The sequence below is a fragment of the Acinonyx jubatus genome, chromosome A3, assembly GCF_027475565.1.
Source record: "Acinonyx jubatus isolate Ajub_Pintada_27869175 chromosome A3, VMU_Ajub_asm_v1.0, whole genome shotgun sequence".
Lineage (NCBI taxonomy): Eukaryota > Metazoa > Chordata > Mammalia > Carnivora > Felidae > Acinonyx > Acinonyx jubatus.
The window spans coordinates 110,998,284-111,122,593 of NC_069388.1; the positions used below are offsets into that span (position 1 = coordinate 110,998,284).

At 40.4% G+C, this 124,310-nt stretch overlaps 1 protein-coding gene across 3 annotated transcripts; it reads right to left on the reverse strand.

Annotated features, from left to right (window-relative positions):
• Window positions 1-287: 287 nt before the first annotated feature.
• On the reverse strand, window positions 288-89,690 carry RASGRP3 (RAS guanyl releasing protein 3). 3 transcript variants are annotated; one of them, XM_015064220.3, is made up of 19 exons: window positions 89,628-89,690; window positions 63,908-63,990; window positions 45,139-45,271; window positions 41,378-41,572; window positions 40,292-40,394; window positions 39,033-39,095; window positions 38,337-38,468; window positions 36,944-37,091; window positions 35,330-35,503; window positions 34,833-34,949; window positions 32,533-32,808; window positions 26,128-26,205; window positions 22,214-22,330; window positions 17,798-17,913; window positions 14,587-14,734; window positions 11,593-11,629; window positions 8,492-8,617; window positions 7,802-8,166; window positions 288-4,434 (listed from the first exon to the last, which is right to left on the reverse strand). In XM_015064220.3, the coding sequence occupies exons 4-19, from the start codon at window positions 41,445-41,447 to the stop codon at window positions 4,426-4,428; spliced, it is 2,079 nt and encodes a 692-aa protein (XP_014919706.1). In that variant the 5' UTR covers window positions 41,448-41,572; window positions 45,139-45,271; window positions 63,908-63,990; window positions 89,628-89,690; the 3' UTR covers window positions 288-4,425. The 3 variants fall into 3 exon arrangements, with proteins under 3 accessions (XP_014919706.1, XP_026889338.2, XP_053057008.1); XM_027033537.2 differs by lacking the exons at window positions 40,292-40,394; window positions 41,378-41,572; window positions 45,139-45,271; window positions 63,908-63,990; window positions 89,628-89,690 and having other exon boundaries at window positions 38,376-38,468; window positions 39,033-39,108; XM_053201033.1 differs by lacking the exons at window positions 22,214-22,330; window positions 40,292-40,394; window positions 41,378-41,572; ... (1 more) ...; window positions 63,908-63,990; window positions 89,628-89,690 and having other exon boundaries at window positions 39,033-39,108.
• Window positions 89,691-124,310: the final 34,620 nt, after the last annotated feature.

Here is a 124,310-nt window from a genome sequence, read left to right on the forward strand (position 1 = left end):
CTTATAGAATCATGAAATCATTTTCATACTGAAGTGAATAAACTTTAAGTTATTTAACATATGGTAGTCCCCTTCCATCAGCAAAGTATATGTTCCAAGACCCCCAGCGAATGCCTGAAACCGCGGTTAACACTGAACCCCAATAAAGGCTGTTTTTTCCTACAATATACCTATGATAAAGTTTAATTTATATATTAGACACAGTAAGAGATTAACAACTAAGAATAAAACAGAACGTAAATACTGCAGTGAAATTTACGTGAATATCCTCTCTCTTCCAAAACACCTTAAGTTTTTATTTATTTACTTATTTATTTAGAGAGGGAGAGAGAGGGAGCATGAGTGGGGGAGGGGCAGAGAGTGAGAGAATCCCAAGCACACTCTACTATCAGCATGGAGCCCGACGCGGGGCTCAAAACCACATACCTGAGCTCATGACCTGAGCCAAAATCAGGAGTCGGAAACTTAACCGACTGAGCCACCCGGGCGCCCCTGTCTCTCAAAACCTCTTACAGTGCTGTACTCACCTTTCATCTTCTGACGATGTGAGATAACACAATGCCCGCATGAGAAGTGAGGTGAGTGAAGCAAGCTAGTGAGGTTGAATGTTGTGAGGCAGGGGTCACATTAGGCTACTATCGACCTATGACCTCCTGACAATTGGTCAGAAGGAGAATCACCTGCTTCAATGGTATCACCTGCAGGTAACTGAAACTCTGGAAACTGAGCTGCAGATAAAGGGGACTGCTATGTTCGTATTTAGATTTCCCTAACTGCAGCCTGCAAAGTGTCTGCTTTAAAAGTCCCATCAAGGTTTACAACATTGCATTTGGTTGTTGTGTTTCATTTGGTTAATGTGTTTCCTTTGATCCAAAACTGCTTGGTCCCTTTTAGGTTTATTTTTGAAGTGTTCAGGCCAGCTGCCTTACAGAATGCCCCCCAGCAATGCCTTCCTTTTGCTATTTTGTATAAACTGCAAGTCACTTAGTTTCTGAATAGATGTGAATTCCAAAGTGCTTGTTATTAACATTTTTAAAAGAAAATAGATATTTTTGTTTGAGGTCTGAGTACCATCTAGACTCCAGCAAGCAAGTTTTGGATGCAGCTTGGAGGAAGCTATTTCCCGAGGAGTCTTAAATTCCAACTCGTTTCCACTCATTACCACTTATTACCACTTTCAGTAGTTGTAAAATACATTCTGGCTGTCAAATAAATGGTGTACTTTTTATTTTAAAAGTTAATTGTTTTTCTCTTCTCTGCCTCTATTAACACTAAATTCTTAAGGGTAGTTATGTGTTGACCTATGTTCCTCTAAACTCACATTTTACGCATTTGGTTTCTTTATGTTGTCTACCTATTTTCAAACAGAGAGACAACAGCCAGTGTTAGGAAACAGACCAGAATTAACCCTCCACACACATAATGCCAGGAATAAGAATATGTGTTTCATGTTGTTTAAATCATGCAGAATTTAGTTAAACGTTGGGTTTAGAGCCTCCAAAGTACACAGTCATGAAAACATATAGTCTGGGATCCTGCAGACAATTTTAGAAAAGAAACCTGCTTAACTGCAAAGATTAACTTACTTGTAAGGTCTTTACATATACTGTTCAACCTGATATTTGCATGTACTATTCAACCTGATGTTTACAATAGCTCTATGAGGTCTGTTGAGGAAGGTGGGGAAATCTCTCCTTTCACAGGAGGAAACTGAGGCTCAGAGAGAGGTACCTGACTTGCCCAGGGTCTCATGACTACAACTGGCAGAAACGAGATTTAAATCTGACTGTAGATCGCATGCCAGAGACAGGCTGCACTCTCTTCATTTGACTGAATTTACCTCCTCAGTCAAAAATCAATGTGTTTAGAAATGCTAAGGTTCCTACCATCAGTAACAGGTTGACGCTCCCTTCTGCAGGAGTCCTGCCTTGCAAGTTAAACAGCAAGCCCTTTGGACCTTTGGAGAGACTGTTACCATGGACAGGGGGAGACATTATTGCTTAAGGAGGCAGCCACTCAACAAAAACTGTTCAATACCAACTAGGGCCACCCTCTGGTGAGGCCGACCTAAAACAGCATCAGTCCGATTTGTACATTCCTCTAGGAAGACTGAATTGCAGCATATAACATATTCTGTCCTGGTACCTGATACCAGTCACTGTTAAGAGTTTGGTTTTGCTTTTGCCTTTCCCCTAAAAGGTGATAGTGACCATCAAATCTACAAAAGGAAGGTCTGGAGAAACCAGATATAATAGTTTATTTTGCTTCTCCATGGGTTTGCCTAATTTACTCATTTTACTGATTGTGGGAAATTGACACATTGAAACAGCAGAGTCACCAGTGGTTGTGAGTAAATAATATAATCAAAATTATAAGGTAGCTTCATTGTGGACACAGATTCCTCTTCAGCAAAGTAAGAATAGTAGTGTGTGTGTGAGTGTATGCATGTGTATGTGTATGAATACACATACACACACATAAATATGTTTGTTTTATTTTCTTTGTTTGTATTTGTTTTTTTATTCAAGGTATATTTGGTATCTTTGTCACAGGAAGGCTGACAATATAAAACTCTTCTTATATATGAAAACTCAAAACTAACCCAAACTCAGTGATGAGTGAAATAATTGCTTTGAGAAGAAAAAGAAGAATCCCAGTTTCTTCCTGAATTTTCTTAAAATTAAAAAAACATATATAAGTAATGTTTCATGTACTGAAATTGCCATTTTCTGTTTTTAATTTTGTGAACATGTATTTCATTGCATTTATGAATAGGAATAGATAGTATATATACATAGAGCCAACACATAGGGATGGCTGCTGGCTTTCTGGGGGGCTTTGTACATGGTGAGTTCTCTTATTACACAGTTTAATCAAAGCTCCCTCAACTAATAACTTCATTTAATTTGCACATTGATTTCTCAGTCTGTTTGGCACCATTAGTTCTAGCAAATCTGGAACTGTACTTTATGGAACCATCTTGCCTTAACGCCCACAGGCTCTCAGCTCCTGAGGGCAGAGATCGGGTGTTACTTGTCTTTGTGTATCTAGCACAGGACCTGCCCAGAGCAGGTGGTCAACTGTTTGCGGAATAGAACTGTCCTCAATTTCACCTAACAGAAAGAGAAGAAAGGCATTTCTTTGCTGAAGGGACTGCCCCTCACAGAAACAGATTCAGTCTTATGTGGTATACACACTTCAACTCCCAATGCAGAGCAGGGCACCTCTGTGGGTCCAGCTTCTCTCTGGTCACGAGGCACCAGGTCATTCCCCTTGCCCACTGGCTCAATCCAATCTCTATATTTGAACATGTTGAGCTAAGTTCTCTCTCTTCTAATCATGTAAAAAACAGACCCACATCTAATTATTTAGATCAAAGGAAGATATTTAAAATATTGATATATGAAAAGCTGAAATAAAATATTAATCAAAGGTGGTTTCTGATGATCAGATTTCTATGACTATTTAATTATGGATGGTGGTTTCTTCAGAAGAGGACAAAAGTTCCCTGTCACAACCCAAACTTTTCTTTTGTAACAAATAAAATTCAAATAAAATTTTGACTTTTTAAAGACTGCTGGGTGTTCTTCATTTCACCAAGTGGTTTGCTTTTCTGGTGGTTTGTTTTTCTCCTAAATTTTATCCCCCAAAATTTTAATTGATTTTGTAATCACCATCCACATTTCTTACTGGCAGTCTTAACAGGAGTTTTAGGAAAGATAGCTAAACCTTGTCAGATGAGACAAGTATACTTAATTTTCCCCCGTGGCAATTATAAATATCAGGAGAGTTTTCATGGTTGTCTCATAGCTTCCTTATGATGCAGAATGGGTAAGACTTATTGAATATAAATGTATGACTCATTACATATCCTAATAGCAACTGTATGGTAAGAACAATGTAAACATCTTCTCCTTGGGTTGGTAGAACCACCACCTTCCAGGATCTGAAGAGATTCTGTGTCCTTCTAGAAAATAAGTCCTGGTCCCCTCCAAAAAGCACAAAAGAAAAAAAAAGACCTCTAAATTGACTCCTCCCCCACCAAAAGTTTATAAAAATACTGAAATAATATTCTCACAACAAAATTAAAGTTTGAGTTTAGAGAAGGAGTATCAAGTACATGCAGAAAAGCTTTCACTTCACTCATAGAAAAATGGCTCTAGAAAAAGATAGATGAGAAAACTACCAACTACATCACTCAATCTTTGTGACACCTAACTAGAGCCCAGGGAGGAGGAAATAAATAGTTCACGGGGGAAATCCTCTGTCCCTTAGTCCAATCAGGGAGATCCCACGGTGTCACCAGTCAATAAAAGTCCAAGGTATCTTTTCAGATAACTTCCTGAGTTGGAGCATTCTTCAGAGTTTCTCATCTCGCTCCTTCCAAATGCCAATATGATTGCCTCCAGTGTCCTCGGCCTGAAGTCAGCCATCCTGCAATACAAATCAGAACCTGTTGTATGCCTGGGTTGCATTTAACAAAATAAGAATATTCCTAGAAAGCAGTTTATCAGTTACATTTAAGGGAACATCTCAGATGATCAGTACTTTGACTCTCAAGATTTAGAGGGAATTAAAAGGTCATATAGTCCCATAGCACATGAAATCTTAAATCTTACAGAGTCCAACAAGGATGCTTATGTTAATGTTCCCTAAAGGGTGCTCCACAAAACACTGGTCTGTTAAATGCTTCTTCTCGAGGCTTCCCTCTTAGAAATCCACAATGTAAATTTGCATAAGGGCACTGAGAAGACTTGTAAGGGAAAAAGATATATATCTATATAAGTATATATATAGAGAGATATATAGAGAGAGGAAAAAGATATAAACATATTAAACTTTGTTTAGTCCAGCAATCCCTAGCCCTTATAAATTTGTTAATTAGATCTAATCTAGCAGAAGATAATGGAAAACAAAGAAGCATTATAAAGCAAATATAAATGTTCTTACTGCCAAGAGAATAATTATGATCTGCCATCTTGTCCCTGCGATCCAGGGGCTCAATGATCATTGGTGAAATGATATCCATGGTCACAAAAAAATATTCACACCCTTGTATTTTAAAATGAGGGTGAATCCTGAAACTCAGCCAAAGGAAATATGCACATCACAAACACAACTGTCTTTTCTGTCAGTGGGCCTTTTTACTCTTGGGGCTTATAAACATCATCTGATTCTAAATAATAAATGTGTAGATCGTTTCTCTGAATCCCATTCATTACCTTGCCGGGCAGAAAAAAATCCTAAGTATGAAACGCCTTTGTCTACGTACTCAACTGTGGCATAATTTAGTCACCTTTTTTTTCCCTTTTTCCTTTTTTCCCTAAACAAGGGTAAATGTCTTTTCATTAGTTACTGATTTGGATGAGAAGGAGCCTGTCTGCCATATGCATTTTACTTATATATGAACATACTGTCTTCTTCAACTAGCACACATGAAATTCAATACTAGTAGTCAGTGACCTGTCTCTATGACTTATACGTGAGAAAATTGAAGGGGTAAGACAAACCCTGAATGTAAACGTTCAATTTTCAAAGAATAAAATTAAATTCAAAAAAAATGCAGATCTTTGTCTCTATTTGCTTATAGAGGCTGAAGATCCAGAACTCTTACTCATGTAAGTAATTGTCCTACATCTAACAGGTTGTGAATCTCTCGTAAGCCAAGAGCAAGGTTGAGGTAACTTGAACAGTGCTAGGTGAACAGACGTGAGCTCATGGCTACTTTCACCATTATTAAGGAAAAGCAGGTACTCCTCTGAATTCAGAGATGGTCCATGAGGTGAGCACCATCTAGAAAGTTCTAGGTAGGCATCCCATGACCCTACCCATTGAAGCTCTTGTTTTTCCTGAGATTTCAATCATAGCCACAGCACTCACAGAAGTAGCCTCCACAGGCTGGGGTGGTAATGGGGTGACTAGCACAATTTTCAGGCTTCATCCAAAAAATCTTGCACAATGATTCCTGGCTTTTTGGGGGTCATAGATCCCCTTGAGAATCTGCTCAATGCTATGGACCTTTCCCCAGAAATGAGCATATGTCCATATATAATTTCACATAAAATGTAATACATTTTTGTAAACTCCTTGAGGCCCTTCTTTAGACCCCAAGTGAAGACCCTTCCCCCAGGATATCTTCCTCTGTCCTGGTATCAGGAATTTTTTCTTATTCACCTTTATATTCCCACCTTGAACTATGCTAGGCCAGTTGAAGAAATGGAAGGATAGGACTGAAAGATTTGCCAAGATGATCAATGAAGAAATGTTAAAAATACAGTTGGTATCGCAAAGCTATTGAGACAGAAAGTATTTTAGTTGGTTGCCTAGGGCCAGAATGAGATAGGGGAGACGAGCAGTGACTGCTAATGGATACACTTGGGAATGACATAAATGTTCTGTAATTAGACTGCAGTGATGGTTGTGCATCTCTGTGACTACTAAAAACCACTGAATTATGCACTTCAAAAGAGTATGTTTTATAGTACATAAATTAGGTCTCAACACAGCTGTTTTTAAAAGTTGGTGTTATAAAGAAAGGAAAAGAAATGGCTCAGCAGGAATTACAAGAAACTGCATAAGACTGAAAATAATATGTGGCCTCCTTATTAATTGTCTTCAATGAGGAAGGAACTAGAGGAATTTTGGTTAAAGGTCACTGGAGATTTTCTCATCAGGGGGAACTATGGAGACAGTGTGTTTAGGTCTCCTAAAGAGTGGAATGTAGAGGACCACCCATAAGAATAAAGAACACTGGCTTGATCCAATAGGATCTCTGCCTAACCCAATAATTCTGTTTATGAGAATGATTCCGTAGAGACGCAATGGCTGCCCTCCATGGCACAGCTTGAAAGGTTAAGAATATGACACCAATTTCCCCAAATCTTTTTTCTGAATACACTATGGACTGTTGACTAATAAATTTATCTAAGTCTATCTTGAATCAATTTATATTTTCAGCTTATTCTAACAAATTCCATATGCTTCCCAATCTGCTTCAGATGATGTGAGTATAATTTCTGCATGGAGCCAGAGCCTGGCTTATAGAACCTTGAGTCTGCCATGTCTCTGATTCTCACCATCCCCTTCTCCATAGTTCTGTCAAATGCCTTTTTTTTTTTTTTTTTTTTTTTTTTTTTTTTTAGTGAGGGCAAGAGTTTCCAACTCTTCTTCTCTTTCTGCAGGTTTTTTGTTTCCACTGTCCCCCTCCCCCAAGTTTGGGCCCTGATTCTAGCTTGGAAAACTAAGCTGATTGGTAAAGAGTACTGGTCTATTGGATACACACAGTAAGTTATGGGTCCCTAGGACATCATTTTAGGACACAGAAATGGCAGACTTCACTTAGCTTTAGAACCCATCTGGTTCCATTTTGTTTTAAGTTTATTTATTTATCTGGAGAGAGAGACAGAGAGAGCACAAGTGTGTGAGGGAAAGAGAGAAGGAGGGACAGAATCCCAAGCAGGCCCTGCACCATCAACACAGAGTCTGATGTGGGGCTCAAACCCACAAACCATGAGATCATAACCTGAACCGAGATCAAGAGTCAAATGCTTAACCAACTGCACCACCCAGGTGCTCCCCATCTGGTTTAATTTTATACATGATGAAACAGGTGCAAAGAGAAGAAATAATATGCCCATGATCATGTACCTAGCCAACAGCAAGACAAAAAGTGATATGAGTTAATGCCCAACCATTCAGCCCCCAAAACTATAGGCTGCCTCCCAGGCTCACTATGATGCTCATGTTGGCCCCTTTCAGCCTCCCTCTAGTGATTTCATTTGTGGTTTGACCCAGCACTGACCTCACCATCCTGTCTGGTCTCACCAGCATCTGCTTCATCCTGGTCAGGCTCAAACTCAGTGGCCCGATCAACAACATCCACACCCGCCTGCACCCTGGGCTTCTCGTTTTCCCACTTGGCAAAACCTTTGTCCTTTGCTGCTTTGTCATGGAACTTGGATTTCATTTTGGGGAAGGTGTGGGACCCCGAGTCCCCCCAGCCAGCTTCTGACCATACGGGTTCGGTCTGGGTGGCCTGGCTGGTGGTGGCACGCTGCAGCCTCACAGAGATCTTGCGAGAAGAGCCTGTGACCAATGTGATGGCTCTGCTGTCCAGGTCTCGGTGTCCTGCAGTGACGCCAGGGAACTCGAACACTTCATCCTGCACTGGAAGGGGGAAGACTGTCGTGATTATGTGACATCTGATCGCTTCACAGCAAACAACAGGAGTCCGGCGGGCAAGGCCCTAGAGGGACGGACCAGAGGCAGACCCAAGCTGGCTGCAGGTGAGTTGCAGAGAAGTGAGACCTGTAAGCAGAGAGAAGCAAGGGGGAGTCAAGGCTGTCACCATGCCTCTCATCTGAAGTTGGCCTTGGTGTTTATAATGACTCCAACCAGGTTCAGATCCAGGACCCAGTGGAGGTCTAGGTGTGGGAAGGCAAACCGAAAGAAAGAAAGTAGAAAAGAAAAGTAAGAAAGTAGAGGACATTACCTGGGGGCAACGAGGGGCTTCCAGGCAGCGACCCATGACTGCTGCCCAAGGAGGGTACCCGGGCAAATCTCCTGCAGGCCAGAACGAGGAGGTCTTTGCACTGTTTGTGACAATTGGCTCCACAGTCTGAAAAATCCCAAAATATCACAGACAATTAATGTGAATCATGTGTACCTGGTGCTGACTGGGTTTCCAGGGTGGCGTCTGAGCCAGGGCCGTGTCCTCCCCATGCTCCTTCCCGTGTTGACTCAGAGTCCAGCTCAGGCCCACGGGGTCTGTCCAGGGGCTAGAAAAGGGCCAGTGGGACTCACTAGCCTTCCTGGGGTTCCTCTCACATTTGCTTAGCTTCTTCCACTACACGATTCATTGAGGCGCTGGGGAGCAAACAAGTAGGGGTGAGGCAGAGTTGCCTTTGCTCGAAACTAAATGCCAATTGCATGGGACTGGGGCTCTCCCAGGCCAAGATGGATTTTCCACCAAGAGGCTCCCTGAGCCAGAATGAGGGAAAGAAACCCAAGCATCTAGTGTCTCCCAGAACCAACAGCTGCCTCTGATCATTTACAGTGAGATGGCCCTTCATTCAGTATTAGCCTACACCTTTTTATTCTTCTTCATTCCTCCAGATCTTTTCCAGAACAACTGAGTTTCTTAAGTTTACTTATTTATTTTGAGAGAGAGAGAGAGAGAGAGAGAGAGAGAAAGAGAGAGAGAGAGAGAGGGAGAGAAACCCCAAGCAGACTACACACTGTCAGCACAGAGCCAAATGTTGGGCTCAACCATCACAGTGAGATCATGACCTGAGCCAAAATCAAGAGTCAGACACTTGACTGAGTCACCCAGGTGCCTCTTGAGAACAAATGATCTTATCTCCTCCTTCTTTTCTTTGCATAGAAACAGAAAACAAGGTGGGCTTATGCCTAATAACATTTTCCAGACTTGACTGTGGCTTTGAAATGGCAGCAGACTCTGTGAAATCTCCCATTAGAATGCTTTAGTTAAGAAAGTAGAATAAGGGCACCTGGATGGCTCAGTCAGTTAAGCACCTGACTCTTGATTTCAGCTCAGGTCATGATCTCATGTTACCTAAGATCAAGCCCCACATCAGGCCCTGTGCTGACAGCGTGGAGCCTGCTTGGGATTCTTCTCTCTCTCTGTCTCTCTCAAAACTAAACAAATAAACATTTTAAAAATATTTTTTAAAAGAGTAGAATATTAATTGCTACTTGGGGCAGAAAATTTGGGCTGCTTTGGAAGAGAGCAACATAATTATTTCCTATAGAGGGTCCTACATTTCCCTTAGAATCACTGAACAAATATGATTATTTTAAAGAGTATAGTTCTCTTGGGGACACCTGGGTGGCTTAGCTGGGTAAGCGACTTCAGCTCAGGTCATGATCTCACAGTTCATGGGTTCCAGTCCCGCACTGGGCTCTGTGCTGACAGCTCAGAGCCTGGAGCCTGTTTCAGATGCTGTGTCTCCCTCTCTCTCTGCCCCTCCCCCGTTCATGCTCTGTCTCTCTCTGTCTCAAAAATAAATAAACATTAAAAATTTTTTTAATAAATAAAGAGTATATTTCTCTCTCACTATCAAAGAGGACCTTTCTAATTCTTTCCAATACTCACTTCTCCCCCAAATGGTCTTATTTCAAATGATCCTTTAATGACATCATGGAAAGACCAAATTATAATGACAGGTTCAGTCTATTTCAATTAATCTTTTCACTCTATGTGCTTTTAAGAGAAAATACCAGGGGTGCCTGGGTGGCTCAGTTGGGTAAGTGTCCAACTTCGGCTCAGGTCATGATCTCACTCTCTGGGAGTTGGAGCCCCGCATCAGGCTCTGTGCTGACAGCTCAGAGCCTGGAGGCTGCTTTGGATTCTGTGTCTCCCTCCCTCTCTGCCCCTTCCCCGCTGGCACTCTGTGTGTCTCTCTCTCAAAAGTAAAAAACATAAGAAAAATTTTTAAAAAAAAAGAAGAGAAAATACCATGTGCACAAAGATGATCCAAGGGTTTAATTGATTTTCATCTTCATAAAATTGTGTGTGTGTGTGTGTGTGTGTGTGTGTGTCTTTAGGGGATAGGGTCAGAAACCAGAATAAAACTATGGCTGGGCAGTAAGATATTGCAGTAGCTTACTGCTTGTAAGTAGAAATCCAAGTTACACTAAGACAACTGATACCAAGAACTAAAGGGAAGGTTTTTGAGACTGGCTCCCATTGAGGTTCAGGGAAGCTCTCTGTTCACGCAAAATAAGGGCCAAATCCTGAAAGATAGCTACAGGGGAAAAAAGGCATTCTAAGGGAATAGTGTTAATCGAAAGCCATTCTGTGACTAAGATGTTTCCTTTTGTAGTTATATCTTTCAAGAGCATTATCAGATTCTTAAAACCATCAGTACAAATAGTCTGCATAAATTATCCAGCAATTTCTGAAATTAAACACCAAGAATGTGTAATGATCATATGTACAAAGAGCAACATATTCCTAAGTGCCTATTAATATGCATGCGTATTGCATTCATCAAGTATATATTTATTTGTTTATAAATTCCTATTGAATGGGGCACTTTATGAACAAATATTGAAAAGGGACAAAAATAATTTTTTAAGGCTTCTCTTTTCTCATCAGCATCTGTGATTTAGTGACAAAGGAACAGCTTAGATGTGAGAGTAGAAAGAAAGGCATCTGTATTACGGGAATGAGTGTGGGCTCTATTCCCATGAAGGATGCAGTTCCTTTATACGGTATTTTAGTTACACTCAGCCCACTTCAGAAGTCCCCTTAACTGTGTGCTTCACAAGACTGTGTGATTCACAAGACATCTTGGAGATGGGGCCACAGGTGTGTGGGTTGATAGGGGTGGTTTGCTTGCTCTTGCAACAAACTATAAAATTCCAGTCTGGGATCTCCAAAACTCCATGGATGCCCCCCCCCCCCCCCCCCCCGCCACAACCCCGCCAAAAACATTAACTCTTCAACTGCCAGTGGCCAAAGACCCAAGTTCTCCATGACACCAAGAGTTTCTGTGGTTTCATCAGTCAAATTTGATTCCTGCCCCAATTATCACATTAAAAAATGTTAGCAACATTACATTTATTTACCTTTGCATTTGTATCCTTGCTTGATTATGCCCCAGAGCTGTAACAAAAGACAAAAGAATGTCAGAGAATCTGAATTAAAATCGGGGTGGGGGGGTGGGAAAGAAGACCAGAAGAAGGAAGTCCTGGGAGGCATGATGTTTGGTGGCGCACAAACAGGATGTAGCAGATCCTGACACCCTTCCTGTCAGATAGAAGAACCAGCTCCTAGCTCACTCCAGCTGGGGGCTGGGGCGATAACAGTTTTGCTTCCCTTTTCTTTCTGAAAGCCAAATGGGAGCTGGATGGGAAACTGATGTTGGTACAATTATTGGACTTTGGTATAATGCGCTCTCAGCAAAATTCCACGGGGAGGCTGTCACTGTGTCTGGAAGCCCCCAGCTCCCCCTGCCTTCTTTTTCATCGCAGTAGCTCCTCTTGGCACGCCCCCTGGGAAATTAAGCAACCTACGCAGTGCGTATCCCACTAAAGCATTTGCACTGTGCAACGTTCTTTTCCAAGTAGCATTGGTACCTTAAAAGAATACAGAAAAGGAAAAGATCTATTTGTTCGTGTATTCATTCTCGGCCTGCTCAGTGTTTGGTCTGTGCCAAGGCTGTGGGAGATGCAGAATAATGTTCAGATTCTGCCAATCAAGTAGGAAGGAGGATGTAGGAAGTGACAAGTGTCTCAGGAGAGACGTGAGGGCCTCCAGTGTAAGGAGGGGGTGGTCACCCAGGTCGTTCAGGGGATCATCCTGGTGGTGGTGTGTCCACCCCCCTGATACACCACATTCTTTCCCGTGCCTCCCACGGCATCGGACGTGCGGCCGAGGGACACAGGAGCATCGGTATTGTTTTGTTCAATTCAGCAGGTTTCGCTCAAGCTGGAAAAACTCACTTTTAACCTTGTAGTGGTTAGGTTAGGTGACTGATACCTATTTAATAAAATGATTTTGAAAGAAACAGGGCCAGTGCCTTACTGGTGCTGATGAGGGCATCACTTACAGGTATTATAGGGGAACAATGCCCTGAGTGTGGACATCATGTCACCTATGAGAAGAATAGATAGCTGCCAATGTGCAGTGACTCAGGGCATCAGGAAGACTGATTCTCACCCCCTTTCTGAGAAGGAAATTCCACCAGTGGAGAGCGATTCCTTTGAGTCTTAAAAGTTATTGGGTCCTTCAGAATATATTATTAAGATTCAAATGCGCCCTGGGATAGGAAGGATTCTTAAGACAACTAACTGGAAGCAAGGCCTCAGGTGCCTGGGATGATTGGAAGAGGAATCCCTACAGAGCAGTCCATACAGAAAACGGAAGTGGTGTCAGGACTATGACATCATGTCAGAGCTACAGGGATCTTAAAGATAATCTAGTTTGTGTCTCTTCCATAAAAGGTGACTGGGATGATCCAGAAAATTTAAATAATTTGCAAGGTCCCAGACATGGAGAATTTGCAGTGATAAGAAATTTTTCCTCCCCAAGACCTTGATGATGATAATAATAATAATCCTGACAGCTACCATTTATGGAAATTTGCTGTGCAAAAGACACAGTTTTAAGCTTTTTATATGTATTAACTCATGTAACATTATACATATATAGACTGGGCTAGCAAGAGGTGAAGTCACTTGGCAAGGTCTTGTCACTAATAAGTAGAGAAAGAAGACTGTGTCACATGAGGGAAAGACAGGAAGCCACTGCTCCTGGGAGTTTTGTGTGTGAGCAAAAGCCACTGATCTAGGACAAGAAAGGATAAGATTTAAGAAGAAGCATTCTAATATCCAGATATGGCACATTATTAGCATAGCTGCAGGAACTGCTGGAAAAAATAAAGTGAAGCATGAGTCCTATCAGGAGGGCAAATCAGAGCATCACTTGCTAATGCTTCCTTAATAACTAGCAGACAACACAAGGCAGGAAGAGGCTCTGGGTCAGGTGCCAGACAAGGACAGGAGACAGTGACCTCATGTAGATGGGCGTAGAGCAATATTTCCCACAGTCCTTTGATTTTGGACCTTAGGTTGCCATAAGATTTGGAGAGACTATGGAACCAGTGGAACATGATGGCTGAATGAAGCTAACAAAACTGAGCTCTGGCATCTGGACAAAAGAGTAATAGGCATGCTGGCTGCAGGGCCATCTTGTCCTAGAGGATCACATTTTCATCTTCTACAACTTGGGTATCGACTAGACTTTCAGAGCCCATGAGTCTTTGTTCAATACTAAGGCCAAAGCTGCCTTTAGATGACAAAGAATTATCAAATGTGGGGAAAAGAAGTGAACCAGCTTCCTTTGTGCAGTGGCATAGGCAGAGCCCAGGATTCAGAGTCAAAACACCGGTGTTTGAATCCTGGCTCTGGTAATTACTGGCTGTGTGATCCTGGGAAAGTGGACTTATCCTCTCTGGACCTCTCTGTCTTGATAGGCAAATGGGGAGAATAAAATGTCCTTGTCATGAACTAGTTACGAGGATCAATTATACTAACGTCTATGGAAGTATTTCATTACTGTCAAGTGCCAAATAAATGTTACTTATTATTACAACCATCTTCCTTCCAAAAAGATATTTTTTTTTTACTTTTTGAGTTATGAATTATTGAGCCATGCCATGATGGACGTCTGGTGACTGCTACCACATGAAACAAGAACTGGGAGGAACTGGTGAAGATAAATACTCCCCTTAATTGCACCTGCTACGAGTATTAGTGACGAATGCCAAGGCTCATTGGGCAGAACCTTTCCCTGGCAGGGATTAACAGACAAACTGCTCTCTTGAGTTAACAAGCCTCTCCATCCTCCCCTGATGCCAGCCCTACAATCCTAGAAAGAACATAGTGAAACCTGCAGATATTGCTTTTGTTTTAAACTTAATTTTTTAATTTCAGGGAACCATCATACTTTACTTCTGATCTAAAGCACACAATGGATTCTGTTGGTGTATTATTTTCCGACACTCTCAGGATGCTGTACAAATAACTACACACAAGAGAAATAATGGAAAACAGACTTACAAATCCTGCACAGTGTTCACAGAAGGTTGGCTTGAGATAGGTCATCTCCTGAAAATTATGGACAAATCCTGGTCCCATTTTACAGTGTAATTGGGACTTAGCTCGCAGGAAGTAAGCCATCATTTCATCTTTACTAATTAGGCCATCCCTGTAAAGAGAATCAAAAAAGGGAGCGATCTTTGAAGACCACGTTGCTAAGTGGCTGACACACTTTAATCACCCAACCTCCCAAACCTTTGTGGCCAAAAGCAGGTGGGCAGTGTTTACTTTTCTGTTCTATTTGAAAGGAGGGGACCTCGAAAGACAGCATTCAGTGCCAGAGGCTTTCAGAGTAAGAAGATGTGTGTGTGTGTGTGTGTGTGTGTGTGTCCTGTGCGTCGTAGCACAGAAAGTCTCCTTCGTTACCAAATAGTAGCTTCAGAAGGACATCTCTTTTCTAGCCCTAACCTAACAACAGGGTGTGCAAGAATCAGGCTGCTGGAGAAAGGCAGAAAACTGTAATGACTGGGCCCACCAGTTTCAAATTCATTCAGCCTGCTGTCATCCAGGCCACTGCCAGTGGTGGTAATCTTTCATTCAGGTCTTATTGGCTTACAGACCATTTACCAGAGGAATTCTTCCATATCTTCACAGTCAGTGGCACCCACCCACACATAATCAGACTTCTTGTTTACCAAGATCAAATCCACCTGATAAGAGGTGATCTTCATGCTGCCTTCTCACCACACCAGCACACGCTGGAGACCACACCCTTCTGTGCCAATTCAGAATTCCTTTGTATCTCATCTGTCCTCTTTTGGGTCCTCCTGGTCTGAGGAAGTCATGCTCCCATCCCCCACTCTCCAGCCTCCCAAGACACAGCTCCTTCTGGGTTCTGCTCAGTCTCTTCACCCACTCCTTCCTCTGTGTACAAACACACTCGTGACTTCCTCTCTTGGAAAACGACTTTCCTCAACCTCGCTTCCAACTCCAGCACCTATCTTTCCCTTTCCCTTTCTTCCTCCCAAGCTTTTCAAAAAGAATGTTCATTACAGGTTTTTCTTTTTTTTTTTCTCATTTCCTTTGATTACTCCTCACTCCATATAACCAGGCTTCTGACCCTACCTCTCTGTTGAAACTGTCACAAGGACATCCTCAGTGGCCTTTTCTCACTCCTTGATGTTGCTGACCTCCTGGCTGCACATGACTTGGGGACAGGGTTTTTCCTTTTTTGACACTCTCTCTTCCATGTGACCCTGTGATTCTACGTAGCCAGTTTCTCTCCTTCCTCCCATGCTTCTCCTGAGGGATCTACTTCTTTCTTTCAGCTGCATGTAGGGAGAAGAGCCCCTGAAGCTACATTCCTTAGGGCCCAAGCTCATCTTTCTTTAAACTTTGAATTTGCTCCCACACCCAGGACTCCAGCTCACAAGGCTGGGCTGAAGACCTAGCAATCTATGTCTCCAAAACTGTTCTCCTGAATCTTGGTACCACATCTAGAGCTTGCTAGAATCTCTTTCTTCCTGGATGGTCTACTGGCCTCGCAAAATCAACATATCTAAAGAAGAAATCATATACAGTATGAATATTTCAAACCTGCATTTTTAGGGAAAATTTTTTTTATATCTTTATATTTATATACAAAGATATTTTATATCTTTGTATTGTATTTATATCTTTGCTGGCACAGTGTAAGGTCCATCTAAAGAATCCGCTGAAAAAACAAAAAGAAATGAAGAGTAGGAAGTGATTTTAAATTCATGCCCTACTGAATTTAGGTTACACATCACTGACAGAAACATACTAAGGGAGGTGGGCAGTTAGCAGGTAACTTAAATTTCATTTTTTAAAAGAAGTTTATTTCTAATAATTTAACTTATTTTAAAGGATTCCTTGTTCTAGAAATACAATGAACATGAATTAAAGTTTTAAGATGTTTATGATACAGTACCAAGGAAAGCCTTAGTGTACTGAATTACCTACAGATTTAATTAAAAAAAAAAAACTTCACACACCAACAAAATTATTATAGAATTTTAAAGTGATATAATTTGGACATTCCACCAGTATAAAATCTAGCATCTCATTATAGATGATTTTTAAACTAAGAACTAATCTCACATAATTAAAAATGAAGCAATTGGGGAGCCTGGGTGGTTCAGTCAGTTGGGCAGCTGACTTCGGCTCAGGTCATGATCTCACAGCTCATGAGTTCGAGCCCCGCATCTGGCTCTGTGCTGACAACTCAGAGCCTGGTGCCTGCTTCAGATTCTGTGTCTCCCTCTCTCTCTGCTCATCCCCTGCTTGCTCTCTCTCTCTCTCTGTCAAAAATAAATAACCATTAAAAAAAATTTTTTAAATGAAGCAATCAAATTACTAATGTCAGTGTTTCTCTGCAATATATATTTCATATCATTAGTTTCCAGTGAGCTGGATATTGGCTTCCAAAGTCATCTACTTTTCCAGGAATAATTTGAAGCTCAATAGAAATACATTTTTACTTCATTGACCAAAATAACTTTTGAGCTAGTGGAGAGAAAAACAAAGCAAGGACCCTTCTTGGCTATCTGCAGACATCACCTGCTCTTCTGAAAGCTGTAAGTAATTTAAAATAATTTTCCTTCCTTAGTTTTAGTATTGCCCTCAGGTCCATTGATGCTGAGGACTCTACCAGCCTAGATGTAACTATATTTCTCCTCCATTTTTTCTTGATGGAGGTTTTGGGGTTGATGAAATAGCTAAGTAGAAGTAATATGGAGAGTTGGGCTCATTTGCAAATGGGCACTTACACTCAACACTGATGATGTGGCCTGCCCTATAATCTCATCCAGCCAGTCAGGTTTGTGAACACCAAGAAAAAAATCAGTGAAACATTACACTTGTTTCATCAACACACTAAGATTGAAGCTGTCAAGATGCAAATTAAAGGTATCTCTGGGGTACCTGTGTGGCTCAATCAGTTAGCTTCTGGCTGTTCATGTCAGTTCAGGTCACGATCTCATGGTTTGTGAGTTCAAGCCCCACATCAGGCTCTGTGCTGACAGTGCAGAGCCTGCTTGGGATTCTCTCTCTCTCTCCCCGTCCCCTGCTCATGCTCTCTCTCTCTCTCTCTTTCAAAATAAATAAATAAACTTAAAAAAAAAATAAAAAATAAAGGTATCCCTGTTCTCCTCTGACACTAATTTTCTGTTTCAGGATAGCTGCATTAAAACATAACAAAATTAAAACTTACTGATCTTTGTCCAGGACACAGAAGGAATCCAAAAAGGGAAAATTGGCAGCTATACTTTCAAAGTCCTCTTGGGAGATGTACCCATCATGGTCATGGTCATAGTTTCTAAACACAGACTGCAAAGGAAATACAAATATTTACTGAATAACTGGGTATGAGTCAGGCTCTGAACTTGTTATTGGGAAAGCAGTGATAACTAGTATATTGTTCTATCAAGGAGCTTGGAATCCAGTGGGAAATAATGAAATCAAGAAGCCTTTATGGTATAACAAGATAAGTGCAATGCTGAGGATAAAAATAGGCTGCTGTGGGGGAATTTTAAGGGAGATTTTAAAAGGTTTCCTGGAGGGGCACCTGGGTGGCTCAGTCGCTTAAGTGTCCAACTTTGGCTTGGGTCAAAATCTCACGGTTCCTGAGTTTGAGCCCCACATTGGGTTCACTGCTGTCAGCCTTTCAGTGAAGAGTCTACTTTGGATCCTCTGTCCCCCTCTCTCTGCCCCTCCCTTACCTGCACTCTCCCAAAAATAAATAAATATTTTAAAAAAAACATTTCCTGGAGAAAGTGAGGTCTAAACTGAGACCTCAGTTTTGGTAAGAGTTAAGTTTGGTGAACTCACAAATGCCAAAACCATAACAATAGACAATGAAGCTTTAAAATGTTAAATTATCTAAAAAAAATTCAAGTATACTTTTTTTTTTTGAGAGAGAAAGGGAGGGAGGGAGGGAGGGAGGGAGAGAGAGAGAGAGAGAGAGAGAGAGAGAATGAGCAGGGGAGGGGGAGAGGGAGACGGAGAGAACATTAAGCAGGCTCCAGGAAAAGGGGTTCTATCTCACCATCATGAGATCATGACTTGAGCCAAAATCAAGAGCCAGATACTTAACTGACTGAGCCACCCAGGTGCTCCTAAAAAATTCAAATACACTTTTAACACAATTACAATCAGAATTCCAGTGGCAATTTGTTTTAAGTGAACAAATTGATTCTAAAGTTCAAATTAAAGTAAACATGTTGAGAATAGCCTAATATTGTTTAAGATAAGAAGAAATGAGAGAGAACATGCCCCATCAGAAATCAAATATTCTACAAAGCTACATGAATCAAAACAACATGGTACTACAACTTACTATAGGGAGCAGAGTCCAGAAATAGATCTATGTATATATAGGCATTTAGAGTATCAAAAAGTACCTTCTCAAATCCACAGAGAAATTAAAGATTATCCAGTAAGTGCTGTTGAGTTAAGTGCCTAATCATCTTACAAAATCAATTGCCCAAAACTAAATTCTAGATGCATTAAATATTTTAATGTCAAAAAATAAAGCTATAGGGATGCCTGGGTGGTTAAGCATCCGACTTCAACCCAGGTCATGGTCTCATAGTTCATGAGTTTGAGCCCTGCTTTGGGCTCTGTGCTGACAGCTCAGAGCCTGGAGCCTGCTTCAGATTCTGTGTCTCCCTCTCTCTCTGCCCCTCCCACACTCATGCTCTGTCTCCCTCTCAAAAATAAACATTAAAACAATTTTAATAATAAGAAAGCTGTAAAAGTATGAAAGATAAATAGATAAAAATAATTTTTATGTTTTGTAATCTCTGAGTGGTAAAGGCCTTCCTTAACATTACATCAAAGTCAGAAGCTGTAAACAATTTAAAAAATTTTATTTTACAGAGAGAGAGAGAGAGAGCCTGAGCAGGGGAGGGGGGCAAAGGGAGAGAGAGAGAGAGAGAGAGAGAGAGAGAGAGCCTGAGCAGGGGAGAGGGGCAAAGGGAGAGAGAGAGAATGAGAGAGAGAGAGAGAGAGAGAGAGAGAGAGAATCTCAAGCAAGCTCCATACTCAGCACAGAGCCCAATGCAGACTTGATCAAATAATCCTGGGATCATGACCTGAGCCAAAATTGAGTCAGATGCTTAACCAACTGAGTCACACAGGCGCCCCTACAAAAATATTTTATTACGTAAAATGCAAAATAATTGAATCAAAAAACTCAGCTGACAAATGTAAAGATAAATGTCAGACAAGATTATTTGCAATATACCTGAGAGCAAAGACACAAAAGGAAAACAGGAGGAGACCTGTTGCAGCTCAGGAGAGCTCAGAAGAAAAGGAGACCACCAAAGTAAAATTACACGTGACCAATACATTCATGGGAAATGCTCAATTCTGCTAGTAATTACAGAAACACAAACAAAACTTTTTTAAACCTCTCAGATTGGAAAACATTAAAATAATGGGTAATTTCCTAGGGAATGAGAAAATAGGCACTCTCATATTAGTTGATGAAGTAAATAGCCACAATCTTTCTGGAAGACAGTCAGTGCTTACTCTCTGACCCAGCAATTCCACGGATGGGAATCTGTTCTAGGAAAATAATTGAACAATGCTGCTCAAAGACATATGTGGGTGTATGTGTTTATGGGGGAATAAAGTCATACAAGATAGTTTACAAATTATCAGTGGTTCCCCTTTGAGAGCAGAATTCCCAAGGCCTAAAAGTAAAACTCGTATTCTCCGTATTTTATGAAAAGCTTGCATATTTACAATGATTCTGACTTTCTTTATAATTGAAAAATAAAAGGATTTTTCCATTGCCCTCTGCTAAATTGGGTTTTCCAAAAGGTTTGTTAAGTTCTCCCCAGGAGCAGATGTATGCAAACAGATTATAATGAATCTTTCTCCCTTTTCCCAATGCTTTCTCTCTATTCTATTTGATCCATATTGCCCTATGTTGCAAGCTGCTTCAGGGGTACTTTGGAAGATGAACAAAGTATAAATGAACAGATTACTTAAAAACATGACTGCTTAGAACCCATTGTAAGTTTATTTATGGAAAACTGAATTGTGCAAAATCACAAAATATACAGTCTTTTTGCAAGTCCCAATACCAATACTTACCTACAATCAAAGTTGCTTAAAATTAACTACTTTTAAAAAAGTACTTTTAAAAAAGCAACTTTTAAAGTTGCTTAAAATTGTACCTACTTTTATAATCTAATATCCATATTTATATCCATATTAAGGGTACAACTCTTTTTGTAGAATAAAATTTAATGTGGAAATGCATAATAAAATCCAATCTTTCATTTGATTGAACCAACAGTAGGCAATTTATCCAAATTGGACAAACCTTCCACCATAAAATTAGAACTGGAGAGAAATTAAGAGAGAAGGTAAAAGGGAAGAGAGAGAGAGAGAGGAAGGGGGAGAGGGAGATACAGACTCCCCTTGTGTAGCAAAGAAAGTCTGTCTGCAGATAATGGAATGAGCATTCAGAGAAAAGCAGAGAAGAGAGTGGAAAAGAAAATAGTTGTGTCTTTTCATTTCCCGGTTCTAGACCTTCCTGAGCTGCAACTCTTGGAGCTGGATTCCTTCCCCACCTTCCCTGGCTCCAAGCTGGGTCTGTTACACAACATCAACACAAGGCCTCCACTGAATCTTATGGCCTTCTCAGACCCTTTCCTCACCCTTTCTGAACTTTCCTTGCTGCCTCACATGCTGCGTAGTAGTTTTCTTCCAATGCATCAGGGTTTCCTTGATGATCCAAGATGTAGAAAATTCTTTCTTTTTCTTTAGGTTTGTGTGTGTGTGTGTGTGTGTGTGTGTGTGTGTGTGTGTGTGTGTTTAAAGTAGGCTTCACACCCAGCATGAAGCTCAATGCAGGCCCTAATTTCATGACCCTGAGATCAAGATCCGAGCTGAGATCAAGAGTTGGATGTTTAATCGACTAAGCCACCCAAGCACCCCGTCTTTTTCTTTAAACATCCACCCCCCAGCAAAAAGTTTATTTTATCCCAAAGATATGATTCCATTGTATCATACCAATTCATTGAAGCAGATGTTTAATCAGATGTCATAGTTTTTATTGCCAAATCTGTTTCCATTTTCCCCACAATGGTGCTTCTACTCTTCTTTCTACATGAAAACTCTGATAGACACTTTCCCATAATTAAGTAATGTTTCTGACCTAAATGGCTCTGTGCAGGTGTGTCATAGACCTCAATATAAACAGCAAGAGAAACTATGCATCCTACAGGATCTTTTCTTACCTTCAGGTCATCAATTTATTGGGCATTTTTTTGGGACCCATATAGGTTTTTAATGAGTAGATTCTAATCCCCAAACAGTCCCTCAAATTGCAGGGGCAATGATGGAGGCATCAAATGCTGGTGAAAGAAAGTTGGAAGTAGCTGAGGGTATTTGGGTAAATGAGAACAGAATGACAGGAAGGGGAAAAGGGCAATTCTGGGGGAATCTCCCCCATAAGCCAATGCCAGGTAGAGCTCAGTGTCTGCTAAATTGATCCTACCTGCCAGAGGGCTGTTTTCATTGACTTCAGTTGATTCTTGGGCAACTGTAGAATATTCTGGGAAGAGAAAAGGGCCTTCTAGTGCTAACTCTCTACTCTCTCTCAATCACTTACCTCAACTAATTTCCTTATGTGCTTGTTGATGACTGTGGGGTCTGGCTTTGGCATCACTCCTGATGCCCACTCCAGGGGCACCACAGGCTTGGTGGGTGTTGTCGGGGAGGTAGGCTGCTGACAGGGGGGAGAAACACACTTTTCAACTTTATCTTAGACCTTAAGTAATCAGGGGACACTGAGAAAGACATACACATTTTTATGTTAATAATACAGTAAAAACTTACATATGTATCACTTAAATGTTCTGAAAACAAACATCTTTTGTCAATAGAATCTAATCTATAACTAAATACATATTTGGAGAGTGTATTTTGTTTAGCAGTAGTCTAGATTCCATTTTTTTAAGTGGGAAAAAGATACTGTTCTCTCATCCCACTCAAAAATTCTATCCAAGTTCCCCAAATATTACTAAAACATCCTTAAAACCTATATAATAATCCATACAGCTTTTTGTATAATGCAAAATATATAAAACACCTGTTATCTAGTTCTTTAATACCTGGTGTTGATAATAAACTAGTAGATGTTCGCAGTAAATGGGCCCATGTCAATGGCCAAGTTTATGTTCTCATGCTGGCATCTCTTTCAATATGCTTAAGCGCTTCTCACTATTTGTCTAATTAGATCTTTCTAGCCTCTTTTGTGAACTTGCTTCCTCCATATGTTTTCCCACTTTCCTGCAAGACATTTTCACTAAATAATGTGGCCAAGATGGTAGCAATAATGCATAACATGTTTACACAACACAGAGGCAAAACACAATCCTATCGGGAGACAAGCCAAGAGTGCAATGTACTTTATTCCTCTCCCCAGGACCTTCATTAAATGTAAATATTTTTGCTGGTGCATACATGCAAATCTGTTTTAACAGGTGTTTATTTGATACTAAATTGGGGACAAACATGTTTGCAAGAGTGACTGTACTAGATTTAAACCCTTTGCAATGTTTTGAGGTGGGTGTTGCTGGTATCCTTTGGGCTACCAACAGGACCAAAAAGTACTTGCCATCTGGATATGATCACCAACACATAGGCTCACTCACACATCATGACTCTTTCTATCAAGCTTTTCATTTTGTTCATCTGATGAAGGATAAAGCCACGGTTCCCAAACTGTATAACGAGGTGTCCATCCAGAACACTGCAGTGGACTCTCAGGGATACCAAAAGATATTTCAAACTCCCAAGGGAAATACAGCAGTACTCAGTATTTGTTAGACACCATGTAAACTACCAGCTTGAAATAGTTTACAGTTCACCCATTAGATCATGCTGTATTTCTTTCAATGGTATCAAATATTTCCAAAGCAAAAAAAAAAAAAAAATCAATGTGGAACAAGAAAAAAGGTAGCCATATTCAATCTGATGACAAAATTTAAGATATTGTTTCATGCCCAACAGGCACACACATCCATTAGTAAGTAATTGTAGTTTTTAAAGAATTAAAATATTTTTTTATTTTTTTAATGTTTATTTATTCTTGAGACAGTGAGGAAGAGACCAAGTGCAAGAAGGGGAGGGGCAGAGAGAGACACATACACACAGGATCTGAAGCGGGCACCAGGCTCTGAGCTGTCAGCACAGAGCCCAATGCGGGGCTCCAACTCACAAACTATGAGATTATGACCTGAGCCAAAGTCAGCCACTTAACTGACTGAGCCACACAGGTGCCCCTAAAATATTATTTTGATTTCAACATATGTGTATTGTTTTTTAAAGTGGGTTCTAAGTCATTAAAACATTAATATATGTTAAGCTGTTTGGACCTAACTATTCTATACGTGGAATTGTTAGGTATTTCTTTTGACCTAGAGGTAGAGTGAAAAAACTGAGACACCAAATAAAACACAAAGAACCAGTGAGACACGAGTGTGCCCTGTGAAGAGAAAAAGGTTCATGGTGGGACTTTGGTGAGGTCCACCAGCACCAATGGTAAGCACACTGAAGTTACAGGCTCTTGGTACCATCATCCTGACAGGAGCTTGTTCTCCAGTAGCAGCATGTGTCAAACCTAAGCGCAAAACAGAGTGACAAGCCACTTAAGATAAGAGGCAGTAAGGGATTGGGAAATGTGTTTTCATAGATTCATAGAATTTTAGCACTTGGAAGGGACTTTGAAAGATTCTGCTTTACAAAAGATAAAAAGATTTTTCTGTGTTTGATGGAAACATCTTCTGAAATTGGCCAAAATCTATCCTGAAAACAAATGTAAAAGGCACAATTCAGGCAAGTGTACCTTGTTCTTACCATGTTCCCATATAAGAGGTGGCAGGAAAAGGACAGGCAACCTCACGCAGTAGAAAAGCCTAGGCATTGGGGCACTTGGGTGTCTCAGTCAGTTAGGCGTCCAACTCTTGATTTTGGCTCAGGTCATGATCTTACAGTTCATGAGACTGAACTCCACGTTGGGCTCTGCACTGACAGTGTGGACTCTGCTTGGGATTCTCTGTCTCACTCTCTCTCTCTCTGCCCCTCCCCCACTTGTGCACATGCGCTCTCTCTCTCTCTCTCTCTCTCTCTCAAAATAAATAGATACACATTTAAAAGAAAAAAGCACAGGTGTTGAAGACAGACAGGCCTGAAGCCACATCCCAGTTCTCCCACCTACTGGCTATTAGTGCTCCGTGTGAGACACCTATGCTCATCAGACTCAGTTTCCTTAACAGAGTTAAAGAGATAACATGGATATGATGCCCCACCAGGTGCCCAACAACCACCTGGTAGCAATTAAAGTGCCCTGTTCCAGGTAAAGGAAGGTGTGGGCAGGTGGAAATGCCATGGGCACACACATAGCTTGCCACACCATGCTCAGCCTCTTCACAACAAAGCAAAGGAATGAGGAGCTCACAAGTTGCTTTTTTCCAGTAACTTTACCTTTCTCTCTAGCTCTTACTCATGCTAACTTTGCAGAGGCTAGCCTTCATGCCTCCATTTACCTCTGCTGTATCTTCCCACATGGGTCTGTCTTCAGTGTCCCCAGGAGATGGGCCTCTGGTAGGGGAGCTGAAAATGCTGATGGAGCCAGCACACTCACAATTTTAAGAACAGACGTTACCAGGTCAACTAACTCAGACTCAAGTGCACACCCTCCCTGTACCAGAGAACAGCCCTGCCTCTTTGGGGCTGATGCTGCAGAGTCAGAATACAGGGACAGATTGAAGGTCCAAGTCACTGGCAACATCCCAAGAGTTCAACTGGTAAGGAGGTAAGTCATGAGACCTTTATCAGAAACCTGATCTTAGGATACAAGTCCAAGAGGCAAGTACAGACATGTTTTCCTTGAACATGCAAACCTCATCCTCGCTGCAAATTTCAAATTTACCCAGGTATTCTTTTATGAGTGCAAAACAGATCTAAGATACAGTCCGCTCACTAAAACTAATAATTAGTGTACATTCAGTAATGCAATTTCCTCAATCTTATCATAAAATGTTTCTTTGCTAAGAGTCAGCCATTAATTGAGACACTATCCAATGTGATACTGAAATTCTGAGTTGAGTCCATCATTAGCAGAGAAATTTGTGAATTATGATCAGGGTATTTAAAATTGATTAAACTTCATTTTATGCTGAATGGGATTTTATGTTGAAGAATCTAAAACGCTATTTCACATTAAGATGCATTCTCTTTTGTTGAGGGGGAGGACCTATAGGTAGTCAGGCTCTCAGAGGAGACACAACACATAGATGATAACAAGAAAACAGAGTAATTGGAAATAATGGTCTTCTTTGTTAGCCTCTGATGAAGAAATCATACTCAAACTGTCAGAGCTAAGCTGTTCCACTGGCAAAATGGAATACAGATTTTTTAAATTCTTCAGTCTTCAGATCACAAAGCATCACTGTAATAGCCAATTACTGTAAATGACAATCAATGGTGTTTGGCACTGATCCTTAGAAAAAATCCACCTACCGATTTAGAATTTCTAGGCTCCAGCACCAGTGACAATTTGTAAATATCATCTTCTGTGTGATAGAGGTCCAGAGAGAGCTACAACAAATTAGAAAGGATAAATGATGATGTTGGATCACATTTACTTATTTATTTACATTGCTGAAATATTTTCAAACCAAATGTTGAAGCTCAGGTCTAATAATATGAGAGAATGCAGAACATTAAAAAGATAGCATGCAGAGGCAGAACATGAAATTTTTAAACCAAACACTTTAGCATGGTCATCAGCATCCTATGTGCTATATCAGATGTGTTTATATCAACAAAAGGCAACATATTTGAGCTATGAAGTAAGATGCCCCCACTCTCAATGCTACAGGAATTGCTCAGAGAGGCAGCATATAAAGCATGAAGGAAGGTTCTGGAGTCAGTTGGGCCTGAGTTCAAGTCCTAAGCCTACCACTGGTAGGCTTGAGCCAGTTATATCTTCTCTGACACTCATTTGCCACATCTGTAAAATGGAAATTATCATAAAAATCCCTACTAAATTGAATTTTGATCAAGATCAAATGGAATACTTCATGTGAAATACTACACACACAACCTGGTACACAGTAAAATGCCAAGAAATGTTATTTGGTGTTGTTGATGTTACTATTATTATGACAGCTGTTACTACTAATAATATTATTATGTGGGGGGGGCGTGGGAAGGGAGGTCACTGAAAACAGAAATGATCAGGACAGAGTCACAGAGGACCTTGTGAACTAGGACCTAACTGGGACTATTCGGACAGAGAAAGAAGGAGAGAAAGATCAGGAGAGGCAGGGACAACAACTTAGACCAAGATTGGAGTGCATGAATGAAATCAGTAAAAACTAAAATGCATGGTCCTATTCATCTAAAATAGAAGGCATGAGACTTAAAATCAGCCTGGATGAGTCTCACCCACACCCTTTAATGTTAAGATACCAGATGAATCATGCCATTTCATCAGCAGTGAACATAAACAGGTGCCCTGTCCTTTCTTCGACCATTGGGGATGAAAAATTCTATTTAACATATTTGGCCTAAAAATAAAAACTTAATGTGTATGGGTGTAGAGTGAGGGAGAAGCACAAGAAGGATGAAGTGGGAGAAAACTCAGAGGCAAAAGATGTCTTTCAAGGATTTATCTTGCTTTCATTTTTTTTTTTTTTGAGAGAGAGAGAGAGAGAGAGAGGCAGGTGAGGGAGAGAAAGGATCTTAAGCAGACTCCAAGCCCAGCACCAAGCCTGACACGGAGCTCCATTTCATGAACCATGAGATCATGACCTGAGCTGAACTCAAGAGTTGGACACTTCACCAACTGAGCTACCCAGACGCCCCTACAACATTTAAATTAAGGATTGCACACATCAGGTCATATACTGCTTTATCTAGACTTTGTCACCTAAAGATTTTTTCTAAACATAATGAAATTGACTTGACTATAAAACTGCCCCATCATCATTTCAGATCTTGAAAATCCTACCCACAAAGAACAGACACTATATCCATCTTCCATTAAACAGTCATTCCTACCTCCAAGGAGGAGAGGAACCATCCCCTAGTGCCTTTACAAACAAATGCCTTTACAAGGTAGCTCATTATATAAAAGAATGAAGTGAAATGCATGAAAAAGATCTTTTGGTAGAAACACCGGTATAACAATGTCTTATTTGCCAAAACCGTCTTCGCAGATGTAATCACCTTGGGACCTTTCCTCTGAGCTCAACAATAATAAAAATGTGTGATAAGTAGAATGTGACACTGGATCTCTGGGTTAGGGAGGTGACAGGGAGACGTGGGGTCCCTGATGAATGGGAGAAAGCCACTGCTCAGGTACAGCCAATTTTTGTCAGCTTGACAATTGACATATCTTCTCATTTGTCAAGAGAAGCCAGAAATCTGGAGTTTTACATGAAATATCTCAATTTTTAAATCCTGGCAACCAACATAAAATTTTTATGATTCTGTGTAGGCCAAATAAAACACATCTTGCCAATGGCAGTTGCCTGCTATTTTATAAATTCCACGATGGAAAACTCTACCGGCTTTTAAGCCTCACAGAAGCAGGCAGTGCATCCATTGCCATCTTTTCTGCCTCTATAATCCCAGCCACAGTTTGCTGCCTTGCATTGTGAACATTCCATAGGGAGAAAATCAAGTCACTGTTTCCTTCTGGATTCCTTGTTATCAGGAGTTGATCTGGACTTCGATGAGCATGCCTCTGTCCTACTGATTCGGCCTTTAATAATGAATGGCAGTGGTGCCTGCTGGAAAAAGGATGACAACAGTGCCAGAACATCTGACCAGAAATCCAAATAAACCACACACTGAGTAGGGGAGATGCTCTCTCAAAAGACACAGAACATCCGTGGTAGTTTCATACATCAGATGGACAGATACCAGATCCTATGATGGAAATGTCTTCTCCAAATGTTTGCCCTTAATTTATTAGTGGTGATTTGATCCTGAGCAAGTTATTAGCCTTTGTGGGACTCAGTCTTTTGGTCTTTAAAATGGGAGGCATAAATAATAGCTCCTTCCCAGGACCTCTGTGAAGATTAAATGAGCTAACATGCATTCAGTGGGGTTTGTGTAGCGGGCCATAGAGATGGGCATTGCATGGTTGGCTTCCAGTCAAATGCCACGGTGCTCATCAGTGAATGTATTACTCCTGCCATCTTCTGCTTTCCCAGCCATGATCCTACCTACATGCATTCTCTCATCTCCTCTGGATTTTACAGCCCTGTGCAGAGCAACATGTTTTACTTCCTCCACAATTTTTTTAAAATAATTAGAGGCAACTTGTCAATGGAATCTCAAGAATGCTTGCTTGTGTCTAACATATTTTGAGCTTGGAGAATGGTCTGAATCACTGTTTCATGTTGCTGCATTTACACCCAAGCCTATCAGCAAAGATGGTTGTGGATTTAGTCTGCACATTAAGACCTATGTCGCCCTGACTAGAGAACTGTAAAATAAAACACACTTGGTCATCTCTTATTGACCATTTTTGCAATTCTTCGTCTTCTTCTTCTTCTTCTTCTTTTTGAAACTGTAAAAATACAGGGGGCTTTCCAGTTATTTGCATATACTCAGAATGGTAAAAGTAACTGATAGATCTAAAAATACTATGAAAAGAATCAGATGATTTCGTATACCATAAAGTAAGAAGCATCAGCTTTTAAAGCTTCTGGTTCCAGGATTAGGATCACAGTGGAAAATGCCTTCTCTAGATTGTCCCTGAAAAGAGGAACAATCCAAAATCCACGTGTTTAGTGCTGGGGTCTCCCTTCCTTCATGTGCCCAGGGCTGTTCAGGGGCTAAATTTACAATGATAAAAACGGCACACAGAGTCTCTGACTCATAGATTTTGTTCTGTAATTAATTCCTTCTTTAGCCACCCATGAAGAGGGAAGGAGAGATTACTTAATTTTTACAGATGCAAAATAAAATATATAAAAAATAAATAAAATAGATGTAAAATAAATCAAACAGAGTAAATGCCCATCACTGAGAGACAGAGAGAGAGAGAGAGAGAGAGAGAGAGAGAGAGAAATACCCCCACCCCAAGCTGGGATTCAGAAGTTCTCCCTTTGCAAGCCTTTTGTCCTTTAGAAGTCTGTTTCTTCCTTTGTAAAATACAAAGGGACAGGGGTGATGTTACACTCTCTGCCCTTCCCAGGGTCCCTCACAGGGTGTCTGTGTATATGAAATATATGTGAAAATGCTATGAAAAATGCAATCAGTTATTACAGAAAGTCCCAAGGTTGCTATGCAGCCTACCACATGGAGCAGACATTCCGTAATTGTTGATTTATTTAAGAGCTCTCATTTTCCATCTTTCAGGGCTCTCAATCATGTATTGGCTTTCTCACCTGGAGCCATGTTTAGAGGCAAATAATCACTTCAGGTAAAAACCTGACCTAGAATCTTGGGGAAAAATGAATGGAGACATGCTGCACTTATGGATGCTCTCACAGCTTCTGTCAGTCAAATGGTTCTAATCCTAACACATATCTGCTTCATGAGATGGCCACTGGGCTCTAGTGAACACCTGATGGGAATCTCCTTTGTCTGCATTGAAGAGATTAATCTGCTTGTGGCCAGGAAGAATGAATGTATATTCCTGGGCAATGAACCTTCTTGTTGGTTGTAGGGAAGGAGGAGGGGTCTTGGCTTTAAACAGAAACTGCCTTGATCGATGTCCATATGTGGGACTGTGCTATCTGAGGAGCCACTGGGCTGGAACCACAGTATCAGATTGACACCAGGCTCCTTATTCTCAAGGGGCCACCAGTCTTTATATCTAGAATCACAGAAGTTTAGAGCTGGAAGAGATCTCACAAATGAGCACAAAATCCCTTATGAAAAGACCAAGGGCAGGTCTAGCTAACAAGGAGACAAAACTAAGTAACTGCACACACACAGCTAAAAGCTTGATCTCCTGCCCAGGATTCTTGCCACTGTACTACACTAGATAACATTGTTGTCCTAAATACAGTGCTTGGTGGCTTCCATATTTTCTTTTAATACCCGAGAGGGGGTGGGGCGGGGATTGATTGTGTTGTCATCCTTTTTCTTTTTTCTTTCCTTCCCAGGCAGAAAAAAATATATATTTCTTAGCCTTTATTTCTAGGGTTCAAATTTTCCATTTGCACCCAAAAATTTCATTCAAAATCTTTTGATACTTCTCTAAATATCTGTCATTATGTTGCTTCATTCATAACTCAAAATTAATTCCCCTACTCCATCATCATCTTTTGTCGGGATGAGAAAATGCCCAAGCGTAGGCACCTGCTCTATGACACTCTCCTCCACGTAGTGAAGGTAGCCTGGACACAGACAGGTGGAACTTCAGCTGGTCTGCAGACATCACCTGTGCCTGTGGCTTTGCTGTCTGATTGGGGCTGCAACTCTGGTCACTTATTCGTGGAAACAGATTTACATGGCAAATGATTCATAAACGCAGGTGCCTGGATTATTGAGAGGGTTTTTCCCCCCCAGTAGAGAATGTCTGTGTGTTTACTGTTTGTCATACAAACTCAGTCCCAAGAGATTTGTGTTTCTGTGTGTCAGCCACTTCTGCTTTATGCTAAGGTACAGCTGGTATTACTCCATGCACTTCAGGGGTTCTGTGCCTTGGTAAACAATCATGTGTTCTAGGAACAGTGTGTGAGAAGGTCTAGGAACCGCTCCTATGCCAGTGCAGTGGTCCCAGAGGATTTAGGCCCTCAGAGCTTCAGAAGGAAATTGTTTTCATTTTCCATGGCCACGAATGGAAAAGAGTCAATTCAGTATTGCAGTCAAGTGTCTGAAGCTTCCGTATTATAAACCCAAACAGGGAAGTTGCTTCTCCATTTGTTAAACAAGGGTGAAAGAATTTGGTTATGCCTCTTCCCCCTGACAAGGCAGCCATCAATGGGGTAGGTTCTCTCCCATACACCTGTTGTGTCTAAAAGCGCTGGGACCTAGAGATCAGCCACGAATGACAAAAAATATGAATGCTAGTTGAATTTCATCTGTCTGACCCACAACATTCCTAAACACAGCATTCAGTTCATCTGTTGAGCTCCTACATATGCCAGGTATCATGAGAGGCAGTGGGGATATGGGATATATATGGCAGGTAAACAGGAAAAAAAAATCTAATACAAAATGATACCTCCCTATGGTTAAGAAAGTATAAAGGTCAAGAGCCACACATGAAGCAGACACTTACTGCTCTGGAGAGGAACAGAGAATGCTCCAGAAAGACAGAAGGTTTTGAATTTGAGCTAGTCACAGGGGTGGATAGGGAAGGGATTTTCCAAGAAAGTGCAAAGGCCAGGAAGCAGAAGGCAGCAGTTCGTGGTGGAAAGCCCAGTGTTCCTCAAAGGCAAGTGTGATGTGGCATCAGGTGATGACAACCCAGGATACATAGACAACAAGTCTAGAAGGGCCTCAAAGGCCAGGCTGGCAAGGGGAGGGTGGCAGTGGGGACAGGGAGATCATGGAGGAGGACCAGGTATTATCCCAGGCTTCAGCTATGCTGTGCGGGAGGGCAAAGGGAAATGGATGAGGTGAGGCCACGTAGAAGGTGGTGATGAGCTAGACTGGTGTGACGAAGGAGAGTGAGGGGCTGAGGGTGGAGGGCCTCTCCAAGAGCTCTAGGAGCAGAGCTATAGGGGTGGTACCTAGGCTCCTCAGGACAAAGGAAAATTTCTCTGTCCCGTGATTATAGTCTCAGCTCATGCCGGATATGGGGCTGGGCTCCCATCCCCTCACCCACCCTTTCAGATCCTGCCCCATCTACCAGCCCTGCATGCAACCTGGTGAATGACCTTCAAGGACTTTCCCGCATCCCCTGGGAAGTGAGAAGAGCTCTCAGCACAAACTCCTGTCTCCTCAACTCACCGTGAGCAGGTTGATCAAATCCATGTTGGGTTCTAAGTGGTGGGAGGCATTCTGCAGAGACACCAGTTCGCTGAGGGTAACGGAGAGCTGGTGCATTTTTACAATGTTAACTTTGTTGTCCTCCATCCAGTCTGGGAAAATGACATGGACTGCTATCAAGTCTTTCAAGTGGACGCCAAGGATGGGAATCTTGAAGCCCTCGCAGTCGGCAAAGGCCTTGCGGTAATTGCAGTAATTGCCGTTGGAGGAGACCAGCTCTGTCATTTCGTTCCAGTTCTGGAACAGATGGAAAAGTAGGATTTTCAAACAGTCTTCCCTCCTACCCACCCCCAGGCCCTGCCATGTGTGGCTAGGAAATTCCTCAGCCACTGAGAGAAGTATCAATTGCACGAACACTGATGCAGGGAAATTATTAACCTAGAAAAAGAAAATTAGAAAAATGTCCTGGGCCTGGCTATATGAGCTAGACAGTGTGTTCTATTCTACTGCAAAACAGAAACTGCCCGCACCTCTGCCTTCCTACTGGGGCTGGTAGGGTGTTAAAAAGCATCAATCATCTAGAAGTGTTTGGCAATTCATGGAAATACTACAGTCCACAAACATAAGCATGTATTGTATTAAAATACAGTATGTAGTATAGTACAGTTGTTGTTCTAAGAAAGTTGCATTCAAGATATTACTTAAAGGTTAACCTGGAATGGGATGGGGTAGGAAAAGCCACACCGAGGTATGAGATAGCTGTGGTTTGGGACTCTGCCACTAACTAGACAGGTGACCTTTGGCAAGTAACTTCATTTTGAGGGGCCTCAGTTTCCTTTTTTGTAAGAAAGAAGATTTCAAATAATTTTTGAAGATCCACTGGTGGTTCCAAGCCTCTAAGAGCCTCCACTGAATTCTTACTCATCACAATGTGTAAAATGTGTTTTGCTCTTTACTTGAAATTCAGTACGAAGCTCAAGGAAAATAAGACACTTACATAATGAACCCCAGTATGCTTAGAACGAGTGATATGTTTTAGGTCAGAGAGCAACACTTCTTGGCTTACAACCTCCTGTTTACCGCTGGTTGCCTAAGAGCAACCAGACCTTCCTCAATTTTGATCAGTCTACAACTTTCTGAAAGCAGCCCTGTGACTCAGATGGAGCTGTCTCCATTCCTAGGCCCAAGTTTGGGTTCTGATTTACCATCATTATAATTCCATCCCTCTTGTTTGTGATTGGTTCAAGAACACAGAGGTAAGCCAATCGGTACATTATATTCTTCTAGCAATTGTTATTGGTCCAGGGGTGAAAATGTGACCTGAGATGGTCCAATCTGCCTAAAAACAACGTCTTTCATTCCATGGGGGCAGGGCTGAAGGCGGAAGTTTTCCCTGTCTCCGACTTGCAGACAGCCCAATCAGGAGAAAGGCCGATCTAAGGAAACAAACAACTGATACTGAAAGGTAGGCAGAACTACTGAGCCAGAGCTCTAATCAGATTATGCCTGGAGTTGGCCCTGCTTTTTGTACTTCCAGGTATGTGAGATGACCCATTGCCTTACTGTCTAAGCAATTTCAAGATTTTTTAAAACTTATAGCTGAAAGTGTCCTTACTGATACAGCACACTACATGCTTACAAAGAAATCTTTTCCTAAAGATGAAATGTTCTTTTTCACTGACAAAGGAAAAATATTATTATTGTGGTCTGGAAACAAATATGGCAGAAAAAGCTCAGTTTAAAAAGACAAAGATCATTGTTTAAAAAAAATATATATATATATATATATATATATATATATATATATATATTTTTTTTTTTTTTTTTTTTTTTTTTTTTTCCTGAGAACTCAGCTATAAATCTGAGGGATTTCTAGACAAGGTCAACATCTCTCTCTTCCTTTGTATCTGTCCACTGTGTTTAACACTGTGCTATGAATACAGCAGGTGTTCATTGACTTGATTTGAGGAGAGTAGGGTAGGAATGATTTGTCTTATTTGCCTTGTACGCCCTGTGTGTGTCACAGTGCATATCACATAGTTAGCACCAAGTGCATATTTGTGGAGTACTCACAACTGCAATATGTTAATGGTATTCTTGTTGGGACACTTGGTATTCTTAAAGGCCTTCTTATTGGGACACTTGCCACCACTTCCAACCTGTTTTTGCCAGTGGTGTGCCTATTCCCTTCCTATTTAATTCCCCATGTGTAACCAACCACTGTCTAGGAAGAGAACTTTCCCCTTCTGATAGGAACATCCTATCCCTAAACAATTTACAAATAACTTTTGTACTCAGGATTGGAATTTAATCCATCATACCTTTGTAACTTCTGAGGAAAGATGAGAATGGGTCTCCTTGAGGCGTGAGATAGAACTATGACTAAGGCCTCCCACCACTGCCATCAGAGTGTTAAAATTTTTGAGCTGAAGGAGCTTCTGCAATAAAAAAAATTACCATCAATACTTTGTAATAATTTTTCAACTATTCCAGCCTCTCTGACGTACAGGTGAATGCACTATTTTAATAACAAGGATCTAGGACAAATAATATCAATTTAACATGAAGCACAAATGCAATCCACCAGAAAAATATATCCATCATTTTACAGAAAACGTTACAACGAATGCTTCCAAGTATTACCAATTAAAGGCAGTCTTCGTGCATGAGAGAAGTATGATGTTCACCACCAGATATTATGAATACTTTAATTGTCCTTTATGGTGTGAACCCCAAATTTCTTTGATGACTTTTCTCTAGAGGGAACAAACATCTAGAATCCTTTAAGAACCCCAGGCTAATGCCCAGACATACATACCTTGGCAACATTGATAAACTTTGTAATGACTTCTGCCCTTTGCTGGGGGGTTGGTTTGCTAAGAACCATCAACTGGACCCACTTAGAGATTCCATTAAATAAAGCAATAGATCTCTCCAAGGTTGGGTTATTCTCCAGGCAGCCATGGATGACATAGCTTTGGTAATCAGTGAACTAGTAAAGGAAGATTCAGAGACTGAATTATAATGGAGTCTTTGTAAAATCAGAAATTAGAACGTTGTGTGGAAGATGTGAGACTCTGTTTCATAACAACATAATGATTTCTTTCATTTCACATTTATGATGGTATCTTACACATTTGAATATACACGTACCCTTAACATATTATTTTGCTGTGTTTCACTCCACCATACACAGATACATGCTTACACATCACAGTGTTGGACAGGGCGGGAGGGACAAGAGTCTAAGTCACATTCCAGTGAATCTCAAATTTGCTGGATCATAAGATCCACCTGAGGCATTTGCATTATAACATATTGGTTTCTGGGGACACTTCAGACCTAAAGGATCAATATCTCCAAAGGAAGAACCCAAGAGTCTTCATTTTTCACCCACTACTTGTGATTCCAACAGCCAGGCAAGTCTGAGATACAATGGCACACATTAAAGAAAAGGAAATGAATACAAATATAATGATTTCAAGTCAGAATAATTTTGTACAGTTTTTTAAGAAAAAAGAAGAAGAAAACAATAATTGAAGTAAGGCAGCTCCTTAGCAAAACAGACACCTTTTGGGGGAGTCAGCATGGATGCCACCAAATACATGTGAGCCTTCTATCATGTAAACAATGCAGGGGGTTCCCTCTGATGGCCTGCCAGGAAGGGATCATTAAGGTCCTCTCCAAATAGGATTATTTTGTGAAAAGAATCAGTCTTTCAGAAATCCATACTTCTAACCTCATGTTCTTCTTTGCAAGTAATAATGTAATTAATTTCCTGGCACCTTGGAAAAGAAAGAGTGATTGCCCCAGAGCTTGGTGAGACAAAGCCTGATCGTGAGCCATTGTGGAAATAGTCTCATAACAAGTAAATAGAGAGTAGGTGGCTAGGAAGAGACCACAGTCAAGAGGAAGAGAAAGGAGGTGGAGAAGGAACACTATTAAGATGGAGTAGGAAAGAAAAGTTTAATTCTGGCTCTCTATATCTGGAAATAAACAACCTGATGTGAGAGTCTCATCAAAGCCTACAATTCTTATTCTCAACCTATGCCCGTAATTAGGCATTTATACAAATCCCAACCTAAATAAATATGTCTTCCCTCAAATGGAGGGCCTAGCAAAACATGTTCACTTGGGAGAAGTCAATGGAGCTAAATAAACCTTGAATGGTTAAATCTCCACTGAGTATTTAGAAAATCATGCTTTAATCGTATGAAAGGAGACATTGAAAATAGCAACAGATATATAGCTCCTAAGCCATAAAATAAAGGCAGGATAATATTTATCTTTGGTTAAAAGGGATTGTTCCTGTGAATTAAGGGCACTTTTCCAGTGGAGCACAATGACAGAGGCTGCCAATATGAAAACGCAGCTCTTGGGAAAGTTGGCATGGTGGTTGTTATCCTTGGAAGAATAAATGTCAGTTTCTTACTGAGATCCTTCTAAAAGATTTATGCTCCAGAAAAGTGAGGTGCTCAGCCAATTCAATGGGCTCCAGATGGTCAAACAGCAGACAGGCTTTTCCCTTCTTGGATACTTTTTTCCTCTGTGTGACTCTTCTCATCCAGTCATAGGAAGGACTATAAAAGAAACAGTGAGTCTGGTCAATGTGCTGAAAGGCCATTTCACTCAATGGAAGTTATTAACCTACTGACTCTGTAACTCTTGGCCTGCTTCCAGGAGCTTGCGCGAAATACACGCCCTGTCCTTCATATTTGAAGAGAAAACCACTGACCCACTGCCAATAGAACATAAACTTTGAGTTGTTTTTCCAGACAGGGTGGGTTTGCACCGATCCATCCAGAATTTCTTACTTGCTCTTTCTTGTGACCAGTAAGGTTTGGATCACAGGGGAGAGGTCAGGGTTAGGTGTATAAATTTGGCAGATTATCAATATATACGATGGTGATTGAAGGCACATGAAAACCACCTGAAGTTGGGTTCTTACACATATGGATTATCTGAAAAATTCGTTATAAAGACAGAGGACTGACCTCACTGCCAGAGATTCTGATTTACTAGGAATGAACCTGAATAATCTGTATTTTTAACAACATCCCTAATGATTCCTGGATCATGCACTGTTGATCAAGACTCTTAAAGAAGTATTCTAGGAAAATGGACCAGAGTATGAATGCCCAGGACACAAAAACATATATTTGCAAGACGGATAACCATACTTAGGGCCATTGCATAGTTTTCTCTGTACAAAGTTAACTAGTAGATATAAAATGCGAATCTAATTAGCACTGAGTTCCTAGTAAATGAGCTAACCAGTTCATGGCAAAACAATGGTCAACATTTGTAAAGCCTCAGGCTGATCTCAGAAGCACATAGCACAGGGCTTCTCAAACTTGAATGTGCACATGAATCGGCTAGTGCTCTCTTATTAAAATGCAGTTTCCAATTCAGCAGGTTTAGGGTGGGGCCTGAGATTCTGAATTTCTACTGAGCTCCCATGTGATGCCAGTGCTACTGATCTACAGGCCACACTATGAGTGGCAAGGACTTAGGAGACAGGAACTAGACTTAGTAACTAAGTACTCAGCATCTATTACATGCCAAATGCTCTCTTACTATGCATTTATTGGATGCTCATAGTAGCCCCATGACCAAGGTACTATCCCCATTTTATACATAAAGAAATTGAGGCTTGGAAAGATGAACTATGTCCAGTGGGGCTGTGCTTATTTTGCAGCAAGACTTTCTTCACAAGAGCACACCTTGATTCTGAAATAGTATGGACTGAGGTCAAGCGGGACCATCACTATTCCATCCCCTCATCATGACTCATCATGTTTGAAAGAAGCTTGTGCCACTCTTACATGCTGGATATGTCGATGAGGCTGATGTGTTTTTCATACCCTAGTTGGCTAGCTACTTCTCGGAATTCTTCAGTCATACGGATCAAACCAAGGTCCAAATTAAACTCTGCAGGAAACTTGAGAATCCAGTACCTGAAAGGCATCAAATATTTTTGACGATGAGAAGATTTCAAGCTAGACCTTTATGGAAATTATTGTATCATTTTACAGATTACATTTCACCATAAACCCAGGACCATACCCCAAATTAGCAATCTCCTGTTCCCCTCCGCATGATACCAGCTCTCACTTTTCCCTCCTTCAATCAAGGACCCAAGTCTACCATTCCCTCTCTGAGTCTCTCTTTCTGACCCTAAGTCCTGAGTGTCTCTACTCTCATCTAAGTGCAGGAAACTCTTCTCCCAGTTCATGGCAACTACATGGGAAAGTATATGGTGGGGAAATAGAAAAGAAATGAATTTACTCTTTCTAACAGTTAGTTTCATTCCCTAATCACATTTGCTATGGCTTGACCTCTAAAAGAAAGAAAAATTCAACTCCCAGGAACAGAGGAGAGCCAATTTAATCAAAATCAGTAAAAGAGGGATAGGAGTCCATTCTATTGCCAAACTAGGTCTGCCGCTTGGGGAAAAAGAAATTATCAACAATTCCAGAACCATAAAGTAGAAGACAAATTACATGTATAAGTATATTTACCTCATGAAGTAGCAGATCTTTAACCGAAATTCATCACAGTTTTCTCCACTGGCATCTCGATACGTACACTAGTTAAAGAAAAAATCCTTGTACCTTGTTTCCTTTGCCCACACCTGCAGCTGTTTGACCAATTTAGATGAATTCCTAATAAGAAGTCCATACCAGGGACATGTGAGTTATATGGATGTTCAAATGGGGAGACAACAAGCTCTGATGATATCAGCACTGAATAATTGTAACCTATGCACTATTACACCCCCATATTGAGTCCTGGAGACTCTCAGACTACACTGAGGACCGGGATATTGCTCGCTTTCAAGAACCTCTGCTCAGGGTAAATGTCCCCTTACCCTCTCCAATATTCCCTTCTATCCTGAGGCTGTAGGAAGGATGGAGAGGAAAAGTAGAAAGTGGAGGAAGCTTGCAATGAGCCAATGGAAGCCCACATGGCCCTAATACTTGACAGACCCTCTGCCTATCAGGCTCCTACCCCGTAAGGCTTCCCAGTCATGTGGAGGCCCCTGGGGCTGGAAGCAGGCTGATAATAAACATTAGATCTCCAGGAATAAAACCTCCTTATACATGTGAGGCTATTTTGTCATTTTGTGTCATTTGGCTTTCAATCACCTTTTGGGACTGCACTGTGTACAAAAGTGGTAGATTGCTAAAAGCTCTTACTAGAATGGGGTTTCTGGGTCTTTTTGTTTGTTTCTTTGCTTGCTTTTGTATCAGAAGGAAATCTGAAATTAATATCAACCAACCGATTACAATAAACCTGTTAGACTGTTCTTTGTGTCTTGTCAACAAGGGAAAATGTGAAAACTTAGGTGGCATGTGTGCCTGATTTGTGCCTTATTTTGGTTGGCATTTCCATATGTCTAAACCATATCCTCTGTGTCCATCATTTTGCCATCCTAAAAGGAATAAATTAGGTCTTAAATAAGTGTTGACTATCCTTTCATTATACTAACAGCAGAAATGTTTAAGACAAATTAGAAACATTCAGCCTAAGCTTCCGTTTCATTGTATATCTAGTGATTATTTTCAAGTACAGCCAAAACACCCAGATGGATAGTCAACTCTTTGGTCCATCATGCAGATGCCTTGTGTAGACATCTATATATATATATCCACAAAACAGCTGGATAACTGACTGAAGACTGTTTATTCATCTTAATTTACCAGCTTTTGTTAGACACTCTACTAAATACAGAACTTGATTTATGATTGTAAAAATTATGCAGTAGTTGAAAGGATATATGCAGAGAAGTTTTTCTGCCAATTCAGTGGAAGATAAATACCATCGGTGCATCAGTAGAACTATTCTTGGCAAATAACTATTGTTCAGCTCTCCATTGTCATCTGTTAAAAAAATAAAATAAAGTGAGGGGTGAGGAGACAACAGTATTACTCTTTTTCTGATATCAGTAGAGAAACATTAGTGTCAAAATGTCTCATAGACCCAATTATTGTTTGGGTCTTCCTTGCAAGTTGAGTGAATAGGTAGGTCTCACCCTCCCTCTGGTGTTAGATTGCCAGATTTAGCAAATAGAAATACAGAACACTTAGTTAATCTCAATTAAGGTAAACCAAAAATAGATTTTTTAGCATAAGTATATCCAATGCATTATTTAGGATGTACTTACACTAAAAATGTACCTTATATGAAATTCAAATTTAACTGATCATCCCATATTTTATCTGGCCACCCGACTCTGGTCTAACACTTCCTATAATAATAAATTAAAAAAACAATTAAAAAACAACCCCTTTGTGATTCCATTTGTGCAAAGAATATCCTGAAATGCTGAAGTGGATACATAAACAACATAAAAAGCATGTAGCTTAGTAGAAGGTACAAGTCATATAAACAAATATAGAATGCAGCAGATTGTGCTACCCATGCTTGTCTGAGACAAAAGACTGAGGAATAACCATAGCCCCATATACCAAGTACCATAAGAAAGTCCCAAAGGGCTGTGGGAGGAATCAATCCACACTGCTGACAGCGGGGATTAGGAATGGTAATATGAACACCTGAAATGGCAACTGAGATGGTCCCTGAAGCAAATTTTAGTGAAGGAGTGTAATAAAGGTGTAGGCATAGAAAGATGCAAGGATGTCCCAGAAACATTAAGTGGACCATGTGGCTGGCATATTAGCTGTGGGAAGTAAAGTGAAGAAGATGCAGAGAGGGCAGTGATCCTGGGGGAGACAGATTGGGGTCAATCAAAAAGGACTCAAATCCAGAGGTGGAGATTGAATTCTGTTTCACAGCAACACTTGCACGTGAAAAGGGGGATGTCAGAGCATCAAGATACGTAAAAGGGAGAAAACCCTCATACCAAACATCTCAATGCAAGTGCTCAGCAGTTCGTCTAGTGTTGCTGCTTTTCCAAGTCCACTTGACCCCATGGTTATTAAACCGTTGTCAAAAAACTAGATACATTTTCAGCAATAGGTAGACCATCTCCATAATCATGCAACTTGGTAACGTTTGTGCTAGTACTGGTGTCTGTCCTTAGTTATACTCCAAGACTCTAAAGAAACAAGAAAAGAAAGTTATTAGACTAGAGTTCAGACCTCATTATAGCATTACTTTCCTACCGAAAAAGATAATGACTTCCATTGACTGCATCTTTTGACCAGAAAAGTATCAAAGTGACAGAGATAATATGTCAACCACCATGATGGCAAAATGCCTGCTGACCTGTTCCTTTGCCTGCAGGTGCCCCAGGACCACAGAAATGTTCTGTTAAATACCAGCCCATTTTGCAGTCGACATTGTGTTGATACAATATCTTAACTTTCTTCATATTCTTTTTTTTAAGTTTTTATTTATTTTGAGAGAGAGACCGTGCGCATGATCAGGGGAGGGGCAGAGAGAGAGGGGGGAAGAGAGAATCCCAAGGAGGTTCTGTGCCATCAGCATAGAGCCTGATGCAGGGCTTGAACTCACAAACTGTGAAATGATGACCTGAGCCAAAACCAAGAGTCAGACACTTAACTGACTGAGCCACCGAGGTGCCCCAACTTTCTTCATATTCTTAAGAGATAAGAGAGACATTCAAGAATATTATAAATGTTACTTGGTTTAATCTTATTATAAGTATATAGAAGGAGGTAAATTTTTTTAAATGTTTATTTTGAGAGAGAGAGAGAGAGAGAAAGAGAGAGAGAGAGCATGCACATGAGTAGGGGAAGGGCACAGAAAGAGGGAGAGACAGAATCACAAGCAGGATCTGAGCTGTCAGCAGAGCCTGATGTGGGGCTCGCTCTCATGAACTGTGAGATCAGGACCTGAGCCAAAAATCAAGAGACAGAGGCTTAAGTGACTGAGCTACCCAGGTACCCCAAAGGAGGTAAATTGTAAAGTGCAAATATATTTGTGAGAATTATCCTCAATGATCATATAAACATTCAACAATTGATTTAAAAAGTCTTATTTGCATGATTTCTCTAATAGTGACATTAGTACTAGTGGGAATAGTAATAAAAGTATTAACAATAATCTGTTGAACATCCACATTATAGATCAATCACCATACCACTTTCTAGATATTATCTAACTTGACCTTCATAATAATACTGTTATGACCAACAAAATAATATTTCATAACAATGCTTCATAAAAATAGTAATTATTATTCCCAATTTACAGATGAGGTCATGGGATTTGCAGAGATTCAGCAACTGGTCTAAAACTACACAATTATTAAGGCCTAGAATCAGGACTCCATTGTAAAATGAAGCTTTTAGTTTCCTTTTTCCCCTTTCATTGCTCTCCCAAGTATGGATATCATACATTGTCATGATTTTGCCCCCTAATCCAGTATGAGGAATATCACTCCTCCACACCGTATCAGAAAGTTGACATAGCCAAATGATCTGTCACATAGGTAGAAAAAATGTGGGGATGACAGCTTTCTCATTTTACATCACTGTCATAGGGGAAATGGGATTGGAAACCACCTCTGAGAGTTCCTTATGCTGAAAGCATTGCTGTTGGAGGCACCATCATTTTATTTCAGAGTCCTTGATGTGAGCTCCATATAGGGCTTAGAGAAGGTGAGAGCTCATCGTGATGTAAGACAGTTATCCACTTTGGGCAGTTTAATAGGTTAATGTGCCCACTGGGAATTAATCTCTTAAACTGTTTGAAGTCAGTGTCTTTTCTACTTTTGAAATTTATTTATTTAACAGGCAATCATCAAGCACGTGACAGACGCCAGGCACTGGGCTAAGCATTGAGGCTGCTGAGACGAACAAATCATTGTCCCATCCCTGCCTTCAGTAGGCTCAAAGTCAACTTCAGAAAGCAGACACATGAATGAATAGGGAAAAAAAGCTAACTTCCATGTATATGGTTGTGTTAGTTCAACGGGACCACCAAAGAGTGACATATGAGTGGGTCTGTGCAGTAGGCATATAACTCCAAAGGAAAGTTTTTACTGTGTATTATTTCTGTGTAAAACCATCTTCTTGTGCTGACGGTGCCACATTTAGAGCCTAAAAAGTAGGATTATTTCACATGTGCAGTAAAAATAACAGAAACACGGGATCAATGCTATCCCGCTTCTGCTGCTCAAACGATTTGTGAAAGGGAAATATTAAAGATGTCTGGAAGCAATTCTTTTATGTCTCTTAACCAACTTACCTTATTGGTGAGGCCTTTCCTGACCACCCTATTTAAAACAACAAGACCTCTCTCCTCACACACACCTCCCACTTGGCATGCCCTACCTCACCTCCCGGCTTTATTTCTCTTCATAACACTCGTCCCCATTTGATGTACTATATATTTTACTTGTTTATTTGTTTTTAAATCTTTCTAGCACTATAAACATAAGCTCTATGAATGCAGGATTTTTGTGTTTGTTCTCTGGCATACTCCCCAACTCCTAAGATGTTGTCTCTCATAGAGAAGATACTAAAAAAAAGCATTTGATGAATTAATGAATGAGTGGATGGATGGATGAAGAAATGAATAAAATAAAAATTGTAAGAAGTTTATCTTTGAATATGTACATATTTATATGAATATGTTCTATAATATTTTTAGTTTGTTTTAGTACTTTAAATCAGCTTTTAGTAAACAGCCTGGGATAGAGGTTCCTTCCAGCTTTCTAGACTTAATAGGATCTGTCTATATTCATAAGAACTTGGTACCTCTTCCAGGACATTTTGGGGGCAACACTTCTCTTATTTCCTTAATGTAAATTCTGTCAATCCCATTAAAAGTCAAGATTGGACAATTGACAAGTTTGATTACCCTTCATGTATATATAGACACTTTTTATCTTATGAACTCTTGTTACTGAATGGTAAATATATTGCTTAGAACCAAATGGCCTACATTAACTAAACTAGTTTCTCAGGTCAAATCTATAATTATTCAGTTGGTCTACTTTTTTTTAAATTGTTTAAGTGTTTATTTATTTTTGAGAGAGAGACAGAGAGTGAGCAGTGGAGGAACAGAGAGAGAGAGAGGGAGACACAGAATAAGAAACAGGCTCCACGCCTCTGAGCTGGCAGCACAGAGCCCAACGTGAGGCTTGAACTCACAAACTGCGAGGTCATGACCTGAGCTAAAGTCAGATGCTTAACGGATTGATCCACCCAGGCACCTCTATTCAGCTGATCTTCTTGAGGAAGGTATTACCCTTCCATAAGGGGTTAGAAAGAAATAATGTGGTACCAAAGACCTGTTACTATGTTTGGGGTTATATTTGTGATCTGCAAGGAAGGCAGCACATGAGAGCCAGGCAGGCCAGGCTCTCCAGTTACAATCTGTTTCTGCAATCAGTAGATGTGTCTATGTCCCCACTTAGCATTCTGTCACCTGCACATGCACCTGAGATCTCATTTTATTTGTGTGGCTATTATTGTGTCTGCAACTGCTTTTTCAAAAGTAAAGCTTCTTTATTATAAAAGCAACATATATTCATCGTTTAAAATAGGACAGGAAGGAAAAAAAGTTGCCCGCAATCTCACCATCCAAAGATAACTCTTGTTAATATCATAGCACGTTTCTTTCAGTTTTCCTAGGCATATTTATTTTGGCAAGTTTCATATGTAATCTACAATGGTTTAAATAAATACTTACCTACTGGTTTCACACAGATAGGTATCCAGGTCTGCAAGAATGTTAAGGGCAGTTGTCATTCTTTGAAAATGCACTGGGGATGCAGTCTGCAGAACTGGTTTATCCAACTTGAATAATAAGTACTTTGCAGAACCTGATAAAAGAACATAAAGAAATCCCCAGACAAAGTTAAATAATAGAAACCCCAAAGAATCCACGTTGTGTTAAAACATTTCCAAAACCCTTGAGTTATAGGTGGTTTTCGAAATTTTGTCCATCTCAAAGTCAATTAAATAAAGAAAAATATTCGAAATAGTTATTTGGTGACATGGTATTTTTTAAATCAAATAGCTATTTTAAAAAACCAGCCTATTAAAGTGCTGTAAATGTGGCAAAAACCAAAATTTATACACATAGTGTAAAATACTATTTTAGTCCAAATACACTTGTACCATTGGAGTACTCATTACGAATTTCCAAACACTGACCTTGGAATGTTAGTAAATATCTAAAACAGTTTGTTGTGGTGATCATCAAACTCTGACTCTAAATCATTCCTGACTGTCTCAATGTGAGTGCCAATGTTATTTTAGTCCAGGTTGTTTAGTCTCCCAATGGTTTGGGACTTGCTTTAGTGTTGATAGGTATTCTCTGGCTGAAATGAGAATTATTGCTCCCCAGCATACACATTTTCTCACAAGTCTGAAAAGGACACAATAAAGCCAAAATTTCCCCAGGGCTTGAATTACTTCTATGAGAAAAGTTCTCACTTCAAAAGGGCAATAGAGTTCTGTTGGGTGTGATTCCAAAGGCCATGATGTCTGCCTGCAGCAAAAAGTCTTTCATTAACATGAAAGCCTCTGTCTTCAAAAAATCCTTGTGAGGTTGCCTAGGACAAAAAGAACTATGCTCCCAATTTTAGAAATAGTAAAAAGGAGTCAGCTCCATGCAGCTAGCATTAACGGACATAAATTAGCACCCCAGCCTCTTGACTCAGAACTTTTAGAGTCTTTGAAAATTGGATTTCAGTCCTAGATAAGCAAATGTGGGGGAGTTTTACTTACGTCTGAGTAAAATGCCAATATTGCTGCCTACTTTACTGGATTGTTGAAGGAGTTACAAAGGTAACATAAAATACACCCACCATATGTCCTGTAAAATACTGGGTGCTCAAGGGAATGTTCTTCCCTTCACCCACAGTATCTCTTCCCTTCCAATATTTAAAGGTCTTTAAGTTGAGGACTTAGGTGAAGTATAGGACCAATATGATGGAAGTGACAGGAAGAGAGATGTTAAGTTAGAGAAGAAAAAAGGAAATAGGAGAAAAAACATTGTGACACTAGAGCTTCTAAAAGTGGGGCAGGTGGCCTCATCAGCAATGGAATCCCATTCCTGAAAGTTCTTGAGCCAAAGTAAAGTAATGACTGTCAGAGATGTTGTGGGCTTAATTCCCAGAAGGTGTCTAGGAAGCATGCCAAAATGACAGCAAAGGTTGCTCCTGGCTCCAGGATTACAGAATTTATAAGTTGAAATATTATATGTAGTAAAAATTCAACAAACAGTTTTGAAATGATGTTGGCCATGTTAGAACTTCCAAAGACAGTCTTGTCTATAGCATTATCTCTATTGCAATAAAAAACTAACAAAAACCCTTAAAGACTCTTCCCTCCTAATGGCAGATATTGTCTTTATATATAAATGACCACAAATATGTCTTGGCTTTTATAGGACCTTCATATGGAAATAAGGGGGTTTCTCTAAATGCCTAAAACCTTAGTGAAAATGAGTGGTAATTATTACAAGCCTTTAAACCTTAAGGATTAACAACTAATTCATCCTAGCATTTGTTGTTCTGGCCACGTTCAAGCTGAATCTCCCTTTCTCACCACAGACACAAGATTGAAAAGGTGTTATGATTATATTCCCTAAGACTAAGGAGAATCAAGAATATTAAGTTCAGTAAGAGAAAGGTTAATAAAGCTCTGCAAAATAATGAATTTATTTGACAAATATTTACTGGGGATTTATTAGACACCAGATATTAAGTAAGGTACTGGAGTGGCTGGTAGACAAGATTGGGGGCAAGCAGAGAAGGGGATAAATGGGTAAATGAGAAACACATAATTCTTATACTCTAGCAAAGAATTAAACAAATAATTACAATAAAGTATCCCCTGAAGGGGAGGGGCACTACTTTAGTATAGGAGCGAAGCGAGTTTTAGCTAGGCAAAGAGTGGATGGGAATATTGCAATTATGAAAAGCTGAAAGACATTTAGAATGACTGAAGTATTGAATATGGCAAGACATGAGACTAAAGAGTCCATAGGGGTAGCTCATGAACAGTATTGTAAGTTATATGAAGGCGTATGGGCTTTATCTGAAAGGCAATGGGAAACCATTGTTTCAAAGATGAATAAGAGAGCGGTGTGATCCTACCTAGATTAAAAAAAAAATTTAACATTTATTTATTTTTGAGAGAGAGATGAGAGGGAGAGAGAGACAGAGCACGAGTGGGAGACGGGCAGAGAGAATCCAAAGCAGGTTCTAGGGTCTGAATTGTCAGCACAGAGCCCAACACGGGACTGGAACCCACGAACTGTGAGATCATGATCTGAGCTGAAGTTGTACATTCACCTGATATGAGCTGATAGAGCCACCCTGGCACCCCTAGATTTTTTAAAGATCCCTCCAGCTGCAGTGTGGAAAAGAGATTAGTAGACACCTACACTGATGATGTGGAAAACAGTAGTCAATTATAACCATCCAAGCAAAAGATGATTGCTATCTAAACCAGTGTGTGGCAACAGAGATGGAGGGGGGTGGTTTGTTACAGAATATAATTTGAAGATAGACACAAGATTTGCTGATCCGATGGCTTTGGGGAATGAGCAGAAAGAAGGAATCAGGGATAATTCCCAGGTTTCTAGCTAAACATTTGGTTGGGTTATGGAGCCATTCCCTTGAGATTGAGAAATTGAGGGGAAGGGGAAGGAGTAGGAAATTCATGGTGGACAAAAGACGAGTTCACTTTTAGATGTGTTGAGTTAGAACTGTCTGAGACGTCCAAAGGGAAATGCTGAGTTAGCTTCTGGATACCCATTACAGACTTCTGATTTGACACCTGAGCATATTTAAGTGCTAATCAGTTGGAAAGGAAAATTTAAGGAACAGGAGAAGAATTTAACCTACATAACAAGGATCCCGAGAAGACAGAAGTGATGGAGCCATGCATAGGTGGAGGGATTTACTTTGGATAATGTAGCAGGTCAGCTTTCTCATTGTAACAGCAGGAAAGAGGGCAAAATAGGTAGAGATATATGTAGATTTGTCTTTTTGATAGCAGGAAGTCAAGGAAGGTTCTGTCTAATCACTTCTATTTACTCTAAAAAGAAGGAGACAAGGTCATCTGCTAGAAGGTCTGACGTTTATCAAGAGGAAAAAATATGCAACAGATGTGGTAAAAAGCACAGAAGAAAGAAACAGAATTATTGGGCTATTTCCCATTATTTCCATTGAGAAGGCTGATGTTTCTTTTCTGGAGTTTGAGAGTTTAGTGTTCCTTGTTCTGTGGGTGACATCATTCGTGCCACGTTTCTGAAATTATTTAACTTTTCTGGAACAACTTATATGGCAAGTTTCTTCTTTATGGAGCAGGCAATTCTGAGTTAATGCTGTTATAGTCCAGTCACATGTGGTTTCCATAACTCAGAGCTAAAGCACAGCGGGCATTTGCTAGGTAGTTTCCACACAAGGGCATTCCTTCCTTCTCCCATTTTACCCAGCTTCGCTTCAAATGGTGAGGAAGAAGACAGATACTATTGGATGTGATATAATAAAGAAATTGTTTGTCTCTCACCCTTTGACTTGATCCAGAACACTGCATTCTGGGCAACTATAGCCTCAGCCACCATTCCCATGTCCTCTATCTTCCCAGTTAGGATTTCTGTATCTCTGCCCTACCACGTACACACACCAATCTCCTCATTATCTATTATCTTTAAAAAGGTCATAAATAACAAGATACATTACTGTTCCCTCTCAGTTCACTCTTCATATTTGGCATCCTTTGCTTTTTTCTGCATTGGTCTTCTTTTAACTTTAATTTTCCTTCTCATTGTTTTCAACATTACCTCTCAACTCTGAATTTCTCTTTCTACCTTATTTCCTCCAATTGATTACTCTTTCTCTTCATACTCTGTCACAACCTCCTGTCGTCACTGTCAAAGTTGATTCTATCACAAACCAACCCAGATAGTGTGTACTAAGGAAATGAGCCCAGTGCTTAGACCAAAGTTACAACATTTTAAATGGGCCATGGTGACCCAGAAAATAAAGTATCCCACGTTTACAGACAGTAGAGTAATAACCCCAAAGGTAATTGAACAAATGACATACAGGATAAGCAGCCCCGGAAAACGGTGTTTTTCTCAACTCTAAAAGTAATTTTTTTCATTCTTGTCTTAGATGGGTTTACCTAATGTGATAATGAGGTTTTCCTGAGTTTTAAATTGTTGTTGTTATTGTTTGTTTTTTTTTCTCTTGAAAAGAGCTTTTTCTAAATCGATAGGGCATTGATAATCAGTGTTGTTGTGGGGTGCCTGGGTGGCTCAGTCGGTTGGGCGTCTGACTTTGGCTCAGGTCATGATCTCACAGTTTGTGGGTTCAAGCCCTGTGTTGGGATCTGTGCTGACAGCTCAGAGTCTGGAGCCTGCTTCAGATTCTGTGTGTGTCTCTCTCTCTGTTCCTCACCCCACTCCTGCTTTGTCTCTCAAAATAAATAAAAACGTTAAAATTTTTTTTTTAATTTTTTTTTCAACGTTTTTTATTTTATTTTTGGGACAGAGAGAGACAGAGCATGAATGGGGGAGGGGCAGAGAGAGAGGGAGACACAGAATCGGAAACAGGCTCCAGGCTCCGAGCCATCAGCCCAGAGCCTGACGCGGGGCTCGAACTCACGGACCGCGAGATCGTGACCTGGCTGAAGTCAGATGCTTAACCGACTGCGCCACCCAGGCGCCCCAAAAATTTTTTTAAAAATAAATAAATAATCAATGTTGTGGGTTTTAGAAAACAAAGTAATAATAGTTTCTTCAAATACTACTTGTTGGTGGCATATAATATGATACACATAATGTTGGGAAAATTACTTATAGTTAAATCTTAGAATATCATTTTGTTAAAGCAAAATATCATTCTCCCCATTTCATAGATGAAGAAATTGAGCTCCAGAAAGGTTAAATTACTTGTCCATGTCATATTACTAGTTAAGTGGCAAAGTCAGGTCTGTCCGACTCTGAAAATTTGTATTTTTTCTACTACCCACACAAATTTTAGCTGTTGTTAAGACTTGCCTATTAGATCAATTTCTAGGCATTGCCTAGAACAAATGTGTACTATGCCGTGTTTAGCTTCTAAGCATTCGATCACTGGCTCTATTGTCTCAAGATGAATAACCATCATTATTACAGCAGTTTGGCAATTCAGGGACTCACTGGTACCAAATACTGAATGGAAGTCAATAACCAGCTCAGAGCTCATTCCACAAGGCCCCCCTTGTAGCTCCGGTCAACAATTAAGTAACAAGGCTAAGCGGCATTTTGTTTATTTTTTCTTGGTTACTGGTATTTACTATTGGCAATCAAACGAATATATTTACATTTAGCAGGAGTTAAATGAGAAATGAGAATCTTGAAGAAGCTTTAGCAATAAATACGAAATTCCAAAGTCCAACCAAGCAGGTATTTTCCTAGCATTTGGCTGAAGCTAAACACAGAAGAAAACTGATATATACACATATTAGACATTTGCAATCAGATGGTTTCCAGATGAACACATTCAACTCCTTGGAAAGGTTATGACCTACCATGGCAACTCTAGTGTTCAAATTGTAAATAGGATCCCAAAAGAAGATTCAGAACGAGAAAATGTTTAGCCTAGAAGTTAAAATTTTAAACTTTGGGAAAACAGTTTTTATGAAGATCAATGTTTTCTCCTCAAGATGCCAGCATTATATTCATAAGAATCTCATCTGTGGCACTAATGCTCTGGAAGGACCTGATTCCAAATCCCCTCAAGTAAAGTCACTATCCCTTACCCTTTGACTGTTCATTTACTCCAGATTGAGCTTGATGATGATGATGATGTTGGTGGAGGAGGAGGAAGTCATTGTTTTGAATGCTACCTGGGTCCTCATCGTGTTGAGTGCTTTACCCATTGAACTGTGGGAGGCCAGTATTCTCCCCAGTAACCTAGCAATAAATAAAACACAGCTAAACATTGTTCCTTAATTGTTACCAAAATTGTTAGCAAAAAAAGGCCGTGTGAGATGAGCTCTGAGCTGGTTCAGTACTTGGTACCAGCACTAAAAGGCTCATGCCTCTGTGCCCACCAGGAGCAGCAAGAGGTTTTCAGTAACTGGCATGGCTAAATATAACTCTTAGGGAACCAGCCACTGGGCCCAGATGACAATCTCAGGGGTTAGCATCTACACAAAAGAGAATGAAGGTACTACACAGAAAGCCTCTAAGAAGCAAAAGAATGTGAACGGAAGGCACAGCCAGCAGTATAATCTGTTTCACAGGAATGCAGCCAGCAGTATAATCTGTTTCACAGGAATGCAGTAAGAACCACCAATATACTGGAAGGCTGACTTAAAAAGTATGTCCATGCTTACAGAAAGGCATTTGTTTGGCTGAGCAAAAATAAGGCCAATGATTAAGTATCTGTTAAACATTAAGCACTGGAGGTGTAAAGAGCCCATTTTTTAAAGTTTATTCGTTTTGGGGGGGGTGGGGAGGGGAGAGAGATTAAGAGAGAGAAAGAGAGAGGGCGACACAGAATCTGAAGCAGGCTCCAGGCTCTGAGCTGTCAGCACAGAGTCCACTGTGGGGCTCGAGCCCATGGACCACAAGATAATGACCTGAGCCGAAGTCAGGTGCTTAACCAACTGAACCACCCAGGCTCCCCTAAAGAGTCCATTTGAAGGGCCTACTTCCCCTGCAGGATACAGATTACAAACTGTTTTTTGTTGCTATTGTTTTTTGTTTTTTTAATTTTTTTTAAGTTTTTATTTATTTTTGATAGACGGGGGGAGGGGGGGTGGCAGAGAGAGAGAGACAGAGAGAGAATCCCAAGCAGAATCACAGAGCCAGACATGGGACTCGAACCCACAAACCATGAGATCATGACCTGAGCTGAAACCAAGAGCTGGACACTCAACTGACTGAGCCACCCAGGTGCCCCTGTTTGTTTGTTTTTAGAGAGAGCATGAGCAGGGGAAAGGGGCAGAGAGGGAGAGGGAAAGGGAGAGGGGGAGAGAGAGAGAGACAGAGAGACAGAGAGAGAGAGAGAGACAGAGAGACAGAGAGAGAATTTTAAGCAGGCTTAAAACTGAGTGTGGAGCCTGACATAGGGCTTGATCCCTCGAGCCTGGGATCATGACCCGAGCCAAAATCAAGAGTCTGACACTCAACCCACTGAGCTACCCAGGCACTCCATAAACTGGTTATTATATAATAAGGATCCCATTACATCCAGTGTCAGGGAAACATGCCCAGGGCATTCTGGGAGCACAAATACGGGATCAAATTTAACCAAAGAGATCTGAGAAGGCTTCCTGAACAAGGACACTTCTGGGATTATTAAGTTTTATGGGTCACAAAACTAGAACAGAAAATACCAGCTAAATTCAGTGGTATCAGACAGCAAAGTAGCCAGAAATATCTGAGCTTGAATCCAGAATTGGGCAGGACATTGATATCATCAACCTGTTACCAAGAAAGTTACCCTCAGAGCAACTGGGTGGCTCAGTCAGAGCTTCTGACTCTTGGCTTCAGCTTTGGGCATGATCTCGTGGTTCCTTAGTTCAAGCTCCATGTCAGGCTCTGTGCTGATAGTGCAGAGCCTGCTTGAGATTCCCTCTTCCCCTCTCTCTCTGCCCGTACCCCACTCATGTGCTTGCTCTTTCTTTCCGAATAAATTTAAAAAATTAAAAAAAAAAAAAAGAAACTTTCTCTCACAGGAAACACACACACACACACACACACACACACACACACACACACGACAATACTTAGAACAAGAGCTGATGACAGTAAAATGATTTTACTCAGGGATGCACTGAGTTCTGAACTGTCATTGGATTTTTCAAAAAGCATAAGTAAATGGATACACTAAAAGAAGAACGGAGGCTGTACTATGCTGCTTTATTAGTAGTGTTATTAATTTTGTTATCCAATTTTACTATGGACAGTGATAAGCTTTAAAAACTAAATTTCTTACACTATTCTAATGCTAACTCCTGTATACACATGCAGACCCATTTGAAGAGGTAATATTAATTTCTCCTTTGTAAGTGAAACTGTTCTATGTTATCATCTAAATGAAAACATTTTGCTCCTGTTCAGAAACCGGTATGTTCATAGTACTCTTTTGAGAAATGGTAAAGTCTCAGTTTGCGATTACTTCTGAATTGGAGCGAGACCTTTTATTGAAACCAATTAAAGATAAAGTATAGGAACAAAAAACATTAGTTCTGCACCCTCCATTAAACATATATAGCTTGAGGGCCATAATTAGAAGGCTCCACTTAATGACTTTGTCATTTTGTATGATTTCAGGTGTTTCTCCTCCAGCAAACGTTTCTTCCTTTCTCTAAAAGGAAGACATATCTCAAGAGGTGGTGACATCTCTCATCTTCTCATTTGAGGCATTAACTAATTTCACCTTACCCCTGCAAAGAAATCACTGTGTATACCAACAAAAGAGAAAATATTAGTGACTAATAAATGTCAGTGGTGTCTGAGGTCCCCTTTAACTTCTCTAAGGCTTGCTTTCATCATCCCTAACACGAGAGAAACAATATTACTGTGCCTTCCTCATCAGAACAAAAACAGCCCACTTAAAAAAAAGGCTTTAAGAGCATAAAACACAATGGAAAATAAAAAAGGAAATTATGAAATGTTCCCAACTATATTTGAAAAGTGATTTTGGAATTTAGAGTGTATTCCCCTATTAGAACAACATTATAAATGGATTAATAGCATATTACATACAGAAGATAAGGAGGTCAGGGTATCTATCAATGCCGAAAAGAACTTTTAGAATTCTCATGGACTATAGAGGTTGATAGTACTACTTTGTGAATATACCAAATTACCCTTTGGAAATTTTGTAACTCCTAGAAACATGAATCAGATTCAGATGGGTATTTTTCTCTTATTAGTGGATCTAGAGAGACACAGGAAGAGGGAAAAAAGACAGAGGGAGAGGAAGATAGCTTTTCACAAAGTCACTATTAAAGAGTTGGAGGACGCAAAAGACTGGAAACAAGGATTTTGTTGATATGCTTATAAAAAGGGAGAATTAATGAATTGGAGCTAAAGTACTAGCAGTTTAAGTAAATACGAGGTATCTTTCCTGACCAAAACCAGAAACAAACAAAGAACATCAGCTCCCTATTGGCCTCCTCTCCTATCGCTCTCATCCTTCACAGTCAGGTAGAATTTGCTGGATTGATTCCATGCCCTCTTCAGAACACTCATATCAAACTCCGTCCACTTCTCCCTTCACTCGCTACTCCCACACTTCACCAAAACTACTCTGGCAGAAGACACCACATTCACCCCAAGGCTCAGCAGCTTTGCGTTGCCTCTTGACCACACTCCCCCTGAAATTCTCCCCTTGGATGGTTTTCCTGGCAACTTCTCTTCCCTGGTTTTACTCCTGTGCCTCTGGTCACACCTCAGACACACACAGACTCCTTTCTTACTGCTGGGGGTCCACAGGTATCCATGCCTGGACTTTTCTTCCCACCTCAGACTCTCCATGACAAACTCATCCACAACCATGGCTTCAACTACCACTCCATGTTGGTAACTCCAAAAGAAAATGAGGCCAGATGCATGGTATACTGTAGAGGTCAGCGAGTGGAGGCTGCAGATGGGCAGACCTGGGATCATATCCCAGCTCTGGCACTTAACTGGGGGTGCCTTTGAGAAAGTTTTACTTAGCTCGTGGGTACGTTTTCATACCTTACCATCGCACATTGCTAGCGAAGATATGAAATGATACAGCTTTGGAAAACAATTTGGCAGTTTCTGAAAAACTTAAACAGAGAGTTACCATATGATTCAGCAAATTCATTCCAAGGTATATACCTGAAAGAATTGAAAACTTATGTTCAGAGGCGCCTGGGTGGTTAAGTGTCCAACTCTGGATTTTAGCTCAGGTCATGATCCCATGGTTCGTGAGATTGAACCCCACATCCGCCTCTGAACTGACAACACAAAGCCTGCTTGGGATTCTCTCTCTGTCTCTCTCCACTCCTCCCCTGCTAGCATGTGTGCATGATCTCTCTCTCTCTCTCTCTCTCATTTTCTCTCACAAAATAAATAAATGAACATTTAAAAGAAAAAACAACTATGTCCACGCAAAAGTTTATACACAAATGCTCAGCAGTAGTAATCATAATAACCCAAATGTTCAAACAACCCAAATGACTATGAACAGCTAAATAGACCAACAAAAGGAAGTGTATCTACGTGATGGAATTTTATTCAGCCACAAAAAAGAATAAAATACTGATACATGCTGCTACGTGGATATACCTTGAAAACATGATGCCACGTGAAGAAAAACATACAAATAAAATGAAATGAAATGAAATGAAATAAAATAAAATAAAATAAGATAAGATAAAATAAAATGCCAGACCACAAAACAAGCCATATATTGTATAATTCCATTGGGATGAAATGGCCAGAATAGGCAAATTCATAGAGACAGAAAGTAAATTAGGGCTTCCAGGGGCTAAGGGAATGGAAGCACGAAGAGTGACTCTAATGAGCTCAGGGTTTCTTTTTGGGGTGATGAAAATGTTCTGAAGTTTGATAACAGTGGTTGCTTTATAACCTTGTGAATATATGAAAAATCATGAAACTATACAACTAAAAAGGATGGATTCTGGTAGTATATGAATTATATTTCAATTCTAATTTATTAATTAATTAAAAATTATGTCTTCTTCACCCTCCTACCAAACTGTTTTATTTCCTTCCGTGATGTACGGCTTCATCTGCCCCGGCATCCCATGCTGGACACTGAGGACTCATCCCAGATTTCCCAGATTTCCCAGCTCCTCCTTTCCCCCTCCCTCCACAGGCAGGTCTGATCATGTACCTCCCAAATGCTTCTCATCTGCTCCCATCGCAGTTCCTCTCCACTTCCACTCTCGGGTTCAGGTTGCCATTACCTTTCCCCTGCTCCACGGCAGTGTGCACTGTTGGAAGTTTTCTAGATTGACCCTCAGTTATTCTAGAATGTTATATTACTATAAAATGAACTTCTTTTCTATGTACTATGGGCTGAATGTTTGTGCCCCCGCCTAAATTTATATGTTGAACCCCTAATTCCCAGTGTGATGGTATTTGGGGACGGGGCCTTTGGGAGATAATTAGATCATGAAAATGGTTTGTGGTTTAAGCCACCCGGTCTATGGTATTTTTGTTACGGCAGCCTGCACTGACCAGGACATCATGCTTTGCCCATACTGTTTCTTTTTTAGAATGTTTCCCTTCCCCTCAATAAGTCTGTTTGGCAATCACACACTCACTTCTGAAATGCCTATTTGAATTCTTCTCCTCCCTCCCAGCTCCTCCAGGCAGACTTTGGTACTCAGCTTACTGACTTCCTTTAGGCTTTGTATGATTTATGTTACCAAGTGGTTCTGTCTCCTCAGTAATTTCTTAAGAACCAGACTGTGTCTTTTGTCTTTCTAGCCCTCAACCCAGAAGTGCATCTGATATCTGTCTATGGTTATCTTTCTCTACCACCTTCTTCTTCCAAGATGATCTGCAAACGTCAGATTTCTTTTCCACTGTTTTTCTCTAATCTTATTTTCATCTTGAATTTCTTCTTCTATTCAGTGAATTTACTCCTCTTACATTAACATGCCCATGATGGAATTTCAAGACATGCTTCTAGATTTTTTATTACAGATTGAGGTTATAGAGAATAAAAATGCACGGAAAACTTCTTCCAGTCATTTTATCATTTATTTAATAAACACTTATTTCTGTGCCAGACACTGTGATTAACACCATGGCAGAGGTACAAGATTGTATCAGGCATAGATTGTAATCTCAGAGGACTTAAAATCTAAACAGGGAGCCACAAAATGAATAGAAATTATGATACAGGGCATTATGAAAGAGTCACGAGAGAAGTAATAACTTCTGACTCACAGAATCGAGCGGTGCCTTAAAGCATGAGGGGGGCTGCACTGAGTGGAGAAAGAAGGAGAAACCGCATGCAAAGAAAACAACACTGAAAAAGGCAGAGAGGTGTGGAGAAGCAGGAATACTAACAGAATGGGGCTCTTAAAACTGGATTTAAAGTTCACATGTGTTCATTCCTTTCACTCAATCAACATTGAGACAGGGAGAGAGAGACTGTCGCGTTCCAAGCATCACAACTAAAAGCCACTGTGAAGGTCCATGTGATATAATCCAATGCAGCCCTCTTCTGGGTCCGTGCAGGCTTTACACATTTTAGTCATTTAATGAGTTCTGAGTAGGCTTGATTGATGGTTAAGGGCCGACTCTACAGACAAACCACTGACACCAAATTTGACTCCTGTACTTTCTAGTATGTGGCCTTGGGTAAATTATGTAAGCTTTATGGTGCCTCTGTACCTTTATCTATATAGTTGGAGAGTAATAGTATCTATGTTGTAAGGTTATTATGAGAATTCAATGAGTTAATACAGGTTAAATGCGAATTAACTGTAATATAGTACATTCTCAGTAAGTGTTAGCTACTATTGTTTTTTCCCTGGTAAATGAACAAAAAGTGCCCTCTAACTATGGAATAAAATGATTCCTATTTACATCATGTCTCTCAAAGTTATAAGCCACGTGTATTTTATAGACACATACTCATTTGGTGAAAGAAGAGAAAAGGCAGCATAGGCTAGAAATCTGAATTATGAAATGAGAGCTAGTTTAAATCCCATTTCTACTAATTGTACTGTAGTCCCATATTTTCTTAAAGATTCCATAATCAGTGGAGCACCAGCGTGGCTCCATCAGTTAAGCATCCACTGGACTCTTGATTTCAGCTCAGACTGTGATCTCATGGTTTTGTGAGTTCGAGCCCTGTGGGGCTCTGTGCGCTGACTGTGCGGAGCCTGTCTGGTATTCTCCCCTCTTTCCTTCTCTCTCTCCACCCCTCCCCCATTTGTGCTTTCTCTGTCTCTATCAAAATAAATAAACTTTAAAAAGATTCCATAATCAGGTTATTACTATGTAGTATTCATTATTTTGGGAGGATAAAGTAGCTGTCTCTAGACATACAACCCAACTATTCATATTCACCTATTTATATTTTTACCCATCAGTTACAATCTATTTTTCAAAGAAATATCTATCAAGCATATAAGATAGGTCCTTACAGGGATACACAGACACATACATGTCCCCAGAGAAGTTAAAGAGCAGGAAATTTTAGTAGATACATATAGAAATCTCAGTAGTATTTCATATATACCAAAGGGTCATGAATAGGACCCCAGTCTTGACATTGAACTCATTCTTCTCCAGAATGGGAATAAATGCATGTCAGGTTATCAAAACCCATAAAAAAATGTTCTTGAGATTAGATAGAACACAAAAACATTTCCACCTAAAGTTCTGCTGATGGAGATACTGGTCACAATAAGGATGTTGAAGAGTTGAAATAGTTAGTGAAACCGAGCCAGGCACTAAAAATAGAATGAGAGCCTTGTTGGCTTCTGTGGTAATTTGTGGGGATTTCACAAGTCCCCATGTTCACACAGTTTTAACCCCTCGCCAATCTTTATCTTGCCACAAGATCTCATATTTTCAACACTTCTAATTTCTACTCCAGGAACCAGGCCACATATTTATTTATTTAACTATCTTAGCACTCTTCAACTGTTAATCACAGAAAACCTGAAAGTTTTTACCAAGCTTTTGGGTAAAGAGATATTTTCTCACTACTCAATGCAATGCTAATTATTTGTTGCATTCTGAAAACAGAAAAATATAAATGAAGATGTTTAGAGGTGCCTGGGTGACTCAGTCAGTTGAGCATCCAACTCTTGATTTCGGCTCAGGTCATGATCTCATGTTTGGTGGGATCGAGCCCCACATTAGGCTCCTCGTTGACAGCGCAAGTCTGCTTGGGAGTCTCTCTTTCCCTCTCTCATTGCCCCTCCCACACTCTCTCACTCTCTCAAAATAAACAAAAAAAGAGAAAATGTTTAAAAATCTCATTAATTTACTACTACATAGTAATACCTGGTTTGGGAGATAAAGGGGGAAAAGCCACCATAAAGCCATCAATTACTGGGAAGAAAAATACTGGAATACCTCAAGCAGTGTCTACACTGAAAAATGAAGGAACACTCAAGACCCAAAATGTGTTACCTTCAGGCATCTAAAGCAGTGTGAACAGAGCCCAAGTTTTGTACAAGTGTTTTTGGTTCTCAGGCATTATAATGCTTTTTCCAACATTCAGTTTTGCTTTTGGATAAGGGAGTCTTGCCTTTGATAATGTGCTGTCTACAAGGTACCAAACATCTATTTATAAAAACTAGAAAATTGTTTTTGCCATTTAGAAGTATCCAAATCTCCACATCTTTGTGGTTATATGAAGCAATCTGTGGGTCCTAATACAAAATCGTACTTCCCACAAAATCTAAGGAACCCTAGATCTGATGCTATAGCAGTTAAGTATAAAAGTACACTGCTGCTTAAACACTGTACTCAAATGCCCTTTAAAAATTTTTCTCTTTATCTAAGCACACCTATTTAAAGGCAAATACTGAACCACAAGTCCTAGTTTCATTTTTTCTCCAAATTGAAGATGGTGCAAATTAAGTTCTTCCTTACTTATCATTCACAGATTATAGAATGGTGACCCTTTGGACAGAGGTCTGGCCCATCAATGTTATCTTTTTTGTTAGGCCCTCACAAAGTTTCAAAATCTTTGCATTATTTGCAAAATGTACAAATCCAGACTTTACCTTTTAAAAATCCAGTTTTCTAGATTCTTGTGGAGAAATCATATCTGCCCCATGAGGCCATATCTGGCTGGAGCTGAGTAGCGACTGCCTTCCAGTTCCCCAAAGTTCCAACTACCCTCTATTGTTTCCCCAGCTGAGGCCAAGGGTCATTGCCATTTATGTGCCTTTTCTTTTTAGCAGATTTATAAGGAAGTAGATTTTTAAAGAAGATTCTTATCCCAATCTACTTCACTCATTATAGTGTCTTCTTGGCCTGCAGATATTTGCATTTGTGAGCCCCGAATTCAGACACATCAGGCTCCCTCTTGACATTACAGATGCTAAGCAAAGGTTAAGGGGGATTCTTCATTGTACAGGTCTTCACAATGTTACTACTCGTGGATTAAACAAAGAAGAACCACAGCTACTATGCCTTCTGGCATATTTTCATTCAAAAAGGAGGTTCGGATCACAAGACAAACTTCACCTCCCACCCAAGCAAGACAATAGGTTTGAGAATTTCTACAGCATTTGTCAGGCTTGCTTTGGCTAGCAGATTATTACTTATTTCCATTTATAATATGCTTATAATGTCTAGATTACTTCCAAGTTTTGCAATTCCCTCAGATTTCTGTGTTTTCCTTTTGTAGAAAAGTTCTTGTAAAATAGATGTTCATTAATGATTCCCAAACAGCATGGGACTTGGTGCCAATACCCTCTCAATGCTTTACTTTGCAGATTCTGGAAAGATTAAGGGAAAATAGAACGTATACTGGAACATCTATATATTAAAAAAAAATGTACCTACCCATGCTTAGTGGAGAATACATTTTTAGATTCCTCACATTATAGTGACTATCTAGTTTCACTCTCCCCCACTTCCTCCCTATGTTGCTTTGGATCTATTGACTACAGCTAGTAACAGCTTACTCCTCCATATCAGATTTGAGTAATACACAGGTACTCATCACTGTGGGCTTTCAGGATAGCTTCCTGTGGATAATTTCCAGCACTTAGATAATGAGTCACTTGGGTAACTAGAGACTATACAAGTTGAGCTGAGCTGGTATTCTTCCTTTGTTGTTGTTTATTGCTCTAAAAGGAGAAACCAGAAACCAAGGAAGGGTTATTTACTGGGTCAGTGCAGCTGCAAGGCCTGGTCTCTAAACACCTGATTTCATCATTGTGCTCATTCAAGTCTTCTGATAGTGCCTTTTTTGTCTACTACAAAGAAACCCTGTAGTTCTAGAAAGAGAAAGAGATTGTGGTACAGGAGAGACAGAACATTTCTACTTTTCAAGGGGACCTTTTATTCACCAGGTAAATTACCTCACTTTCTAAAGGAGAGCCCCAAGGCCAAATAGATAACATAGTTTGCCCAAGTTTAAACAGTGAGTTCATGGAAGGAAGGGAAACACATCATCACAGTGAGCTTCCAGAGAATCCAGCCTCATACTGGGGTCCCTGGGACATAAAAAGTACATGTGTCAGAAAGCTGATTTTGAACTAATGCATCTGTCTTAAAAAGTATAACTTTTCCAACATGAAGCAGCCTTTGGCCACTTAGACTTGGAGAAATGAGGCAGCTATCTGCCGTCTGTCATGGAATTTCTACTCAGCAATCTAATTTTAAGAGACTTTGGCTCTTTGTACAAATATGACTCCTAACCAATCATCTCCCTTTGTCAAAATATTTTTTGTATTCAGGGGCCTAAGATGATAATGAGGTTTTAGTAAGAAGCTAAAATCCCTTGTTGGGGGGTACTGGGCATCTGAAGCAGTTCTGGGGCTTATGACAAAGAAGTAAGATGACATTTTGTTGACCCACAAACCACAAGAGTTCAGACATCAGTGCACTGCAGTTCTCAAAGGAAATTGATAATACATGTAATCTCTGCACCATCTCGAACGGGGTTGTGTGCCTATTTAATGTCTTTCTTCAAAAGGAATTAGAGGGCAATAATCTAACTTCACTCTACAAAATAATTCTGAAAAAGAGAGTTAGTAGTATTATTTCTCTGTTGTAAATAAATAGGATTACAAAGAAATTAAGTAAATTTTCGATTAGCTACTCAATCAATTCACCAATCAACAAGCATTTATTAAAGATTAACTTGTTTCTCTTTTATTTCTGAATGATGTGTAACTATTATCTTTTAATCCACTTAAAAGTGTGATTCAAACAGAAAAAAAAAAGATCTGACTCTTTTTTTTTTAAGTTTATTTATTTTGAGAGAGAGAGCAAGAGAGAGAATGAGCAGGGGAGGGGCAGAGAAAGAGGGGAAAGAGAGAAGCCTAAGCAGGCTCTGTGCTGTCAGCACAGAGCCCAACATAGGGCTTGAACTCGTGAATTGTGAAATCACGACCTGAGCAGAAATCAAGAGTAGGATCCTTAACCGACTGAGCTACACAGGTGCCCCAAAAGGATCTGATTCTTATCTCATCAGGATAAAAGTAAGTGTCTGTTTAGGCTTAGTATCCAAATAGTTCTTTACTGATTAAAAAAAATAATGACTGAACACAATACCTCTACCTTCCAGATATTATGCCAGGGCCTGGGTATCTGGTGAACAAAAGAGACCCGATCCCTGCCCAATGGTGTATACAGTTTAGTGAGAGAAACCAACAACAGACAAGTAGACAAACCAATATATAATTACAAGCTGTTATAAGAGCTAGGAATGAAAACTCACCCAGGATGCTAAGATAGAGAATGACAAGAGCAATTATTTTAGGTAAGTAGCAAGGACAGATCTCTTTGAAGAGTTGGAACTTGGAGATTAAGTTAGTAAGAGATGTGAAAGACTGAAAGGCCTGAAAAACCATCAGAATTATAACTCCATTAACTGAGACAGAGAAGATTGGCAGGATGGCGGGAGAGGTACACTGGACGAAATCTAGAGTTTTGCTTAAGATGTGCGATGGTTGAGGGGCACCTGGGTGGCTCAGTTGGTTGAGCATCTGACTCTTGATTTGGGCTCAGATCATGATCCCAGGGTTGTGAGATGGATCTGAGCATGGAGCCTGCTTGGGATTCCCTCTCTCTCTCTCTCTCTCTCTCTCTCTCTCTGCCCCTCTCCCCCACTCACACTCTCTCTCTAAAATAAAAAAATAAATTAATTAAAACCAAAAAAGAATGTGTTAAGGTTGAGATGCCTGTGGAACTCCTGGGTGCAGGTCTCAAGATGTAGTTATTTAAACAAACATGGAAAGATCTGAGATGGAATTTAATTTGGGGAATTGTCCCCATATGAACAGCATCTAAAGCTACATAAATGATTCAAATCACTTAGGAGGAAAGTATAAAGAGAAAGGACAAGAGCATTCCACCTTGAGCATTCCAACATCTAGAGGTCAGAAAAAGGAGGTAAAGCAACAGAGCGTCATGAGGAGTTGTCAGAGAGACAGAAGGAAAATGTCAAGCAAGTTGCTCCATGAGGCCAAGAGAAGGACATGCTTATGGAAGCTGAAACCATTAACTGTGTTGAATGCTACTGAGAGAGGTCAAACAAGAGAGATGGGAAACTCTGCTTTTTAAATTTTTGCTACAAGGAGGTTAGTGGTCACCTTGACAAGAGCAGCTTTAGTGGAGCTGTGGGCAGAAGCCAGGTTGCTGTGAGCTGAAGAGTAAATGGCAGATCAAGAAACAAAGACAGCTTGTGCAGAATATTAATTTAATAACTCTGTCTAGAATCGAAGAGAGATTGGCAGTGGATGTGGGGATCAAGAGACATTTTTATAAGATGAGAGCTGCCGAAACATACCTGTATCCTGATGGGGATGATCTTGTAGAGAAGAAGATGTTAAGGAATCAGGAGGAGGAAGGACTAACCAAGGGTCTGAGCACCTGTTGGAACATGAATGAAGAAAGGAAGAGAACATGGTTGTAAACATAGATAGAGTATATAATTACCAAGGGCAAGATGAAGGAGAAGAACATAAATCAGAGACATAATCATCAGGTTGCCAACAGGAGTTTATCTAATCCACCTGCTTCTGACACAGTCAGTTCTCCTTCTTGAGATTTTGAAGAGGAAAGAAGGAAGCAGAGAAATGAGCTCTCCGAGTCCCAGAGGGAGAAGTCCCAGGATGAACTGTCCTATGACTTAGGATCTAATGATCCCTTCCCCCACTCTCTTAAACAGCAGGGCCCCAATTCCTTTGAATTTTTTTTAGTAATTAAATATCTGCATTCTTGCCTGCCAACGTTTGATGCTCTTAGATACCAAAGAGTGCTTTTGACTTGTATGGTCAACCACTCAACTCAGCTTTCTGTGGATCTTATTCTGAAGGACTGTTCATTTTACATCCCCGTTTTTGCCATGGTGCCAATGCAGTAGCATTTCTTAAGGATATAGGTCACCACCACATACTCTTCAACAAGTCACAAGATGAAATGGCACATGTAAATCATATACAGTGTTTTCAAGGCATACTAGAGTTAGATCTATAACTGACATATATGGATCGGGGTGCTTCAACCTCAATACTACAGATACTTCAGCTGGATAATTCTTTGTTGTAGGGTCCATCCCATGCACTGCAGGCTGGTTAGCAGCATCCTTGGCCTCTATTCACTAGGTGCCAGTGGTACCCCACCTCCAGCTCCAGTAGGGACAGCCCAAAATGTCTCCAGACATTGCCAAATGTCCCCAGAGGGCAAAATTGTCCCCAGTTGAAAACCACTGAAACAGGCTGTTGTCTGAACATCAAACTGGAAACTGAAAAAGTTAATCAAACATCTAAATTTCTTCCTAGTATCAGAATGTCTGCTTTTTGTGTAAGGAAATGCCTGGTTATGTAACTGAATTTTTCGGTCTTCAAATGAATCCTAGACATCTTCATCAACAATAAGCATTTGAACAAATGCATCTTCTAGACATCATCTCCACTTGATTTTTAATTCTGGAGCCAATTGGCAGGTTTTAAAATGTCAGAACTTGACTTAATTTAGAACATTTCAAAGCTTTCTAAGTCTAAGTTTGTCCATCATTCTACTACCTGACATATTTTGGCCCTTGTTTTATTCTTATGCTAATCATTTTCAGCTTTATTTTATTTTTGCTGTTTACCGTAAGCCACGTGAAGTCTTTCTGGAGAATGTCAGAGGACTTATGAACACAAGTACTTTTTTTTTTTCTCAATATGTGAATCAAGAGTTCTCTTTTGTGAGAATAGGTTACCTTCTTTCCTATTGCCCAAGCACTGGCTCCTCTTGAGTAATCTCGGGATGGGTCTATATAGAATGCATCGCCTGTACTACAGTTTTGACTAATAAACCATCTACTCTGTTACACTGTTCTTCTGCAGAGTTGCTACAGGCAGGCAGGGATGCTCAGTGTGAAACTGTTGGAGGTGCTCTGTTCTCATACCTGCCCAATCATTTACTGGCAGAGTGTGTATGCTTCTAGGGGTCAGTTTCTTCACATTCAAATTCAGTTAACATTTACTGGGAAGCATGTAGTTTTGTCAAGTCAATTCTTGCCATTGCCTCAAAGACTGTTTGGTGGTCGAGTATGGCTGCCCCATATGGCCACAACTTTTGAGGATCAAGAAGTTCTCAAACAGCTCCTTGTTTTCATCAATAACCCAGTAAGAGTCGGCCATGAATTGTGTTAATCCTTCTTGAGTCCCAGCCTTTTGGCAAAATAAATGTGTAAGATCAGTCACTCTTGTGTAAAATATAAATTTTCAATAAACAAATATTGGACTCCAGTTAATAATATGTATGATGAAGTACTTATAAATGAAGTGCACTGCTGTCTGCAACTTATTTTGAAAAAAAAAAAGATGAAACAATGGATGGATAGAAGATAAATGAATAGATGTGAAAAAGAAAACATGATAAATTGTTAATGTTAAAATTGAATTGGTGGTATATGGACATACACTGTACAATTCTTCCAAGATTTTTTGTTTGTTTGAACATTTTCATCATACAGTATGAAAAACTACTTTCCATTATTTTAAATTTACATCTTTCAAACCTTTAGTGTTCGGGGATTTGATGAATAAATCATGTTTATTAGCCTTTGTGATTTTACAACTATTATTGTGTGCTAACTAAAGAGGTCCCAGTCATCAGTCTGTCCAAGGGGCTCCTGTAGACCCTTGAACATTTTAGATGCTACTCTGGATGTTTTAATTTTTGTTAATGACTTTTTAAGTTGGAACAATCAAAATTACTCCAAATGTTCCAGGTCTGAAAGCTTTGTTTGAGGGTAATAGGAAGATATTTTTGGATTTGTTTCCAAACATCTCTGGCTAATGAAAAACCAGGCTAAATTGCTTTTCAAGGAATCCCTACACTATATCAGTTATTGGCATATTCATATGCTGGTTATGCAAGTTAAAATGTCCAAATTTTCCTTAACTCCATTCTCACCTTCACCCCTGTATCTAATTGATCTCATGAACTATCAATTTACTTTTTAAGTATTCTGAAAATTCTTCCACCTTCTCCATCACTATTGGCTTGGTTCAAATCCATCTCTGGAGTCTTCTATTGGTTTGGTCTTTTTTCTATTCAACCTATTCCCCTCATTGCCTCTAGAGTTTTCTTTCTAGATTACAAATATATTCCTATCACTTCCTTACTTGACAAGCCAAAATAATAGTTATGAATTATTATTTTTTAAGTTCGTCTGTTTGTTTTAAGACAGGGCAAAAGCATAGGAGGAGCAGAGAGAGAGGGAGAGAGAGAATCCCCAGCAGGCTCCACACTGTCAGGGCAGAGCCTGATGCAGGGCTTAATATCATGAACTGTGAGATCATGACCTGAGCCATAATCAAGAGTTGGAAGCTTAACTAACTGAGCTACCCAGGCACCCAAATTGTTAATTATTTTAGATGTATTAATTACATTATGGATTTTTCAAAAGAAAACTTATATTTTAGAAATACATACTAAATACATACTAAAATATTTATGGGTAGAATGATTAAATGAGATTTGTGTCAAAACTAATATGGGAACAAGAGAACATGCATGGGGATAGAAATGAAACAAGATTGGTCATCAAAAATTGTTGAAGTCAGGTAATGAATACATGGGGGTTCATTATATTACTCTGTCTACTTGTGTATATGTTGGAAATGTTTTATAATAAAAAGATTTTTTAAAATTTTTAAATTATCCTCAAAAATATCTAAATGCTGCAGAAGGGCAAACACTACCTCAGCCATCAGAATACCCTTATCTTTGAGCCTTTTCTCCAGTTCCTCTTCCAACAGGTACCCTCTGATTCAGCTCTACCAAGCTACATGTTATTTGTGGAAAGAAGACTTTTAAAATACAGTTTTTTCTTCTTGAACAATGACTACTTGTCCTTTTGAACCTAGTTCAAATGTCACCAAATCTAAGGAACATTCCTTAACTCACACAAATAGTCATCTTCTCTTCCCCAGCTTCCACAAACTCTACACAAGCCTTTGTTATAGACCAAATATTTGTGTGTTATGATTATTGTGATTTTAAAAAATATATTTGTATGCTTAATATAGGTGGTAATATCCTACAGGGTAAAGTTTGTGCCATTATTCAGGTTAATGCAATAGGCAGCAGAAAGCATATGTTTAAAAATACTTGCCAAATTAATTGTAGGAAAATATATTTGGGGCTTTTTTTTTCTTTAACTTTTGTTACCTAAATGTAAACTCCAGCTTCCACATAAGAAGTCCCATAAACTAGACTGTACTTACTGAAGTTTTAATAACTTTGGTTGAGTAAAATCTCCGTATATGAGAATTAAAATTCAAAACAATTTTTTGAACGTATTAGCCTCTATTACACAAGCTTGATGTGAGAGAAAATTCCAAAGAGTTGCAGAATTCTATGTGTGATATATTTCTCAGTCATCGTGATAGCTGAAAAGATAAAACCTCAATTCTTACACAGTAAAACCACCATCACTGGCTTAAGTCGATCACAGTTCCTGCAGCTTCCAAGAGAGGGTGAAGGAAGTATTTCTTCTAAAACATAGAGAATTAAAATAGCATGAGATATGTTCCACTGGTCCTGCTTCAAGGTCTGCTTGCCCTTTTATCTATTTGTAATCATGGCCCCAAGAAACAATTTATTAAGCGAGTATGATTGCTTCTTTTGATGCCAACATTATGTCACTTCTCATAAAAACCAAATATAATTTAAAGCAAACGGTCACTGCTTGTTAATCAGCCAGGTCCTCCAGTCATGATCTTCTTTATACTTGTCATCATCTGAGATCGTGTAATGATTTTTGAGTGTAGCCAGAGGCTAGGCTCTGCAAGAGAACCCTGCCCACGGTGCAGAATGCCACAGCTGAGAGAACACCTCAACAATGCAAGCAGGATGAGTGTTTTCTGGGTGCAGGCTACAAGGAGACTACGGGATGCAATCATAAATCCACAGATTCCTAGGAAGTCTCTTTGTGCTATGGCACTCCTCTAATGGAAATGGCTAGGTATTGGGCATGATGTAATGTTGGTTACATGACAAGGCCAGCAGAATCCAGACTCCACAGAATGGCTGCCCTTTCCATAGTGAGCACCAGATTTTAACATAAACATAGTGAGAGATAAGTGTGGTTGAGTAGAAAAGGCACACACTTTGTTTACAGGCAGACTAGGACCAGAAACCTGGCTTCACTACTCCCTGGCTTGTGACCATGAGCAAGATACTCAACCTCTCTGAAATTTAGTTTTCTCTTCTGTAAGAATGTCAATGATAATGTCTACCTCTGGACGTTGTGAAAATAAACATCAGTTTCTTTCCTCTCCCAGCAGCAGATTCTGTTTAAACGCCAACTACAGGGGCACCTGGGTGGTTCAGTCAGTAGAGTGTCCGACTCCTGATTTCAGCTCAGGTCATGATCTCACAGTTTGTGGGTTCAAGCCCCATGTTGGGCTCTGCTGACGGTATGGAGCTTGCTTTGGATTCTCTCTCCCTCTCTCTCTTTCTGCCCCTCCCCCACTCATGCTCTCCCTCTCTCTCTCTCTCAAAATAAATAAATAAACTTAAAAAAAATAAATGCCAACTACAGAAGGAAAAGAGAGACAGATTCATCTTAGAATCTGAATGAGTAGGGAGAGAGAGACAACAGAGAAACCTAGAGCACCACCATTCAGTTGAGCACTGTCCTTGCCATAAACAGTGATCTGCAAAACATCCTGTCAACTCATATGATTTTGAATGGCAAGCATTCCATGTATACACGAAATACTTTCTACGTTTAGAAAGCAGAACTGAAAGTAAGGCAGAATCCAAAGTTCAGTCAAATTGAAACCAGGGTATGATTTTTCCAGATTTTTCCAGAAATTATACTCAGTTCTTCCATTTTAAAAAAGTTTTAAATTCTTGAGTACTTTTTGAGCTCCAGAATTCTATGTTAACTTGATATTTGAGAACATGCCTCCTTGATAGTCATAGGCAAGTTGACAGGGTGTGGCTAGATGAGGCTGTTTGTCCTTCCAAGCTCCTCGATTCTGGGTCCAAAGAGTTCTATCAAACCAGTGTGTCAGTTCCTGAATAGGAACCTCTAGCTGGTACCTTCCTAAAGTGAACTTATATAAAAGTCTCCAAGGAAAATTGATTCTGCTCATTTTGAATTGTTAAATGAAATGAAAAATAATTATTTTCTCAAAACAAAACAGAGGCATGACTGAACAGACTTTTTTTTCACCTTTCTTTCTTTCTCCCACACCCCCTTCTCTCTCTCTCTCTCTCTCTCTCTCTCTCTCTCTCTCTCTCTCTCTCTTAATTTGGAGTCTTATTCCATGGCAAATTGATGGCCTCTTTGCCTAAGTTCTTCTCCAGCCCCTTGCCTTCCTAGTTCATCAGTTGCTAAGGTCTCAGTCACAGTACAAATATTTCAGAAGGGAGAAAGAAAAGCAATTAAAATCATGTAAACACATTCAAATGTAGTTACTTGTCTGTGATTTTTTTAAGACACTTTTAAAAAAATGTTTATTTATTTATTTTTAAGACAGAGGGAGAGAGAGCATGAGTGGGAGAAGGACACAGAGAGAGAGGGAGACAGAGAATCCCAAGCAGGCTCCACACTGTCAGCACAGAGCCCAACATGGGGCTTGAACTCACAAATCAACCATGAGATCATGACCTGAGCTGAAACCAAGAGCCGGATGCTTAACCCCAGATGCTTAGCCAAATGAGCACCACCACCCCCTTCCCCCCCCCACCGCCAGGTACCCACCTTGTCTGTGATTTTTGAAACAATGAAGCAGCAGCAAAGTGACTAAAGTGAAGTTCTGGAACTAATGACAAACTTTTTTCCACATTATTTTCCCCATCACTAGTTTTCTGTCAAAGACTGTACCTGGAACACATTCACTTACAACACTTACAATGCAAAAGCAAATTAATGGCATAATGATCTAGGCAAGGCTCTTGGAATATTTTGTGGGGTGGGGACAGATCCTCCTAAAGCAGCACAAAGTTACGAGTAAAGATAGAGCAGCAGTTTGAATAGACAAGTCTTCAAGAAATAAAATGACTGGTTTGATCACATAGAAACTTCCAAGATGTTAGGGTATGTGCAGGCAGGCAAATCATTCATATATTGAGTTGAACTCTCGACTTACAATAGGGGCTACTTCCCATTCTACAGGCTGGAATCCAGGAAGCTAAGCCTTTAACGTACCATCTTATTTTCTCTCTTTCTTTCCCTTTCTTCCTTCCTTTCTTCCTTTCTTCCTTTCTTTCTTTCTTTCTTTCTTTCTTTCTTTCTTTCTTTCTTTCTTTCTTTCTAATTTTTTCCCCCTTTGTCTTCTTGAAAGGTGCAGAAAGTTCTGATTACTACAGTAGTTGCTAAGGAAAAATGCTCTTTGTGTCAACTCATGAATTAAATGTTGTTCAGGATTTTTTAAAGTAAAAGAAGGCTACCTTTCACATTCATACTAAAAAAAAAAGCTACTTTGAAGAAACAACAACACTGTAATAGCTGTTATGATCAAAGAGCTGTCCCTTGTCCCCCCACACCCCCACCTCAAAGCCATAGCCATTAAAATGTGCAGCTGCATCATAAAATCATCAGGCACTTGTGCTGTCATTTTTATGACCTTGCCAACATACAGATAGCACTGTTATACAATGAACTGAGTTACCATACCAGAAAACTGACTAGTAGTGAAGAGTCTCAATTATTCTAGAGAGCTAGGACTCTCTCAGTAGTGGGCAGATAACTTTGCAGAGGGAAATGGTCACAGGGGACACTGTTGCTAGTAGTCAGAGTATACTATTTCCCATGTGAATAAGGGTACTGTAACCAGGCAGAACTTCTAATAATGCTTTTGTTCCATTATTTTGTTCCAATAATGATTTTTGTGGGATAATGGAGCGCATGCTGGACAACAGACTAAAACAAACAAAAAACCCAGATACCTTATAAAAGTTGAATATTACATCATACTGTAGTTAGTATGACTCCAACTTACGTTGGATCTGCAGGGAGGAAAATGACCAAGTTTGTTTAGAAATACCACCCCAAGCAAATACTACCATGTCTATAACTAAGGCTGACCTTGTTTCTGAGGCCAAATATCCGTAGGCTTTGGAAATACCATCACTGACATGCATGGGATGGTACATCACAAATCAGTCTCTCATTTAACTTTTGCCCATCAGAAGATAATACAAATTATGGCACTTTTGATCACAGAGGACAATTCTACAGGTATTATTCAGAGTCAGAAGACAGAGGACTTAGGTGAGCGCTCCCAGTTACTGGTCCCATGACCACGGACAAGTTCACTCACCTTCCCTCATTCTCAGTTTCCTCACTGTAAACAGTGGTGATGGTGATGATGTCCTCCCTCATTCCATAGAATTGTGGCAAAGTGCAAGGAAGCGCCTTACACCAGAAAACTCCTACATAAATGCAGGAATCTGTCTTCTCGATATTACAAAAGGGCTCAAGATCCAACACAGTGAACCTACACCACGGACTCCAGAGAGACTGCTGTGATCATCTGAAACTGCAACAACACCCCACAAAACCCAGATTTTCAAATCCCTAAAACAAAGGGAATGTGACATACAAACAGCTGAACAACTCTACGGCTTGTAAATGAGCGATCACGGCAAAGGGAAAATGAGACCCAAGGGAGTTAACTCTTCCGGAACAGGTTCTTTGGAATACACAGTCTGGGAAAGACAAAGAAACAAAGGCAGCCAACATGGCATCACAAATTTTGTTTCCTCATCCTAAAAGGTCCCAAGAAGATAACCAAACATTTTATTTTGCTTTAAACCAGCTCTGGAGTATACCTTACAGACTCTGCAGTGATTCTGAGTCTGTCTCATGTGTCTCTTGTATAAATAACCCACTGGATTATGCCAACTGCCATGAAAATAAGCCATTCCCACCAAGGACTGGAGGTAATTTCCAGTGGTTCTGTTTTAGCAGACTATATTGCTGATTTCTCTGGAGTTGGGCTTAGTTTTAGAAGCATCAGTAGGTGAGAAGTCAATTAAAAATTCCCCCTTCTTGCTATATGGAGCTTGATCTTCAGAATGTGTAATCTTGTCATATAACAGCTTTGAAAAAACATTGACCACTTTCTCAAAGACATCCATGACTGGTCTACATACTTAATTCTCCTCCTGATTAAGCAAAGGACCCTTCTGCTACATGTGCATTACTCAGTGCTCTTTCTTATCGCCAGCCCTAATTTTGACATTGAACCACATGGAGGAATATGGAGAGCCAAATGAAATTTTGAGATTTTTTTAAGATTTCTTTAAAGCTTGGCCTCTGGCTGATGAGCCAGAGAAGCTGCAGGTTCATGGCCTGCAAGCATGGCGACCATACACAGGTCGGGGAAGTGTGCAGAGAAAAGCACACCTCTCCTCCCTCACCTCGGTGCCCCAGCCTATTGTCTCCCCTCACAGCTCAGAACAAATGGAGCAAACAAAAGTACATTGCTTCTGTTCATGAACAACCACCCCCTACTTGGGCAACCAACGTTCCAGGTTGAACAACAATGCACAGGTCTGCCTCATAGTTTTATCACCACCAAGCCAGCTATTTGGTGTGGGGTACAGGTGGAGTGGCTGTCCTCCAAAGGAAAGGAGTGACAGGAAAAGCTGAGAGAAAAGGCCAGAAAGGGCAACAAGAGTGGTGTATTCCAGGGTAATCATAAAGCTCAAACTTGCTGTTCTGACCAATGCGGGAGCCATCACTGAACTACTCTCAGCGAGAAAAACAGGCTGCAGGTCAGTGACCCTGCACAGCCTGGGCTTGGACTGTCACAAGGGGAAACCTCGCCCTTCCTGCCAGGGACCGTTCGAAAGAGCCTTAACACACATTGTGTGTCTAATTGTATTGCACTGAAATATTCTCATTTGCATCCCGTTAAGCACGTCATTAAGCATTAAGCTTTTAAGTTTAAATGTGTGGAATTAGTGTATGTGTTCCACGTTAAGTCTTTTAATGTGTGCAGTTTCCGGTGTCCGTTCCAGGAGCCAATTGGGTCTGTGCTACATATTGCCCAGCTAAGGGGGTCCCCAAGCTTCAGTTTCTTTGCCTATAAAACTGGAATAATAATATATAGCACATAGACTTACTCTGAAGATTATAAGAAAATAAATACATTTGCTTAGCACATCATTTGGCAAAGTGCTCAATAAATTCAAGTTATAATTATCAGTGTTAATGTTATAATAATAATATAATAATCCTGGCAGAAGCCTCTAGCCCTCTTTCCTGGCTCTGCGACTAACACTTTGACCCAGACACATTGGTTACAATTTTCTCAACTCTGAAATGCGCTCAATTGCACACTCTAAAATTCCTATCCAGATCTGAAAGTCTTTGACCCTATGGACATACTACCTACATGTAAAATAATTATTTATTATTCTGTTGATATTTTGAAAGTCAAGATATCATTGGATTTTTCAAAATAGTCTGTGAGCCTTCAAAATATCAGCACTCGAATAATTCCGAAGGCTGTTCTAGAGATAGCCAGTGAGACCCTCCATTTTACTGAAGGGGTCTCTATTATTCTGGAGAAATCAACTTCACCTCATAGTTCTTTTCCAATAGACTCGCAGTAAAAGTGAAACTATAGCAGCAGCAAACTCCCTAAAAAAGTGGCCCAGTGGGTAGCTAGGGCCCTGTAGTCAAATAGGGAAGTCACTGGGCCATGTGGCCACAGGCTAAATCAAGGACTTCACACAAACGTCATAAAAAGAAATGGCGGAGTTAGAAATAACTTTTTGTCTCATTGAACACTCTGAGTCTTGTCGAATCTTTTCCATTTTATGGGAAAGAAGGGGAGAAACTTCCCAGCGCCAGACTAGCCACTTTCTCGGAGGGTCATCTGAAAGTGCTTCCACCCCAGATCTTTGGCCAGTGTGCTACTCCAGACCAAGTGTGTTGAGGAAAACTGCAGCGGGACCAGCGTGCCCCAGGTCATTTCCAGTCTGCCCTCCACATACCAGGGCAGGGAGGTGGGGCGGGGAGAGCTGTGTTCCATCCAGGCAGGGGGCGGAAATTGCAAGAAAACCGGACAGCCTGAGCATAGCTGACAATCCATCCGTCACCTGGAGAAGCAAACACACTTCAGGGTGCCCTGTGCTCGTCACAAGCAAAATAACTGTTTGGTAAGAATTCAAATCAAAACAACCTACTCCCCCTCCCCCCACCTTCCTTAATGTCCAGGCAATCCAGAAAAAGGAACTGATTTGGTTATCTCGCTCAATGCTCTGATTCAGAGACCTGTCACTTCCAGAGGTTTACCTCATCCATTACGGGTGCTGTCCTCTCCCTTTCCCCTTTTCCTTTCTGAAACATTCTGGCTGGTGACTACTCCAGAAGGACAAAAGTCTCCAAACAACACATCCATTCCAGCATAATGCCTGCTCTGTGCTCTCCTAAGAGTAAGCCCCAGCACCACTGAATGAACCTGAGAAAGAAGAGATCTCAGCTATTTGGAAGCCCTTCCCTCCGCCCCCAGAGTTGATAATCAACTTCAGGTAACATTTTTTAATAATCCAGGCAAGAGGAGGGACACTGAGCATCATCAAAACACTAACTTTCCTTTATCTAAAGTAAGGAAGACCAGGGGTGACTAAAAAATTCAGCATCAAAGCAACGAAGTTGAAAAAGCTCGTTCAAGAGAAGAGCTAGAAAATATGTCTTTGATGAGTTATGAAGCTTGCCTGAAACCCAAACATGCTTTCTAATCTAAATCTCAATATTATTTTGTTAGTTTTCTATATTGCAGATTGTTATGCATTGTTAAATGAAAGAGTTTTCAAAGTTGAGTAGAAATGGTCAAGTTGGACATACAAATTTCTCAAAACACTATTTTGCAAGCTTCAACGGTAAAAATTGATTAAAATCAAACCTAGTCATCAATTCACTTTAATACACTCTCCACTTCATAATCTCAAACTTGACTTTGAACCTAAACACCACAGATCATGAACATCCCAGACACCAGGAAATCAACTTGCTGTTTTCCTAGATAGGAATCAAGCAGTATGCCATTCACACTTTAAGTCAGAAAATATTGCTGCAAATGACAGGTTCTAAAAAAAAAAATCAGTAAAAATACAAATGGCTATTGCCAACAGACAACACAAATAACACAAATAATATACCTCCTTTAGTGCCAGAGGGAAACCAAAATCAAAATTAAAAATTGTCAGTGCCTTACAAAACGCGCGCACACACACACACACACACACACACACGAAAAAGTTCTCCAGTTACTTACTGGGGCGGTTCTGTCGCCTAGTCCTCACATCAGCACCCTGCCTGTCCAGCTGCCAAATGCAGGAGCATGCCGCAAGCAGCTGTTTCCTCCAAGCTGGGGCTCTGTCTCTTAACCAGTCACATGCGCCTCCTGATAAATACTGCCGCCTGTGCCAGGAGGTCAGAAACTGAAGATCATTATTCTCCTAATTCGCAAACCTCATAACCCCTGAGCTGGCTCAGCCGTTTCATTAGCACGCAGGGCAGGACATTCCACCGTTTGTCTTCTTTTAGTGGCAAACCCCAAACATCTGATAAGTCACCCTGGAGGGCAGGTCACTGCAAGTGGAAAGTTGATGGGGGTGGGGTAGGGCGTGGGGTGGGGAGGCTGGCAGTCCCTGTGCTCTGCCCTCTCACTCAGGTCTTCACTGGGGCTCTAGAACAGCAAGGAAGGAAGCACAGAACGGCCCAGCAGGTGGAAACGGTGCTGCGTCCCAGGTGCCCCCGGGAATACAGCAAAGCAGTGCTCCATCTTGGTTTCGTTTTCTCCGCATCCTGGGCTCACTTTGGTGGTAGAGCTGTTAACAAGGCAGCCTGTTCTGAGGAAAGCAGACTGTCTAAGAATGCTTAAGTTTAACTGCAAAGGCCAGGGCTGCTGTGCCAAGTGATGCTGAGGGGCAGACGTGTGAGGGTTAATGGAGAATATCAGAAACAGCTTCGTCTAGACAGCCATTGGAAACGACTGCAGGTAGCTTAAGACCAAACCTCCGCACATTCTAGTTATCTGTTGGATTGTATCAACGTTTGGGGGCACAGCAGAGCCATTGAGATGATCAGCCAGGGAATCAGAGTGGAAACAGAAATGATCACAAAATGTACAAGCCATTTTATAGATGTGCTGCTGCCCCCTTTGGCGCAAGGAAGTTGAACCAACGTGCTGTTTCCTGTGCTGCTCACGAAGGTGCCAGACCATCTGGGCACCTAGTTGAATTCAGACCTCTCACCTTAGCAGATTTCCCCACCCCGTCCTCTTTATCTTCCTCTCCGAGGAAAGCCTGCGGACTATCTGACTTTGGGTAGCGCCTGACTTATTGCTATAGTAAGAGTGACACTTTCTAAGATCAGAGCCCAAGCAGGGCAGAATGGAGATACGGCAGGGAGTCAGCTCATTTGGCAAAATGAACATCCAAAAAAGATTTTAAAAGGTTAAAATGCCCCAGGGGATTTCTGAACCATAATGAGCCTGTTAAACTGTCAACCTTGACTTTTAATAAGTGAGCTCTTACTCAATAGAGGAGTTTATGTGGGAAATCTTTCATATGCGGGTTTTGTCTCATAATTATTTACAGAATTAAACCAGAAGTTCCCTCCATGCAGAGGATAGAGTGTTTTTCCAGAATAACAAAGACCAAAACTCCTTAGGCTTGCCAATTTTTCAGGGGACTAATTTGCTACCAACATGTGAATGCCCAAAGTGTAAATCCAGAAATTTTTTGCAAGCCTCAAAACAATCCCCTGTAGTTCAAAGTTAGTAATAAACTACAGATATCAAAATACAGTGTGCTAAAATATGTCACCTTCATAAAACTTTCTCCTCGTGTGACAATCATTAATCAAACACAGAAAAGGAGGCTTATTGAAGATGTGAAATGTTATTTTGATTTACTTATTGGAAACTTTTGTGATCTTATGGCATCCATCAATCACTTTATTTGCAACTAACAGTGTTATTCTGATGGTCTATTGCATACCACATAGTTAATGAGACAGAGACTTCTGGAAAATCCTTCAAAAAACAGTCTCAGGGTGCCTAGGTGGCTCAGTCAGTTGAGCATACCACTCAGCTCAGGTCATGATCTCACGGTTCATGAGTTCAAGCCCCGCATAGGGCCGGCTGCTGTCAGCACAGAGCCAGCTTCAGATCCTCTGTCCCCCCTCTCTCTGTCCCTCCCTTACTCATGCTCTCTCTCTCAAAAATAAATAAAACATTAGAGAGAGAGAGAGACAGCCTCAAGAAAGGCAAGCATAAAAGTTCTCTCATTTCTATGAGAAGAAGGGACGGATCCCAAATCGTACATATAAAGTGAACTGTCAGTGCAGAACAAGACCCTGGACCCTTCTGACAATGTCCAGCAGTATAACTGAGGTTCCACAAACACACTCAGCTGTGCAAAGAAATGGGGAGACCCCACCTCTCTGCCCCAAATGCCTATGGGTACCAATCACCTCCTTCAACTCAAAAAAAAAGAGCCCTCCTTCCATCAAAGGCCATCAGCCCTTAGGCTTTGTGTCTCACCCTGGGACCCCTACCTGTTCAGGATCCTTTGGCCAACAATCATGCCTTCTTTCCCTGTCCACTCACCTTCCTCATTATCCAAATATGCTCACATTATTTTTACGTCTTAAAAGCCATTTGTTTTGAGCCTTTGCTCCTTTCATTGTTGCCCTAACCCGCTCATTCCCTTCACAGCTAAGCTTCTGGAGAAACACCTCATGCCTCCATCATCTTCACGAGCCATTTACATTGAGATCTGCTTATAGTCTGGCTTCTTTCTCCCAACTTTACTGAAACTGCTTTCCCCAAGTCACCAAAGACTGATGCTACTGGACACATTTTTGCTTTTATCTTACTTGACCTCTCAGCTGCACTTAACCTAAGTGGCCAAGAATTCCCAAATGTGTCCTCTTGTGGCTTCTGCAACATTTCACTTCGACCTCCTTCAGCCTCCTGTGTGGACTCTTCTAATACCTGCCGCCCTCACATGTGAAAATCCCCTCTTTTCTTTCTGTTTCCTAACAGTTTTTACATGTCTTAATTTATTACTGAATGATGACAGCGGTTTCCTAGTTAATTGTCTGGCCTCCAAAAGTCTGCCTCTGACCTCAACTAATTCATTTATTTTTTTACACTTTCGTGCTAAAAGCTTCCCCAAAACCATGGTAGAATCGTAGGCATCTTTGCATTCCCAGAAGCTGTGATGGGGTTCAAGCCCTCCTTTTGTAAATTCTGCTACCATTGCATTTCTTTGTCTGTGTCAAATTAGGTCTTAATGTATCTATGTCCCATCCAAACTTTGACAACCTTAAAGAAAGCTTGTGACTTGTTCATTTTATATCCTGCGGTGCCTAATACCATGCCTGACTCTTGCAGGAGACACATAGCTGAAACAATGCTGACTGAATAAATGAATGATTAAAGAGAAAGGTCTTCTGTTTATTCCACTCAGAAAAGATATGAGAAAAGTTTACAAAAACCAATTTTATATTAGCCCACCCAAAAATTGTAAATGATTTGCGCCCAAAAGAAATTATTTTCACCACAATCTATGACCAGACTGGAATAAAACTATAATATAATTGCAAAAGTATAAGTCAAAAAAGAGCAAAGCTCTTGGAAAAATTATATAACTCTTATTTCAAAAAATAATGCACTGGGGGGTGCCTGGGTGGCTCAGTTGGTTAAGCATCCAACTTTGGCTCAGGTCACAATCTCGTGGTTGGTGGGTTCGAGCCCCTAGTAGGGCTCTGTGCTGACAGCCCAGAGCCTGAAGCCTACTCCAGATGCTGTGTGTGTGTCTCTCTCTGCTCCTCTCCTGCTTTCTCTCTCTCTCTCTCTCTCTCTCTCTCTCTCTCTCTCTCTCCCAAAGATAAATAAAAATTAAAAAAATGGAAAAATCAGTGATTGAGAAAAAAACAAAAAGGCAATTATCAAATGCTTAGAAGTTTTCAGTAATGAGAATACCACACCAAATATTGTAAGTAGAGCCAAAAGAGTTAATTAGAAGAAAACTAACTCAAAAAGCTGAAAAACAACAGATCAATAATCATGGAACAATGTAAAAGGTATTGAGAAATTGTTCCCGAGGAAAGGTTTAGTCCAAATTATTTACACAATCAAGTTCTCCCTGAGTTTCAAGCCACAGATAATTTCCTGGCTGTATAAAATGTTCAAATGTGCAAAAGTAACAGAAATCTAACATAATACCCCTGATGTAAAAACAAACAAACTGATTAATAATGGAAACCATAGATGAACCTCACATATAAACATAGTTTACCATAGAGATGTGAATAATCTCAATATTTAAGATGCCATGATAGGAAAAAGTCTTGGAATTAGCACAGTAGGTACTCTTGAAAAGACTTTTGATAAAATTCAGTATCAGTTTTTTTTTTTTAATTAATGAAATGGAGTTAGGACAATTTTTCCTGGCATGATCAAAATTACCCCAAACCAAACACAGGTATCATACCTCATGGTGTAGTCCTAGAGGTATTAACGTTAAAATCAGGAACAAAAAATGATGCTCATTGTCACTAGTATCATTTAGCACTATTCTGGACATTCAAGCCAAGACAACTAGACAACAACAACAACAACAAAACTAAAGAACTATGAGAAAGCAAGAGACAAAATTATCTAACTTGCATATGTTATAATCCCTTAATAGATTCAACTTCTAAAACTGTTTTAAATAATTAGAAATGTCAGTGAGGTGAACAGTCACAAAATAAAATTAATTGAGTGCCCCACATAATAGCCTAAAACTGTTAGAAAACATCAGGGAAAAAAAATCTTATTCACAATAGCAACAATAATAACAAAATTTCTAGGAAAAACAAGAAAAATGAAGAATATATAAATAAATGTATGAAACTCTACTGAAAAAATAAAAAAACATTTCAATAAATGGATCATTATACGATTTTCCAAGACTGGAAGACTCAACATTGTACAGATGTCGATTCTCCTCTATTTAATTTATAAATGTAATTACAGTTAGATTAAAATGCCAGAAATTTTTAAAAAACAGATCAAAAAGAAATCCTGAAGTTTATTTGAAAGAAAAAAACCTGAAAATTTTTTTTCAACGAGAAGTTTATAAAACAACAGTGAGTGGGGGGTACTGGGTATTAAGTAGGCTGAACACATCAAGAATTAGAAGTTTGGGCACACCTGCACGGCTCAGTCAGTTAAGTGTCCCACTCTTGATTTCAGCTCAGGTCATTATCTCCACTCAGGTCATGATCTCATGATTAGTGGGTTTGAGCCCCATGTGGGACTCTGCACTGACAGTGAGGAACCTGCTTGGAATTCTCTCTCTCTCTCTCTCTCTCTCTCTCTCTCTCTCTCTCTCTTTCTCTCTGCCCCTCCCCCACTTGTGTGCACTCTCTCTCTCAAAATAAATAAATAAACTAAAAAAAAAAAAAAGGATTAAAGATTTGATTCTGTTGCTAAAAGAGGCAGAGCAATGAAACAGAACAGAAAGCCAGAAAATATAAATACAAGTACTATATTAAAATGTTTGTTGGGGTGCCTGGATGACTCAATCGGTTAGGTGTCTGACTTTGGCTCAGGTCATGATCTCAGTTCATGAGTTCAACTCCACATTGGGCTCTGTGCTGACAGCTCGGAGCCTGGAGCCTGCTTCAGATTCTATGTCTCCCTCTCTCTCTGCCCCTCCCCTGCTCAGGCTCTCTCTCTCTCTCAAAAATGAAAAAAAAATATTAAAAAAATAAAATGTTTATTTGTTAAATATGATATTTAAACCCAGTGGGAAAAGAATGGATTATTTAATAGCTGGTTGAATAATTAAGTATTAGGAAAAAATAAAGATGCAATTATTACCTCACACCATATACCAAGTAAATGCCTAGTGGGCAAAAGAGCTAAATGTGAAAATAAAACCACACACAGATTTGAAGAAAATCATGTGATTGTTTTTATAATCTGAAAATTATTTTAATCACGGTTAAATACTTTTATCATGAAAATTGTTTTATTTTAATTATGATCACAAAAGCTGAAGCCAATTAAAAAGTTTTAAATATTTAAATAACTAAAATGTAAAATTTATGTATGTCAAAAATAACCCTACTATAAACAAAATTAAATCACAAATGACAGAATGAGATTAAAACATGAAACCTGTATGGTAAAGGGTTAATGGCCTTAACATATAAGTAGTGTTTATAATTAACACCTTGGCAAAGAATATGATAAAGACTTTACAAGTGGGGCGCCTGGGTGGGTCAGTCGGTTGAGTGTTCGACCTCGGCTCAGGTCATGATCTCACGGTTTGTGAGTTTGAGCCCCATCAGGCACTGTGCTGACAGCTTGGGGCCTGGAGACTGCTTCGGATTCTGTGTCTCCCTCTCTCTCTCTGCCCCTCCCCTGCTCATGCTCTGTCTCTCTCTCTCTCAAAAATAAATAAACATTTAAAAAAAGACTTTACAAGTAAAGAAATATATTGGGGCACCTGGGTGGCTCAGTCGGTTAAGCATCCGACTTCAGCTCAGGTCATGATTTCTCTGTTCATGGGTTCGAGCCCTGCATTGGGCTCTGCTGACACCTCAGAGCCTATTCGAGATTCTCTCTCTCTCTCTCTCTCTTTCTCTCCTTTCTGCCCTCCCCCACTTTCAGTTTCTTTCTCTCTCAAAATAAATAAATTTTAAAAAAAGAATCTCTTTTCAAGTAAAGAAATATAAATGACCAGTATAAATAAAAATCAGCTTCCTAAAATGGAGTACAAATTAAATAAATGATAGGATACTATTTAGTATTTCTAAACATAACAAAGATAAAAAAAATCAATAATTCCCAATGCTGGCAGGAGGTTTTGGAAAATGGCACCTTTATACTCTGGGGGCAAGAGTATAAATTGGTACCAGCTGTAAGAAAGATAACTTTGTGATATGTAGCAAAAGCTTTTTAAAATATGTATACCCTTTAATTCATCAGTTCCTGTCCTAGAAATATATCCCTAGAAAATAATATTGATTTTCATATGTGCAGGAATGTTTCTCACAGCATTGTTTATACTAGTGAAAAATTAGAAACAATCTGTGTACCAAAAATAGTTGAATAAATTACTATATATTTGTAAGATTTAGCACTACACAATCATTATAAAGTAATGTTGTTGCAGTATATTAACACAGAAAAATATTCAGCATAGATTAAGCGGAAAACACAAGATATAAAACAGTTTATTCAGTATGATCTCATTTTTCTAAAAAAACCATGTGAACATATGTAAGTCTGAAATGTTATACAGCGGACATTTGAACCACACAAGGGTGAGGGGTGCCAACCCCCCATGCAGTCGAAAATCCTTATTTAACTTTTGACTGCCCCAAACCTTAATGACTAATAGACTTCTGTTGACTGGAAGCCTTTCTCATAACATAAACAGCCAATTAACACATATTTTGCATTGTAGATACATTATATACTGTATTCTTACCATAAAGTAAGCTAGAGAAAAGAAAATGCTATTAAGAAAATAATAAAGAAAATACATTTAGAGTGCTGTATTTATTGATAAAAATCCACATGCAAGTGGATTCAAACCTGTGTTGTTCAAGGGTCAACTATATATCAAGTTTTTAATAGTGATTATCTTTGGGAACTGGGGTCAGTGTTTTCCAACCCCTTTGCACTTATCACCTTTTTTCTACTGTTTCTGTTATAAATGTGTATCAGTTATTCATTTTTAATTTTTTTTAACGTTTATTCATTATTTACAGAGAGAGAGAGAGAGAGAGATAGCACGAGGGGGGAGGCTCAGAGAGAGAGGGAGACACAGAATCCGAAGCTGGCTCCAGGCTCTGAGCCATCAGCACAGAGCCTGACGTGTGGCTGGAACCCATGGAACCTGAGCCGAACTCGGACGCTCAACTGACTAAGTCACCGAGGCACCCCCAGTTGTTCATTTTTAAATGACATCTTTTTTATATAAAGAGACATGCAATCATCCTTAAATGTTTTAATTATCTCCACAAAGAGGAGAAAGCCATTGTCAAGAATTGTGATCAAGAAAAAAGGACCAAGAGCAGCAAAGTCTTACCATCCATTTATAAAACTACACATATCTTCCCAACCGAGTCTCAATTCTCTACCCTTCTGGTCCTGGACCCAATATTCAATAGCAAATCACTGAAAGTAGTGGAACCACCAGGTTCAAAGGATGCGGGAAGAGGAAAGAAGTATGGTGTTGCTTGAGCAGCTGGATTCCGTCTCTCAGAGATGTCCTGATGGGCCTCTATGCCTACACGAGGCATTCCCTTAGGTAGAAATTCCTAAATGGTACCCATCCCATGTACACATGCTCAGAGAGCAGGAACCTCTTCTGCCAGCTGCCCCCTGCCGAAGCTGCCCATCTATCTGTCAGCCTTGTGCCAAATTCCAAACAAGCTGCTCCGAGTTGGGGACACACCACCTGCTGGTCAATTGAGGTACTAAGGCCATATTGTATCCCCACCCCCACCTCCATTTCCTTTCAGGGGACCGCGTACACATTACTTTCTTACTTCTCAAGTTTGGCAAATTCTACCCAGTCTTCTCTTTCTTAAATACATACATTTTTTGGATTCCTTCTCTCTTCTTTTTTCTTCTAACATCTGTCTAGGTATCATGGGGAATTTTCTCTCTCACTCTTGTTCTTCCCCTTTTCTTTCCCTTGAGCCAAAATAAATACCCAGGCACAATGAGTTATCGTAAGAATTGTGCTCACTACATGCCTGTAACAAAGAGAAAGAAAATGTGGAAAAATCAAAGTGGAGAGTTTTAGTCTCTAAAGCCCTTGAACAAAGCAAATCATTGTCAACAAATGAACACATCTAGGGTCTATGTTCAAAGTGCATTGCATTTAAGATTCACCAAAATACACAAAGAAACTCTCTACTCTCAAAGGTTATAATCTCTCTAGGAGAAAAGGGGAGTATGCAGAAAGCCATATATAAGGAATAACAACGATCATATATCATACCAATTAGTATCTATTAATACTGTAACATTTTATACTAATGTAGTATTAATATATAACAAGCTAACATCTGTGCACAATACTCATTGAATTCTGACAACAAAGCTCTAAGGAGATGCTATTATCACCCCTGATGATGACCTTTAATGAGATTAACTAGCCTGCCCACAACCCGTGAGCAGCAGAGAAAGAAAGAGAGAGAAATGTGGATATAAAAGAACCCAGGTCAATCTGACTCCAAATCTTCCACATTTAGCACCACCTCCCACCCACCAAATGATTTAGGGGCCACAGAAATTTTCATAGACTGGCACATCCTTCTCTAGTTAAACCTGCTTACACTCATGTGTAATAGCCAAGTCAACTGTAATGCACTTTGGGGTCTAATTATTGGCATTATAACAGTAGTTGTAATTTATGGATTTACAAGGGAACCTTTTGAACACAAGCCATTCAGAAACTGGAGACTGGCTGCATAGAAATAAAAAGGAGATTGAAAAAAGGGGACAGCCTCCACCAGAAACTGCTCCCATAGCCCAGCCTCAGCACCCTGCCCCCCTTCTTCAGCATCTCTGGAGAAATCCCCAAATTTCTGGACAAACCAGCCCAGGTTAAAAATGGACTTCTACTTTTGGTCTCTTTCTTTTTCCTATATTTTATCTCTCTTCTCTCTCCCTTTTTGTAAAATTTCATTTGTGTTTTTAAAACCCTATTACATATTGGCAAAGTTGTGTTCACTTAATCTAATTAATTTAAATTTACCTTTATGGCAGATTTTTTTTTCCCCTCCATCAAATCACCTTCTTAAACTAGGCTAGCTTTCCAGCTGAAGCTGGATTCAGTAAACACAAGAAGGAAAGTTTAGCACCCTCAACACAAACCACCTTACTTAGCATAATTACTTCTGTAACAAACTTTTCCAGTAGTTTTATTTCTAAACTCTGATTTGACACCAACTGGCATTCAGATTTGAGGATCGCACCCCTATCAACCACAGACTAGTGGTCAATCTGAATCTAAATCTTCCACAATGCCACTGCTGCTTCCAGGACTGCTTTACTTCTTAAAGAAGTTGCTTAGAGGAAAAAAACAATTTCCTAAGCCTGCCTCTGTGCATTTTTTCTGAGAATCATTTAGTGTACAGAAAATAATAGAAAGGCAATTTCAGATTTATAATTTCCTTTGTATCCAAGTTTCAGCATCGTTGCTATTTCAAAGCAGAAAATACAAAGCTGATTCAGGGAAAATGAGACCAAAAAAAAATTAAAATTTTTCTTTTCGAAATATGTGATAACGAAGTACATGGGGTGGGCACAATTTGATCTTTGCAGGCATCAGAGGAAAAGCACAGTTAGGACCTCCAAATCCTCTTTTTCTCATTTGTGAACTTGAGGCACCCCCTTGCCTCCCTCTCCCCATCCTCCACTCTCTGAGTCTGCTGAACTGTACTGGGTTCATACCAAAGCCCACGAGCCTTGGCTGGAAGATGATGCTCAGTGTACGAAGGAAGGAATTGCTACACCATGGTTGTAATTATAAAACAGCCATATTATTTTTATACTAAATCCATCCGCTAACATTGTGCGTGCGGGCCTCCAACGTTTTGGAAGTTCAGGTTATGCCACTTCACTTTTACAAAAGAGCTACATTAGCACCTCCTTTTGCTTACCAACAGAAATCCAAAAAAAGTGAGAAGCGAACATGGTGTTCAGCATTTGGCACATTGCCTTTACAGAGGCAGCGCAGCAGCGCGTAAGATTGCACTGCCCAGCTCCTTCCCCGGGAACTGCCTCCAGCATCTCAGTATCAAGCTGCTGCCGCAGTTTTGAACTGCCTCCGTGAGCCTCTGTTTTTTCTCGATTTATTTTGTGCATCCATTAGTAAGATGTGGTATCAGAAAAGCCTAAGAGAGTTATTTTTGGAGTGTGGGAACGTTCGAAAAGTTTTCCATATACGTTAGTGGTAAGTGCTTCATTGCTTTACGCCATTTTTGGCTTACAAAAGGTTTCATAGGAATGCTCTCCTTTTGAATAGCTGGGGAAACCTATAATTCTAAACAATGTCAATGTTCTATGTAATCGCTTCCGCTCTTCGCTTTATCACATTATCCAAACCCAGCTAGCTAACTGCAAGTCCTGTTTTCCAGTCCTTTGTGCCAAACTACTTGCTCACGTTTTAATCCAACCGTCACCACCTCTAGGTTATAAATCTGTGAGGACTGAGCTTCTAACCTCATTTCCATATCCTTTCCTAAAGTTTCATTCCTTTTATCACACACTCCACTAAACATCGCCATGATTTTCTTACACTGTGTTTGCTCAAACTCTTGGCTGTGGTCTTGGGGTTACTCACACCCTTTGTGTATAGAAAGCCTTTGGATAAGATGTTCTTCATCATGACTGCCTGGGAGCACACAAGGTGACCACAGACAGAGCAGGAACCCACTGAGTAATGAGAATCTAATATTACTGCAACCAGATTTTCTCATTTGTAGATTAGAGGGGGTAAACTAAGAAAGCACTCTAAGAAGCACATAAAAAAAAAAGTGGTATGAAAATTTCCAGTTTTCCTTCATGTTTTAATTAAACAGAAAGTTTTTGTTCTCAGGGCTCATCTTTGTGATTGCCACTCTTATTAGTGAAAAGCAATAGACAAAAAATGCTGTACTAAAACTCTCTAATTGAAAGGCAGGTGAAGGGGAGAGGTCAGAACTGAGAGGTGGGTGTTGCTTCTTTATAACCATAGGAAGTAAGAACTCTGGAAAACTTCTTGGCTCCTGGAGATAAACACATGGGAGGGCGCAGTCAAATGCAGGGGAGCTCAGGCTAAAACAGCTGAAAAATACCAGCTTACATGATGATGCTTTGATAGGTATTTGAATGCCTATAAATTCTTCTTCAATTTCTATTCTAATGGTCAGAATAACTGCATTATCACATAGAAGAATAGTCTTGTTTCCTTTTGCAAAATTGGAAGAGCAAGACTCCTATGTTTCTTTTTTACTTTCCAAAATATTTAAGTTTAGAAAGAAATTTGCTCATTGTAGCAAATCAAATGATATAGAGATAGACATAAAGAAAATTTTAGTAACCTCTCTCTCCTATCCACTCCCATCTTGCCAAGATAATACACACCTACAAAAAATGTATTGCTACATACATAGATGTATGGGGTTCTATTCTTTCCATTAAAAAAAGAATCTGTATTTGATTTTTTCCCCTTAATGTATCATGAACACATATATTGGCTCCAAGGTCAATAATATAATTTAATTTGTACTCTTCAATAGCTGCATACTTCTCCACAGTGTATATCATACTTTATTCACCCTATTAATGAACATTCTAGATGCTCCCAGTTCTGTGTTTCTCTAAGCAATGTTGCACTAAACATCCTTGCATGTTTATCTTTAGCTTCTGGTGCTTTTAATTCCAAAGTATAGATATCCAAAACTGGGATTATTGGGCTTGGAAAATTATTCATTTTACTATACATTTTCAGTCATTTTCCCAAAACTGACCTAAAATCAATACAAAGGTCTATGGCCTTAAGAAGGCCTTAAAATAGACCTGATAAATGTCAACTTAGAGGATCAAGATTTTTATATTAAAAGCACTAAAAATTTCTCTCAGAATTATATTCCACCAGGTATATTAACTAAATTATTTATTTTGAAGATGCTTCCTTTTCACGAATAATACTATTTTTTAAAACCAAAAATGTCTTTGGGGAGCCTGGGTGGCTCAGTCAGTTAAGCATCGGACTTCAGCTTAGGTCATGATCTCACGATCCGTGGGTTCGAGCCCTGCATCGGGCTCTGTGCTGATAGCTCGGAGCCTAGAGCCTGCTTCAGATTCTGTGTCTCCCTCTCTCTAAGCCCCTCCCTTGCTCAAGTTCTGCCTCTCTCTCTCTCTCTTTCTGTCTCTCTCAAAAATAAATAAACCTTAAAAAAATTTTAAACCAAAATTGTCTTAATCAAATCAACCAAAATGTGTCAAAGTTAAAAGTTAGAGCCTAGTCCTTATTGTCTTCACACACCAAAAATTCCATAAACTCTAAAGGCCATTCCAGTTGTAGAATCAACTACTGATAAATTAAAAAATATATAAGCAGGGCGCCTAGGTGGCTCAGTCAGTTAAACGTCCGACTTCGGCTCAGGTCATGATCTCATGGTTCATGAGTTCAAGCCCCGCGTCGGGCTCTGGGCTGACAGCTTGCAGCCTGGAGCCTGCTTTGGATTCTGTGTCTCCCTCTCTCTCTGCCCCTCTTCCTTTCTTTCTCTCTCTCTCTTTCTCTCAAAAATAAATAAACATTAAAAAATACATGAGCAAATGTGAATAAATTATGAAGAACAAAAATGTTCACATTGGACCAAAAATATTTCAGTGTATTTTCAAAGAATGCGATGGTGCTAGTGTGAAAGAGGATCAGTCAAAACCTCACTTGTTTCTGTTTTATTCTCTGGACTGTGGCCTAAGTAAGCGAAGAGCCAGCTCTTCCCTATGGCTCCACCGTGAGACAGGAATAGGGCCCACAGTCCACACACAAGGATAGGAGTGCCCACGGTCTACAGCCGCACTCCTCCTGGCGGAAGTTGGTTTTCTAAACCCACCTCTTCAAAATTATGTGGTTTTGTCATGTCATTTGATTTGGGACTTGAGAGTGAGAAGTTGAACTATATTTTTCTACGTTCCTAATAACAGCACATATACTCCACATTATAGTTAACGAATATCGCTGTACCATCCAACACACTCTAAGTCACAAGCAACCAAGCATAGAGTTCCCTGCCTTAAGAAAAGAAAAAATAAGTTATAATCAACATAAATTCAGGGAATTTGTTCACATTACCAAAGCATTCTTTATTTTAGAAAGCGACTCACTGCAGGATTACAAGAAATGTGTGCACTCTTGCTGCATTAAAAATGGCATTCGACCAACCTAAACTCAATTCATATTATTCAAGAGCACATTTATTAAGTAAAATAAACATGAGTCCAATTTTGGACCTCACTTACTGGCCCAGATGGTCTGCGTCCTTTCCTTCGGAACAAAAAAGTGGGCAAGCGATTCCTAGCTGCCTGTGATGGACAGGCTATTTCACAACTCCCCCCCCCCCCCCCATAAAGGGCTTAAAGCAACCTGCTAAAAATAGCCCCTCAGCTCTCACATTAGTGTCCTCAGCTGAAGGGCCAGGTGAAAATATAAACTGCTTGAAATACGTCCTGCATTCTAATTCCATAGAACTACCATTAGCTGAAAATCCCTGCTAATCCTTCTGACAATTCCAACATTAATAACATTTTTCTTTTTTGACCATTTTTCCAAACTAGTAGGAGAAGCAGTGAGTTGAGGGTTGAGGATGTTGACACATTGGAGCCCTGGGAAATCAGGGCTCTCATGCCCTTATCAGCCACTCACCAGCTGAGTAAGCTTAACCCTTTAAGCATAAAATTCCTCAATTGTGAAAAGGAAATGATAATACCCAACTCGAAAGATGGCTATATGAGCTGGGAATAATGCACTGTATTTCAGGATTTTATCCTATAAAAATATTCAACAAGTGCACAAAGACATATGTTAAGACAAACTCCATGAGACACCTGTAATCACAACAACAACAACAAAAAAGAAAAAAATAGCCTAAAAGTAAAGAGAGGTTAATAAAAACAATCACAATGCCATTAATTCAATGCTACATATGTCATACGGCCGTGAAAAAGATGAGATGGGCAGATGGCGTGGTAGTAAGAAGTGAAAAAAGCAAGCTGCAGAAAGCACTGTGCATAAATGATTATTATTTTAAGCCCCCAAACCCCTCCACTATGTATTTATGCATTTTTACCACAATCATATATGTTTTCAATAGAAAACATCTGCAGTGACAAGCAATAAACGTATATCCACTCTGAAGAAAACAAAGGGTTTCAAGAATTGCCAGTCTTTCCTTTGTTACACTATCCATTTTTGACAAGCACATTTATTTACAATAAACCTGTACTGTTTTTATAATTAAAAATTAAAGGCAATAAAGAAAGCAATGAGAAGTAATTACTGCAAAGCACTTGGCACAACGCCCAGTGGGCTTTGAGGAACGGTAATTATCACAGTTACTCCTGTCCAGAAGCCACAGAACTTTTAAGCAAAACAAAGCCCCTGAAAACTAGCAGACGTTTTCAGACATGAAAACATGCAGCCTGTTAAGCTCAAGTGTGAACTGAATCTATTTTTTAAGAGGCCACGCATGATCTTGGTGGTGGTGATGGCTTCACGGGTATATGCATGTGTCAAGACATCAAACTGTATACTTGTGACACGCACCTTTTATTCTGTGTCAGTTATCCCTTGACAAAACTGCTTAAAAGAGAAAAACTGCGGAGCTAAAATTTTCCTCAGTGATAAGACGGCAAATGGGAGAATGCAATCAAAACGAAAGGTTTGCAAGATCTGTGCACTATGCAGAAGATGTCAATATGGAGATCTTAACTTTAGGCTCTGTTACATCAAATAATGTCTTTTACGTGCACCCAGTTACAAGAAAAGACACAGAGGACCCAACTTCCAAAGCCCTAGAGGAGAGAAACTGGAATAAGGAAAATTTGAAAGATCCAAAAGAAGCAGGAGAGGAGAGAAAAAGAGCAGTAAACAGGGAATAAAAAACAGCATTATTAATTCCTCAATAACCACAATCAGTATGGACTGTCTGGACTCACCGTTAAAATGCAAAGACTATTATTAAATAACAAGCAAAAGGATGGATCCGTTTTTAATTAGTTCAGCTTCACAGGTGTAGGGAGGGAGGGTGTGTGTGTGTGTGTGTGTGTGTGTGTGTAGAGAAAGCAGGATCAGATAGCTTCCTTCAACTCAATCTCTTTTAACTGCTTTTCTGAAGCCTTGAAATTAATGGGAGGAAAGTTCTTTACACCAAAAATAACAAAGAGAACTGACTTGGTTGGGAGGGGAGAGGGTGGGGGAGGTGTAAGGGACGCAGAGAGGACTGGCAAATACAGAGTGTTTCCCCACCATAACCTCACCAGAGGGTGAATAAAACGCACAGGGAGCTGTCTAGCTGACACCAGATGGGGCCACCCTTCCAGCCTACATGCTCCCCTCTGGCCAGCGTGGAGCACACATCCGGGACATCTAACTCCTCTTCTCGAGAGGTCTGAAGGTAAAGAGGCCGTCCCTGCCTGGAGGAGCTAGCACTCTTCTGAGAAATGCGGACTAAACATAGCCAGGCCAGACGGGACAATTCATCCATTCTTTCATGGAATCTGCAAAACTGAGTAGATGGTTCTAATCAATCTTATCTGGAAAACAGATGGAAAATTCTTCCCAGAAGTTAATTCTTTAGTCTTATTCCAAAAGGAGGCCACGTGGCTCCTCTGGCTGTGCGCGCTTAGAAGCGCTCTCCAAGCCTCTACTGGTTTGACACGTGTTGGGGTTGCTGTGCAGGCAGTCGTGGGGGAGACCCTAGGTGACTAGGGGGCAGTCAGTCATACAGTCCCCTGGCTGTGAATGGCACCTCCACATGTCCTCCCCTGCCCAGTTATCCAGGAATCTGTGATTTGGGCCTGATCACTGGGGTGCTAACATACAAACCCAATCAGACTAAGAAGCAAAAGACAGGATTTCTGCTACCAGCTCTGCTCAATCTAGTTGAAGGATAGTGAGTGAGTCGACCACATTACCATAAGGAGTCCCCCATAATCATCAATAAAGTAGGAATGACAATATCCATCTCACGGGTTTTTCTGGAAAGCTAATGAAATGAAGTACTTTGAAACCCCATAATATATTGTAGAAATGCAAAGTGTACTCATTTCTTACACTGGGAAGACAGCTTTAAGCCTTCATAGGACCTGTGCTTCCATCATAGCATTGCCTACAGGGGAGGCTGAGGAGTTTCAGCTGACATCTCCAGTGATGTCTGCCTACATGCCCACTCTCAAGGGCAAGCTCATCTGCCCCTCCCACCTTGAGAAACTCTTTGGTATTTGGGGCAAAGTTCATTGTCCAGGGATAGGCATGTGATCCAAACTGCTGTAGTCTTAGTACCTCTCTTGCTTTGGCCACATTCGAGTGTTTCAGGGGTGAACATCTGATTCAGGCAGATGATTCCCTAACCTATGAGTCACTTCCCCATGCTTTTCAGACATGGAGCCAGAACATCTTTTTTCTGTCGCTAAGTCTTAGGATACAAAACCTAGAACTTATTAGCAATCACATTTTCTGTTCTGCCTGTAACATTCTAGGATCTAAGTGGGAGTAGAAATCTGGTGTCAAACTTCAATTAACCTCTAGTTATTAAACAAATTTTAAGCATTTATTTTTGAGAGAGAGAGGGCAAGCACAGAAAGGGCAGAGAGAGAGGGGGACAGAGGATCCAAAGCAGGCTCAGTGCTGACAGCAGAGAACCCCATGCAGGGCTCGAACCCACAAACCGTGAGACCATGACTGGAGCCGAAGTCTGACCAGAGCCAAAGTCGGACACTTAACTGACTGAGCCACCCAGGTACCCCTCTAGTTTTAAATATAAAATCCATGCTTTCAGCTGGACCCCATCCAAAGACCAGGGGCCCCAGTCTACACACCCCATGTTTTACCTTCTTGAGAGAAAAAAACCTCCAGAATCCTGCTACACCAAGGGAGGGGGCAACTCCCAACTATGTAAAGTAAGGGAAGGGATCTGGGAATCTAACTGCTTATTAGGAAGACTTTCAACCAGTCTTCCTGATGTTAGCCTCATCTTCACCTACAGTTTCAGGGGAATTCCTGGGTTCTCCAGGGCAAACTGGATTGATTTTCTGATTTCTATTGTTGAGTTAGTAGTCAGCTGTCTATTTTCCACCTTTCAAAATATTGTCACTGTGCATTTGTGACTTAAAAAAAAAAACCCACTGATCTCATTTGAATGGGATCTCAGACTTAAAGTTTTGTGTTACACCCTTCTTTAGCCAAAAACTCAGGGTCTTTATAATACACTCATCACTCTATAATATGCAACCTTCTTTGGTGGTCCCTGGGGGCCAGGCCCACCCCAGGCTCTCTACCTTGGCCACCCTTCCCAGTCTTATGCTCCAGATTTCAAAACTATTCTTCTTCCCAGGCAACTTCCTTAATTCACAGGATTATTTATACAACCCAATTTAGAAAAGTACAGATAACCCAAGTTTATGTCAAGGTATCACAGGGGGTTGACTTGATCCTATTTGGAATAGTTGTGGTTTTCAAAAAGTGACTTATGTTCTTTGTACGTGTGTGATTTCAAAACTCATGTATGTTCACCACAAACAATTTTCAAAGTACAGAAAAGCACAAAGAAGAAAAATAAGATCGACTGTCATCACACCACTCTTAAATTTCATTTTCATGTATATGTATGATAACCTGCAGAAAGATGGTATCCAGTGACCCTCATATGACTTATACCTCATGGAATTTATAATTAAATTGATGAGAGGAGAAACTCCTGGAAAATTAACTAGGGAGGCATAAAATGACTGAAAAAATGAAATATCCCAAATATACCAAACATCCTATGATTCAATATATTAGATAGACAGTGTGTTACAGCATTTCTGAAGAGGTCAAGGTCCCTGAAGACTGATGATGGCTTTGTCAAAAATGGCAGATGTGTACCACATCTGGAAGCCTGCAGGATTTGGATTGAGAGAAAAAAGGGGGTGTGGTGGAACCCGAGCTGCCTAGATCAGCACAGGGAAATCTGCAGAGAGGGAAAACACACGACATGTTTAGGCAAAGTTAGGAGACACATTATTGGTTAGGACCTGGCAGAGAGAAGTAAAATAATAAAATAAAATGCTCTATTACATCCAAAGGCCAGATGTGTAAGAGATGGTTTACATAGCACAAGCCTCTCTTCTGAAAACTGTCCCCATCCTCAGGACTACTACTGTGCCTCCTCTCTCAAGGTCATAAATGACCAGACAAGGAATTGACACACCTGAAGCAGGTTTAGGTCAGTCTGATTATTAGATTATTTCTCAAGAGAATTGGGAATTCAAAGCAGGAGATCTATCCATTTATATCGGTGCTTGAACAAAAAGGACCTTCAAACTGAGGAGGTGATGGACATTCTCCCTCTTCCTGTGCTCAGTGAGACAGGAAAAGCAAGGGAGTCAGGGGAGCAGAGCCTCTGAGGAATGGCAAAACCCATCATGTTCCAGCAGTCACGGCCTCAGGCCCTGATCACCTGGTTTCTGGAGGGAGGTCCTTGCCGTTCTCAACTTCACTTCTGGTGCTTCCAGGACATATTTTTCTTAAAACCAGTATAGCTACGTTGAGTGAATTTCCATTCACTGAAGCTTGTCTAAGACCGCAGGCAGTTTGCAGGCTTCTGTCAAGAATTTAGCTAAGTTACTCCATGGTAACTTAGCATCCATTTTGTTTGGCCAAGTGGCCTGCGGCCCCTTACACAGGCACTAACCCCTCATGCGAGGGGATAATATCCTGCAGAGTCACAGGTACATGTAAGTTCCTAACAGGACTTCCCTAATGACCCTTGTGATAAACAGTCCCCCCAGCCTCCCAGGGCCTTCCCTCGTGCTACCCTTAGGTAAGACCCCAGTGGAGGTTACCAAACTCTTTTTGGTTTGAATCGACCAATCTGGCCATAGCCCAGGAACCCCAAAGCATTCCACTCACAGACTCTAATAAAGGCATGTGCCCTCGTCCTGTACCTGTACCCTACCTTGACCTCCCCGTGTAGACCCTCAAGGTATGCAGAGTGCCTCCTCCAGGACCTGTGAGTAGTAAAACTCTCTATTTCAGTTTCTGGTGTGGACTTCCGTTTTGCTCACCATCCAGCAACAGGGGTCTACTTAACAATTGTTAACAGAGTCCTAACACTCTCCAAGACAGAGTATTCTCCCAGGAGTATGGAGAGGTGGGTGTGAGGGAAGGGGAGAGCCTGAGGGAAGGAAATCAGCTGGATGGCTGCTCACAGAGTCCTTGATTGAGGTAAAAACAAACAAACAAACAAACAAGAATGGAAGCAGTAGTGACAGGAAGGGAGGAATGGAATATGAGACACATTTAACAGGAAGGATGATCTACTTATGGGGTTACCTGGAGGTGAAGAACAAGTTAGAGGAAAAATGGTTCCAACCCAGATGGGATGATGTCACCATCAAAGGAGAGAACACAGGGAGGCCGGGTAGATAAGGGAAACAGGGTAGGGTTTTTGTTTTGGACGTGCTAAGTTTGAAACGATGATGGAACATCAAGTAGAAACAGACAGACAGAGACCTGCACCTAGAATGGAGGCTAAAATTCCCTCAGAGTTAGATAAGCAAGTTCAGAGTTACTTACAGATGGAAGCCATGAATAAGATCTCTGAGGGAGAAAGGATTTAGACAAACACAGATGACGAGGACCCCTGGTAAACAGCTACAATGGAGGGCAGAGAAAAAAAAAACCCTTATCAAGACTGGAAGAAATCGGGAACAATGTGGCGTCTCAGATTTCAACAGAGGAAAATTGTAGGATATTAAATGGTACAGGGATCAAGAGGAATAAAAATGGGAAGAGATCATTTCCCGCATCAGTCAGAAAGTTTCTGACATTATATTTTCAGTATAATGGGATTGAGAACAGAGTATCTGATTTTATGTGTTTAAAACTTTGAGAGAGAAATGAGAAAACGAAGGTGGTATGTGCCAGAATACACGCTGAGAATTTCAGCAGTGGAATTTGACAGTTCAAACGAGTAACTAGTGTGGGCAGTGGATTTAGGTAGTCTGAGTCGTAGTTCTCAGAGCAAAGAAAAATCATAGATGCTTGCTTGCTTGCTTTATTTATTTATTTGTTTGTTTATTTATTGAGAGAGAAAGAGAGAAAGCATGAGCAGGGGAGGGACAAAGAGAGAGGCAGACAGAGAATTCCAAGTAGGCTCTGCATTGTCAGTACAAAGCCCAGTGTGGGGCTAGAACTCACAAAATCGTGAGATCATGACCTAAGGCTGGAAATCAAGAGTCAGGCATTTAACCAACTGAGCCACCCAGGTGCCCCCAAATCATGGATGTTTTAAAGAAAATGTCCTAGAAGCAAAAGAAATTGAGAGAAAGGATATCGAAGAAGGATGGGCTCATCTGTCGGGAGGCGTAGGGATAGTTTGGGATACAGAGAACACAGATGTGCGTGCCCCAGATGTAGCATGCCTCTTTGAGCAGCCTGCAGCACAGCATGCCTTGATCTCTGTTACTGGGCTTCCGTTACCAGAGAGACAGCCCCAGTTCCCAGCCAGAAGGAATTATAGGAAGGTGTTCAGAAAGAGAGAAGTCATAGGAATCCATTGTTCTCCTGGCCTAGACTCCTGTTCTTGAGCTACATACATAATGTCAACTGACCCACATGCCCTTGAATTCTCTTGCTGATTTGTCAAGCCAACCAGTGGCCCCATTCAGCCCAGACTTCTTGACCTTGCCTAAAGGCCAGTTAATGCCTGACTTCACCACCTGCTCTTCATTTACTGGTGATTAGAAAGAGCCATGGTGGTATCCACAGCATCCAAGAGTTCATGGCACTCACGAAGATACAAAAAACTGAGTTGGAAATCGTACCCAACACACAGAGACCACCTGCACACCCCTCCCTCCCCTCCTGTTTCCCACCCTGAAGGCTTCAGGGAAAAGCACAGAGAACCATCCAAAGTTGAGTCCATCATTCTCTGCCTTTCTTTCCCTGCAGGAGAACGGGGCATTTGTGCACGAATCTCTGTATCATGTGCCCACATATTCTCTTTCACTGTGGCCTTCCTCTCCACCTTCCCTCTTGGCCAAATGTTACTCAGGAAAATCTCACCCTATTTGGGAGTGAGAAAGGATCCTAATTATGGCTCCGCACTAAAAGCATTGCTAGGGGTACTTCATCCTTAAGGAGAAGGCAAATCCAAGTTTAGACATACAAATGTAAAGGCTTTCTCCCCCTAAGAGTCTCATAGGTAAGGCACCTTCCTTAGTAAAGAATTCCATCTATTTCCTCGTTCTTCTTGGTGAATTTGCTTTCCTACCAACATTAAGGGACAAAATAAGTAGGATATATCTTTGATGCTTGTTCCTGAGCCTGGTGCAACACCAGACATTTGCTAGCTCCTCTTCCAGTGCTCAATGTTTTGGATGTAAGGTGACTCTGAGTTAATTCAGCATATTTTTTGTTTTAATTATTCATATACTATTTATGGATTAATGTAGTGTAATTATTAACATATTATTAATGTATGATATAGTAATGTAGAAGTGATACAACAATTTTATTTCACTAAAATGCATAGGAATAGGGGAGCCTGGGTGTCTCACTCGGTTAAGTGTCCGACTTCGGCTCAGTCATGATCCCACAGTTCATGAGTTCAAGCCCTGCCTTGGGCTCTGTGCTGACAGCTCAGAGCCTGGAGCCTATTTAGGATTCTGTGTCTCCCTCTCTCTCTGACCCTTCCCTGCTTGTGCTCTGTCTGTCTCTCTTAAAAATAAATAAGCATTCAAAAAAAATTTTTAATGCCTTGTAATAATTTAACATGTATTCATAAAATAATAATGATTAATAAAGAAGAATTACTTAATGTAATACATTGCAAATATATAGTAAATACATTGCAACAATTTCATTGAGAATATATGTTATTTTAGGTGCACATACCCAGTCACTATTTATGACTTTGTTTCTATGGGGAAAATGGAAAGTTACTTCCAAAGGCCAAGAAAATTCTTACAAACAAGCTTTTGGAGCACTACCAATTTGTAAATCGATGGATGATCATCATGTACATTTGATTTTAGAGTTTTCTGACTGCTTTACATCTGGCTTTCCTAAACAAACCCTCCCGGAATAAGCAACGAACCCAAACGACGAGCGTTCTAGGGAGCTGGGACTCGCCGCCAGGACTTCTGGGGCTCTTGTGTCCAGGTTCCTGCCATTGGTGGGGCCACAAGAACCTACAATGTCTTGTAGTTTTATCCACTTCCACTAGTTCTATTTTTGGATCCCTACATTTAGCACACAGAGCTATCTTTATCGCTCCAGCTGACTGGCATGAGAGTCCCCAGGGCATAGTAGTTATACAAGATTATTGAAGCATACTTCCTTCTCTTCAAATAAGATAAGGCAGAATGCACAATAGACATCAGCAAGCAATCACAATGTTAGGAGTGTGCGTGTGTGAGTGCGTGTGTGTGTGTGCGTGTGTGTGTGTGTATTACTAAAGATTTCTTTCTTTGTGCTAAGTTGCATGCATTATTAGAAACACGATGTTCATAATGCTTTCTGGAAGTTAGTTTTAGGCTGTATAATGGAATCTATTCCTATGCCTAACTTCACTTGAAAACATTGTTATAAAATAAAGTTTCTTAACAATCATATAGTCCAGATTTCAAAAACTGGGAGTTTTTAAAAACCTCTATTACCCCTATCTACCCTCAACTGAGGAATCCATTACAGACACAGTCTAAACGAACAGCTGGATTGTTCTAACAGGGAAAATAGTTGGATCTAGTAGGCAAAAAGTCAAAAAGTGGCCATCTTTTCTTGCTCTTCAGTTATTCAACTATTCAGTTGCAGTGGATCCCTCTTCGAGTGGCTTGCTAGTACATCACAGAGGAGAAGGCTGAGTCCTGGAGAGACAGTGGAATCTCACAGCCCAAATTTCAGATGCCATTTACATTACTGTGGCTGCACTATAGGTCTTCTGTTTAGATTCCCACTGTCTACTACAGTGGCCACCAGGCACCTGACTCCATTCAGCATGTAAGATGAGCCTTGTCTAAACTGAGACACATGCAAAGAGTAAAGTACACACTGGATGTCAAGGACTTAGTACCGAAAAAAAAAAATGTAGACTACCTCAGTAATAGCCTTTTATATTGATTGCGTGTCAAAATGATAATGTTTTGGTATATTGGGTAAAATAAACTATATTTAAAAAATTAATTCCGTTTCTTTTTATCTTTGTAATGTGGCAACTGGAAAACATAGCATGACAGTTGTGGCTCACATTATATTCCTATGGGACAGCACCGGTCTAGAGGTCTCCACAACAAAGAGCATGACCAGTGAGCGGTTTTTAAGATTGGAAGCGAGAGCTGCTGCAGAATTTTACTCCAAATCAGGCTAATCTGAGAAGAATATGACTTGGAGTACAGGTTAAAGCACGCCCTGCATGTGTAGTTCCCCCATGCTAAGAATTTTAACAGTGCCTGGCAGGACAGTTAAGTTATGCTCACAGACAGAAGCCACTAGGGTGGAGAAATGTTACCACAGTGTATGTAACACCTGCCTTACTTAGCTCTTTCCTAGTTGAGAATGCAGCCTTCATTTTCAGCTCAGCGGTTACTAATTGTGCTCATTCCACCAGAGAGTGAATCATGAATTCACTTATTTTGAGTTTTGGTTGTTTGTTCCCCACCCCCACCCCCAACCCCCTGCTGTTCAAATGAAGACTAAGGGATCATTTCACAGAAAAGAGAAATATGGATTTGATATTTTAAAGTTTAATAGAAAATGAAGCGTTTAAAATTTCATGTATGGGCCACAAATGGCCAGTTTATTATAAAGGAGCGTTATTAGTGGACACACACAGGGAGAAGTTCACACTGGCCCTGAGTATTGATATACATAAAAAATTCAGTTCCAAATCCTTGATGTGTGATTACCGGATTACTGAATCAAAAACATATTGGGGGGGTCACTGCTGCCAGCAAAGAATTGTGTAACTGCTGGTAAAAACAACAGTGATTTCAGGAGTGGATTGAAAACAAAACAATAATATCTTTGTAATGTTCTGAAATCGTTGTAGGAACAAAACTGAGACTGGCCCCTTTGCATTTCCCAGTCTGATCTGCTGACCATCTTGTCTGCCCATAATTGTTTTCTGCCATTCATTTCCTCCAATTGTCAATTATTACTAAAACAATTATGAAAAAAAGTGTGTGTCTTTGTTTCCTGTTGCTGATGAATATAGTGAAGTCATAGACCAGGCTAGTGCATCATCATCTTTTCCATTACAATGAATTATGCTGTCCCAAACAGGATATAGCTCTTGACTGGGCAGAGAGGCCGTAAATGGAGCTGAATTAGCACCTACATGATTGTCAGCCATGACAGCAAGAAATCAGAACACTGGCACTCAGCTCTCCGCTTTTTCAAAACATAACTGTTTTTTTGTTCCCGATTATAAGAGTAGTACATGCTTATCTTGGGGAACATGCTTATCCCGGAAACAAGTAGAAAGTAAAAATCCCCATTATCCCACCAACTAGAGACTTCTATTGTTAATATTTTGGTATATAAATGCTCAGCTCTCAGCTTTTTCATGTAAACATATATATTTCTTAAGAAAGTGAGATCATACCATGTATATAATTTTTTTTGCCTTCTCTTTTTCACTTAGCATTTAGTATAAACATTAAATATTTTAATGTAATTTGATGCCTATATGAAATTCCACATTGTGGAATACTACTCAACAATTTCCTTATTTTTTTTTTTGTACAATAAAACCTTGGAATGCGAGTAACTTTTTCTGCGAGTGTTCCGCAAGACGAGCCAACATTTCTAATAAGTTTTAACTTGATAAACGAATGATGTCTCGCAATACGAGTAGTATGGGACGCCAACCATCACATGATCACAACTGTGCCAACGGTTCTTGAAATTCGCTTTGATAAACAAGCGCTTTGCATTACAAGCATGTTTCCGGAACAAATTATGCTTGCAAGCCAAGGTTTTACTGTATATTTGTCCAAAATTTGTCCATTACAAATAGGTAAGCATTCTTTTATATACAGTTTTGTCTGAATCTATGAATATTTCCTTAGGCTGTGTTCCTCAAAGACAGATTATTCACTTTTGACTAAAAACTATATTGTGTATCTTGAAGTAAATATTTGGAATAAAAGGAAAATTTATTAACAATCAAATCACATAGGTGCATTAAAAGCTATTTAATAACCAAACTTGATAATATGTACCTTCCTAACAAGATAAAAAAGTGATTTTTTTTTTTACAAAGTTTAAGATAAATATAACACTGGTCTATTCAAAATGCCCTTCAGGCCAGCTAGCTGGAAGGGGGTACGTAATTCCACGAAGTCCTTTTCCAGAACCTCCTAGCACAACTAGCCTCCAAACCACTGAGGAACCCACAGATGATTCTGCAGTGATTCTCTGAACTATTGGTTTCCTAAGGAGCAGGGGCTGCCTGCGTGGTCCTTGCCTGGCCTGAGCGTCGTTACCTGAGGCAGCCACTAGAGGGCAACCCAGGATAGAGTAAGGAGTTCAACATTCTCTGGCCTGTTTGCTGCATAATCTTTAATTCACCGGGTAGGTGACGAAAAGTAAAAAATGAGGCACTGAAGGGAAAACCAATTTTGGAAATAAATGTGCAAATAAATAAACACAAAAATCTCTGAGTATAACCTCCTCCCTTTTCCTCAGGGAGATTAACTAAAAGGTGCATAACTCTGAGAGCTACCACACTTAGAAAAAATTGAAGACCAGGAATCCAGTTAAAACTCAGGTGACAGTGGGGCATCTGGGTGGCTCAGTTGGTTGAACACTCAACTCTTGATTTCAGCTCAGGTCATGACCCCGGGCTGTGGGACAGAGCCCTGCGGAGGGCTCCACACTGAGTGTGGAAGCTGATTAAGATTCTCTCTCTCCCTCTACCCCTCTCCCCTCTTCATGCATTCTCTCTCCCTCTCAAAAAAAAAAATAATAATAATAATCGGATAACAGCATGGAAAGTTGGTTCCTTTAGATCTCTGCAGATGCAAAAAATGAATCCAGAGCAGATCCTCCTTGTTCTGCATGGGAATTAGCAGGCACGTGGGCTTTGGCCTCTTACACACTTGCATTCCATTCTCTACCTGTCTCTCACTAGCTAGCTGGTGGTGAACGTGTTACTTAACCTTTCTGAGCTGCAGTTTCCTCATTCATAAAATGTGGCCAGTGATACAACCTGCCCATAGGTGGTTGTAAGCATTCAACAAGACACTGGACATGAAAGGCTTAGCAGAAAAGGAAATGCTGGCCGTTATCTCTTCTGCTTCTCACCTCCCTCTTAAGCTGTTTCCCATTTCCAGCTGTTCACTTACTCTTTCCACCTGACTATCCCATCACAGCATCAAATTTAATAGACCTAAAACCAAAATCCTCATCTTCCTCACTAACTCCCTGACCTGCTGCTACCTCTCTGATTGGCTATTTCTTAGAATAGACAGTAAAACATAACATCCTCTGTAACACTTCCTCTCTTCCTATAACCATAGCCAATTAGTTTACAAAACATGTTGATTTGTTCTCTAATGTGTATCCATCTGGTTTCCTTCTCTCTGTTGTCACCAGGCATCAGAAACCTGCTCTCTTTGACCCACCAGGTCCTGCCTTGAATGGGCAAATCTCACTGATGTCATTTCCTTCTTCAAAGCCCCTCACTGGCTTCCCAGGGGATTCAAATTAGATTCTGCACCCCTCTGTCTGGCATTACAGTCCCACCACAGTCTGACCCCAACCTCCTCCAGACGCTTCTCTCTTGCTCCTTATGCTTATTGCCTCTGCTTATGTCAAGCTGTTGACACACAGCTCCCTGCTATGGTTGCCAGATTTAGGAAATGAAAACAGAGGACACCCGGTTACATGTGAATGTTAGATAAACAACAAACAATATTTTTGAATAAGTAAGTCCCATGCAGTAGGCTTCATACACACCAGTGCAATCGGAGATACTTACACTCAAAAAAAGTTTGTTGTTTGTCTGAAATTCACATGTAACTGGGAATCCTGTTTTTCATCTGACAACCCTATTCCTTGGGCACACCAAGAATATTCCCATCCCTGCCCACGTACACAGTTCCAATCTCGTCTCAGACACTTATTTCTCACAGTACCATCAGATCTTCCGCCCTGCGAGGTCAGCTCAACCTCATACCTCCGTGAAACCTGCCTGAGTCAGGAGGACCTCCTTATCTGGTACCCACTATGTACATCACTAATTTGGTTAATTTTTTTTTTAAATTTATTTATTTTTGAGACAGAGAGAGAGAGAGAGAGCATGAACAGGGGAGGGTCAGAGAAGGAGGGAGACACAGAATCTGAAACAGGCTCCAGGCTCTGAGCTGTTAGCACAGAGCCCGACGCAGGGCTCGAACCCATGGACTGCGAGATGATGACCTGAGCCGAAGTCAGACGCTCAACCGACTGAGCCACCCAGGCGCCCCTAATTTGGTTAATATTAATCATTAATTTGGTATAAGATATAAGGTATAAGATGCTCTGTGTCCTATAGAATTCCATTTCTCTGAGTAAATGTTGAGTTATCAAAGGTAAAGTTTGCAGTGCAAGTAGGAAAACTTCATAAATATGCTTGTGTGGTGTGGGGCTGCTGTAAACCTGTAATATAGGGCGTGAAGGGATGAGAGCAGAGGAGAAAGAAAGCCTCCAGCGGCCACTTACCTGGATTGGAGGTGCTCCCAGACACACTAAAACCAATATGCAACCCCCCTGTCCCCACAGTATCAGGCCAGGTGGGTCCAGGTGCATGCCAGGTGCCTGACCTTGGCATGCTTCTCCCCACCCTCCATTTCAACGCATCCTACAAGTCATGGCTTACACATGGTGACATGTCAATTTGTCACCACTTCACAGTATCTCTTCAGTAATCTGATTTCACTTATATTTAAATGTGAGGGCCAGAGGTGGCTTGATAACGTCACCTATTAACACACAGTAAATAAGAGTCATGCTGGAAACCAAGCAACGGATTTCTATTTGATTAATAGAAAAGCTATAAAAAAAAAAGCTCATAATTTTGTTTTCAAAATTAGCTAACTCTAACATAAAATACACTCAGGAGCTTGAAAAAAAATCAAGAAACTGGTAAAACTATTAAACAATCCCCCCCCAATCTATTTTAAATAACTGGCATTGCAGGAACACATTTATGACCATCTGCGGGCATCCAGAAACCAATGACCAAGCATAAGACTTCTCAAAGTGAAAAAAAAATATGTTCTTAGAATAAAATACATAACTCCTAATTGTCTCTATTAGTTAAATCTTTGATCGTATTTAAAACATTTCTATTCTCAAAATGTAAATATACAAGTGAAAAATACACATTTTGGGAGTGCCTAGGTGGCTCAGTCGGTTGAGCGACCGACTTCGACTCAGTTTCATCATCTCCCGGTTCATGAGTTCAAGCCCCGCATCGGGCTCTGTGCTGACAGCTCAGAGCCTGGAACCTGCTTCAGATTCTGTGTGTCTCTCTCTCTGCCCCTCTCCTGCTTGTGCTGTCTCTCTCTCTCTCTCAGAATAAATAAACATTAAAAATATGTTTTAAAAAAAGAAAAATATACATTTTTCAAATAAAAAAGTTGTTTTGAAACTGTAAGGGCAGGGAGTTCAACACTCACAGAAACCAGGACCACTGTAAGCAGCATCTCTATCACTAGTCTCACGTGGAGTGGAAATTAATCAGATTACCCTGGATTTCACTTGGTGGAAAAAATAAAATGGATGCAGAACTGACTTTGTGGCACTGGAGTGTCTTGGAAACAAGTGCTAAGAGTTTTACTTGTTTCTTCAGATCTATCATATTTACCCAGATTTATGTTATTTCTGTCTTTATTTTTATGGTTTCAGAGCAACTAAGAAAACTGGTTCTCTCTATTCAAGAATACTACACTTTGCTACAGTTTCCAAGGAATGGATTGTAATTTTTCTAAACAGAAAAAAAAATACTAATAACGCTTAAACTCTCCTAGGAAGGAGAACAGCCAGTCAAGTCCACATGGAGCCACAGCCACGTCTTGGCTCCTTGCACCAGTTACAATCTGGCTGGCTCAGCTTTTTCTGGCTTCCAGCTTTGCTATCTTCTTGCAACAGATTCTAAACATACCAGTCTTGAACTGGGATAAGCCAAAATAACAGCCAACGTTTCCTTCTGCTCTTTCTTTTCAACAGACCACTAGAGACGTATCCCTTTGTTGTCATTGTGACATCAATCAAGTTACTGCAGGACACAAATGGGGGGTGGTTATCAGTGGTGGATGCAAATATGGTGCATCATTTCAACAAATGTGCTTGTCTGATGGCAAGGAATGTTAAAAGAATTCGGAATGTCCCTAGGAGCTTTCCAAGTTTTTGTGGGCAGCATCAACTGTTCTTGGATTTAACCTTTCCACCTTTCCACTTCCAAAGCTAGTGGTATTTTTCAGGTCACTCAGAAAATGCATGCTAATTGAATGTTTTGAAATCCTAACTTAAATGTAAATAAATTATGGTGAACAGTTTCTATCACCATAGCTGTTCAGTGTTGTTTTGGTGCTTCTAGAAAGTCCTCCTTTGTCTGAAAATGAATGTCCCAGAGAAGAAGCTTTGTGTTGAAAACAACAACAACAACAACAACAACAACCTTATCTTCACTTACTTTTCTACAAAATTTAACTTTTAGTTAAGTAACTTTTCACAAGTTTGAGAGCTGATTTAAATATATTCTAAACCAGTATTGATTAAAGAAATGGTACATGATCATTAATCAGCACTTTGAAGAGAATAAACAGACAAATCCTAGAAATCATTTTTCAAAAATGATCTTCAGCAAAAGTATTTATACTATTTAATCCCCTGGTGATCACGAAACTGAAGAAAGCTTAATGGAGATAAAGCTATCTTAAGGAAACAAATACTATTTCAAAAAAATATACATCATTGTTAAAGACTGAATATGTCATAACTGAGACTGATTTCTATATTTCTTCAGAAATATAAATAAGCTTATGAGCTTTTCATGAGGACCTGCCTTCAAAGCATATATACTGTCTCTGGCTAATATCCATTGCTCATGATATCCATTATAGACATAACAATGGACAGTCTTAAAAATGACACTTACCTTAACTCACAGACGTGGAATCATATCAAGCTCATTCCTCTCTTGAATTTTCTCTTTCCACTTCACCAACCCCTAACAAGTTTCTCTTCCCTGTGTGCAAACACCTAGAGATTTCTGTTCTGGCTTCTGAAACACTGCCATCACCTTCAATGCCCCAGTGCTGGTCAAAAGTGGGGAGAGAAAAAAAATTCAAATTTGCAAGCTGTTTACGCCTAACAACGACAGTGAAGCTGCTAGGCTTTGAGCTCAATGAATTAAAGGTTGTTTGGCTAAATGGCAGGCACACTTCCTCCTATTCTTTCTGAACTTAGTTTTCCTGCCTCCAGTGGAGCTTTTTCCTTTTCTGGGCTATAAATAGGCTGGTCGTAAGAGCACTGAGGAAAGAAGAAGGCAGGAAATGCATTTGATTTCAAAAAGTCTGAGGTGTGTGTGTGTGTGTGTGTGTGTGTGTGTGTGTGTGTGTGTGTGTTTCTTTCAAGTGAATACCAATAAACAAGCTGAGGAAAATTCAGCTTTCATAATGGTACCAGAGTCAAAGTTTAATTTCCTATCATCTATACTTTGCTAAATTGACATTTCCCGTAAGGAAAGCTTGGGTTTGGAGATGTATCATTTTCTATATAAAATACCATCAGCAAACATGTGTCACCTTGTTCATTTCCCAAAGGAATGGCTTATAAATAGAATTTCCTGGGGGAAATGAGGGATAGGGCAGACCACAGAGGTAACCAAACTTATTTCTTTTTATTCAAAAGTAGTTGAAATACTTTTGGAGGTAAGGTTCAACAAAAGGAAGTTATCAACAGGTGAACGAGAAAAGCACACACTTTTGCTTAAAAGAAATTATGAAGTTGAGTTTATAGACTGGTCACCCATCTGTATTAAAGATTATCCACGGTTTTGCAACTGAAAGATGTTTAACTTCTCTCATGATTACATACAACATAAAATAAGATAAAAATTAGATATTGCTTTTCACATATCAGATGGACAGATCAAAATTTTGGTATTGCCTAATACCATTCAAGTGTGGAGGAATAAGCATCCCCATAACAGCTGATGGAAGTATAAACTGGCACAAACTATGTGGAGGGCAGCTCTCAACTTCTTTCAAAATGTGAAATTCAGATACTCAAACAAGATACTTAAACACGGTTGATTTGGCAAAGTGGGAGTGTGGATCTGGAATGTGGGGACAGATCAGTTTGTGATATACATATTTAGTGCCCTTTTATTTTTTGTAGTGTGCACCCATGCTGTAAAAACTTATTAATTTTAACAACAGAACTTTACTGTTTTTTAATTTTTTAATGTTTATTTTATTATTATTTTGAGAGAGCATGAGCAAGGGCAGGGCAGAGAGTGAGAAGGAGACACAGAATCCGAAGCAGGCTCCAGGCTCCGAGCTGTCAGCACAGAGCCTGATGCGGGGCTTGAAGCACAGAGCCTGATGAGGGGCTTGAACCCACGAATCGTGAGATCATGACCCGAGCCAAAGTCAGACGCTTAATCGACTGAGCCACCCAGGCTCCCCAATGACAAAATTTTAAAAGCTGTTATTATTTAAGATCCATCACATGATTCTATTATTTACCTATTGATTATCTATCATTTTCTGTCAGTCGTTCCACACTTACTATCAACAATCTGTTCTTTGCGTTAGGGGAACACTTTGAGAAGCAATCCAGGGGAAGCTAGAGAATCTCTTGATTGGAGGGGCTACTCGGCGTGCTGCACGTGCTGTCTAATGACCAGTAGCCTCAGTAGCACAGGGATCAGAATCTCAGGGGCAGGGCCCAGCAACTGTCTTAACCCCAGGTGATTCTGGTGCTCACTGAAGTGTGAGAAGAAGTGGCCTATAAAATTATTTTCCTTACTAATATCCCACCTTCTAAAAAGAATTTGGTGACTATACTTAATGACACTGTAATGTGTATTTGAAAAAAAATTTTTGAACGTTTATTCATTTTTGAGAGACAGAGTGCAAGTGGGCAAGGGCAGAGAGAGAGGGAGACACAGAATCTGAAGCTGAGCTGTCAGCTCAGAGCTGGATGCGGGGCTCGAACCCATGAACTGCGAGGTCATGACCTGAGCCGAAGTCAGATGCTCACCTGCCTAAGCCACCCAGGCGCCCCTGTGATGTGTATTTGAAAGTTGCTAGAAGAGTAGAACTCAAGAGTTCTTAGCAGAATAAAAACTAAAATTTTAGAACTATGTTTGATGGCAGATGTTAACTCGACTTACTGTGGTGATCATTGCATAATATATACAAATATTAAATCATTATGTGGTAACCTGAAACTGGTCCATTATACCTTGATTAAAAAAATAAAAATGAATAGGATTAGACAACTGATTTTATTTTACCTAAGAATAAGGAAAACTTCTAAATCCTTTTTATGCTGGTGACTCCTATTTAGAAGACTAGAAGATGGAGTGCCAAAGCGTCAGACTTTGGCTCAGGTCATGATCTCATGGTTTGGGAGTTTGAGCCCCACATTGGGCTGTGCACTGACAGCCTGGAGGTTGGAGCCTGCTTCAGATTCTGTGTCTCCCTTTCTCTCTCTCTCTCTGCCCCTCCCCTGCTTGTGCACACGTGCATGCACTCTCTCTCAAAAATAAACATTTAAAAAACTTTTAGAAGACTAGAAGGGCTTTTACATACAATGTTAAGAAGACACATTAATTTCGCTATTGCTGTGGAGAAGCCAGCTGAAGAAGCAAAAGCAGTGGAAAAACAAGCTGATGGTATTTAAGGGAGAGACAAAAGCTCTCTCTCATTTGGGGTAGTCTTGATAAAAATGGATCAAGTCAAAGCCAACTTTACTAATATGAATGTTGGAAAATTACAAGTTGCCTGCAATAAGATGAAACCAGGGGCACGTGGGTGGCTCAGTCAGTTAAGTATCTGACTCTTGATTTTGGCTCAGGTCATGATCTCACAGTCTGTGAGATCGAGCCCTGCATTGATCTCTGCGATGACAGCGCGGAGGCTGCTTGGGATTATCTCTCCCTCTCTCTCTCTCTCTCTCTCTGCCCCTCCCCACTTCAAACTAAATAAATAAACATTTAAAAAAAAGATTAAACCAAAGAAAATGTGAAGAAATTAAGTCTCTAGATGAAAAAAAAAAGTCCCATTCCCTGCTTTTGTTTAGTGATTTATTGTTTTTGGACCCAGCCATTTCTTGTTCATTTGTAGCCTTAATGCAAAGTCCTGTATATTAGAAAGAATAGGCTAAACAATGAGCTCAGCAAGATCTGGTGAGGGAAAAGCAAGAACATATACATTCCCAGGCAGAGAGGGGGAGGAAAATATTTCTTTAAAAAAGAGACAGAAAGGGAGGAGTGAATGACCCTGTTGTAATGGCAGAAAGGACGAAAGAAGTCCATGGTGGTCAGGATATAACAGCTGCAGTGTAGTGAAGCGGCTAAAGGGGACACAGGTTGACGTTGGCAAGAAATGGCCGGACACAGGGTAGTATGTTTCTAGGAGCAAACCATGCTCCCATTTGCAAAGCATGAACTCTGATTCAAACACCAAGTACATTTGCCAGGCTTCCATTGTTCACCAGAAACGTTACTTCTCTTTTTGTGAGGAAGTATTTTACTTCTCACAAAGAACAGCTTCACAGAGCTCCCCATATAGCCCATCTCTAGAAATGAAGCATTAAAACATTTTATGGGAACAGAGAGGCTCTGTGCTCCTAATCTAAAATTAATGATAGACTCTCTCAAAAGGCATTAGGGGAAAAAGTCAAAGGCCTCATGGGGAAAGGTAATGTGCAGCTTTCTTCCACTATTTGGGTTTTGCAAGTAGAAGAAAATACATTTTTTTATTGTAGTCACCTACAAAGAATTTCAGTGTGTACAATACAGAGGAATCCCAAGCCAAAGTCGTCAAACAAAATGCAACAAAAATCTGCATATTTTTGTTCAAGCTGAATGTACTGCACCTCAACGCCTTATAGATACCTTGAATCAAAGCCTAGCTTTGTTCACAACGTGTAGAAGTGCTAGGTGATGACCACACTGTGGGGAACTGTGTTCCTTGGACTTGAATTGTATCATACTAATGAAAATGAATGAGAACTCCTGGAAGGATGAATTGAAAGGATGCAGGTAAAGAAAGGATGGACCTCTGACTGTAGTAGGATGGGGTGCCTGGGTGGCTCAGTTGGTTAAGTGTCTGACTATTTCAGCTCAGGTCATGATCTCATGGTTCGTGGGATCAAGCCCTGTGTCGGGCTCTGTGCTGACAGCACAGAGCCTACTTTCATTCTCTGTCTCCCTCTCTCTCTGCCTCTCCCTGCCGCAAAAATAAATAATAAAATAAACTTTAATATTAAATTCTAGTTGAAACACTGAAAAGATGGTTGAAGTTTAGGAAGGAGTTCTACATTATAAAAATAAGACATAAAAGTTAACCGTTCTTTGAAGGAACGAGAATACTTAGTGGGATAGAAATAAAACTTTCCCATTAAGGTCATTAAAATTGAATTGTGTTCACCAGTAGTTTATTTTTACTTAGACTATTGTCAGTAAACAATAATATTATAGTTACTTTGCGAAATTACAATAATGCTGGCAGAAATGAAACAGTTCAGACTATCTCCCAGGAGAAGCCCAGCCTTGGTGAAGTTCAGTGGGAAAATCTAAACCAGATTGCCTTCCTTCACTGGATTTGGCTTTGACCTCTATTGGTATTTTGTCACTGCCAAGCACCTAAAATAAAACAGTGCTAGTTTCCATGTAATGAAGGGGGAAATAAAGGATCCCGAGACTATCCAATAATAAATGCCTAGAGCTTTATCAGTTTTGTCAAGACTAAAATCTGATGTCATAGTAACTAAAGAAGTTATAATTGGTGCTGTGGTAAAAGTTTTCCTATTAATGTTAAAACAGGGACACTTTCTTTTTGCTGTTTCTGCCAGTTGTGTGTCCCTTTGGGCAGAGCCTTTGGACTCAACCATAAGGTAGTTTGTGAGCTAATCACTGTTGGAAGCAGGGAGAAGCAAAGCTGTCACTGGGAAGAAATATGCAGAAAATAAAACAGATGACTGTAGGGACAGAGCATGACATACTTCTGAAGCAGCCGGGTGGGGGGGGGGGTGGGATAAGAGATTACCATAAATTCCAAGAGCATTGGTGCCCAAATATTACCTTATTTTTGTGTAACATTTGGAGTGAAGGAAGGAAGGAAGGAGGGGAAAGAACATGGCAGTGAAATTGATTTGCCAAGCAAAAATTAAAATTTATTGCTTTGATAGTCACTCTGGTCTAGTAAAGGCCAAGTGGTAGGTTCGTTGATAATTTAATAGTGCATACAATTTCCTGGCTTAAAATACAGTATGTTTGGCCTGGGTGACTCACTTGGTTAAGTGTCCGACTCTTGATTTCAACTCAGGTCATGATCTCACCACTCGTAGGATTGAGCCCTGAGTTGGGCTCCGCGCTGAGGGCACGGAGCCTGCTTGGGATGTTCTCTTTCTCCCTCTTTCTCTGCTTCTACCCACCTCAAAATAAATACATAAACTTAAAAAAACATAGTACATTTGTTTGAATTCACAATACAGTCAATATGCTCCACAAGCTCCTGAACCGTATCATTATGTAACTAATGAAAAAGGTTCAGAATGGGTTTACATTGATATGGTCAAGGTGAACATGACCACAAGCCTTAGAATTTAACATAAATCATGGGGTGCAAATTCACCCCAAATAGATACAGCAATTTAAAATAAGCGAGTCTTCTGGGGCACCTGCGTGGCTCAGTCAGTTAAGCATCCAGCTCTGGCTCAGTCATGATCTCACAGTTCATAAGATCGAGCCCTGTGTTGGGCTCTGTGCTGACAGCTCAGAGCCTGGAGCCTGCTTCGGATTCTGTGTCTCCCTTTATCTCTGCCCCTCCCCTGTTCACTCTCTCTCTCTCTCTGTCTCTCTCAAAAATAAATAAATATAAAAAAAATTAAAATAAGTGAGTCTTCTGACCATATCCAATATGACCAAGAGTCTGTCTCTTCCTTGCTGGCTTTGAAAAAGCAAGCTGCCATGTTGTGTGCTGCCTCTGGAGAGCACCACATGGCAAGGACGTGGGGGTAGCCTCCTTCTGACCAGCAAGAAACTGAGGCCCTCAAACCAACAGCATGCAAGGAATGGATACTGCAAACAATCACATGTGTTTGGAAGCAGTTCCTTCCCCAGTTGAGCCTCAGATAAAACCACAGCTCTAGCCAATACCTTGACTGAAGCCTTATAAGACTCTGAGGAAGTGGACCTAGCTAAGCCATCTCTGGCCAGGCAGGCTATGGAAGAGTCTCCTATCAAGAATGTTTACAGTCATATGTAAGGTAATCTCATACATATAACCATGTATATTCCATTACCTTTGATGCATTCAGTTGGTTAGAAGCAAGTTACAGGTCTTGCCCAAACTCAGAGGGTGGAGATCAAAGGGCATGAATATCAAGAGGTAGGGGATCATGGCAGCTGCCCTAGAGTCTGTCTGCCACAATGAATAAAAGACACAGAAAGAAGAAACAAATACATGTAATGTGTGGTATGTTACTAAAGAATAGTTAGGACAATGTTACCCAAAGACAGAATAGACAAAACAACTTCTTAATTTTTCTTCCTTCAAAGCAGTGGGAAGTGTACGGCCTTGAGAAAGAAGCAAGGCATCTCTCTACCATCACGCATTTGTGAGCAACTCAGTTACTTGAATGTCCTCAGGATCTGTCCTTGAGGTCCTTTTAGTTCTAAGCTTCTGTGACTTTAGACCTGACCCTCCAAGTCTCTCAAGATGTTTCAGAATGCCACAAATCCTGGTTATATTCATACCAAGCATTTGGTGATCTCTGTGCTACTGTGGACATCATAATAAAATGATACAGGGAAGAAAGAGAATGTATATTAGTCCCTCAGAAAAGTTAAAAGCCACATCGACTGGGGTGTTACTATCTGACCCAACTTTTGATTCTCCATTTGAATGTTTATAGTTCTGCCACATGATGTCATTCTAAAAATACATGGAGATAAAACCATTATGAAATTCACTTTGCATAGGCAAATTTTGAGCTACAAACTATGTCCTCTGTGGGGAACAAATTACATTTCATATTACATCCAAGTAATATTGAGTGCATCAAGAAATTACTCTGGCAGCATAAATTCACAGACTCTCAGGGTCAGAAAGCCTTCACAGACCACTGCCCATCTCATAGGCAAAATTCCTCTCAAGCATGAAGAACAAATTACCTTATTAATTTCCAAGTAAAAAGCTTCCATTGAACATTTTTGTGATATCATATATGTAAATGTTCCACTAGCAACAAAATTATGAATTTCATCTAAATGAGGCAATTCCAAATTGCTTTGCTCACTACATAAATGAACTTTTCTTTTTCTTCAGACAAAAAAGTAAATTCTCAAGTACATGGAACTTTAAACACATATTCACAGTTATTCTTGTGTGGACAGACTACACAACGAAATACATCATAATGCTAATACTTCATTAACAACATAGATTAAAAGCTGTAAGTCAGGTTGAAACCAGGAATGAATGCTTCATTTTCATTTAAAGGCTGAAGAGGGATAAAAAGTTCAAGAAGGAAATGACTTTTTAGAGTTATATGAGATCAGAGGATCTGAGAGCCTGGATTTCAAAACACTAAACACTAAAGCCACATATTTTGAACTTGCATCATATTATAGCTCCTTCTTATATGGCTTGCTCAAATACCAAGTATTAATGCACAATTAATTCTGAAAGAAACCACATGCTACAGATTATATTTTATTTGGACAAGGGTAGCAGATACTTTTTTTATTGTGTTTTTTTCAACCACAAGTAAGTCCCTACTAAGTACAAACTCTGAGCTTGAGCCATAGAAGAGAAAATAAAATTAAACATTTGGCCTTTGCCCTAAAAGCAGCATACCTTCCAAAGCAGAATTTCTCAAATCACGGTACAAGGACAGCCTGTATCAGAATAACATAGAGTTGACTGAATATGCAGACTGCTGGGCCTCAGGCTTGGAGGATTTCTAATTCAGTAAGCCTGGGGTAAGCCTTGGAACATACATTTATAATAAGCCTGTGATTGTTAACTGCACACTGAAGTTTGAGAACCATGGATCCCATGTTTAAAACATACATTCTTTTTTTTTTTAATGTTTATTTATTTTTGAGAGAGAAACAGAGACAAAGCATGAGCGGGGGAGGGGTAGAGAGAGAGTGAGACAGAGAATCCGACGCAGGCTCCAGGCTCTGAGCTGTCAGCACAGAACCCGAAGTGGAGTTCAAACTCAAAGACCTTGAGATCATGACCTGAGCTGAAGTTGGATGCTTAACCAACTGAGCCACCTAGGCACCCCTAAAACATACAATCTTAACATACATTCTTACTAGTACAAGTACTGAGTGAATTGTGATTGTAGCTGGAGCCAACATCAAGGTTCCAAACTGGAAAACATGTTAAGGAGTAAATGTCCTTTAAAGTCAGCTCTAATTTGTGCATAATGGTAGCAAGGTCAGTTTGCAGCTTTTAGGAAAATACCTGAATGGAGGGAACTTCTTTTTCTGGGCACTAAAAAATTTTTTTGGTATTTTTTTCTATTGTGGTAAAAAAATACCTAACATAAAATTTCCCATCTTAACAATTTTTAAGTGCACAGTGCAGTTAAGTGTATTCGTATTGTTGTGAATCAGATCTCCAGAACTTTTTCTTGCAAAACTAAAATTCTATACCCCTAGAACAGCAACTTTCCCTTTTCACCCTCCCCCAAACCCTTGGTAACCACAATTCTACTTTCTGTTTCTATGATGGGAGGACCATTTTTGAAACCCAATCCTAAGACAAAGTACCAGATCTGAGCAAGGAGAGCTGAGTCCAAACATCAAAACCAGGGGTTACATTTAAGAAATGAGATCATAAAGCAGAAGGAAGAAGCAAAGCGGACAGACCGATGTGGAACCAGAGGCATTTTCCAGAACTGAGTTGATGCAGTCTGGCCTTCTGGCTATGGGTGTTGGGTGCCATGGAAACATGCTCTTTGAAGCCACATGAACTGTAAGTCACTGTCAGCTATCAGATACTCCCCCTACATTTGGCGAACAAATGAATATGACTAAAATAGGTGGGAGGGAGGTCAGGTAATGAAGATTGGGGATTATAAAGAATATTTTCCACTTTGAAAATTTGCTGCAGACTTAGGAGATGGTCAGATCAGTGGTAAAACCCATTGTGATGGTTTGCTAGGTTTGGAGTGGTAGAATGCCCTTGGGGCATTGTGGTCTCTCTGATCTGGGCACAGTTGTCATAAGTATTATGTGTCAAAAGGCACCATTCCAAATGCAGAGCCATCAGAAGTTCTGGAGGGCCATGGTTAATGCTTTAATAGGCCTTAATGATCTAACAGAGTTGGGGAGTTGGCCTGAGGCAAGTCAAGGACTTAGATGAAGGTGTTTCCCAGTGCATTAATCTGGGGGACTAGACACCTCTTTTACTGTGTATACTGGGTGGCTCCTAATCTCATCCAAGGAAGCATGGAAAAAGTGGAAAGAACCTAGATTTTATAGTCAGACACACCAGGCTTCAAATTTGACTGCCTCTTAACATCTGGATGACCTTTAAACCTTGTCAATATCCATTTCCTCATCTATACCTCAAAGTAGAGAAATACCCAGTTTTTAGAAGTAAGAGTAATTATGCAATATACTAGCACGATACCTGGCCCAAGAGCAGTCAATAAATGGTTGTAATGGTTATTGCTATTAACAATTGTGACAAGTTGTGTCCTTGCTTTTGTTATCAGAATGCCTGCAAAGTGGTTTCTGCCACCCCCTATTATTTAAATGTGCAGGATAGGAAATTTTTCTCAGCTAGTTTGGCTGTCTTGCCCGTAATATAGGTGGAATTGAAAGAAGGAAGGAAGGAAGGAAGGAAGGAAGGAAGGAAGGAAGGAAGGAAGGAAAGAAAGAAAGAAAGAAAGAAAGAAAGAAAGAAAGAAAGAAAGAAAGAAAAAGAAGGGAAAGAAAGGAAAGGAAAGGAAAGGAAAGGAAAGGAAAGGAAAGGAAAGGAAAGGAAAGGAAAGGAAGAAGGAAGGAAGAAGAATGGAGGAGGGAAGGAAGGGAGAGGGAGAGAGAGAAAAAAATGGGGTGGAGAGGGTGTGAGGGAAAGGGAGAAAGGGAGAGTGTGAGAGGGAGGGAGGAGGAAGAAATGAAGGAAGGAAGGAAGGAAGGAAGGCAGACAGGCTCATTTTTGCTTTGTCTTAAATGATGTAGACCCCAACCACCAGATTTTTCATCACAGGAAGTCTGGCCCTTAAAGGTGACATATTTATATCTTAAACATGATTTTTTAAGTATTAGAATATTCCATTAAATCTGTTTTATTATCTTCTGTGCCCTTGCAAGTGAAAAAAAAAATTCCAGGTGTGTCTTGATATAGCAAGTCTAATGGTGTAATGCCTGGGTACACTGCCTGGGCCAAGGCAAGCCCCCATAGACATTTCCCATTTTTAAAAAAATATTTATTTATTTTTGAAAGGGGGGGAGAGAGAGAAAGAGAGAGAACTAGTGAGGGAGAGGCACAGAGAGAGGGAGAGAGAGAATCTGAAGCAGTCTCCGTGCTATCAGCGCAAAGCCTGATGTGGTGCTCTAACTCACAAACTGTGAAATCAGTACCTGAGCCAAAGTCAGATGCTCAACTGACTGAGCCACCCAGACGCCCCATAGACATTTCCCATTTTGGAGTCAATGTTGTGGCTGGACTGGCCCATGCAGTTCTTATTATGATTGCAAGACACACCTTAGCAATGACCATTAGGGAGTTCTGGAAAAACAACAACAACAACAACAACAACAACAACAACGTTTACTACTCACAAGTTCTGGAGAGTTCATGTCAAACCTGGGGCCACAGAGCAAGATTATGGGTAGAGAGAGAGCATGCAAAGACCTGGGGTTCTGCTTTTATTGGAGTTAAGGGTTCTGAAAAAAGGAAACTTCATGGGTGGGATGGCCTCTTTTTCCAGTTGTGTTGCTAGCAGTATGTTTACTGGAGTTGGCTGTTTTTGAAGTAGATGGCTCTGCAATCAAAAGCCTAATGTCAGGCATGTACATTACAATAAACATTGTCAGACCTCTGCAATACAAGGGGCCTTTAGAGTGTCTGGAAACCAACCCTGGAGCATCACCATGGCTCTTTCTTTGGCTAAAATCTTTACTTCAAACTCCCAGATTGGGTTCTCCTTGAGACTAGAAATGTGATGCTTCTGAGCTCATATCTTCACAGTGACCAGAGAGAAAAGGGGCTCCCTTCTTGCACTTCTCATGAGAGAACTTCTGTGGCAGCACTGTGACTGGCTTGAGTACCAAGCCCACTTATAAAAATCACTGTGACCACAGATGAGGTCATAGGACTGGCCCAGGCTGTCTCATGACCATCCCTAGAGTCAGAGAGGTTGACTGCTGGAGAGGAAAGTGGGGAGGGATCTTGACAGGCAAAACAGTGGGGATCCAGAGCCTGCCATTCATTCCCATTCAGTACCAAAGGCATTGGCCCCAAAGACTGGGGGAAACTCTAGATCAAAGTAGACCAAAATAAAGATGACAAATTTTCAGTTCTCAGAATTCAGTCCTGATGGCTGGAATCTAAGCAAAGATAACTCTTCTCCTTCTTGGGTTGGTTAACAGGACATGAAGAGTAAGAAAGCTCAGGAATGAAGTTCTAGGTCTAGAAAAATCTGGGAATTACCTGATGGCCTGAACAGGGAGTTTCTACCAAGACTAAAATCATGAACTGCATTAGCTAAACAGAAATTAGCTTGAGAATCCCATTTCTGATCTACTGATCTGAGTCTGAATCATATACTCATAAAATTTATGTTCACCCAGAACCTCAGAATGAGGTTATTTAAAAATAAACCTTATTTTAATAGGTTTAATAACCTCAGAATGACCGTATTTAAAAATAGGGTCTTTGCAGATGTAATTTTTGGGAATCTCAAGATGAAATCATCCTGAATTTAAGACTGGACCTACATCCAATGACTGGTGTCCTTCTAAGAAGAGAAGAGAACACACAGAGATAAACTCCCCATGAAGATGAAGGCAGAGACTGGTGTAATGTAGCAACAAACAACTCAATGAACACCAAGAAATGTCTGGAGCCTCCAGAAGGTAGGAAGAGGTAAGGAAGGATTCTCCTGTAGAACCTTCAGAGGAAGCACAGCCCTGCCAACACTTTGATTTCAGATGTCTAGCCTCCAAAACAAAGAGAATAAACTTCCGTTACATTAAGGTACCCAGTGTGTGGTAATTTGTTACAGCTGGCCCAGCCCAATGCCCCAGTCAAGTGCACCAAGAATGGCTTTCAGGTTACCAAGCAAGAGATGCCCTCAGCCCTCTGGACAGGAAGCTGGGTGGGGTTTGAGGTCGGCTATCTCCTAGAAGAGCAGGATCTTCTGTTTGCCCCAGTAGGCCACAAGCATTATTATTTTTCAAAGAATATTTTTAATGTACAGACACGTGAAAAGTGTTGGAAGCTCCATGAAATACTTGTCTGGAAGCATGGCATCATGCAGGCCCATGAGTTCATCTAGTATCCTGCTTACCAACGTTCAGGAAATGCCTAGGGAAATGCTTGGGGAAATGCAAAGATCACAACCATTACTTGGCACAGAGATATAATTGAGTTATTGCTCTCCAAGACCCAGACAATGTTCCCTACTTTCTAAACGTATAATTTTATGGAGATTCAGCCAGAGAGTAGGTCTCAGCGTCACTGATTAGAAAATGGATACGGGTCTGGAGAGGAATTCTCTAGAGGCAGTAGTCAGCAGGGAGGAGCTAGCATTCTTCTTCATTAAAACGGGCATTGGTTCTTCTGCTTGGGAGGTGGAGGGTCCGAAGAATTCTCAACACAAGTTTGTGTCAGTGGAGACTCAGAAACCCAGCAGAGCCATTGGGCAAGGGCATGGGTCCTGTACTGTGTAACACAGTGAAGATGCTCTGTGAGAGTAAGGCCATTTCTCCTCGTGAGCATGAAAGCATCCTGGTAAGAACTAGATGTGGTTAGGATCCAAAGGTTGAGAAGCATAGGGTAGGCAGGGAGATACATGGAGGTCTGAGTGGCTAAGATTGCCTTGATAAAACAGAATGTGGCAAAAGTAACAATGCATGACCTCCCAGGTGAAATTAAAAAAGGAAGGATCTTTTCTGCTGGCTTCTTAGGGGACAATTGCTCTAGAAACCTTCAGCTACCATATAACAAATCTAGATACTCTAAGACCACCATGTGGAAGAACCACATGGAGACACACACACACACACACACACACACACACACACACACATACACATAGACAGACAGAAAGAGAGAGAGACAAAGAGAGACAGAGAGAGACCTAAGGAGTTCCAACTGTTCCTGCCCCCAACTATTTGAGTCTCCCCAGTCCAGGTGCCAGAATCTTTCAAGATGATACCAGCCTCAGCCACCACCTGATGACAGGGTCAGGAGACACCCCAATCCAGAATACTCAGCCAAGCTGCTTCTACTTCTGACCCACTGAAGCCATGAGGGACAACAAGTGCTTGTTATTTTAAGCCACTCAGTTTTGGGGTGATTTATTATGCAGCATTCGATAACCAGACCAGAGCCTGAGAATAACAAACTGCTTAAGAAAACCCCCAAGATTCCTGGAAAAAAACAAGTTTTTCTGAAGAAGGGCATGGAGGTAGGTAAAAGATGCAGTAGCAGAGAGCTAGTGTCTGCCATCACCATGCTGATATGAGCTAGGAGGGTTCCTGTCTGAAGACTCTGTAAGTTACTCCTGCAGCATCACAGCACCGGGAACGGGGGTGATGCTAACAGTTTGCTCACCACTGCCCAGACAAGGGCAGAGTCTCTGAGAACCGAAGCGGGAAATGTTAAAAATGTCATTTGCCACTGGTGATAGTGGTGGGGAGGGGTTAGCGGAGGAGGAGGAGGAGGAGGAGGAGGAGGAGCTGGCCAAGTGGTCAGGGTTAAGGGCTAGGGTTCTAGAGTGAGGGTGTACAATCTTAAGTTTTTATCTTTTAAGTCCAAACGTTCTTCCATACCCTGCTTTGTGCTGCTGGCAATGAAACTACAAAAGGCATTTCTGTTTTTCCAGCTGGATTCCTTTGAGGGTCTGTAGGGGGCACTCAAAGGAGCCTGCAAGGACTCGCTGCTTCCTGTCCCTACCCCTGTGATGTCACCTCAGCAGAGCTTCTCACCCCACCAGAGGCACCACCTCCCCCAGCAACAGCTGAATCCACTTTTCAATTACGTCCCACTTCCATAACCAGGGTACATAACCATACCCCTTCAGAGACACCAGCCCCTGTGGACCAATACCACATCCTCAGAGATTGTTTTAGCTCTACAGGTGATTCTTTCTTTTTATTTTATCTTTTAAGTTTTTATTTTAATTCCAGTTACTTAACATACAGTGCAATACTAGTTTCAGGTATACAAAACAGTGAGTCACTGTTCTGTATAACACCCAGTCCTCCTCATAACATGCGTACTCCTTGATCCCCATCACCTGTTTAAACCATCCCCCCTGCCCACCTCCCCTCTCATAATCACCAGTTTGTCCCCTATAGTTAAGACTCTGTTTTGGGGCGCCTGGGTGGCTGTCGGTTAAGTGTCTAACTTCGGCCTAGGTCATGATCTCGCCGTTCCCGAGTTCGAGCCCTGCGTCTGGCTCTGTGCTGACAGCTCAGAACCTGGAGCCTGTTTCAGATTCTGTGTCTCCTTCTGTCTCTCTGCCCCTGCCCCACTCATGCTGTCTCTCTCTCCCTCTCTCTCTCTCTCTCTCTCAAAAATACATAAACATTAAAAAAAAAAAAGACTTGGTTTCTCTCTTTCTCTCTCTCTATTCCCCTTTGCTCGCTTGCTTTGTCTCTTAAATTCTACATATGAGTGAAATCATATGGTATTTGTCATTCTCTGACTTATTTCAAGTTACATTACAAAAAGCTATAGTAATCAAAACAGTATGTACAGTCTCAAAAGTAGACAAATAGATCAACAGAACGGAAAGAAAACCCAGAAACAACCCCACAACTATATGGTCAATTAGTCTTCAACAAAGCAGGAAAGAACATCTAATAGGAAAAAGACAGTCTCTTCAACAAATGCTGCTGGGAAAACTGGGCAGCAATATGCAGAAGAATGGTACTGGACCATTTTCTTACACCATACACAAAAATAAATACAAAATGGATGAAAGACCCAAATGTGAGACAGGAAACCATCAAAATCCTAGAGGAAAACACAGGGAGCAGCCTCGTTGACATTGGCCATAGCAACTTTATTCTAGCTATGTCTCCTGAAGCAAGGGAAACAGAAGCAAAAATAAATTATTGGGACTACATCAAAATAGAAAGCTTCTGTACAGAGAAGGAAACAATCAACAAAACTAAGAGCTAACCTACACAATGGGAGAAGATATTTATAAATGTCATATCGGATAAAGGGTGAGTATCCAAAATCTATAAAGAACTTATAAAACTCAACACCTAAAAATCAAATAATCCAATTAAAAAATGGACAGGAGACATGAACAGACATTTCTCCAAAGGAGACATCCAGATGGCTAACAGACACATGAAAAGATGCCCATGATCACTCATCATCAGAGAAATGCAAAACAGAACTACAGTGAGATATCACCTCACATCTATCAGAATGGCTAAAATCAAAAACATTATAAACAACACGTGTTGGCAAGAATGTGGAGAGAGGGGAACCCTCTTACACTGTTGGTGGGAATGCCAACTAGGGCCACAGTATGGAGGTTTCTCAGAAAGTTAGAAATAAAACTGCCATATAATCCAACAATTGCACTACTGGGTATTTATCCAAAGAAAATGAAAACAGTAATTCAAAGGGATACATGCATGCTTATGTTTATAGCAGCATTATTTACATGAGCCAAAGTATAGATGCACGCAATCCTTTATATTAAAATTCCCCTGGTCACATATCTGGTGTGGTTTTTGCCTCTTCAATGGATCTTGGCTGATATAGAAGTGTTCCTTTCAAAAATAATCTGTGATAGTAACTTAACTGAGGTTTAAATACCAGGGAGACTAAGCACAAATACCAAATGTGAGGACCAGATACAGGCTTTGGAGGAGTAATCATAAAACACCAGAAGGTTGAAACTGGGCAGAGACAGAATCAAAATAACAGTAAGGCAGGAACAAGATAGAAGGTTCAGGGTAATTGCTATGAAGATGATTGATTATTAACCCACTCCACCCCCAAAGGACTACATTGCTATGGGGCATAACTCATTATCAGGGGGTAGGCTGTTGGACTGGCTTAAAAATCCCAGCAAAATGTACATAAATTGTCTAGATTTGGGGTTGGTAACTTCCAAGGGAAGTTTGCAAAATGATTCCTATTGTGTTTTGTCTATGATCATAGTATCAGAGAGACATGGAAAATAGTCCTTTTGGTCTCATGGCTCTTCCCTAGCCCACCACATCTACTCCAAGGACAAAAACTGCCTTGAGGCCAATGTTGTGAGAGCACTTGATCAGTGTGTACTCAGAATTGCTATCTGAACATTGTCAGGTACTCATCACAGAGGCTTCTCAGCTTCAGACTGGTCTATATCATGGAATCTCAACATCTCCATGTGACTGTTCCCAGGCATCTCAAACTCACCACGTTCAAGATTGGATTCCATTTCTTTTTAATTTTCCCCATGGGAAGTAGGTACGAAGCACTAGCTCCCTTCGACACCGCCACCCAAACCAGAAATCTAGCATCATCCTAGAATCTTTCTTTCTTCCTTCTCTCTTCCTGGTTTCAGACCATTTGGAAAATGTGTTTCACATATCAGTGAAAAAGATGAAGTCTTGTTGCCTAGTTGGGCAGGGCAAGGGGGGGTGGGGGGGGAAGAGAATCAGTAAAAGATAAATATGAGGAAGACTTTTTATTCAAATGTCTCTTATAGAAGGGAGTCATGAGCGAGTGATAAAATGGGAGCAGGACTGGTGATTAGGAACATGGGGGGAGAGAAATCTCAAGATCTCCAGCTCTTATCTGCAGGAGGCCTATGAGAACAAAGTACTCTATGTGCTGTTTGATTTTTGCCTGATTCTGAACTGCAGAAGTCCCCTGGCAGGAAACCCTGTGGAGACTACAGACTAACCCATCCTGCCATTGTCAGCCCCAAGAGGGGCTGAGCAACGGGAGCAAAAGGAAGTTGTTTTATTGTTTTGTTTTGGTTTTGTCTTAAAGAGATATCCTTCTTAAAATTTGTGTTAAGGCCTTGACTAAAGATGTAGAGGGTATGCAAACTTGAAAGAGACAGCAATCATACTGGATGACAGAATCAGAATCTCAAAAGATCTTGACAGGCTAAAGTAAAGGGACAAATGGGAGAGGTGAAGTTAATTGGAGCCAACGTAAATGCATCGTCCAAAACAACCACTTGCACAAGTTCAGAAAGGGGAGCTCCATCTTAACAGGAGCTCATACTCTTCAAACTTATTACTGATGTTATGTCAATCAGGATAAGCTAATTGCTATAATTACAGTTCCCCAGCCTCTGTGGTTTTAAAATATTCTATGGAGGAAAAAGTTCCAAAGGGATGCCCATGCTGGCTTAGTCAATTGATTGCTTCTAGAATGTCTTCAGACATTTCCATTAATGTGTGCCCAGAAAGATTTTAGAAATTATCTCATTGTACCTAAGGCAACATTCATATTGGAGAAAAACGTTTTAAAAAGATTCCTGCAGGCGAAAGAAAG

Coding starts and splice junctions, on each gene's coding strand:
- RASGRP3 (XM_015064220.3), bottom strand. CDS start 41,447: ATGGGGTCAAGTGGACTTGGAAAAGCAGCAACACTAGACGAACTGCTG. Junction 39,096..40,291: donor GCAGAAAAACTTCTCTGCAT/ATATCCTTTCAA, acceptor TAACTAGTGTAC/GTATCGAGATGCCAGTGGAG. Junction 32,809..34,832: donor TTTCCTCAGAAGTTACAAAG/GTATGATGGATT, acceptor CATCTGTTCCAG/AACTGGAACGAAATGACAGA.